The sequence below is a fragment of the Cherax quadricarinatus genome, chromosome 7, assembly GCF_038502225.1.
Source record: "Cherax quadricarinatus isolate ZL_2023a chromosome 7, ASM3850222v1, whole genome shotgun sequence".
NCBI lineage: Eukaryota > Metazoa > Arthropoda > Malacostraca > Decapoda > Parastacidae > Cherax > Cherax quadricarinatus.
The window spans coordinates 21,133,556-21,277,734 of NC_091298.1; the positions used below are offsets into that span (position 1 = coordinate 21,133,556).

Genomic DNA, 144,179 nt, shown 5'->3' on the forward strand with positions numbered 1-144,179 from the left:
GTCAAGGTCACAGACCCTGAGCTGCTTGGGGATTAGCGTGGACGGTTACAAAGCATGGCTTGCTTCTACAGTGTTTTAAAAGCTGAGGTTGGAGAGTTGAAGGAGGAGGTCTTGCTTCTCCAGGAGGAGATTAGGAGGCTGAAGGTCCACCTCAATGGGCCTGGGAGAGAGTGTGAGGTGGTTGGAGATGTGGGGAATGAGGCTTCTAGCAGTGAGGTGCAGTCTGTCTCTCACTGTGAGGAGGCTGTTGGTGGGGTGGTAGCAACGGCTACCAGCAGTGAGGTGCAGCCCAGCACCTGCTACAAGTGGCGAGTTGTTCACAGTAATGGGAGGCGCATCAGAGTAAGGAAAGTTAAGAGTGCAGATCTGAAGGTAGGAAATCGCTTCTCTGTTCTCCAGGATGAATGTACTTCAGTGGCCAGTGAAGGTAAGGGTACTACTGCCCCTGCTAATGAAGGTAAGCGCATTCTTGTGGTTGGTGACTCTCAGGTAAGATATGTTGATCGTGCTTTTTGTAATAGGAATAAGAAGATGAGAGATAGAGTGTGCTTCCCTGGAGCTGGTGTTGGGGACATTGTCAACAGACTGGATAATATCATGTCAGGTAATGGGAACAAGCCCATTATCTGTCTCAGTGCTGGTGGAAATGATATTGGGAAGGGTAGGAGAGAAGAGCTGCTAGATAAGTACAGGTCAGCTATAGATTTCATTAAGTCTAAGGGAGGGATCCCAATCATATGTAGCATCTTGCCTAGAAGGGGAGTAGGAAATGAATGGTTGTCTAGGGCAATTGGTGTAAATTGCTGGCTAGACAGATACTGCAAGGAACTTGCAATCCCATTCATTGACAACTGGAACAACTTTTATGGCAAACATGATATGTATGCAAGGGATGGGGTTCATCTCTCTGGGGCAGGGGTGGTAGCACTTGCAGACTCGATTGAGAAGGCCATTGGTGAAATGCCTATGATTTTAAACTGATGGAAGATAGAGGTATGGGTGTGTGTGGGAAACAAGCAGGTTGCAACACTAGGGTTGGAAACAGTAAATGTATAAAAGGCATTCAGCATGAAGTTATAAATAAAGACAATAGAACAGGTCAGCAAACAAAGGGGGACAGCAGAGGGCAGCAAGGGACTAGCTCCCTTAAGGTTTACTATACTAATAGCAGGAGTGTTAGAAATAAGATAGATGAGCTAAGATTAATTGCAAGTGCAGGAAACATAGACATTATTGCTATAACAGAGACCTGGCTCAATCTGAAAGATAGAGAGATGCCCTCTGAATGTCACATACAAGGCTATAAATTATTCCACACTGACAGGGTCAACAGGAAAGGTGGTGGAGTAGCGATGTATGTCAGAGACAATTTAAATTGTTGTGTTAGACAAGATATTAAATTAGAAGCGTCAGCCACTGAATCTGTTTGGTTACAGCTTCTCGAGGGCCGAGAAAAACTAATTTTGGGTGTGATTTACAGGGCCCCAAATCTTGATAGGGAGTGCAGTAAACTTCTATGGGACGAAATTCGTAAGGCATCTACATACGAAAATGTTGTGCTAATGGGAGATTTCAACTATAGACAGATTGACTGGAGCAATTTGACAGGAAATTTAGAGTCGGGTGACTTTCTTGATACGATCCAGGATTGTTTTTTAAAACAGTTTGTGACAGAGCCAACTAGGGGAAATAACCTCCTTGACTTGGTTCTTGCCAGTAGGGAAACACTAATTAATAATCTTGAGGTTAATGATGAGCTTGGGGAGAGTGATCACAAATCACTCAGTTTTAACATATCATGGAATTCCCCTAATAATGGCAATCAAGTCTCCGTCCCTGACTTTCGCTTGGCTGATTTCATAGGACTGAAAAATTACTTAGGTGGGCTGAACTGGAATGACCTGACTAGGGGTCAGGTAGGTGGTGATGGTTGCCGATATGATGCTTTCCAGGGCATAGTTCTAGCTGCTCAGTCAAATTATGTTCCAAATAGGGAAATCAGATCAAACAAAAATGATCCTAAATGGATGAACAATAGATTAAAATATCTGATTGGTCAAAAGAGAGGCATATATAGGCAAATCAAAAGAGGAGAGGGACAATTAAGAAATCGATATATTCAGTTAAAGAGAGAAATAAAAAAGGGAATTAGAAAAGCAAATAGAGATTATGAGGTTAAAGTTGCAAGAGAATCGAAGACTAACCCAAAAGGATTCTTTCAGGTATACAGAAGTAAGATCAGGGACAAGATAGGCCCACTCAAAAGTTCCTCGGGTCAGCTCACTGACAGTGATAAGGAAATGTGTAGAATTTTTAACACATACTTCCTCTCAGTTTTTACACAGGAGGATACCAGCGATATTCCAGTAATGATAAATTATGTAGAACAGGACGATAATAAACTGTGCACTATTAGGGTCACAAGTGACATGGTCCTTAGGCAAATAGATAAATTAAAACCTAACAAATCCCCAGGCCCTGATGAACTGTATGCAAGGGTTCTAAAGGAATGTAAAGAGGAGCTTAGCACACCTTTGGCTAATCTTTTCAACATATCACTACAAACTGGCATGGTGCCAGATAAGTGGAAAATGGCAAATGTGATACCTATTTTCAAAACAGGTGACAGGTCCTTAGCTTCGAACTATAGACCAATAAGCCTAACCTCCATAGTGGGAAAATTTATGGAATCAATAATTGCCGAGGCAGTTCGTAGCCACCTTGAAAAGCATAAATTAATCAACGAATCTCAGCATGGTTTTACAAAGGGGCGTTCCTGCCTTACGAATTTATTAACTTTTTTCACTAAGGTATTTGAGGAGGTAGATCATGGTAATGAATATGATATTGTGTATATGGACTTCAGTAAGGCTTTTGACAGGGTCCCACATCAGAGACTATTGAGGAAAATTAAAGCACATGGAATAGGAGGAGAAATTTTTTCCTGGATAGAGGCATGGTTGACAAATAGGCAGCAGAGAGTTTGCATAAATGGGGAGAAATCAGAGTGGGGAAGCGTCACGAGCGGTGTTCCACAGGGGTCAGTGTTGGGCCCCCTGCTGTTCACAATCTACATAAACGACATAGATGAGGGCATAAAGAGCGACATCGGCAAGTTTGCCGATGACACCAAAATAGGCCGTCGAATTCATTCTGACGAGGACATTCGAGCACTCCAGGAAGATTTGAATAGACTGATGCAGTGGTCGGAGAAGTGGCAGATGCAGTTTAATATAGACAAATGCAAAGTTCTAAATGTTGGACAGGACAATAACCATGCCACATATAAACTAAATAATGTAGATCTTAATATTACGGATTGCGAAAAAGATTTAGGAGTTCTGGTTAGCAGTAATCTGAAACCAAGACAACAGTGCATAAGTGTTCGCAATAAAGCTAATAGAATCCTTGGCTTCATATCAAGAAGCATAAATAATAGGAGTCCTCAGGTTGTTCTTCAACTCTATACATCCTTGGTTAGGCCTCATTTAGATTATGCTGCACAGTTTTGGTCACCGTATTACAGAATGGATATAAATTCTCTGGAAAATGTACAAAGGAGGATGACAAAGATGATCCCATGTATCAGAAACCTTCCCTATGAGGATAGACTAAGGGCCCTGAAACTGCACTCTCTAGAAAGACGTAGAATTAGGGGGGATATGATTGAGGTTTATAAGTGGAAGACAGGAATAAATAAAGGGGATGTAAATAGTGTGCTGAAAATATCTAGCCTAGACAGGACTCGCAGCAATGGTTTTAAGTTGGAAAAATTCAGATTCAGGAGGGATATAGGAAAGTACTGGTTTGGTAATAGAGTTGTGGATGAGTGGAACAAACTCCCAAGTACAGTTATAGAGGCCAGAACGTTGTGTAGCTTTAAAAATAGGTTGGATAAATACATGAGTAGATGTGGGTGGGTGTGAGTTGGACCTGATAGCTTGTGCTAACAGGTCGGTTGCCGTGTTCCTCCCTTAAGTCAATGTGACCTGACCTGACTAGGTTGGGTGCATTGGCTTAAGCCGGTAGGGACTTGGACCTGCCTCGCATGGGCCAGTAGGCCTTCTGCAGTGTTCCTTCGTTCTTATGTTCTTATGTTCTTATATAGGCCATGGAATTTGCCCTCATTATGTCTGGCAATTAGAGTGTTGTCGATCTTAATGTTAAGTTGTGCAACACCTGCTCTGCTACCAAACATAATATAGTAGGTTTTGCCAGTGTTAAGTGTAGGTTTATTGGCTGTCATCCAAGTCAATATTTTGAGCAGCTCCTCGTTAACAATGGTGTTGAGGGTGGCAAGATTAGGGTGGGAGATGACATAAGTCGTGTCGTCAGCAAAGAGAATGGGTTTCAGGTGTTGGGATATGTTTGGAAGATCATTGATGTAAATGAGGAAGAGCAGGGGTCCAAGGACACTTCCCTGCGGAACTCCAGTATCAAGTGGCCGTAGTGATGAGGCTGTTTTTAATGGTGACATACTGATACCTATTAGAAAGGTAGGATTTAAAATATGCAAGCGCATGGCCTCTTATACCATAGTGGATATAAAAGCACTGGAAAACATGTTGGTCGGAAATTTACATGGGCAACAGTTAGGCAACTTTATTCCGAAACGTTTCGCCTACACAGTAGGCTTCTTCAGTCGAGTACAAAAGAAGGCAGGAGCAGTAGAAATGTAAAGACGATGTAATCAGTCCATCATCCTTGAAGTCGGAAATTTGAGGTCGTAGCCCCTCAGCCTGGAGTAGAATTCTGTTCCATTGTCTGAAACAATCTGAAGGAACAAGCGACAGTGTGTAGATTTACATACTGTCGGAAGGAGACGTGCAATGCAGTAGTAGAGAGAATTGTAGATGAATGGTTCAGAGAACCGACACGTTGATAAATTAGACACATGTGCAACTCTTGGGTATCTTTATTGAGGAAAAGTTTCGCCACACAGTGGCTTTATCAGTCCGTACAAAGGAGAAACATGAAGAACAGGGGGAGAATGAGGTAATCAGTCCCTCAACCTTAAGTCGATGTGGTCAGTCCATCAATCTTGAATAGATTGATGGACTGATCCTGTGAACAGATTACGTATTCAGGATATAGAACTTGAGTGGACAGGCTCCTACCTATACTTGGGAATCTACATTGATAAAAAGCTGACCTTTCAGAAACAGGCCGAGTATATCAGATCTCGTACTCTACTCAGACTCAAAGCCATGACGAGGCACCGTGCAAGGGCGAGCAAAGTACTTCGCTTGTACTATATACAAGCTGTGCGCTCGCTCATCTCTTCCTACAGAGCTGGCAAAGGATGGAGGTCGTACAAAACCAGGCGATAAGAACTGTGCTTGGGGCCTCCATCTGGACCAACACAGTATGTCTCAGATCTGAGGCCCGGCTTCCTTCCCTGGCTAAGAGTAATATACATAAACGCCTGCAAAGTAGCCACGATTCTGCACCGGCAGCAAGGTATCCCACTAAGGATATTGACAACCATGACACAAGATCCAACTCTCTTCCCGGACTACTCCTGGATTCGTTCGTTTTGTGCTGCTGGGCAGAAGCTGCTGCCTATACAACTACTCCTTGAGAAGAGTTGTGACCTTCCTGTTGCTGGGTATCATCCACCACCTCCCTGGCGCCTAGATCCAGCCGATGTTTGCGTCATGCAACTACCTACCTCTAAGCGTCTCTGCAGTCAAGACAACATCAGCAATCATGTTGAGACAAGCATGGCACTGGCAGAGGGAGGCACATGTGCAGTGTATTTCACAGATGGTTCTGTCGACCCTGACAGGAAAGAGAGCAGCAGCTGGACTCTACCACAATGGCCACACACAAGGCTGGCGACTCCGTGACCACTGCACGATCCTTCAAGCTGAGCTGGTGGCGATTCAGCAGGTATTATCACATGCCCTACGACATCGACTTCGACCTGTCATACATGTTGACTCCACCTCTACAATCAATGCCTTCTCCCATCCTCAACTACAGGACAATGTTCACCTCATCACATCGATCCTGAGCATAGTGACAGCTTTAGAAGATCAGGGTAACAGATCGACATTGAACTGGATTCCCAGCCATGCTGGCATCCGGGGAAATGAGGCGGCAGATGATGGAGCCAAGGCAGCCACAGACTATCTACATGTTGGGATTACCGTCCCCATCAGCCTACGACAGACCAAACTGATGGCTGCCAGAGCAATGAAACTTATGGAGGAGGTTCTAGGTAATACCCCATCTGGTATAAACCTTGGTAATAAATACCGACAAGTTGGTTTAGAAAGACACGTAAGCAAACACTATAACATATTTATTAGAAAACGTGATCAAGGTCCCAGGACCGAAACGTTTTCTAATAAATATGTTATAGTGTTTGCTTAAGTGTCTTTCTAAACCAATACCCCATCTCAACAGTGGTACCGAGCAGCTACTCAGGGAGAACCCCCTCCTTATAGAGAATAAACTTTGAATTTGAATTGGAATTGGAATGTAATAGAAGCTGGTCCAGAGCGCAGTGTACCGCCATCCATCGGTTTCGTTTGGGCTTTCCCACAGCCAAGATGATGGTAGACAAGGCTGAGGAGATGTGCCAGTACTGCCAGCACGTTGTCCAGCACCCCCTAACACACTATCTTCTGGAGTGCGAAGTTACTGAGACACTCAGCAGGCAACTAACACTGATATTCCTTCCTGAAGAGGACCCAGAAATGACTGCGGCCACACTAGTGTACCATGGAGTCAACGAACCAGACAAGCTGTTGCCCGTGATAACGACATATCCTCCTCCTCGCTAGTGTCCACAGTTAGGAGCACATACGGTGTTATCGCTTATGAGATGCATCAGATGAACTGACCAGAAGAGTGCTTGAGCAGCATGTCGCATCATCGGGATATGATTGCTGAGTATAATATTCAAGAGTTTAAGTTGTTCCATGTGGATAGATGTAATGGGAAGGGGGGAGTTAGTTTAATATCTTTATTATGCACCCCATACCCATCCTGTGGGCGGTAGTCAAAAGATTACAAAGGTATATAATGGATCTAGGGACTGGACCCCAAAGTTATGATAGCTGAACTAGTTACAAAGGTAATGAACTCCAGGTAGATCTGGTCACAATCATGGCAAGTTACAAAGGTAATGAATCAGCCTCACTCCTATACATGGCTACAGTCATGAACAAATTACAAAGTAATGAGCCACTGATACGTCCACACCTGGTCACAATTGTAATGAGTTATAAATACAAATATTAAGTGGGTCATACACCCACACGAGCGCGCGCGCGCACACACACACACACACGAGGGCGCACCCCGATAGAAATTAGACAAGACAGTACCCAATGACGCACTAACTTTATTGGGTTATCGTGTGTGGGTGAACCTCCGAGTTAAAAATCTGAAAAATTCTCTTACCTTGCCTTATTTTATCTTAAACTGCAACCACATACAGATCTTCCCACCGAAGTGGCTAGTTTATTGTGCACAACCACTTGTAATGAGTACGAACAAGAGAGTACCATAGCTTCCACCGGGCCTAAGACCGTGTGAACCAATTACCCAACAATAACAATAAACAAGTGATGGCGCGTCATATCTGGAGATTATTTGGTCAAGGAATTAATTCGGCTAAAAAATATGACAAGCTTATATACTTTAGGCCGTTTTCGAGACATAATGACCAACTTGTAAGTGTGAAATAATTCCCTATACAACTTAATGAAGGCAAAAGTTATAAAAAACGAGCAGCTAGTTGAAACTTTTTCAAGACTCATTGCTGCCCGTGTAATTACCTGTTCATAGCTACAGGAGCAAGACCCCTCAAGGAAGGCTCCTTGATGTTGGTGAGGGGCTCTTGATTTAGGGAATTGGATCTGTGCTCCAGTTCCCCGAATTAAGCCTGAATGCCTTCCACATCCCCCCCCAGGCGCTGTATAATCCTCCGGGTTTAGCGCTTCCCCCTTGATTATAATAATAATAATAATACAGGAGCAAGAACGCTGTATAGCCCTTGAGGCTTAGCTCTTCTTTTTGATTATAATAATACAGGAGCAAGGAAGGCTGTCACAAAAGCACTAAGGACAAAAGCGACATGATGAGGCATCAGTGAATAACTTTAAAACGGCAACCAACAACATTGCAGAGAGAACTACTCAATTACTAAGACATTAACTCTTAGTTCTCACTATTACTTCACACAATATTAAGCTTTCACAACAAAAATTGTCCATTAAAGACCAAGTTAGCCCATGGCTAACTGATGGCATCCTTAGGTCCACTGACAGAAAACATAGTTATGAGAAGCAGTACAGTTTAGGTTTAATACGTAAGAACTAGCCAAGAGAGATCTTATATCACTCACGAGCTCATAGAGAAATAAAACAGATATACCAGCAGATTAAATTTTATTAAAGGAGATATAAGTTAGCCTTAGAAAACACTTTCTCAGCTACTGGGCACAGTAAGTTCATCAAATCCAAAGAAATAATACCAACTAAGCCTGTTGAACCTCCCCTCCAAGCCTCATGGACAGCAAATATTGGAACAGACATAGCCAGCAAAATCCCAAATTATTCTTCCTAAGTTGGAGATTACCTCAGTGATAACCAACCAAGCTTGCTGTATTGATCTCCAGTCACTTCGTCCAAGGTTGCTTCTGTAATTATGTTGCAGAAAAATAAAGCTGGAAACAAGGCATATATACCACCACTAATATACATGTGTTGCCACCAGTTATTACAACTTTGTTCAATAAATCAGTTGAAGCCAAAACTTTCCCTAATGTACTTAAGCTAGCAAGAGTTACACCAATCAGCAAAAATGGTGACCCAACAGAAGATAATAATTACAGACCAATTTCAAAGATGCCACTGCTGTCCAGATTCTTTGAAAAAATAATATGTATAACCACAAGTATGATTTCATAATGAAACATAATATCCTCAACCCATGTCAGTTTGGCTTCAGGCTGGGGCAAAGTACCTGTGATGCATTTATAAAAATGCTCGCCTCAATCTATTCCTCTCTTGAAAATAATGAATGCTCAATGGGCCTCTTATCACCCTATGAAAAGCCTTTGACACAGTAGACCACAACATTCTGCTGCTTATGTTAGAACATTTTGGAATAAAAGGACATGCTCTTTCATGTATGAAACCTTATTTGAGTGACATCATTATGTGACCATTAATGACTTCTTCAGCTACCTGATTGATTAGTGTAGGGGATTCCACAAGGTAGTGTCCTAACCCCTCTGCTATTCTTTATCTGAATCAATTCTGCACACGCAAAAAATTATTTTGTTTGCAGATGACACAACTTTCGTTACTTCAAATGCTTATCCAGATGCACTCAACAACTTTGTAAATGCTGAACTTGCAAAAATGTTTGCGTGGACCATGGCAAACGTACTCACACTAAATATTAAGAAGACCCATGTAATGTTTTTGAACAAAGCTAAAAATGTTTATTTGAACATAAAGATTAACAATACACCCATACACATGTATATACCTGGACATCAGACTAAAAATTCACCATGCATCCAGAACATTTCTAAAAAATTTCAAAAATGGTGGGCAATCTCTGAAAAATATGTTACTGTGGCCTCCAGGCATCACTGTTCACTTTGTACCACTCTCTAATCTATCCATACTCCATCTATGGTATCTGTGTGTGGGGATCAACATTAGCTCATCACCTTAAACCAGTTGTTACTCAGCAAAAATCAGCTCTCAGAATAAACACTCATCCAGGCTCTAGGCAACACACACACCTCCTATTCAAAAGTTTAAATTTCCTTAACATACAAAATATTCATGCTAATTACTGTGCACACTATCTACAGGACTTTTAACTCAAACATTAACCCAGAGCTTAAATTTTATCTGGAGAGCTGCAGCAGAACACATGGATGCAATACAAGGAACAGATATCTCTCTCTGACATATCACGAGTACGTCCCAACCTGTTCAAAAACTCCATGCATATAAAAAGCCTCAAAATTTGGAACTCACCACCGAAAAATGCCAAAAGTTCCCATCTGCTGACATCTTTCCTAATATTGTTTAAAACCACCTATTACATCTCACATAAATGAAATATCCACAGTGGTGGCTCATGTATAGGCACTGCAGAACTGCAGCACCTCCTATTTTCACTAGATATTATCGATAACATTCAATATAATGAGTCTTTTTTTTTCTTTAATTATTTCTTTATACTTGTAGTACAGGTTTAAAGAAAGAATTAATGAAAAAAAAAAAGATTCATTATATTGAATGCTATTGATAATATCGACTCGAGTGAAAATAGGGGGTGCTGCAGGTCCGCAGTGCCTATACATGAGCCACCACTGAATTTGTGTCAGTTTGTGATATCACCACTACTATTCAATCATCCCATAAAATGCAGATCAATGAGCTATTGTAAAAATAGTATATGTAATTTTTTTGTAATTTGCCATTTGTCATTGCAGCCTGTCTCATTGTACTGTACTTGTAATTATAATGAAGTACACAAGTTTAAAATAATATGCTAGGCTATGGAAATGGGTCACATTGTTTTGACTCTTGGGTTGAAGGATATTTTATTCGGATTAGTAACCTGAAGGATTAGTAACCCAGGATAACCCAATACTGCCACTGCCTGAAGAATAAAAAATCCTTATCTTTCAGTTCCTTCAAAAACATTGGTAAAAAAAAATATCTTGAACATGATGTACAATAGCTCACACAGTGAGGGACCAGGGATTGGTCCCTGGCATGGGTGGAATATAAGATGAACAGGGACAGCAGGTGTAAGGAAACATGCCCAGTATTTCCACCTGCCTCAGGGATTGAACCATGAGCAGTGTGTGAGGCAAGAGTGTTGCCAACCAGGCCATGGGAAACCTGTCAACCAGGCTACGGGAAACCTTCCAACCAGGCCACAGACATGTTTCCTAACATCTGCAGTAAGTAGGTACCCGGGTGCTTGTCAACTGTTGTGGGTCATATCCTGGGGAGAGGATTAAAAGACCCCAGTGGAAATAAGACTAACAGACACTGATGATACATGGACTTTATTGGTTTATCCTGGGTTAAAAATCCGAACAAAATCTTCTTCAGGTATTATGTAATAACTATATTTATCATGACAGTTGCGACTTAACTGCTAGTTTATTCATTTTCTACCCTATTATAATTTATAGCACTCACAGTTATCTAAATCACTTTATAGCATAGAAAAATTTACCTGTTTCAGGTTAGTATTAGTAGTAAATAGCTGATATGTATAGTCCTCCTGAAATACTTCTCATAAGGAGCTTTCTCTGAAACATACTAAGATTATATTCTGAAAACTATATCAAATCTGTACGCAATCAAACTATCTCTTTCATTATAATATCCATGTATGTTTTAAATAAATTTAATTTTAATTGCTTTGATTTGTTGTGATTTGATTTACATAGGGTTTCTTTGATTCTCCTCTTCAGGATGTACCCACAGCAGCTAGTTAACACCCAGGTACCTATCTACTGCTAAGTGAACAGAGGCAACATGTATAGGAAAATGGGCCAAAGGTTTCCACTTGTATTGGGATTGAACACAGGTCCTTCAAACATGCTATAATGTACTATATATGTACATTATGCTATATGTACTGTGAAGGAGGGGTGTTAATGTTGCAGTTTAAAAACTGTAGTGTAAAGCACCCTTCTGGCAAGACAGTGATGGAGTGAATGATGGTGAAAGTTTTTCTTTTTCGGGCCACCCTGCCTTGGTGGGAATCAGCCAGTGTGATAATAATAATTAAAAAAAAAAAAAAAAAAAAAAAAAAAAAAAAAAAAAAAAAGCTATATGTACATTATGCTATATGTACATTATAGCATAATGTACATAACACTTGTGTGTCACCCCAAAGTCATAGATAGCCAGCTCCAGACAATCACTGCTCTCTTGCTGGAGTTAATAAGTTTGAACCTATAGCATTACATATGTACAGGCAGGCCCGGCTTTACAACGCTTCACCTTACAGCATTTCGCTAATGCAGCAGTTTTCAGTTATACTCATTCTTCATTTATTCAGACTTCCTACAATAAATATATTCACCACTCACTATAAGCTAAAGATAACAATGTTGTAAGGTAAGTAATGTGTGTACTGTATATGCATTTTTTTTCACCTAGCTCTGTTGCTCACTTAATATATGATACTGTAGTGTAAAGAAATTATCAGGCTTTTTATGCATTTGAAAGTGAAGCAAGCTATGATTCACTTTACAGCAATTTTTGCTTTACAGCAGTAGCCTGGAACTTTACCTGCTGTATAAGTGGGGCCCTCCTGTACATACCTGTGTGCCCTCAAGATCATTGTAAAAATATAAACATGGGAATGAAACTGAAATAAAATCTTACTGACATCTGCAGTCTCATATTTTGACTTTTATACTACAGTACAATATTTTGTTCTTTCAGGGAGGGTTGTCTTGATGCTAGTAAAGGGGTCTTGCTCCAAGAAACTGGAGCTACCCTCCCCTTCCATTGATCATCTGGTGGTGGTCTCAGCTCATACACTGATCCCCAGATGAGTGGAAACAATAGGCATGTTTCCTCACACTTGTTGCCCTGGTTAACCTTGCAGTAAGTACAGGTGTACTGAATGTGGGAGTTAGCCAACAGGTGTGGATCACATCTGGGGAAAGAGAATTAAAATATCCTAATGGAAATACTGTACAGATCTGCCATCACAAATCCGGCAGTCAGTTACCCGGTTCCATCAGTTATTTGGCACTAATTTCGGCTAGCATAATTTCAAATTTCCAGAGCCGCCACACCAACCTGCTGTACTGTTTGGTGGCTCTACTTGCAGCATAAGTCATTCCAATTTCTTTTTCTCCATTTATTGTTACAACCTGCTTACTTTTAGCCCAAACGTAAGGGAAATTACCAATAAACCCCTGGCTGCCTTCAAGAGAGAGATGGACAGATACCTAAAGTCAGTGCCGGATCAGCCGGGCTGTGGTTCGTAAGTTGGACTGGGTGCAGCCAGCAGTAACAGCCTGGTTGATCAGGCCCTGATTCACCAGGAGGCCTGGTCGTGGACCAGGCCGCGGGGGCGTTGATCCCTGGAATAACCTCCAGGTAGACTCCAGGTAGCCATGGTTCCAATGAATAGAAGTGCTTCTTGTTGTGTAAAGCACATACACAGTACATTGTCCATAAAAGATAAGGTGGCTTTGAAGCCACTGTCGTTTGCCATGAGCTCAGTCTTGTGATGCAGGGAAATATCAACACTATGGCTTATTTGCCTATCACAATTGATCTACTATGACATAATAAACAATATAAATAACATAAAAACATGTTAAATACTCCAGAATTAATAATATTTAGCATAATACCGAGTGGTTCAACAGAGGTATGAAGAGGATTGGGATACAAGTACTATTCTCCTATCCTTGTCTTTGGGGCTTATATTAGAGAAAACAGAGTTTAGCACATGGCTAACTGTGATATACACTTGTACTGCAACATAAAACTAAAACAAAAAAGCTATTTTCTCTGTATAGATTATTATACATAACAGTATATGTGTAGAGAACCTAGGATAACCCAAAAGTGTCAGACAAAGTGGCTTATTTCTAGTACCTGGCTTGGGCTTGCCATGTATGATTTTTGGTAAATATTCGATTCCCAGCCAGGGTAGAAACATTGGGCATGTTTCTTTACACCTATTGTCTATGTTCACCCATCAGTAAATGGGCACCTGGGTGTTAGTGGACTGGTGTGAGTCTTATCCTGGGACACTGACCTAATTTGCCTGAAATGCTTATCATAACAAGGGGCTTTCTGTATAGTAGAATGTCACTGATGTCAGCTAGGTCTGTATACCATGTACATGTACTTGTAGTAAATAAAGATACAGTGGACCCCCGGTTAACGATATTTTTTCATTCCATAAGTATGTTCAGGTGCCAGTACTGACCGAATTTATTCCCATAAGGAATATTGTGAAGTAGATTAGTCCATTTCAGACCCCCAAACATACACGTACAAACGCACTTACATAAATACACTTACATAATTGGTCGCATTCGGAGGTAATCATTATGCAGGGGTCCACTGTATTATTATTATTATTATTATTATTATTATTATTATTATTATTATTATTATTATTATTATTATTATTATTATTATTATTATTATTATTATTATGTATTATTATTTTTTTCCTCTCAGTTGTTTGTTGGGCTATCTTATTGAAACTGGGGCAATGTATGATGGAAAGATTCTTCTTAACGTACATCAAAAATGAAAAAAAAATCGGACGATAAATAAGGGAGTTCACTTCTCAACCATTAGCCACCTCTTTGCAGTATATTTTTGTATGGTTTTTATGGTTGCATTCTTGTTTTTTTTTTTTTGGTCTCATTTGATAAAATGGAAGATATATTACAGAAATAGATATGATTTTGATTGGTTTCATGACGAAAAGTACCTTGAAATTGGGCTCAAAGTAGCGGAAATGTTCGATTTTTGCCAGTGTTCAATGGACTTTCTTGTGCAAGTCAAGTTGGTTAATTTTATTAAGTATATTCTAACCTAACCACTCTGTAATCCGGCAAACTCAGTATTCCGGCACACTACAGGTCCCAATGATGCCAGATTTGTGATGGCGGACCTGTACACCATACAGTCTGATGACATGGCATTATTTGGTTATCCCAAATTTCTAATCCCCTGGGTTAATAATCTGAACAAAATCTTTAATCTGTTACCTTTTATTCCTCAGGTATTGTATGAACCCTATGGGATTAGCATCTCTCCATAAATATATATAAATACAGTATACATGTATATGCTGTATAATAATCTACATGTATTGTAAGCGTGGGTTAGGTATCATTTACATTATTAGGCATTAGAGATACAAAAATGATCTCAGACAGTAATATACAGTATTTTGTACAGTACTGTTCAATAATTAGTAAGGTTTAGCACTTCTTTTTGATTATAATAATAGTAATAATAATAATAATTATTGGTATTTAGTTCTTTTTGGTGACAAAGACAATTGCAGAGGTCAACTTTATTGAAAGTTTCACCTGTGGACAAACTTCTTTGGGCCGAAGAAGCCTGTCCACTGGCGAAACATTTTGGTAAAGTTCCTCTCTGCAATTGTCTGTTTTTTCATCATATATCCACTCAGTGCCAATGGAGTAGTGTACAGTAATCTTTTGTGTACAGTGTTAGAAAAGAACACTATTTGTTAAACTGTATGTAATGTTTGGCTCTTTTACTTTGTAATGGTCTAAAATATTTTCTGTGTAATATTAGGGAATCCAGCCACAGAAGAATAAACTTGCAGGCCATCAGAGGGAATTGATGAAACGTGGGCTTCCCAAGCGCTCAAATATTTCCAATGTTGAGAACATTATTGTTGTGGCCTCGGGAAAGGGTGGAGTAGGGAAATCAACCACAGCAGGTAATTAAAGGCATTTTTTTTAATTGTATCCAAAATAATTGCTTTGAATACTTGTGCTATTATGAGAATATTTTTGAACAGATTGATTTTAGATGTGCATACTATGCTCTGAGCCTTTTTTTTAATATTAAAATAGTGTTTATCCATTGTATTTGTTTTGTCCTGTCTTGTAAATAGATAAGTAATGGGACCTCTTAAAAATGTTTAATTCAGTGTTTAGCTCTTTCAGTAACCGTCACATAGATATACGTTATAGATGCCAGGGTCCCCCACGTAGAACTACATTATAAGGACAGCTCCCTCAGATAAGCTGTGAGCAGTAAATTTTGCTCTAGATATGAGAGAATGGGTCTGTTTGGTGAGTGTTTACACAATATAAAAATGTCCTGCTCCATGTGGTGCATGATGTTGGAAAAGCAAAACTCTGATCTTGTGTTTGATTTAAAATAGCAACTTTGAGATGTTTTCTAGGATGTTTTTTATGGTTTTATTGGCTGTTTCAAAAATAATTTTGGTTGATTTGAGGACTGGAATTAGCTTGATATTGGGCTCCAAGTAGCAGAAATATTTGATTTTTTTTTTCTGATTTTCCTGAGGGTGGGTAAAGCTTCCCTACACCCCTGGTATGTTTTATGGGTTTTTAATAGGCCTTATTCAGTTATTTGGACTTCATAAAATATAACCAATCATTCCTTGTTATATTTTATTTGAGAAATAGGGTAAATCTTGTTTTTTTTGTTTTGTATCTGGAGTATACTTGGAGAGGGTTTCAGGGGTTAGTGCCCCTGCAGCCCAGTCTGTGACCAGGCCTCATGGTGGATCAGGGCCTGATCAACCAGGCTGTTACTGTTGGCCGCACATAAACCGACTTACAAACCACAGTCCGGCTGATCAGGTACTGACTTTAGGTGCCTGTCCAAAGCCTTCTTAAAGACAGCCAGGGGTCTATTGGTAATCCCCCTTATGTATGCTGGGAGGTAGTCTTGGGCCCCTGACACTTACTGTGTTGTCTCTTATCGTGCTAGTGGCATCCCTGCTTTTCATTGGGGGGATGTTGCATCGTCTGCCAAGTCTTTTGCTTTCATATGGAGTGATTCTCATGTGCAAATATGGTACTAATAATTCTAGGATTTTCCAAGTGTATATAATCATGTATCTCTCCTGCCTGCATTCCAGTGAGTACAGGTTGAGGAACTTCAAATATTCCCAGTAATTTAAGAATAATAATACAATAATAATATAAATGTAGCTTATGTGAGGTTTTATAAAGCAGAAGTGTTATAAGAAGAGCAGAGTATATTGAGAGTAAAAGAAAGGTGAAGAGAGTGGTGAGAGAGTGCAAAAGGAGAGCAGATGAAAGAGTGGGAGAGGCACTGTCAAGCAATTTTGATGAAAATAAGAAAAATATTTGGAGTGAGATAAACAAGTTAAGAAAGCCTAGGGAAAGAATGGATTTGTCAGTTTAAAACAGAGTAGGGGAATTAGTTGATGGGGAGCTGGAGGTATTGGGTAGGTGGTAGGAATATTTTGAGGGGCTTTTAAATGTCGATGAAGAAAGGGAGGCGGTAATTTCATGCACTGGCCAGGGAGGTATAACATCTTTTAGGAGTGTAGAAGAGCAGGGTGTGAGTGTGGGGGAGGTGCATGAGGCATTACGTAGAATGAAAGGGGTAAAGCAGTTGGAACTGATAGGATCATGGCAGAAATATTAAAAGCAGGGGGGGATATAGCATTGGAGTGGTTGGTATTTTTGTTTAATAAATGTATGAAAGAGGGGAAGGTACCTAGGGATTGGCAGAGAGCATGTATAGTTCCTTTATATAAAGGGAAGGGGGATAAAGAGATTGTAAAAATTATAGGGAATAAGTTTACTGAGTATACCAGGAAAAGTGTATGGTAGGGTTATTATTGAAAGAATTAGAGGTAAGACAGAGAGCAGGATTGCAGATGAGCAAGGAGGCTTTAGAGTCGGTAGGGGATGTGTAGATCAAGTGTTTTCATTGAATCATGTATGTGAACAGTATTTAGATAAAGGTAGGGAAGTTTTCATTGCATTTATGGATTTAGAAGAGTCATATGATAAAGTGAATAAGGGAGCAATGTGGCAGATGTTGGAAGTTTATGGAATAGGTGGTAAGTTACTAAATGCTGTAAAGAGTTTTTATGAGGATAGTGAAGCTCAGGTTAGGGTGTGTAGGAGAGAGGGAGATTACTTCCTGGTAAAAGTAGGTCTTAGACAGGGATGTATAATGTCACCATGGTTGTTTAATATACAGGAGGGCCCCACTTATACGGCAGGTTAGGTTCCAGGCTACCGCCGTAAAGCGGAAATCGCCGTAAAGTGGAACACCCTTTTTTTCCACTTATAAATGCATACAAACACTAGATAACAAGTTTACACTAACATATATTAAGTTAGCAATAGAACCAGGCATCAAAAAACAATAAAAAGGTACAATACACACATAGTGCACTCATTACTTACCTTAAAATATTTATAGTCTTAATCTAGGGTGAGACAAGTAGTATTTATTGTAAGAAATCAAGTGTGGTATGTATTGTAATAGCCAGGCTACCTCACCAGGCCACCCCACCCACACATACTATTCTATGATATTTAAGCATCCCAGAGCGATAAAATGTATATACAGTTCACTCATTACTTACCTTAAAATATTTGTAGTCTTAATGTAGGGTCAGGAGTAAGTAAATGAGATAAAACGAATAAATGAGAGAGAGAAAGAATGAGTACATGAGAGGTAACAGGCGCAGAGTTATGTAAACAAACCAGGCTCCCACATCTTATATTTATGTTTATTTATTCTATTGTGGGGTGTATTTATCATCTTTTTATGTTATGTATCGTGTTTATTATATAATTTTGAAAAAAATATCATGGCTGGATTAATGAAAATGTGTATATTACCGCAATATACGACATTTAATGAGACTCGGTGAGTATTGTTATTATCACCACTTGTGCAAGTCGTCTGCTACCACATCTCACATTTATGTTTATTTATTCTACTGTGGGGTGTATTTATCTTATTTATATGTTATGCATCGTGTTTATTATATAATTTTGAAAAAAATATCATGGATGGATTAATGAAAATGTGTATATTACCGTAATATACGACATTTAATGAGACTCGGTGAGTATTGTTATTATGGCGTCACTTGTGGAAGTCGTCTGCTCACATCTCACATTTATTATTATTTTTTTTATTATCACACCGGCCGATTCCCACCAAGGCAGGGTGGCCCGAAAAAGAAAAACTTTCACCATCATTCACTCCATCACTGTCTTGCCAGAAGGGTGCTTTACACTACAGTTTTTAAACTGCAACATTAACACCCCTCCTTCAGAGTGCAGGCACTGTACTTCCCATCTCCAGGACTCAAGTCCGGCCTGCCGGTTTCCCTGAATCCCTTCATAAATGTTACTTTGCTCACACTCCAACAGCACGTCAAGTATTAAAAACCATTTGTCTCCATTCACTCCTATCTAACACGCTCACGCATGCCTGCTGGAAGTCCAAGCCCCTCGCACACAAAACCTCCTTTACCCCCTCCCTCCAACCCTTCCTAGGCCGACCCCTACCCCGCCTTCCTTCCACTACAGACTGATACACTCTTGAAGTCATTCTGTTTCGCTCCATTCTCTCTACATGTCCGAACCACCTCAACAACCCTTCCTCAGCCCTCTGGACAACAGTTTTGGTAATCCCGCACCTCCTCCTAACTTCCAAACTACGAATTCTCTGCATTATATTCACACCACACATTGCCCTCAGACATGACATCTCCACTGCCTCCAGCCTTCTCCTTGCTGCAACATTCATCACCCACGCTTCACACCCATATAAGAGCGTTGGTAAAACTATACTCTCATACATTCCCCTCTTTGCCTCCAAGGACAAAGTTCTTTGTCTCCACAGACTCCTAAGTGCACCACTCACTCTTTTTCCCTCATCAATTCTATGATTCACCTCATCTTTCATAGACCCATCCGCTGACACGTCCACTCCCATCTCACATTTATGTTTATTTATTCTACTGTGGGGTGTATTTATCTTATTTATATGTTATGCATCGTGTTTATTATATAATTTTGAAAAAAATATCATGGATGGATTAATGAAAATGTGTATATTAACGTAATATACGACATTTAAATGACTCGATGTATGTAAGTTTATTTAGGTACAGGTATACATAAGTATAATTATCAGAGTATATATAAAATATGAAATAACTTTTAAAAACATTTGAAATTTTGGAGTTTCCAGACAAAATGGAGAGACTTAGTGCTTACTGAGCTCATGGAGAATGTAAACAAACAGGGTGGGGCACGGTGACCGTATTAGAAAGTCAGGTGGGGGGAGCCGTATAGTGAGTTTTGGTCATAATTTGAAATGTCCGTATTAGCGGAACGCCATAAAGTGAAACGCCGTAAAGCGGGGCCTTCCTGTATTTATAGATGGGGTTGTAAAAGAAGTAAATGCTAGGGTGTTGGGGAAAGGGGTGGGATTAAATCATGAGGAATCAAATACAAAATGTGAGTTGACACAGTAACTTTTTGGTGATGATACTGTGCTTATGGGAGATTCTAAAGAAAAGTTGTGAAGGTTAGTGGACGAGTTTGGGAGGGTGTGTAAAGGTAGAAAGTTGAAAGTGAACATAAATAAGAGTAAGGTGATGAGGGTATCAAATGATATAGATAATGAAAAATTGGATATCACATTGGAGAGAGGGAGTATGGAAGAAGTGAATGTTTTCAGATATTTGGGAGTTGAACTCTCAGTGGATGGGTGTATGAAGGATGAGGTTAACCATATAATTGATGAAGGAAAAAAGGTGAGTGGCGCGTTGAGGTACTTGTGGAGACAAAAAAACATTATCCATGGAGGCAAAGAAGGGAATGTTCGAAAGTATAGTGATACCAACACACTTATATGGGTGTGAAGCTTGGGTTGCAAATGCTGCAGTGAGGAGGTGGCTGGAAGCAGTGGAGATGTCGTGTCTAAGGGCAGTGTGTGGTGTAAATATTATGCAGAGAATTTGGAGTGTGGAAATTAGGAGTACATGTGGAGTTACTAAAAGTATTAGTCAGAGGGCTGAAGAGGGGTTGTTGAGATGGTTTGGTCATTTAGAGAGAATGGATCAAAGTAGAATGACTTGGAGAGCGTATGAATCTGTAGGGAAGGAAGGTGAGGAGTTGTTCTTGAAAAGGTTGGAGGGAGGGGGTAAAGGAGGTTTTGTGGGTGAGGGGCTTGGACTTCCAGCAAGCATGTGTGAGCGTGTTAGATAGGAGTGAATGGAGACTAATGGTTTTTGGTACATGATGAGCTGTTGGAGTGTGAGCAGGGTAATATTTAGTGAAGGGATTCAGGGAAACTGGTTATTTTTATATAGCTGGACTTGAGTACTGGAAATGGGAAGTACATTGCCTGCACTCTAAAGGAGGGATATGAGATATTGGCAGTTTGGAGGGGTATGTTATATATGCTTCTAAACTGTTGTATCTGGGTGCCTCTGCAAAGAGAGTGATTATGTGTGAATGAGGTGAAAGTGTTGAATGATGATGAAAGTAGTTTCCTTTTGGGGGGTTTCTTTCTTTTTGTGTCACCCTGCCTTGGTGGGAGATGGCTGACTTGTTGAAAAAAAAATATATCTTTATTACTGCAAGTACATGTACAAGGTATACAGGCCTAGCAGACATCAGTGACATACTACTATATAGAAAGCTGCTTGTTATGCTGAGCATTTCGGGCAAATTAGGTCAGTTTTGTTCCAGGATGCGACCCACACCAGTCAACTAACACCCAGGCACCCATTTTAAACTGTTGAGTGAATAGGGACAGGGACAGCAGGTGTCTTATGGAAACACGTCCCTAATGTTTTCCAGCCATACCGTGATTAATGAACAGAGGAAATGTTTTAATGCCTGGTATGTCTCCAGTGTTTATTTTGGACTCTACTTTTAAGTGGGTATTTTTTAATTTTGTATAAAATTGGACAAATTATTGACTTCTTTGCACTTTATAGGATAGTTGTAATAGTTGAATGGGCAGTTTCTTGTGCCTAATCAATAGAATGAAAATGCATACTAGAGAAATGTAGTTAAAATTTTGTTCACTTATCCACCTAACTTTTTGTACATATGTAAAAAAACTACTCAGTAACCTATATCTAATTCTTAAGTACTAGTCTGCTCAAAATGCATTGAATGCTAGTGGCTTTCTTTTGTGATTAACAGTATTTTATAACATGTAAACTACATTTTGTGTACTGCAGAAAGAAAGTTGTTTGTTTTGTTTATATGGTATTGGCTTAAAATAGGACTCATAGTGGAAGAAATTGTCAAGGCGTAAATTGTGCCAAGACTGCTAACTTTGTGCCTGCGTAATTCTGTAATTTTTCTATCAAATTTAATGCTTTCGGTTTCATTACCCTCAGAAAAAGATTCTACCATTAAAAAAAATGATAATTAAAAAAAGTGGTTACTGAAAGTAATATTAAATTCGAGACGTGTTTTAATTATAACAGGAATGCATCATCTATGAATTTGAAAGGATTACTGGGTAGTATACTGGTACTACTTCAAAATAGTAGTTTATTTGTCCCCTATTGTGAAGTTGAGCAATGTTTTATCGCCATGTATCCTTAAATGTAGTACTCTGACTATATTAAGATAAAGTTGTTTATCAACAGTAAACTTAGCTGTAGCCCTGTCAGAAGTAGATGGAGAGGATGGAGTGGGCCTCCTTGATATGGATGTGTTTGGTCCATCCATTCCTCGTATGATGAATCTTTCAGCATCTCCAGAATTAGACAAAAGTAAGTAATGAACTGTGGGTTAGTAAGAGCAGCAACAGTAGTTTTTCTTTTTCATATTTTTTAAAATTTTAATGGAATATTGAACATTACTGGTAATAGTATAGTAATTGACAGCCCATATGTTTTATACCATTTGGCAAAATAGTTATTTATAATTCATGTATGTTTTTTTCATTCTGGAGACTGTTTACTATAAAGATTTATAATTTTGTTTTTTTACAGATGATAATATGATTCCCCTAACAAATTATGGAATTCATTGGTAAGGAAACTAAACTCAAAGTACAGTAATCCATTTTTTATAAATTGCTGTATTGCATCATAATGTTAAACAATACCAATAAGTTATGCCCTCAAGGGAGGTGCCTTGATACCAATGAGGGGCTGTTGATCCAGGTAATTGGACTTTTTCCTCTTCTCTGGATGAAACCTGAATGCCTTCCATTCCCCAGGTGTTATATGACCCCTACAGGTTTAGTGCTTTCCCCTGATTTACAATTAAAATAATAGATGAAGAATAAGACATACAAACTGAATAAGATAGTATGTAATGTTTATTCCCATGGCAAGCACTTAATCCATGGGGTAATAATACTGTGACTGGTTTGACCTGTGGAATGGGAGGTAGCTTCAGCTCCATGGATTAAAACTTTTCACAAACCCTCTCAGTGTAATCTTACTTGCAATTATTAACCTAGTTTGATAATACTGAATATTATTATTATTTTTTTCAACATGACGGCCGTCTCCCACCAAGGTAGGGTGACCCATAAGAGAAAGAAACACTTTCACCATCATTCAACACTTTCACCATTATTCAGTTTAGATGTCACTCCAAACAGCCAGTATACCAAATCCTCCTTTAAAGTGCAGGCATTTTACTTCCCACCTCCAGGACTCAAGTCCAGCTAATCAGTTTCCCTGAATCCTTTCACAAAATATTACCCTGCTCACACTCCAACAGCTCGTCAGGTCACAAAAACCATTCGTTTCCTTTCAATCCTATCTAACATGCTCACACATGCCTGCTGTATATCCAAGCCCCTTCCACACAAAACCTCTTTTACCCCTTCCTTCCATCCTTTCCTAGGATGACCCCTATCCCTCCTCCCCTCCACTACAGATTTATACACATTGTAAGCATTGTAAGGAAATAAACATTTTCATTTTCATTTTCAAGTCAACCTATTTTGCTCCATCCTCTTAACCCTTTGACTGTTTCAGGCCCCTCTCTGAAACTGTCATTCTGTCGCCAAATATTAAAAAAAAAAAAAAAATTTCTTATGAAAATGTTAGGAATATTTTTCTGAGTGTTTTAAGCTTAAAAAAAAAAAATTTGCCATCAGTACTTACCGAGATATAGAGCCGCAAAGTTTGCAGAAAGTGACGTGCGTACGGCAACAGCGGCGACTGCCACCCACTCGGTATTCTTTTATTTATTCTAATTCAAAGGTTTCTTGCATTTTTCAATATTTTTCTGTTCCAGGTAACTTATGTGGCCTGTGAGACCATTGTAAGGTGCATTCTTCAAATATACACTCATTGTTTACAACACAATAGCAGAACAAACTTTGTCACTATTAGTTTGTGTATACACTTTGTTTACACAAACAAACAATACAAAACAATGTTTATTACTATTGTTCCATAATATATATATACATATGTACAGTCACTAAACACGTTCCTAGAACTGCTGCAGCTTGTGGAACTCTTTGAAACATGGGTATATGCAGAGGGGCACTTGACACTCCTCACACATAAAACGAGTGTCTCTGCGTGTTTGTGGGCGTTTTGTGGTATGTGTACATACATAACACCTCTTCTGAGCATTTTTCTTGGCAGTAGTAGGAGGCAGTTGCATGGGGTAGTGATCACCAGGCCTGAAACGAGATGACGTGTGTTGGTAATTTCGTGGGCGCTGGTCTATTGCAGGTGTTGCTCCTTGGTACTTTGCAATTATTTGTCTGATTACTGACAAGCAAAATTCACCATATTTTGGTGTTTTGTTGGTCTTCAACTTATATATGTTACAAGCATTCAGCATAGAGATATCAACAAGATGGAAAAAAAGTTTTATATACCACTTATAACTCTTGGGTACACAGTCTGCAAACCCAATCTGCATGTCACATTTGTCCATTAAGCGCATATTGAGGTTGTAGTCCATGACAGCTGCAGGCTTTAGAATGGGTTCATTGGTCTCTCTGTTGTGCCTGCCACTGTGTACCATTTCGTTTCGGTGAAATGATGTCAATAATGTGACATCACGTTTGTCATGCCACTGAAATGCCATGATGTCATTGGCAGCAAAGGCTTGCACCTCACCTCTGCAAGTGCCAGCGTCGAACCTTGGCATATGTTTACGATTACGACGCACTGTGCCACACACGTCTGTCAAGTTCACTCACAAGAAATCACTGAGTAAGGGGCTTGTGTACCAGTTATCAGTAAATAACATATGCCCCTTACCAAGATATGGTTCCATCATTGTTCGAACCACATCACCAGAGATACCCAATAACTTCATGGTATCTCTCAAAGTATTACTGCCAGTGTACACAATGATATCCAAAACTAGACCACTTCTGCAATCACACAGTACAAATAGCTTTATACCAAAGCGTTTCCTCTTGCTTGGTATATATTGCTTGAATGAGAGTCTTCCTTTGAATAAAATCAAGGACTCATCAATAACAAGCTTCCTGAAGGGATAAAAATACATGCAGCACTTTTGTTTCAGGTACATAAACACATTTCTTATCTTATATAACCTGTTGCTTCTGTCAGGCCTGGTTTTGTCTGAAAAGTGTAACATATGTAACAGTATCAGGAAACGATTGACACCTATAATGTCACTAAAACCTGGAGTTGAAATCAGGCGTTCTGTTGCCCAGTATGTGGTGACAGTGTGCTTATACACATGTGGCATTAGCATTATTGTGGCAAAAAACAGGTACATCTCTGCCACAGTTGTCTCTTTCCACTTGTGTAGCCGTGATTTTGGTGAGAGAATTGTATTTGCCATGGTGTAATCACAGTATGTGTTTGTTTCCCTGACAATGATGTCCATCAGGGGTTCATCGAAGAATAACTCAAAGCAGTCCAGTTCACTGGCATTGTTCCCAAGTGGACATGATGGCTTTATTCCACTTTGTGTTTCATCATAGTCATGGGGACTGGGAACAAACTCGTCACCGTCCTGCTAATCCCAGATGCGGTCTGCTGGTGGGGTCTGGATATTGTACCGAGGTTGTGGTTGTGCAGGTTGTGGGAGTACAGGTTGTGGGAGTGTGGGGTTGGGTGAGGCTGGTTGTTGTGCAGAGTCAGCAGCGTGGGTAGTAGCGTGGCCCGCTGATGGTGCCACATGGGCCGTGCCAACCTCACTATCACCACCACTGCCTGCTCCCTCACTCACATCATTCATACCCATCGTTACAATATCGTCATCTTCACTATCAGGTTGTGGTGTAGGGCCACGGGATGTGCTCACAGAGTTTCTCCTTCCCCTTGGAACAACATATGAAACACTACCAGACCGCATGCTACGTCGTACATACTGCCGCTTCACTGGGAATATTCACCCTCACTGTCACTAGAACTGCTTTCAATGACCTTGAAATCACTATCACTATCACATTCACTGCTATCATCTGGGTGTTGTACACGACCAAATAGTTTCCTTTTTCGTCCTGGTACAGGCGAACGTGAACGTGAACAAGCCGGCCCAGCACCAGAGGTGGAAGGTTGTGGGTCATCTGGGTTTTCATCACTAATTACGTTATCCTGGGCACTTTTTCCGGAAACACTCACTTCAAAACCCTGGAATTCACTGTCACTGACATTTTCATCACTGTTAGAGCTATCACTTGGGAACAAAAGACCTCCAATCCGCCGAGGAGTGAGAAACTTCTTACCGAGAGGCATGGTGAAAATGGATTAACAAGATGGCGTTCCCACAATGGACCGCTGGGTCCCAGATTTTTTTCACAGGGTGCACACTGACCACTGAGACCCATTCTCTCTCATGTAGGCCTACCAGGCCTTTCCCGCTTGATTTGAAGCCGCTAGAATTTGTGCGTATAAATATGTCAGAAACATTGGCTCGTAAGACGTATTTATACGTCGTAAACAGTCAAAGAGTTAAATGACCAAACCCCCTCAATAACCCCTCTTCAGCCCTCTTAATAATACTAATGTTAGTAACTCCGGACCTAATTTCCACACTACGAATTCTCTGCATAATATTTACACCACACATTGCCTTTAGACACGACATCTCCACTGCCTCCAGCCTCTTTCTTAGTGCAGCATTCACAACCCATGCTTTACACCCACATAAGAGTGTTGGTACCACTATTCTGTCGAACATTCCCTTCTTGGCCTTCATGGATAATGTTTTTTGTCTCCACAGATACTTCAGTGCACCATTCGCCTTGTTTCCTTCATCAGTTCTATGGTTAACCTCATCCTTCATAAACCCATCTGCTGACAAATCTACTCCCAAATATCCGAACACATTCACTGCTTCCATACTCCTTTCCTCCAGTGTGATATCCAATTTTTTTTTTTCCTAACTTGTTTGATACCCTCATCACTTTACTCTATGTTCACTTTCAATTTTCTTTCATTACACACCCTCCCAAACTTGTCCACTAACCTTTGTAATTTCTCTTTAGAATCTCCCAAAAGCACAGTACAGTGGTCCCTCATTTTTCGTAATTAATCCGTTCCTGGAGCCGTTACTATAAACAAAATTTACGATTTACGAATCAATTTTCCCCATAAGAAATAATGTAAATACAATTAATCCGTTCTTGACACCCAGAAGTATTAAAACAAAAAAATTTTTTACATGAAATATACATGTAGTACATAAACAATACAATGGGAAATGATGAATGAAACATTAACAGCATAACACTTACCTTTATTGGAGATTCTTCTTAGTGTATGAGAGACTGGAGGAGGAGAGAGAGTGAATTGTTTATAGTTTGGAAGGGGAATCCCCTTCCATCAACACCTCAGGTACCAATTGCTTTTCTGGGGTTGCTTGTCTTCTCTGTTTCTTAATGCCACTAGGACCACCTTGAGAGTCAATGGAGTCCTGTCTTGCAAAATAACTGTGGAGAGAGCTCTGTTTCTGGTGTCTCTTTAACGCTTCCCTAAAATGGCCCAAGACTTTGTCACTGTACATGTTGCCAATATGGCTTGCAACAACCTTGTTAGGGTGATGTTTCTCCATAAAGCTTTCCAACTTACCCCACATAGTAAAAATCTCTTTAATTTCTGAAGAAGGCACCTTCTTCCATCTCTCTTGCTCCTCCTCTGCAGCAAGATTCTGAGCTGCGATGTGTTACTCTTCCTGCTGAAGCTCTTGCAGCTCCTCAGTGGTGAGCTCTTCGTTGTGGTCTTCCACCAATTCTTCCACATCCTCCAAACTCACATCCAACCCCATGGAACTCCCCAGTGCCACAATTGATTTTACAACAGACATAGGCTCATCAGGGTCAGTCCCAAACCCTTCAAAATCCCTCTTGTCAACACAATCTGGCCACAATTTTCTCCAGGCAGAGTTCAAAGTCCTGGTAGTCACTTCCTCCCAAGCCATACCTATAAGGGTTATGCAATGGAGGATGCTGAAGTGTTCTCTCCAAAATTCCCTTAGGGTCAAGTGAGTGTCTGTGGTCACAGTCAAGCACCAGTGAAACATTGCTTTTGTGTAGAGTTTTTTAAAGTTTGCAATGACCTGCTGGTCCATGGGCTGGAGGAAAGGAGTGGTATTCGGGGGCAAGAACTTTACTGTGATGAACCCAAACTCCTCAAAAATTAGGTCATCCGAGTTTGGAGGATGAGCAGGTGCATTGTCCATTACTAGCAGGCACTTGAGATCCAATTTCTTTTCCAGGAGATACTCCTTCACACTAGGGCCAAACACTTCATTGAACCACTCGACGAAAATTTCCCTCGTGACCCATGCCTTACTATTAGATTTCCAAAACACACAATTTATATATATCACATAAATGTTAAACCTAAGACCCAATCTAACTTTGTTATTTTTTAAATACACTACCTAACAGAATACTCCATTCGACTGAATGTACAGCAATGCATGCAACCATATGACCTGTCTTTGTAATACTCATTTGTGCTTTATTGTTATCTGTTTACAATAATGTTTTATCACTGATTACATCATTGCTTAGTTAATCTTAAGTTAATTTTAAGCCAGCCCGTAATGCTATGCATACAAGTGGCTTTGGCATGCTGCTCTTACCTGTATTTTTTTGTACCTCTGTATGTATGCTCAAATTACTAAATAAATAAATAAATAAATAAATAACATTGTTTTTCCTGAACACTGGGGTTTTCTGAATGGTACACTAGTAATGGCTTCACTTTGAAATCCCCACTAGCATTAGCACAGAACATTAGCGTCAGCCTGTCTTTCATAGGCTTGTGTCCTGGCATTGCCTTTTCCTCTTGTGTAATGAAGGTCCTCTTTGGCATTTTTTTCCAAAAGAAGCCTGTTTCGTCACAATTGAACACTTGTTCAGGTTTCAGTCCTTCAGCCTCTATGTACTCCTGGAATTCATGCACATATTTTTCAGCCGCCTTGTGGTCCGAACTGGCAGCCTCACCATGCCTTACCACACTGTGTATGCCAGTACAGTTCTTAAATCTCTCAAACCAGCCTTTGCTGGCCTTAAATTCACTCACATCACCACTATTTGCAGGCAATTTCTTTACCAAATCTTCATGCAACTGCCTAGCCTTTTCACAAATAATCAAAGTCATAAGAGTATCTCCTGCTAATTGTTTCTCATTTATCCACACCAATAATAACTTCTCAACCTCTTCCAGTACTGGTGATCTCATTTTTGTCAGCATAGTTACTCCCTTTGCAACAACAGCATCCTTGATTTTCTTTTTCTTGGCCACTATGGAACATAAGGTTGTGTAGGGTTTCTTATACATCCTGGACAGTTCGGCCACACTTGTACCACTTTCATATTGTTCAATGATGGTTTTCTTAAATTCAGTCGTATTTCTCACCTTCTTTACCACAGGCTTGGCACTAGGAGCTTTCTTTGGAGCCATGGTAGCTTATTTAGTACTTGCAAGCACTAAAATAAATGGAATATTATGAAATATTTCACTGGAGCACGTGAGGGGACCTTCGCTCACTGGTAAGCAATGCCAGACTGGCTGCTGCCACGGCTCACGCCGTGGGTACGTGTCCCGGACGAACTACGACTCGTGAGTCAACCTATGAAAAGCGAGTCCATGTTTATACGAAAATACCCCTATGATTGGCGAATTTTACGATTGCCGAGAACTACGAAAAGCGAGAGACCACTGTATTGTCAGATAAAAGTAACTGTGTCAACTCCCATTTTGTACAGTGGACCCTCGACCAACGATGGCATCGATTAACGATAAATCCGACCAGCAATACATTTTAACGCAAAAATTTTGCCTCGACTAGTGCTAAAAAATTTGACCAACACTATTCGTTTCGTCTGAGACCCGTCCACTTCTGGCCAGTGTTTACAAGCCAGCCAGCCACCACGGTCACTTCCAAGCACACAGTCGGAACATTTCATATTATCACAGCCTTTTTAGTGATTGCACCTGCAAAATAAGTCACCATGGGCCCCAAGAAAGCTTCTAGTGCCAACCCTACAGCAAAAAGGGTGAGAATTACTGTGGATATGAAGAAAGAGATCATTGCTAAGTATGAAAGTGGAGTGCATGTCTCCGAGCTGGCCAGGTTGTACACAAAACCCCAATCAACCATCGCTACTATTGTGGCCAAGAAAACGGCAATCAAGGAAGCTGTTCTTGCCAAAGGTGCAACTATGTTTTCGAAACTGAGATCGCAAGTGATAGAAGATGTTGAGAGACTTTTATTGGTGTGGATAAATGAAAAACAGATGTAAGGAGATAGCATCTCTCAAGCGATCATATGTGAAAAGGCTAGGAAGTTGCATGAGGATTTAGTCAGAAAAATGCTAGCAACTAGTGGTGATGTGAGTGAATTTAAGGCCAGCAAAGGTTGGTTTGAGAGATTTAAGAATCATAGTGGCATACATAGTGTGATAAGGCATGGTGAGGCTGCCAGTTTGGACCAAAAAGCAGCTGAAAAATATGTGCAGGAATTCAAGGAGTACATAGACAGTGAAGAATTGAAACCTGAACAAGTGTTTAATTGTGACACTGACAATGTTGTGAAACACTTTAGGAATGTCATAAAGGAACGGGAGGTACAGGCCTCTATGGACAGATATGTTGTGCGACAGAGGTCCAGTGACTCTCAAGCTGGTCCTAGTGGCATTAAAAGAAGAAGGGAAGTAACCCCGAAAAAGGACTTGCCACCTCAAGTCCTAATGGAAGGGGATTCCCCTTCTAAACTCTAACACCATCAACACTCTCCCCTCCTCCCATCCCATCAATCATCACCAGATCTTCAATAAAGGTAAGTGTCATGTAACTGTGCATGTCTTCTTCAGTTTGTGTGTATTAAAATTAATATTTCATGTGGTAAATTTTTTTTTTTTCAATACTTTTGGGTGTCTTGCACGGATTAATTTGATTTCCATCATTTCTTATGGGGAAAATTAACTCGACTAACGATAATTTCGATTAACGATGAGCTCTCAGGAACGGATTAATATCGCTGGTCGAGGGTCCACTGTATTTGATTCCCCTTAATTAATCCAACCCCTCTCCCTAACATCCTAGGCTTTACTTCTTTTACATCTCCATCTATAAATATGTGAAACAACCATGGTCACATTACACATCCCTGTCTAAGGCTTACTTATTATTATTATTATTATTATTATTATTATTATTATTATTATTATTATTATTATTATTATTATTATTATTATTATTGAGAACAGTGGCACAGCCTTGGGGGGTGGGGGTATAAGGGAATTAAATAGCTATTTAAACTCTTCTTTAGACTGGAAGTGAAGCAGGGCAGCTTGGAGGTTGAACACAAATAGTATTGACTAGTGCAGTTTATTTACTGAGTACACACTAATGGATACACAAGCAGATGCAGATAGAGGGTAGCCAGGAGCCAGTCATGGGGTAGAGGGCTTGACGGAAGGTCAGGTGGGCACCGAGTGAGGGAGAGGACAGGCCATGAGGATAGACCTAGGGGGCCTGCCATCTACTGGTCACTTGCAAAACTAGGCCTTAGGCCAGTAACTCACTCTAATGGGAGGTTTGTGTAACATGTGGGTAGATCTATTGTCTACAGGGCCCCCAGATCCAAATACTTTAATTTTATTTTTCAATGAATGGCTAGTTGTCACTGTATAATATTACCCAGTGATCATGAAAGCTCAGTAGTTTAAGTAATTTCACATACATACTGAAAATCATGTGTTTTTGAAGATGATTTCTCTGATTTTTTCAGCATCTTATAATTTTTAAACCTCTGCCAAATTGAAGTTTGGATTGTGCTGCTGAAGGGGAGGACTATTTAATAATATTCATTTGTAACTTCAGAGGATGTTCATACTGGATAGGATCATTGTGTGGGAACAAGAATATGGGATTATTCATCTTATAGAAGAAATCATATGGCATCTGTGCATGCATAGGATATTTTGCAGATTAGGCATAATAAATAATAATAAAAATGGCCGATGCATGCATCTTGTAATTTTTTTACAACAGGATTTATTGCTTACCTATAATAGCTGGTGATTAAAGGTTTTTGTAAACAGTATGTCGATGGGGTTCTTAATAGAAGAGAAAGCAGCAGTTGTGTGGCGAGGGCCCATGGTAATGTCAGCAGTGCAGAGACTGCTGCTGCGCACAGCTTGGGGTAAACTCAAGTACCTGGTGCTGGACATGCCCCCAGGAACTGGCGATACTCAACTCTCTCTTTCTCAGTTAGTGGCAGTCACAGGTAAGTGTTTGTTGTACTACACTTTCATCCTTTTTCGTTAACTCACCAATTGTCACCCACCAAGGTAGAGAGACCCAAAAAATGGAAACACATTTGCTATCATTCACTCTCTATCTGTCATGCCAGAAGTGCATAGACTTCACAGTTCAAATCATCCTCCCAACCATAAGAATGAAGAACTCATAAGGGACACTTGAAAAACATAAAAGGATTACCAAACAGAATGGAAGGAGCATGTAATATTGTCTTCTGACCTTTCGTTCAAAGAACACAGTAAGGTAAGTATCAAGATGGCTAGGAAAATTACTTGATGGATAATGAGAACTTTCAAAACAAGGGAAATAATGCCAATCTGGAGTTTATCTGGAGAGAGTTCCGGGGGTCAACGCCCCCGCGGCCCGGTCTGTGACCAGGCCTCCTTAGGTCAGTGTCCCAGGATGCGACCCACACCAGTCGACTAACACCCAGGGGAACATAGACAACAGGTGGAAAGAAACGCGTCCAATGTTTCTACTCTGGCTGGGAATCGAACCCAGGCCCTCACCGTGTGAAGCGAGAGCGTTAACCACCAGGCCACCAGAGCCCAATGGTGACACTATTCAAATTTCTTTTGCTTTCTCACTTAGACTATTGTTTAATGTTGACAGCTCCATTCAGGTTCAGGAGAGGTATTAGGGCTGGAACAGATTTAAAGCTCATTTTCAGCTTACATAGAGCCAACGAAGCATTTAAACTACTATAAACACCTCAAAATTTTAAATATATACTCTCTAGAGTGGAGGTGCAATGAATGATAATATATACATGGAAAATGCTTGAGGGCCTAGTCCTAAATCAGCACACTGGGGAGAGTGTGTAGCATAAACTCAGTGAAGGGCTGGGGTGCAGTAGGTTCAATAAGAAAACACTGTTTCAACATCCGTGGTCCTACATTTTCTAACATCTTGTTAGAAGATAAAAAAAAAATTGCTGGAACAACTTTACAAGTCTTCAGGAGGAAGCTCAACAATTTCAGTCACCAAGTGCCTGATCAACCAGGCTGTGATGAATATGTGGGTCAATGGGCCTTGAGGAGCAACAGCTTGGTTGACCAGTCAAACACCAGACAAGCTTGGCCTAGGGATGGGCTGTGGGAATAAGAAAATTCTTGAAACCCATCAAAGGAACTTGTTAAGCTCATTCTTAGAGAGAGAGAGAGAGAGAGAGAGAGAGAGAGAGAATGAGAGAGGAGAGAGAGAGAGGAGAGAGAGAGAGAGAGAGAGAGAGAGAGAGAGAGAATGAGAGAGAATGAGAGAGAATGAGAGAGAATGAGAGAGAATGAGAGAGAATGAGAGAGAATGAGAGAGAATGAGAGAGAATGAGAATGAGAGAGAGAGAGAATGAGAGAGAATGAGAGAATGAGAGAGAATGAGAGAATGAGAGAGAATGAGAGAATGAGAGAACGAGAGAGAATGAGAGAGAGAGAATGAGAGAGAGAGAGAGAGAGAGAGAGAGAGAGAGAGAGAGAGAGAGAGAGAGAGAGAGAGAGAGAGAGAGAGAGAGAGAGAGAGAGAGAGAGAGAGAGAGAGAGAGAGAGAGAGAGAGAGAGAGAGAATGAGAATGAGAGAGAGAGAGAGAGAGAGAATGAGAGAGAATGAGAGTGAATGAGAGTGAGTGAGAGTGAATGAATGAGAGTGAGTGAATGAGAGTGAGTGAATGAGAGTGAGTGAATGAGAGTGAGTGAATGAGAGTGAGTGAATGAGAGTGAGTGAATGAGTGAGTGAAAGTGAGTGAGAGTGAGTGAGTGAGAGTGTGTGTACTCACCTAGTTGTACTCACCTAGTTGAGGTTGCAGGGGCCGAGTCCAAGCTCCTGGCTCCGCCTCTTCACTGGTCGCTACTAGGTCACTCTCCCTGAACCGTGAGCTTTATTATACCTCTGCTTAAAGCTATGTATGGATTCTGCCTCCACTACATCGCTTCCCAAACTATTCCACTTCCTGACTACTCTGTGGCTGAAGAAATACTTCCTAACATCCCTGTGATTCATCTGTGTCTTCAACTTCCAACTGTGTCCCCTTGTTGCTGTGTCCCATCTCTGGAACATCTTGTCTTTGTCCACCTTGTCAATTCCTCTCAGTATTTTGTATGTCGTTATCATGTCCCCCCTATCTCTCCTGTCCTCCAGTGTCGTCAGGGTGATTTCCCTTAACGTCTCCTCGTAGGACATACCTCTTAGCTCTGGGACTAGTCTTGTTGCAAACCTTTGCACTTTCTCTAGTTTCTTTACGTGCTTGGCTAGGTGTGGTTTCCAAACTGGTGCCTCATACTCCAATATGGGCCTAACGTAGACGGTGTACAGGGTCCTGAATGATTCCTTATTAAGATGTCGGAATGCTGCTCTGAGGTTTGCTAGGCGCCCATATGCTGCAGCAGTTATTTGGTTGATGTGCGCTTCAGGAGATGTGCCTGGTGTTATACTCACCCCAAGATCTTTTTCCTTGAGCGAGGTTTGTAGTCTCTGGCCCCCTAGACTGTATTCCGTCTGCGGTCTTCTTTGCCCTTCCCCAATCTTCATGACTTTGCACTTGGTGGGGTTGAACTCCAGGAGCCAATTGCTAGACCAGGTCTGCAGCCTGTCCAGATACCTTTGTAGTCCTGCCTGGTTTTTTGATCTATCTTACTTACTTTTTTCACTTTCAAATCCATATAAAAGTCTGATAACATGTTTACACTATAGGACTAGGGCTAGGCCTAAAAAATGCATATACAATACACAAATTACTTTAAAATATTTTTGTCCTTAGCTTATAGTGAGTGATGAATATATTTATTGTAGGAAGTCTGAATAAATGGAGAATAGGTATAACTGAAAATCTCTGCATTAGTGAAATGCCACAAACTGGGGCCTGCCTGTATATGTTGTCTGTATCATTTTCAGACAATAGAAACACTTAATATAGCTTCTCATACATGTGAGAGAGATAATCTTTAAACCCCAAATATGAACTAATGGTCTGTGGGCTAGAGGAATGAATGTGGTGGGCTACATCTGGCCATATATTTGACACCTGTGCATTAGAAGGTCTGATAGGTGACCACAGGATTTCTTCTTACTTAACTCTTATAACTGATGCAGCTGTACAACTTCTTCACTGTTGTATTTGAAGTACCATCCTATTATTGTCAACAAATATGTCTTTATTTTTAGCCACAGGTATCTGGTTACATGAATGCAGTGGAACCTTGGCTTACGAATTTAATCCATACTGTGACTTTGTTCGTATCCCGATTTGTTCGTATGCCGAGTCAGTTTTTCTCATTTAAATTAACTGAACTGCAATTAATCCGTTCCAGCAGAATTCCTGCTCTCAGGAGGCAGGACAAAATACTTGAATATGTTGCTATTATCAACTCTACTGCTTATTTATCTATGATAATTCATCTAATATGACATAATAAACAATATAAATAACATAGAAACCTAATATACACCCTAGAATGAATAAAATATGTCTTTACATATGTGGCTAGTGATGACGGTGGCTGAGGAGAGTGGTTAAAAATTACTGCTTAGAAATTACTGTGATGCCCTTTGCTGGCACTATAGCCTTTATAGACGCCTTCTGCTTTAGTATTATACATACTGTAGATCTGCTATGTTGGTACTCACTTGCCAAATCCTTAACCCTTTGAGGGTTTCGGCCGTACTAGTACGGCTTACGACTCAGGGTTTTTGACATACTAGTACGCCTAAATTCTAGCGCCCTCAAATCTAGTGGGAGAAAGCTGGTAGGCCTACATATGAAAGCATGGGTCTATGTGGTCAGTGTGCACAGTATAAAAAAAATCCTGCAGCACACAGTGCATAATGAGAAAAAAAAAACTTTGACAATTTTTTTGGAATAAAACAGCGATTTTGCACTGTATTTTCGTATGATATTTATTGTTGTATTCTAGTTTTTCTGGTCTCATTTTATAGAATGGAGGACATGTTACAGAAATTGGGATGATTTTAACTGGTTTTACAATGAAAAGTACAGGAAGGCCCCACTTATACGGCGGGTTAGGTTCCAGGCTAGCGCCGTAAAGCGGAAATCGCCGTAAAGTGGAACACCCTTTTTTTCCACTTATAAATGCATACAAACACTGTAGTTTTCGTATGTGCACTCATTACTTACCTTAAAATATTTATAGTCTTATTGTGAGACAAGTAGTATTTATTGTTCTATGTATTGTAATCTATTTCACCAGGTCTCATTTAAGCATATAGATATGGAGGACATGTTACGAATAAATGAGAGAGAGAAAGAAGAAAATTGGGATGATTTTGACTTTTTATGTTATGTATCGTGTTTATTATATAATTTTTTACTGGATTAATGAAAATGTGTATATTGAAAAGTACCTTGAAATTGAGCTGTGGGGTGTATTTATCAAAGTAGCAGTAATATACGTTCGATTATTTTACCTAAAGCTCATTTATGTTTAAAGTAAACGTGTTTATTATATAATTTTGAAAAAAAATCATGCCATTTAAAGCGTCACCCAATACACGTCAATCTGGTGAGTCTGAAAATGTGTATATTCGTTTCACTTGATGTATGTAAGTGTACAGGTATACCAGTATTATTTATGGACCATGGAGAGACTTTTTACACTAATGCAGTAGTCTGCATAACAGTAAATCTTCTATGAAATTGAGCTTTGTGAGAATAAACAAAAAAGCGTTCAAACTGGTGGAAAGCACTAATGCAAGCATAAATATAAGAGTGGACAAAAGAATATAAGAGGGACTAGTGAACAGAGGAAATGTCATTTTAGTGCCAGGAGTGCCTTTCTTGTTTATTCTGGACCCTATTTGGAAATTGGCATCTTTTGAAATTTGTGTGAAATTGGCAAAATTGCTAAATTCTGACCACTGTACTGGATAGTTGAAATTGATAAATGGGTGGTTTCTTGCACTCATTCGATAGAAAAAATGGAGTTCTAGCGAAATATTCATGTTTTTTGTCGACTAGTACAGTGGAATTGGCCGAAAATGGGGCTCAAAGTGGGCAAAATTGCCGATGCGTAAACAACGCCGAGACCGCTAACTTCGCAAGAGCATAATTCCGTAAGTTTTCCATCAAATTTCAAACTTTTGGTGTTATTATGATCGGGAAAAGATTCTCTATCTTTTCATAGGAGAAAATAATTTTTTTTTTTTAAATTTGGCTGACCCTGAGAACGAGTTTTGGAGAGGGCCTGTCGACCCTTGCACCCAATTTGTGTTTAACTATGATTTCCTGCTTTAATTCCATGGAAATCACCCTCTTTTTCTTCTCAGCACTTTGCACTTGTTTTTTTAGGACCCATGGTTAGAAAAAAGAAATTTGGCAAAATAACTGCACGAAACGTGAGGGAAAACACAAGAATTCCTTCCACCGCGAGGTAAGCTCCATCAGCATATGTACACTGGTGAGCATTGTTTTGGTACTCACTCTGCCATCTTGTGGTGGCATTCTGAAACTCACTTATTATAGTACATGTATGTATTATTATTATAATTATTATTATAGTATTACGTATTATTAGTATTTTACGTATTATTATATTATTATATACGTATTATTATATTATTGTTATTATTATATTATTTTCTTTCTTTCAACACACCAGCCGTATCCCACCGAGGCGGGGTGGCCCAAAAGGAAAAACGAAAGTTTCTCCTTTTACATTTAGTAATATATACAGGAGAAGAGGTTACTAGCCCCTTGCTCCCGGCATTTTAGTCGCCTCTTACAACACGCATGGCTTACGGAGGAAGAATTCTGTTCCACTTCCCCATGGAGATAAGAGGAAATAAACAAGAATAAGAACTAGAAAGAAAATAGAAGAAAACCCAGAGGGGTGTGCATATATGTGCTTGTACATGTATGTGTAGTGTGACCTAAGTGTAAGTAGAAGTAGCAAGACGTACCTGAAATCTTGCATGTTCATGAGACAGAAAAAAGGACACCAGCAATCCTACCATCATGTAAAACAATTACAGGCTTTCGTTTTACACTCACTTGGCAGGACGGTAGTACCTCCCTGGGCGGTTGCTGTCTACCAACCTACTACCTATAATTATATTATTATTATTATTATTATTATTATTATTATTATTATTCTTTCTTTCAACACACTGGCCGTATCCCACCGAGGAGGGGTGGCCCAAAAGGAAAAACGAAAGTTTCTCCTTTTACATTTAGGAATATACAGTGGACCCTCGCATAGCGATATTAATCCGTGCAAGAGAGCTCATTGTTATGCGAAATTATCGTTATGCGAATGAATTTTCCCCATAAGAAATAATGGAAATCAAATTAATCCGTGCAAGACACCCCAAAGTATGAAAAAAAAATTTTTTTACAACATGAAATATTAATTTTAATACACACAAACTGAAAAAGGCATGCACAATTACATGACACTTACTTTTATTGAAAATCTGGTGATGATTGATGGGATGGGAGGAGGAGAGAGTGTTAGTGTTTAGAAGGGGAATCCCCTTCCATTAAGACTTGAGGTGTCAAGTCCTTTTCTGGGGTTACTTCCCTTCTTCTTTTAATGCCACTAGGACCAGCTTCAGAGTCACTGGAGTTCTGTCGCACAACATATCTGTCCATAGTGGCCTGTACCTCTCGTTCCTTTATGACTTCCCTAAAGTGTTTCACAACATTGTCAGTGTAATAGTCACCAGCACGGCTTGCAATAGCTGTGTGAGGGTGATTTTCATCCATGAAGGTTTGCACTTCAAGCCACTTTGCACAGATTTCCTTAATCTTTGTAGTAGGCAATTTCTTCAATTTCTCTCTCCCCTCCTTCGAACCAGTTTCCTCAGGTCTGGCCTCTTGCTGTTGAAGTTGATCTATCAGCTCATCAGTGGTTAGTTCTTCATTGTCCTCCTCCACCAACTCTTCCACATCATCCCCACTAACCTCCAACCCCAAGGACTTTCCCAATGCCATAATGGATTCCTCATCTGGCATAGGATTCTCAGGGTTAGCCTGGTCTACACATTCTGGCCACAGTTTCTTCCAAGCAGAGTTCAAGGTCCTCTTAGTCACTCCCTCCCAAGCCTTACCTATAAGGTTTACACAATTGAGGATATTAAAGTGATCTCTCCAAAACTTTCTTAGAGTCAGTTGAGTTTCTGAGGTCACTACAAAGCACCTTTCAAACAGAGCTTTTGTGTACAGTTTTTTGAAGTTTGCAATAACCTGCTGGTCCATGGGCTGCAGGAGAGGAGTGGTATTAGGAGGCAAAAACTTCACCTTAATGAATTTCATGTCCCCATAAAGTCGCTCTGCCATGTCTGTAGGATGACCAGGGGCATTGTATAACACCAGGAGGCACTTAAGTTCTAATTTCTTTTCAGTTAGGTAATCTTTCACATTGGGGGCAAATGCATGGTGTAACCAGTCATAGAAAAAGTCCCTACTGACCCATGCCTTACTGTTTGCCCTCCACAGCACACACAAATTTTCCTTGAGGACATTCTTTTGCCTGAACGGTCTGGGAGTTTCAGAGTGATACACTAATAAAGGCTTCACTTTGCAATCACCAGTAGCATTGGAACACATCAACAGAGTAAGCCTGTCTTTCATAGGCTTATGTCCTGGGAGTGCCTTTTCCTCCTGAGTAATGTAGGTCCTGCTTGGTATTTTCTTCCAAAACAGGCCTGTTTCATCACAATTAAACACTTGTTCAGGTTTCAGTCCTTCAGTTTCTATGTACTCCTTGAATTCCTGCACATATTTTTCAGCTGCTTTGTGGTCCGAACTGGCAGCTTCACCATGCCTTATCACACTATGTATGCCACTACGCCTCTTAAATCTCTCAAACCAACCTTTGCTGGCCTTAAATTCACTCACATCATCACTAGTTGCAGGCATTTTTTTAATTAAATCCTGATGCAACTTCCTAGCCTTTTCACTTATGATCACTTGAGAGATGCTATCTCCTGCTATCTGTTTCTCATTTATCCACACCAGTAAGAGTCTCTCAACATCTTCCATCACTTGCGATCTCTGTTTCGAAAACACAGTTAAACCTTTTTCAAGAACAGCTTCCTTGATTGCCTTTTTGTTGCCCACAATAGTAGCAATGGTTGATTGGGGTTTACTATACAACCTGGCCAGCTCGGAGACATGCACTCCACTTTCATACTTATCAATGATCTCTTTCTTCATCTCTATAGTAATTCTCACCCTTATTGCTGTAGGGTTGGCACTAGAAGCTTTCTTGGGGCCCATGGTCACTTATTTTGCAGATAAAATCACCAGAAACACTGTAATAATACGAAATGTTCCGATTGTATGCTTGGATGTTACCGCGGAGGCTGGCTGGTAAACAATGCCACCGGCGGAACATGTGAGGCTGGCTAAGGGCGCACATTAGACGCGTCTCGGACGAACAGCGTTGAGCGGGTTTTTTAGCGGTATGCGAGGCAAAATCTTGGCGATAAAATGTAGCGGTATGCAGATTTAACGTTATGTGATGCCAACGGTATGCGGGGGTCCACTGTATACAGGAGAAAAGGTTACTAGCCCCTTGCTTCCGGCATTTTAGTCACCTCTTACAACACGCATGGCTTACGGAGGAAGAATTCTGTTCCACTTCTCCATGGAGAATTATTATTATTATTATTATTATTAATTTAGGGAACTGGAGCACAGCTCTAATTCCCTAGATCAAGAGCCCCTCACCAAGGAACCTCCCTTGAGGGGGAAGTTCATATCCTGAAATTTTGTTCGTATCCAGATGTAAAAAATCGACCGAGTGACTGTTCGTATCCTGAAAAATTCGCATGGTGAGGCATTCGTAAGCCGAGGTTCCACTGTACTTGTTAAACTTAGCTGTAATTGTTATGCTAGCAATTAAATTGCAAACTTAACTGTAATTGTTATACAGTACTAGCAATTAAATTGCAAACTTAAATGTAATTGTTATGGTAGCAGTTTAATTGCAGTTTCTTTTAGAAAGACAAATATTTAATGATTTTTATCATTAGAGTATTTGTCTTTTTTAGCTACTAAAATTCCTGCTTAACTTTGCAGGGGTTATCATTGTGTCTACACCCCAAGATATAGCTCTCCTGGATGCAAGAAGGGGAGCAGAAATGTTTTGCAAAGTTCAGATACCTGTCTTGGGACTTGTTGAAAACATGAGTGTATTTCTTTGCCCAAAATGTGGACACCAGGAGCACATATTTGGCAAAGATGGAGTGCAGGAAATGGCAAAGGAGCTTGGTAAGTTATGCTAGCTGTACTACCCACTACTGACAGTACAGCACCTGAGGAAAAGGGAGGCAATCAGATTTGATCTAAGGTAAGGGAAGTTCCAATTCCTTCTATTGAAAGTTCTTCACCAGCATCAAAAGTCAATAAATATGGCATTATTATATAGTGTATATCTCCATGAGGAAGTGGAGAAAAATTCTTTCTGTGTTAGCCATTCGTTTTGTAAGAGGCAACAAAAATGACAGAAGGGGTTAGTAGCCCCTTCTGTATAAATTATTAAATGTAAAAAGAAGAAAAACTTGTTTTTTCTTTTCCAGGCCATTCTGCCTCAGTGGGAGATGGCTGGTGTGTTAAAAAAAAATGTGTAATGTACATGTACAGTAACTAACAATCTCTTCATGGTTACTTATTTTCAGGGTGTCAGAGCCCTGTGGCTAGATTGTACAATTAAATATAAATGGAATTACAGTATCTAGCTTTGGAAATGAAGTACAAGTCTGCCATCACAAATCCAGCATCATTGGGACCTGTAGTGTGCCAGATTACTGAGTTTGCCGGATTACAGAGTGGTTAGGTTAGAATACACTTAATAAAATTAGGCAACTTGACTTACACAAGAAAGTTCATTGAACATCAGCAAAAATCAAACATTTCCGCTACTCTGAGCTCAATTTCAAGGTACTTTCTGTCATGAAACCAGTCAAAATCATATCTATTTCTGTAATATATTTTCCATTGTATCAAATGCGACTAAAAATATGAGAATACAACCATAAAAACCACATGAAAATATACTGATTTTTTTTTTCATTTTTGGTGTATGTTAAGAAGCATCTTTCCATCATGCAGTGCCTAAATTTCAGTAAGGTAGCCCAGCAAACAACTGAGAAAAAAATATTTACCAAAAATCATATATGGCAAGCCCAAGCCAGGTACTGGAAATAAGTCACTTTGTCTAATTTTTTGGGGTTATCCTAGGTTCTCTATACATACGCTGCTATGTATGATAATCTATGTAACTATATTTGTGTATACCTGAATAAACTAACTAACTTCTATTCTGTCGACCGAGTACAAGAAACCGCCCATTCACCTATTTCAACTGCCCAATAAAGTGGTCCGAAATTGGCAATTTGGCCAATTTCACACAAATTTCAACAGATGCCAATTTCAAAATAGGGTTCAGAATAAACAGTGCAGACATTCCTGACACTAAAATAACATTTTCTCTGTGTATTAGTCATGGCTCCAGGCCCCTCTTATATTACTCTTGCTTACCATTTGGAATTTTTATTCACACAAAAAATAGATTTACTGTTATGCATGCTACTGCATTATTGTAATAATTGTATAAGTGATGTCAACCCATTCGTGACTGTGTATTGGAATTTGGATTGGCAGGCAGACACATATTAAGACAGTGAGATAGTGACGTCATTTATTTACTCTTGAACATCGGCAAAAATCGAACATTTCTGCTAATTTGAGCTCAATTTCAAGGTACTTTTCATCGTGAAAGCAATCAAAATCATATCTATTTCTGTAATATATCTTCCATTTTATCAAATGAGACTTAAAAAACGAGAATACAACCATAAAAACCATACGAAAATACAGTGAACCCCCGGTTAACGATATTTTTTCATTCCAGAAGTATGTTCAGGTGCCAGTACTGACCGAATTTGTTCCCATAAGGAATATTGTGAAGTAGATTAGTCCATTTCAGACCCCCAAACATACACGTACAAACACACTTACATAAATACACTTACATAATTGGTCGCATTGGGAGGTGATCGTTAAGCGGGGGTCCACTGTATACTGCTAAGGGGCGGCTAATGGCTGAGAAGTGAACTTTGTTATTTATCGTCTGATTTCTTTCATTTTTGGTATACACTAAGAAGCATCTTTCCATCGTACATTGCCCAAGTTTCAATAAGATAGCCCAACAAACAGCTGAGAGAAAAAAAAAATAATATATATATATAAGCTTACTGAGTATACCAGGAAAAGTGTACGGTAGGGTTATAATTGAAAGAATTAGAGGTAAGACAGAATGTAGGATTGCGGATGAGCAAGGAGGTTTTAGAGTGGGTAGGGGATGTGCAGATCAGGTGTTTACATTGAAGCATATATGTGAACAGTATTTAGATAAAGATAGGGAAGTTTTTATTGCATTTATGGATTTAGAAAAGGCATATGATAGAGTGGATAGAGGAGCAATGTGGCAGATGTTGCAAGTATATGGAATAGGTGGTAAGTTATTAAATGCTGTAAAGAGTTTTTATGAGGATAGTGAGGTTCAGGTTAGGGTGTGTAGAAGAGAGGGAGACTACTTCCCAATAAAATTAGGTCTTAGACAGGGATGTGTAATGTCACCATGGTTGTTTAATATATTTATAGATGGGGTTGTAAAAGAAGTAAATGCTAGGGTGTTCGGGAAAGGGGTGGGATTAAATTATGGGGAATCAAATACAAAATGGGAATTGACACAGTTGCTTTTTGCTGATGATACTGTGCTTATGGGAGATTCTAAAGAAAAATTGCAAAGGTTAGTGGATGAGTTTGGAAGTGTGTGTAAAAGTAGAAAGTTGAAAGTGAACATAGAAAAAAGTAAGGTGATGAGGGTATCAAATGATTTAGATAAAGAAAAATTGGATATCAAATTGGGGAGGAGGAGTATGGAAGAAGTGAATGTTTTCAGATACTTGGGAGTTGACGTGTCGGCGGATGGATTTATGAAGGATGAGATTAATAGAACTGATGAGGGAAAAAAGGTGAGTGGTGCGTTGAGGTATATGTGGAGATAAAAAACGTTATCTATGGAGGATAAGAAGGGAATGAATGAAAGTATAGTAGTACCAACACTCTTATATGGGTGTGAAGCTTGGGTTGTGAATGCAGCAGCGAGGAGGCGGTTTTAGGCAGTGGAGATGTCCTGTCTAAGGGCAATGTGTGGTGTAAATATTATGCAGAAAATTCGGAGTGTGGAAATTGGGAGAAGGTGAAGAGGTTGCTGAGGTGGTTTGGTCATTTAGAGAGAATGGATCTAAGTAGAATGACATGGAGAGCGTTTAAATCTGTAGGAGAAGGAAGGCGGGGTAGATGTCGTCCTCGAAAAGGTTGGAAGGAAGGGGTAAGGGAGGTTTTGTGGGCGAGGGGCTTGGACTTCCAGCAGGCGTGCATGAGCGTGTTCGTTAGGAGTGAATGGAGACGAATGGTATTTGGGACCTGACGATCTGTTGGAGTGTGAGCAGGGTAATATTTAGTGAAGGAATTCAGAGAAACCGGTTATTTTTATATAGCTTGAGTCTTAGAAATGGGAAGTACAATGCCCGCACTCTAAAGGAGGGGTTTGGGATATTAGCAGTTTGGAGGGATATATTGTGTATCTTTATACGTATATACTTCTAAACTGTTGTGTTCTGAGCACCTCTGCAAAAACAGTGATAATGTGCGAGTGTGGTGAAAGTGTTGAATGACGATGAAAGTATTTTCTTTTTGGGGATTTTCTTTCTTTTTTGGGTCACCCTGCCTCGGTGGGAGACGGCCGACTTGTTGAAAAAAAAAAAAAAAAAAACATATATACATACATCTAGGTTTTTCTCCTTTTTCTGAATAGCTCTTGTTCTTCTTTATTTCTTCTATTGTCCATGGGGAAGTGGAAAAGAATCTTTCCTCCGTAAGCCATGCGTGTCATATGAGGTGACTAAAATGCCAGGAGCAATGGGCTAGTAACCCCTTCTCCTGCAGACATTTACTAAAAAGAGAAGAAGAAAAACTTTACAAAACTGGGATGCTTGAATGTGCGTGGATGTAGTGCGGATGACAAGAAACAGATGATTGCTGATGTTATGAATGAAAAGAAGTTGGATGTCCTGGCCCTAAGCGAAACAAAGCTGAAGGGGGTAGGGGAGTTTCGTTGGGGGGAAATAAATGGGGTTAAATCTGGAGTATCTGAGAGAGTTAGAGCAAAGGAAGGGGTAGCAGTAATGTTGAAGGATCAGTTATGGAAGGAGAAAAGAGAATATGAATGTGTAAATTCAAGAATTGTGTGGATTAAAGTAAAGGTTGGATGCGAAAAGTGGGTCATAATAAGCGTGTATGCACCTGGAGAAGAGAGGAATGTAGAGGAGAGAGAGAGATTTTGGGAGATGTTAAGTGAATGTATAGGAGCCTTTGAACCAAGTGAGAGAGTAATTGTGGTAGGGGACCTGAATGCTAAAGTAGGAGAAACTTTTAGAGAGGGTGTGGTAGGTAAGTTTGGGGTGCCAGGTGTAAATGATAATGGGAGCCCTTTGACTGAACTTTGTATAGAAAGGGGTTTAGTTATAGGTAATACATATTTTAAGAAAAAGAGGATAAATAAGTATACAAGATATGATGTAGGGCGAAATGACAGTAGTTTGTTGGATTATGTATTTGTAGATAAAAGACTGTTGAGTAGACTTCAGGATGTACATGTTTATAGAGGGGCCACAGATATATCAGATCACTTTCTAGTTGTAGCTACACTGAGAGTAAAAGGTAGATGGGATACAAGGAGAATAGAAGCATCAGGGAAGAGAGAGGTGAAGGTTTATAAACTAAAAGAGGAGGCAGTTAGGGTAAGATATAAACAGCTATTGGAGGATAGATGGGCTAATGAGAGCATAGGCAATGGGGTCGAAGAGGTATGGGGTAGGTTTAAAAATGTAGTGTTAGAGTGTTCAGCAGAAGTTTGTGGTTACAGGAAAGTGGGTGCGGGAGGGAAGAGGAGCGATTGGTGGAATGATGATGTAAAGAGAGTAGTAAGGGAGAAAAAGTTAGCATATGAGAAGTTTTTACAAAGTAGAAGTGATGCAAGGAGGGAAGAGTATATGGAGAAAAAGAGAGAGGTTAAGAGAGTGGTGAAGCAATGTAAAAAGAGAGCAAATGATAGAGTGGGTGAGATGTTATCAACAAATTTTGTTGAAAATAAGAAAAAGTTTTGGAGTGAGATTAACAAGTTAAGGAAGCCTAGAGAACAAATGGATTTGTCAGTTAAAAATAGGAGAGGAGAGTTATTAAATGGAGAGTTAGAGGTATTGGGAAGATGGAGGGAATATTTTGAGGAATTGTTAAATGTTGATGAAATTAGGGAAGCTGTGATTTCGTGTATAGGGCAAGAAGGAATAACATCTTGTAGGAGTGAGGAAGAGCCAGTTGTGAGTGTGGGGGAAGTTCGTGAGGCAGTAGGTAAAATGAAAGGGGGTAAGGTAGCCGGGATTGATGGGATAAAGATAGAAATGTTAAAAGCAGGTGGGGATATAGTTTTGGAGTGGTTGGTGCAATTATTTAATAAATGTATGGAAGAGGGTAAGGTACCTAGGGATTGGCAGAGAGCATGCATAGTTCCTTTGTATAAAGGCAAAGGGGACAAAAGAGAGTGCAGTATTTAATGAACAGTATTTAGATAAGGCTGAAGAGGTCTTTGTGGCATTTATGGATTTGGAAAAGGCGTATGACAGGGTGGATAGGGGGGCAATGTGGCAGATGTTGCAGGTGTATGGTGTAGGAGGTAGGTTACTGAAAGCAGTTAAGAGTTTTTACGAGGATAGTGAGGCTCAAGTTAGAGTATGTAGGAAAGAGGGAAATTATTTCCCAGTAAAAGTAGGCCTTAGACAAGGATGTGTGATGTCACCATGGTTGTTTAATATATTTATAGATGGGGTTGTAAGAGAAGTAAAATGCGAGGGTCTTGGCAAAAGGCATGGAGTTAAAAGATAAAGAATCACACATAAAGTGGGAGTTGTCACAGTTGCTCTTTGCTGATGACACTGTGCTCTTGGGAGATTCTGAAGAGAAGTTGCAGAGATTGGTGGATGAATTTGGTAGGGTGTGCAAAAGAAGAAAATTAAAAGTGAATACAGGAAAGAGTAAGGTTATGAGGATAACAAAAAAGATTAGGTGATGAAAGATTGGATATCAGATTGGAAGGAGAGAGTATGGAGGAGGTGAATGTATTCAGATATTTGGGAGTGGACGTGTCAGCGGATGGGTCTATGAAAGATGAGGTGAATCATAGAATTGATGAGGGGAAAAGGGTGAGTGGTGCACTTAGGAGTCTGTGGAGACAAAGAACTTTGTCCTTGGAGGCAAAGAGGGGAATGTATGAGAGTATAGTTTTACCAACGCTCTTATATGGGTGTGAAGCATGGGTGATGAATGTTGCAGCGAGGAGAAGGCTGGAGGCAGTGGAGATGTCATGTCTGAGGGCAATGTGTGGTGTGAATATAATGCAGAGAATTCGTAGTTTGGAAGTTAGGAGGAGGTGCGGGATTACCAAAACTGTTGTCCAGAGGGCTGAGGAAGGGTTGTTGAGGTGGTTCGGACATGTAGAGAGAATGGAGCGAAACAGAGTGACTTCAAGAGTGTATCAGGCTGTAGTGGAAGAAGGCGGGGTAGGGGTCGGCCTAGGAAAGGTTGGAGGGAGGGGGTAAAGGAGGTTTTGTGTGTGAGGGGCTTGGACTTCCAGCAGGCATGCGTGAGCGTGTTTGATAGGAGTGAATGGAGACAAATGGTTTTTAATACTTGACGTGCTGTTGGAGTGTGAGCAAAGTAACATTTATGAAGGGGTTCAGGGAAACCGGCAGGCCGGACTTGAATCCTGGAGATGGGAAGTACAGTGCCTGCACTCTGAAGGAGGGGTGTTAATGTCGCAGTTTAAAAACTGTAGTGTAAAGCACCCTTCTGGCAAGACAGTGATGGAGTGAATGATGGTGAAAGTTTTTCTTTTTCGGGCCACCCTGCCTTGGTGGGACTCGGCCAGTGTGATAATAATAAAAATAATAAATAATACCAAATTTCATTGTTTTAAATAGTACTAAGCTGTAATACATCACATTGTAAATTGTAATCTTATTAACTAATTCAATAATGTAAAAAGTCTCTACTAGACTTACCAAAATCATGTAGCATCACCTGATGTAATATTCACTTCTCCTGTACTCACTCTGACTCATCTAATGACCATATGAACTATGTATTATTGCCTTACTCTTCTTAAGCACTAAAATGACATTTCTTCTAGTCATTAGTCATGTCTCAAGTCCCCTCTTATATTCTTTTGCTTTCCACTTTGAATTTTTATTTTCACAAAAAATATAAGATTTACTGTTATGCAGACTACTGCATTAGTGTAAAAAATGGTATAAATATTATTGGTGCACTTGTGAAAGAATATTAGACTCACCAGTTGACGTGTATTGCACGCTTGGCACGATTTGTTTACTTTTGAAGTTTGGTAAAAATCGAACATTTCTGCTACTTGGAGCTCAATTTCAAGGCACCTTTCTTTGTAAAACCAGTCAAAATCATCTCAATTTCTGTAATATGTCTTCCATTCTATAAAATGAGACCAAGAAAACTAGAATACAACAATAAATACCATACTTAAATACACTGCAAAGTCGCTGATTTATTAAAAAAAAATGGTCAAAGTTTTTTTTTTCTCATTATGCACTGTGTGCTGCAGGATTTTTTTTAGACTGTGCACACTGACCACATAGACCCATTCTTTCATATGAAGGCCTACCAGCTTTCTCCCACTAGATTTGAGGTCGCTAGAATTTATGAGTACTAGTACGTCAAAAACCCCTACGCGTAAAACATACTAGTACGACGAAAACCCTCAAAGGGTTAATCTTTAGTTTGCCTGAAATGCTCAGCATACAGAGGGACTTTTGGGATGTACACCCAACTGTTATATTCCTCTATACAACCATGTAATCTGTCAAAATAAAAAAATCTAAATCTAAATCCAAGCCGAATACTAGAAATAAGCCACTTTGTCTGACATTTTTGGGTTATCCTAGGTTCTCTACCATATGCTGCTATGTATGATAATCTATATAGAGAAAATAGCTTTTTAGTTTCAGTTTTATGGTGCAGTACAAGTGTATATCACAGTTAGCCATGTGCTATACTCCGTTTTCTCTAATATAAGCCCCCAAGACAGGGATAGGAGAATGGTACTTGTATCCAAATCCTCTTCATACCTCTGTCGAATATTATTAATTTTAGAGTATTTAACATGTTTTTGTTATTTATATTGTTTATTATGTCATATTAGATCAATTGTGATAGGCAAATAAGCCGTAGTGTTGATATTAGCGTAATAATAAAGCATATTTCCGTGCATCACGAGACTGAGCTCATGGCACCTGACAGTGGCTTCAAAGCTACCTTATCTTTTATGGACATTGTACCGTGTATGTGCTTTACACAATGAGAAACACTTCTTCTATTCATTGGAACCATGGCTAGGACTAAAAGTAAGCAGGTTATAACAATAAATGGACAAAAAGAAGTTGGAATGACTTATGCTGCAAGTAGCACCACCAAACAGTACAGTAGGTTGGTGTGGCGACCCTGGAAATTTGAAATTATGCTAGCCGAAATTAGTGCCGAATAAATAACTGATGGAGCCGAGTAACTGGTTGCCGGATTTGTGATGATGGACCTGTATCAGAATTACATTGATAAAAAATTTTCACAGGTGTGGATGTGCTTGGGGATGTTCCGCTAAATTTATGGATTCGTCATGGTGCAGATAAAGGACAACCAATTACAGTTTCCCATCCTGGCAGTCCACAGGTAAAATTTAAGTATATACTAAAATTTTAGTACTAGAATTTTAGTACTAAAATTTTAGCACTCTGGTTTCCACTTGTGTCTCATATGTATTCCTTTATTAATATTATATTTATGAGGAACTGGTAAACCTGTAGGAGTCGTACAGGACTTTTTTTAATACTGTTATAATAATAATAACAGTTGGTAGACAGCAACCGCCCAGGGAGGTACTACCGTCCTGCCAAGTGATGGTAGGATTGCTGGTGTCTTTTGTCTGTCTCATAAACATGCAAGATTTCATGTATGTCTTGCTACTTCTACACTTAGGTCACACTACACATACATGTACAAGCATATATATACACACCCCTCTGGGTTTTCTGCTATTTTCTTTCTAGTTCTTGTTCTTGTTTATTTCCTCTTATCTCCATGGGGAAGTGGAACAGAATTCTTCCTCCGTAAGCCATGCGTGTCGTAAGAGGCGACTAAAATGCTGGGAGCAAGGGGCTAGTAACCTCTTCTCCTGTATATATTACTAAATGTAAAAGGAGAAACTTTTGTTTTTCCTTTTGGGCCTCCCCGCCTCAGTGGGATACGGCCGGTGTGTTGAAAGAAAGAAAGATATAACGATAATCAAACCACGGTACGGATGGGATTTGAACCTATGACGAGTGAGTTATAAAACTCCATGCCAGTGCATAAGCCACTGGGCCAGCTGGCTACAATAAGATTCATCTAGTTAGGTATTTTTATACACCATAGGGAGGTTAGGATGGGTCCCAATGTGACCACCAATGAGTCATGAAGGCAGCTTTGAGGGGACTTCAGCTAGAGTTTGCCACAGCCACGCTGATGAGAGGGCCATCTGTAAAATGTTGCATTTGTGTTCACAGTGGGGCCCATGCTAACCTCCCTATGTTGTATAAATATACCTAGTTGGATGAATCTTATTGTAACCAGTTGGCCCAGTGGCTTACGCACTGGCCTGGAGATTTATGATTCACTCGTGATAAATTCAAACCCCACCCGTACCATGGTTTGTTTGCAATCATGCTATTACGGTTCTGTGAGTCATGAAGGCAACAATAAATATAATGATGATGATGATAAATAACAAAAAGGCACAGTACCGTGTCTGGAACAATACACAAATAACCCGCACATAGGAGAGGGTCCAAGTCAGGCCGAAACATCGTTGTAAGCTCCCCTCTCCTATGTGTGGGTTATTTGTGTATGATGATGAAAAATTACTGTAAATAGCATATTTTCTTCATGTCCTTAACATTTATCCTATGGTTTTTGTGCATATGCCTTGCTTCCATAAATCCTTAATCTAGTTACAGTAGACCATCATTTAACATGGTAGTTACGTTTCTGAAAACACTGTGTTAGACAAAACTGTATTAGACAAACTGAAGAACTTATGGGAAAAATAGGGTTACGTTCCTGGGAGCCCCCAGAAAGCCAAACAACTTTTTTAGACCTCCAGATCTTACAAAATAAAAGTGAATATGTAATTGTAGTGCATTGTTGTGATATATTACTGCTTAAGACTACAAATGCAATAGAAATAATAGTATTTCTTACCTTAAATTGTGGCTAATGGTATTTGTGAATGATTATGAAGAGAGTGGATATGGATGGTGTGGCCCTACTGGGCTGAGGTGGATGGTTGTTGGTTGTTGGCAGAGGTGGATGGTAGAGGTTCTGGTACTGAAGTTGATGGTTGTATTGGAGTGTGCATAAATTTTGTAATGGATCTCTGGGCTCTTTTACCCTGCAGTACATTGTACACCTGATGGTAAGGCATCATCAGCTGGTCTAGACCCCGTTTCAAAGCACTGCTTCTAGATTTGTCAGGGTCCTCTTCACAGAAAAAGTCTGCTAGTTTAGCAGCAACATGGAACTGCTCACGTAACTGCTGCATTGTTAACTGTTTTTCTTCAGGTTCTTCCTCATCTTCTTCTGTTATCTTCCTTGTATCTGTGCATCGAGCTCTGCCAACATTTCCTCTGGACTCCTGTCTTCATCATCATCATCTTCTAAGAGTTCATTCACATCTTCTTCATTCATATCTTCAAAACCATCACCTGGTAATCTCCTTGCAAGCTGAACAATTTCCTGAACCTGACTCTCAAGCAAGGGAAAACCAGAAGGCCATAACTTTCCCCATCCTGCATTTAATGTTGATTGGGGCACTTCATTCCATGCAGTTCTAGCATAGCTGATGGCATCTGCAATGTTAAATTTATTCCAGAAGCTTGGTACTGCCAGGTTGGAGTCAGAGTCCATTGATGCAACTAGTTTTTTCATAACTTTTTTGTGTAGTTACACTTGAGTGACTTAATAACTCCCCAATCGAGTGGTTGTATTAGAGATGTTGTATTTGGAGGTAAAAATACAACTTTTACATGTGGGGTCACATCCAGAAATGCTTGTGGATGAGTATGGGAATTATCAAGAATGAAGAGAACCTTGAATGCAAGGTTCTTGCTGTGCAGGTAAAACTTAACTTCAGGAATAAAGTGATGCTTAAACCAGTCAATAAATATTTCCTCTGTCATCCATGCTGACTGGTTTGACCGCCAAATTACTAGTAAGGTATTTTTATCTACACCTTTCAAAACACGATGATTCTTAGAGCGGTAAATAACCATGGGCTTACACTTGAAATCACCTGCCACATTACCACAAAGGAGCAAGGTGAAGCGATCCTTTGCTGTTGTGGCATGCAAAGAGTATGTGACCTCTATTCGGCGCATGTACACACCCTCATTTACAGGCTATCTCCCCCAACCAGCAAACCAGGGGACTGAGGGTTGACGATGGGGCCCCGTCGTTCAACCAGTACCCAGGTTCCAGCCAATGAGAAGATGGTTTTGGCAATCGCAGAGGTTATGTGGGTACCACTCTCCTGTCTGCCCTTGTCATTCCCATTCTAGAGCTGGTTGAAGCACGGTCTGCTCTCTAGTGGCTTCTATTCTGCCTTGCTTACCGTGGAGTGCACTAATGCCTATTGCTGTACATAGTGTATATAGTGTACATACTTCTGTTCTAAATTGGTGAAGGATAATATAAGTCAAAAGTTTTCTGCTGTGTTTATTTTGCTCCCTTTACACCCAGGATAACAGGCCATTTGGACTCCTGGGTTGTAATATGGGTAGCCTGTCTGGGATCTGGAGCTGGACTTAGAGAAAGGGTTGAGCCTAGGGTGAAGCTGGAAGCAGGAACATTGTGTAGCTTGCTGTCTGGCATTGCATTAGCTTTGCCAACGCTTTACAAACTTTGTGCAAGAATGGTATATAATACCGACTAGATGAAATTAAGACACATGTGCAACATCTGGGTATCTTTATTGTAGACGTTTCACCATCCAGTGGCTTTATCAATACAAATTCCAGGACATAACTTGAAGACAGTAGGACTATATACAGAAGTTGAGGTAATCAGTCCCTCAACCTAGGAGTAGGTGCGAAGAGCACCATAGTCGTGGAGAATCTCCTCGACTATGGTGCTCTTCGCACCTACTCCTAGGTTGAGGGACTGATTACCTCATCTTCTGTATATAGTCCTACTGTCTTCAAGTTATGTCCTGGAATTTGTATTGATAAAGCCACTGGATGACGAAACGTCTACAATAAAGATACCCAGATGTTGCACATGTGCTTTACAAACTTTGCGTGTCAGTTGCTTTGCTATGGTCAGCCTTGCTATTGTATGTTCGTTCAACAGCTCACTACTAGCTTGTTCAGGTGTGCTCGCTTCGCTACGGTCAATCTTGTGGAACAGTGTGTAGCTTGCTGTCTGGCATTGCATTTAGCTTTGCCAATGCTTTACAAACTTTGCGTGTCAGTTGCTTTGCTATGGTCAGCCTTGCTATTGTATGATAGTTCAACAGCTCGCTACTAGCTTGTTCGGTGTGAAGATTTTGCAGTCATCTTTGCTATTGTGTATCCACCTTGTAAGCGTATGCGTATTCTGCAATCGTACTGTGTATAGCTAAGCGTGTTCTGCAAATAACGTGTTATGTTGGGGTATTCTGCAATTGTACTGTGCATAGCAGATAACTTGTACATTGTGGTATGCCACCTAGACGAGTCAGACGTCTGGTGTCGGCATATACTTTTTTTAACCTACCTAAATTGTCCCTACAGCGTTGTTGGCAAATTGCTCGTTTCATCGGCATTGATTATGAGCGCACTCTCACAGCTGCGCAACTGCGTTCACTGATTACTGACAAACTTCGGGAAGAAGAGATGGCACATCAGACTCCTCCCTCTGCGGGAGATAGGAATAAAACTCCTATGTTCTCGCAGGAGGAAGATGATACGTCAATGGAGCAAAATCGTCAGTCTAGTGCAGCAGGGTTGTCTCAAGGTGAATCATCGGCGTTGGCACTTGAGCTGGCAAAAATCAATCTTGAGCAGACTAGGGAACAGAGAGCATTTGCTAAAGAAGAATTTGATAGGGAAAAAGAAAGAAGGCAGTTTTTGCATTCTGTAAATGACTTTAGTTTACAGAAAGCACTACAGCTTGTTCCCCGCTTCAATGAGGCCGAACCAGAACAATTTTTCGAAGCTTTCAAAAATCAGGCTCGAGCCTTGAGGTGGCCGGAATGGCACTGGGCATCGTTGGTTCACACAGCATTGTTTGGTAAGGCACAGGAATTTACGTCAGTGTTAAATGATATTGAATTTTCCGATTATAAAGTGGTGAAGACCACAGTTTTGAGAGCATATACTTGTATCCCAGCTAAGTATCGGAAAATATTTAAAGTAAGCAGACGACAGCTTGGTCAATCCCTGGTTGATTTTGTGCGACAGCAGACCAAAGCTTTTACCAGCTGGTATAAAGCAAGTGGTGTTGCTACCTTCGATGATCTTGTGCAGCTTATTCTGACTGACAACCTGCTGGAGTCTGTGGGACCAGAGGTTCGAGTCTTTCTGCAGGATCGTGACTTAACCACTGCATTGGAGGCAGCCAGGTTGGCTGATACCTTTGAAACTAACCGCTCCTTGTCCGAGCGGTCCTGTCTCTCATTTCAACAGCCTGGCATGAGCAGAGATTGTCAACCTTGGAGGATGAAGTGCCAGCCGGAGGGAGAACGTCTACGTCAGCCAACTAAGTCACCTGGTGAGTAACGCTTCTCAACCTATGGTCCACCTAGTGAGAGACAAACTACTCAACATGGTGCAACTCGACAACAGTATCCAGAAAGACACCAGCCAGAGTGACACCAGTTGCAACGTCAGCAGGGAATTAAGGGCAAACCTGTCGTCTGCTACCTGTGCAATAAAGTAGGTCACATCCGTCCCAACTGCCCCCATGAACCCCAACCCATTGGGAAAATCTCTAATATCCCTAGTAACATGTCCCTGAAAGAAGTAGAAAAAGGGATGGCCCCTTATTACTGTAAGAGTCTTATTTCCCTTCAGGAAAATGCTAAAACAACTGAAGTCAAAACCTTTAGAGATACTGGAGCATATTGCTCACTTATAAGAGAGAGAATATTACCCCTTTCAAAGAATACCTCCTTAAATTCCTCTGTTTTGTTGGAAGCATTTGGAGGAGCTATATATTCTGTCCCTTTGCATAAAATTTATGTACAGTGCAAATATTGCACTGGGTACTTGACTGTGGGTGTATCCGAAGGATTCGCCATGAAAGATGCCATGTTATTACTGGGTAATAACATTATCACTGCTAGTGTATGTCCTGAACCCATAATGATTAATTCTTCTCCGGTGTTGGCCATAACTCGGGCAACATCCCAAGGGTTGTCTGGCGAGAATGTTGACCTATCCTTGGACGACTCCGATCTCGGAATAGCCACGTTGTTTTACTAGGAAAACTGACCGGGGCCTCGTAGATCAAGTGAACAAACCCCAATCAAGCCTTCCTATTCCAAGGTTGCAGGATTGCCAGATATTTCTGTTTCCATGCCTGAAGGACTGTCCTTCCGGGAGGAACAACGAAAGGACCTTTTTTTAAATTTCGCTTTTCAGGCAGCCATGGGTAAATCCTCTTTGGATCATCCGGTCAAGTATAAACTTGAAAACTACTATTTGATCTGCACTGAGACTGGTAAGGAGATAGAGGGCCAGCAATTGTCTGACAGGTTAGTAGTTCCAACAAAGTTTAGACCTCAAATATTGGATATAGCTCATAATACTTCATTAGGAGGTCACTTAGGAATTACTAAAATAATTATATAGAATCACAAAAGAATTTTATTGGCCAAAATTAAAGCAGGATGTGAAGAACCATATCCGGTGTTGCCGAGAATGTCAGCAAGTAGGGAAACCTGGACATTCCATTAAACCTGCACCTCTCCAACCTATACCTGCTGATGGAGAACCTTTTGCAGATTTAATTATAGATTTTGTAGGTCCACTACCTAGGTCAAAGTCGGGAAATCAGTATTTATTTACCATTATGGATAGAGTAACTAGATACCCTGAAGCAATTCCCATGCGCAGTATTAATACTAAAGCTATTCTCAAAGCTTTAACAAGATTTATTTCTTGTTTTGGCATTCCTAAAACTATTCATAGTGATCAAGGTACTAACTTCACTGCCAAAGCATTTAGGGAAGCATTAACTAGGTTAGGGATAATCCACAACTTATCCACTGCCTATCATCCTCAGTCCCAAGGCTCCTTGGAAAGACTCCATCAGACGTTAAAAACCATGATAAGAACTTTTTGCATGCATTTTCCTACAGACTGGGATGAATCACTACCTTTGTTGCTGTTCTCAGTATGAGAAACGGTGCAAGAGTCTACCGGGTATAGTCCGTTTGAGCTGATCTTTGGGCACAATGTACGAGGTCCTCTTCGGGTGCTCAAAGAAGGATGGATGGGAGAAGACGTTAGCTCAACACTCTACAACCCGTCTTCAAGGTTGCAGGTGGCACGTCAGTTAGCCAAGGCTAACCTAAAGGCAACTCAAAATAGATGAAACAGAGGTATGAAAGAAATGCACAATTCTGCTCCTTCCATCCAGGAGACAAGGTGTTGGTGCAGGAACCTATACCTGGCCACACCTTGAAAGCTAGATTTACGGGACCTATGCAAATTGTAAGTAAATTATCTGATGTAAATTATGTGGTAGCTCCCCTTGATAAGACCTCAAAAACTAAAACTTACCACATTAATCAGTTAAAATCTTTTCATACACCAGATAAAGTCCCAGTAATGGCTCTGTCCTCTACCTCTGAGGAAGACTGACTTTTTGCACTCTATTTCTGAAATTAATGTCAAACTTCCAAACTCTGTCCTCCTCAAGAACCCTAGCCCTTTAATGGCAGGGCTATCTGAAACTCAAGCAACAAGTTTAACTGCGCTTCTACAGACATATCCTGATATTTTTTCGGATGTGCCGAAAAAATGTACGTTAGGTTATCATGATGTAGATGTGGGAAACTCTAAACCAATTAAACTCTCCCCCTACAGAGCTAATCCTGAAAAGCAGAGGCTACTTCAGCAGGAAGTAGAATTTCTGTTAGAGCATGGGTTAGTGGAGGAGGAGTCTAGTCCATGGGCTTCACCGTGCATCCTTGTTAAAAAAGCTGATGGAGGGTTTTGTATGTGTACAGACTACTGTAAAGTGAATGAGGTCACAATCATAGATGCTTACCCTCTTCCTCGTCTGGATGACGTAATCGACTTTTGTGTCCAAGTTAGATCTCCTTAAAGGTTACTATCAGGTACCTTTGACGGATAAGGCGAAGGAAATCTCTGCCTTCGTAATTCCAGGAGGCCATTATCAATATACAGTTACCCCCTTCGGAATGAAAAACTCCCCCTCTTCATCCCAGAAACTTATCTATCAGGCTATTAAAGGACTTGAAGGCACGGCAGCTTACCTGGATGATATTGTTGTGGTGTCTGATACTTGGGATCAACACCTATTTAGACTTAAGGCTCTTTTTGAGACCTTTCAGAGTTCCCATTTAACTGTTAATTTATCTAAGTTTTCCTTTGGCCAGGCCACTGTTACTTTTCTAGGCCATGAAGTAGGTAGTGGTAAAGTTGCTCCTAAATTTGCTAAAGTTCTTGCCATTAAACATTATCCAGTTCCACGTTTCCTAGGCATGATAGGATTTTACAGAAGATTCTGTAAGAATTTTTCAGATATTGTAGCCCCTCTTACCTCTCTTAGCAGTCACAAAGTTCCCTTTATTTGGACTTCAGTTGCTCAGGATGTGTTTGACAAAGCAAAAAGATTATTGTGTACTGCACCCATTCTTTTGTCTCCAGACTTCTTCAAACCTTTCTCATTACAGGTTGATGCTTATGAGTCTGGGGTTGGGGCAGTACTATTGCAAAACGGGGCCAAGGAGTTGCAGCCTGTAGCCTTCTTCTCTGCCAAATTCCAGCCGCATCAGAGGGCTTACTCTACCATTGAAAAAGAAGCCCTCGTGCTGGTACTGGCTTTGGAGCACTTTGATGTATACGTGGGACAGACTTGGCAGGTGGTCACTGTCTACAGTGATCACAGTCCTCCAGTATATCTCCAAGCCATGAAGAACCACAATACGAGGTTCATGAGATGGAGTCTACGACTGCAACCCTACTCTCTCAGAATTGTACATATTGCCGGCAAAGAAAATATGTTGGCAGACTCTTTATCTAGAGTCTAACAATATTTATTATTTTTTTATTATCACACTGGCCGATTCCCACCAAGGCAGGGTGGCCCGAAAAAGAAAAACTTTTACCATCATTCACTCCATCACTGTCTTGCCAGAAGGGTGCTTTACACTACAGTTTTTAAACTGCAACATTAACACCCCTCCTTCAGAGTGCAGGCACTGTACTTCCCATCTCCAGGACTCAAGTCCGGCCTGCCGGTTTCCCTGAACCCCTTCATAAATGTTACTTTGCTCACACTCCAACAGCACGTCAAGTATTAAAAACCATTCGTCTCCATTCACTCCTATCAAACACGCTCACGCACGCCTGCTGGAAGTCCAAGCCCCTCGCACACAAAACCTCCTTTACCCCTCCCTCCAACCTTTCCTAGGCCGACCCCTACCCCGCCTTCCTTCCACTACAGACTGATACACTCTTGAAGTCATTCTGTTTCGCTCCATTCTCTCTACATGTCAGAACCACCTCAACAACCCTTCCTCAGCCCTCTGGACAACAGTTTTGGTAATCCCGCACCTCCTCCTAACTTCCAAACTACGAATTCTCTGCATTATATTCACACCACACATTGCCCTCAGACATGACATCTCCACTGCCTCCAGCCTTCTCCTCGCTGCAACATTCATCACCCATGCTTCACACCCATATAAGAGTGTTGGTAAAACTATACTCTCATACATTCCCCTCTTTGCCTCCAAGGACAAAGTTCTTTGTCTCCACAGACTCCTAAGTGCACCACTCACCCTTTTCCCCTCATCAATTCTATGATTCACCTCATCCTTCATAGACCCATCCGCTGACATGTCCACTCCCAAATATCTGAATACATTCACCTCCTCCATACTCTCTCCCTCCAATCTGATATCCAATCTTTCATCACCTAATATTTTTGTTATCCTCATAACCTTACTCTTTCCTGTATTCACTTTTAATTTCCTTCTTTTGCACACCCTACCAAATTCATCCACCAATCTCTGCAACTTCTCTTCAGAATCTCCCAAGAGCACAGTGTCATCAGCAAAGAGCAACTGTGACAACTCCCACTTTATGTGTGATTCTTTATCTTTTGACTCCACGCCTCTTGTCAAGACCCTCGCATTTACTTCTCTTACAACCCTTGGTGGGAATCGGCCAGTGTGATAAAAAAAAAAAATCCATTTGTTCTCTAGGCTTCCTTAACTTGTTAATCTCACTCCAAAATTTTTTCTTATTTCCAACAAAATTTGTTGATAACATCTCACCCACTCTCTCATTTGCTCTCTTTTTACATTGCTTCACCACTCTCTTAACCTCTCTCTTTTTCTCCATATACTCTTCCCTCCTTGCATCACTTCTACTTTGTAAAAACTTCTCATATGCTAACTTTTTCTCCCTTACTACTCTCTTTACTTCATCATTCCACCACTCGCTCCTCTTCCCTCCCGCACCCACTTTCCTGTAACCACAAACTTCTGCTGAACACTCTAACACTACATTTTTAAACCTACCCCATACCTCTTCGACCCCATTGCCTATGCTCTCATTAGCCCATCTATCCTCCAATAGCTGTTTATATCTTTCCCTAACTGCCTCCTCTTTTAGTTTATAAACCTTCACCTCTCTCTTCCCTGATGCTTCTATTCTCCTTGTATCCCATCTACCTTTTACTCTCAGTGTAGCTACAACTAGAAAGTGATCTGATATATCTGTGGCCCCTCTATAAACATGTACATCCTGAAGTCTACTCAACAGTCTTTTATCTACCAATACATAATCCAACAAACTACTGTCATTTCGCCCTACATCATATCTTGTATACTTATTTATCCTCTTTTTCTTAAAATATGTATTACCTATAACTAAACCCCTTTCTATACAAAGTTCAATCAAAGGGCTCCCATTATCATTTACACCTGGCACCCCAAACTTACCTACCACACCCTCTCTAAAAGTTTCTCCTACTTTAGCATTCAGGTCCCCTACCACAATTACTTTCACTTGGTTCAAAGACTCCTATACATTCACTTAACATCTCCCAAAATCTCTCTCTCTCTCCTCTGCATTCCTCTCTTCTCCAGGTGCATACACACTTATTATGACCCACTTCTCTCATCCAACCTTTACTTTAATCCACATAATTCTTGAAGATTGAGACATTTATGCAGCATATGGGAATCTTTATTCAGGAAACGTTTCGCCACACAGTGGCTTCATCAGTCCAATACAAAGAGGAAGGCGTAAGGAGAGGAGGAGTATGAGGTAATCAGTCCCTCAACCTGGAGTCGATGTGTTCAGTCCATCAATCTTGTAGAATGTACAGCATAGGGCCGTAGACGTGGCTTATATACTGTAGTGAGGTGAGGTGAAGCAGGCGGAGGCGGGGGTCATAGTGGTACCATCCACTAGTCGAAGTAGGTCTTCGTCCAAAGATTCCCATATGCTGCATAAGTGTCTCAATCTTCAACTTGTCGGTTTTTCAAACCATTCATCACAACTGTCAGACACTGCAGCATCATGGGATCTTGTTACAAAGAATTCTTCAACACTTGTTCAACCTTTGGACGAAGACCTACTTCGACTAGTGGATGGTACCACTATGACCCCCGCCTCCGCCTGCTTCACCTCACCTCACTACAGTATATAAGCCAAGTCTACGGCCCTATGCTGTACATTCTACAAGATTGATGGACTGAACACATCGACTCCAGGTTGAGGGACTGATTACCTCATACTCCTCCTCTCCTTACACCTTCCTCTTTGTATTGGACTGATGAAGCCACTGTGTGGCGAAACGTTTCCTGAATAAAGATTCCCATATGCTGCATAAGTGTCTCAATCTTCAACTTGTCGGTTTTTCAAACCATTCATCACACACATAATTCTTGCATTTACACGTTCATATTATCTTTTCTCCTTCCATAACTGATCATTCAACATTACTGCTACCCCTTCCTTTGCTCTAACTCTCTCAGATACTCCAGATTTAATCCCATTTATTTCCCCCCACCGAAACTCCCCTACCCCCTTCAGCTTTGTTTCGCTTTGGGCCAGGACATCCAACTTCTTTTCATTCATAACATCAGCAATCATCTGTTTCTTGTCATCTGCACTACATCCACGCACATTCAAGCATCCCAGTTTTATAAAGTTTTTCTTCTTCTCTTTTTTAGTAAATGTCTACAGGAGAAGGGGTTACTAGCCCATTGCTCCCGGCATTTTAGTCGCCTCATACGACACGCATGGCTTACGGAGGAAAGATTCTTTTCCACTTCCCCATGGACAATAGAAGAAATAAAGAAGAACAAGAGCTATGTAGAAAAAGGAGAAAACCTAGATGTATGTATATATATATGCATGTGCATGTCTGTGAAGTGTGACCAAAGTGTAAGTAGGAGTAGCAAGATATCCCTGTTATCTAGCGTGTTTATGAGACAGAAAAAGACACCAGCAATCCTACCATCATGCAAAACAGTTACAGGTTTCTGTTTCACAGTCATCTGGCAGGACGGTAGTACTTCCCTGGGTGGTTGCTGTCTACCAACCTACTACTACTAATATATAATTATTTATAATAATTATATATTATGCTAGGATGTGTTAGGTTACTTGTGGTAACCCCTTCCAAGCTCTTTTTTTTTTTAATCCCCTGGTGTTTTTTTTTTTTTTTTTTTTTTTTTTTTTTTTTTTTTTTTTTTTTTTTTTTTTTTTTTTTTTTTTTTTTAGTGAGGGGATGCGGGCTACCGTCCGCCCGTGTCTTGGACCTAAGCTAGCCCGACTGTCTGCTGTCTCATTCTGAGTTTAGGGTTTGACTTTTTGTCACGAGAAAAGCTAAGCTCTATCTAAGAGTTGGATGGTTGAGAGGAAAGGTGGTCCCATTATTTTGTGCCATGGCGGCACGGTTACCACTGGGAGGTGGGAGCCTAATCCTGAGCCTTCTCGGGGTGGGGGTGTGGCATGCAAAGAGTACGTAACCTTTATTCGGCGCATGTACACACCCTCATTTACAGGCTATCTCCCCTAACCAGCGAACCAGGGGACTGAGGGTTGATGATGGGGCCCTGTTGTTCAACCAGTACCCAGGTTCCAGCCAGTGAGAAGATGGTTTTGGCAATCGGAGAGGTTATGTGGGTACCATTCTCCTGTCTGCCCTTGTCATTTCCATTCTAGAGCTGGTTGAAGTACGGTCTGCTCTCTAAGTGGCTTCTATTCTGCCTTGCTTACTGTGGAGTGCACTAATACCTATTGCTGTACATAGTGTATATAGTGTACATACTTCTGTTCTAAATTGGTGAAGGATAATGTAAGTCAGAAGTTTTCTGCTGTGTTTATTTTGCTCCCTTTACACCCAGGATAACAGGCCATTTGGACTCCTGGGTTGTAATAGCTGTCTTGAAGCCTGGTGCACGTTTCTTTTGCTGACTGATATAAGTTCGTGTTGGCATTTTTTTGAAAAAAACCCTTTTCTTGTCAGCATTAAACACTTGATGATGAGGGTGGTGTGGGTGGCTTAGGGAGGCTGGGGATGGCGATAGGTCTCCCCCATTGACACAGTGGTGTAACCTACTAACCCACAGACCATCCCACCCGGTGGGCTACTGCGCGCTCAAATATTTTTCCCCCTCATGCAACCATGTTAAACTAATTTTACGAAGTGTTAAACAAAAACATGCTGCAATTCTTCAATCATGCTATAACAAAAAACGTGCACAGACAAAATTGTGTTAAACGACAGTCTACTGTATATAACAGTTTTACATGACCAATATGAATTTAACACTTCTTTTTATATTAACAATTTTGTTGAGAAAAGACAGTTTGGGTATGTAGAAAAAGGGGGGGATTATTTTACAGCAAAAATAGGCCTGTCAGGGGTATGTGATGCATAATAGTTGTTTAACATATTTTTATAGATGGGGCTGTAAAAGAAGTGAATGCCAGGATGTTGGGGTAAGGCGTGGATTTAAAAAATAATGAATCCGATACAAAGTGGGAGTTGTCATAGTTGCTCTTTGCTGATGACATAGTTCTTTTGGGAGATTCTGAAGAGATGTTGCAAAAGTTGGGCGAGGAATTTGGAAGGGTATACAAAAAGAAGGAAATTAAAATGAGTATAGAAAAGTGCAAGGTGATAACTTTAACTTCAAACTCAGCATGAACTGCTTCCAGCAGTGATGCATTGTTCACTGTATCCTATAAGATACTTTTCAAAGATTTGGTTAAAAAAGTATTGACTTACCATTTTTATGAAAACATCTAGCAATCTGTGGTGTGGCAGGGTGGTAGTTGCACATTTGGCAGTCTACTGGGTACCAGTGTCCCCTCACTAAAGTGTGAGGCAAATAACCAAAGTGTGAGGCTATTTGCCCTCACACTTGACTAGTATCTTCTAGCATTTATTCACTATTTAATGACACTCTCAATGACATTCCACTTTAAGTTACTTGAACTATTCTCTTGCAGTGTTGAAGAGAGGGACTTATCAAGAGTTAAGTTGGTGGCTTATGGAACCCTGACCACTTGGTACTGAAGGGCCTCACTTATATGGTGGGTTAGGTCCCAGGCTACCGCCGTAAAGTGAATCACACTTTTTCACCTATAAATGCTTCATAACATGTTTACACTATCATATACAGTGGACCCTTGGGTAACGGCATTAATCCGTTCCAGAGAGCTCTCCTTTAACCAATTAGGACGTTAGCCGAATTAATTTTCCCCATAAGAAATAATGGAAATCCAATTAATCCGTTCCAGACGCAAAAAAAAAAAAAAATTTATGTGAAAGATACATTTCCCTACACAGAAAACAATGAGACATGCACAATAAACAATACTGAAATGACACTTACCTTTATTGTGGACTTATTGATGAGTGATGAGACTGGAGGAGGGGAGAGGATGTAGGTGTATTATTGTTTGGAAGGGGATTCCCTTCCATAAAGACTTCAGGTAACAAGTACTTTTCTGGGGTTACCTCCCTTGGTTTTTTAATGCCACTAGGACTAGCTTCAGTCATTGGACCCCTGTCGCACAAAATATCTGTCCAGAGAGCTCTGTTTCTGGCGTCTCTTTAAGATTTCCCTAAAATGGAACACAAGAGTGTCATTGTACATGTTGCAAATATGGCTTGCAACAGCTGTGTCAGGATAATTTTCATCCATAAAGATTTGCACTTCAACCCACTTTGCACAAATGTCCTTAATCTTTGATGAAGGCAACTTCCTCACTCTCTCTTTCTCTTCCTCTGAAGCACATTCCTGAGCCTTGATCTGTTGCTGTTGCACCTGAAGCTCTTGCAGCTCTGTAGTGGTTAGCTCTTCATTGTCCTCCACCAATTCTTCCACATCCTCACTACTAACCTCCAACCCTTTTTGTTGGCCAAGATAGTAGTGATGATTGAATAGGGTTTGTTGTATAACTTGGCCAACTCGGAGACACGCACTCCACTTTCATACTTTGCGATTATCTCTTTCTTTAATTCGATAGTATTCTCACCCTTTTTACCACAGGGTTGGCACTAGAAGCTTTCTTTGGGCCCATGGTGGCTTATTTACAAGCACTAAAAACACTGGAATAATACAAAATGTATTGCGGGTATGTGTGGAATTGTGCGGACTGGCTTGTAAACAATGGCACACTAGCTGAAGGCAGGGCACCTGAGGCGCTCAGACCGGACGGACAGGCGGACACATTCGGGATGAATGCCCTTAACCAAATTCTTGGGCATTAGCCGAGCCAGTATTTTGATGCAAAAATGGGACGCTATCCGATTTTGGCATTAGGCGATGCCACCATTACCTAAGGGTCCACTGTATTAAGTTAGTAATAGGACTAGGCATTAAAAAACAAAAAAATTAAAATACATATACAGTACACTTATTACTTACCTTAAAATATTTGTAGTCTTAATGTAGGGTGAAAGGTTAGTATTTATTTTAGAAAGTCAAGTGTGGTAGCTCGCCTTGCTACCACACCTACAGGAATTTTTTTTTTTCAACAAACCGGCCATATCCCACCAAGGCAGGGTGGCCCATAAAGAAAAACGAAAGCTTCTCTTTTTTAAATTTAGTAATTTATACGGGAGAAGGGGTTACTAGCCCCTTGCTCCCGGCATTTTAGTTGCCTCTAACAACATGCATGGCTTACGGAGGAAGAATTCTGTTCCACTTCCCCATGGAGATAAGAGGAAATAAACAAGAACAAGAACTAGAAAGAAAACAGAAGAAAACCCAGAGGGGTGTGTATATATATGCTTGTACATGTATGTGTAGTGTGACCTAAGTGTAAGTAGAAGTAGCAAGACATACCTGAAGTCTTACATGTTTATGAGATAGAAAAAAGGACACCAGCAATCCTACCATCATGTAAAACAATTACAGGCTTTCGTTTTACACTCACTTGGCAGGACAGTAGTACCTCCCTGGGTGGTTGCTGTCTACCAACCTACTACTTTAAATTATTATTATTATTATTATTAGTTATTAATTAGGGGGTGTGTGGACCAGGTGTTTACAGTGAAACATATAAGTGAACAGTATTTAGATAAGGCTAAAGAGGTCTTTGTGGCATTTATGGATTTGGAAAAGGCGTATGACAGGGTGGATAGGGGGGCAATGTGGCAGATGTTGCAAGTGTATGGTGTAGGAGGTAGGTTACTGAAAGCAGTGAAGAGTTTTTACGAGGATAGTGAGGCTCAAGTTAGAGTATGTAGGAAAGAGGGAAATTTTTTCCCAGTAAAAGTAGGCCTTAGACAAGGATGTGTGATGTCACCGTGGTTGTTTAATATATTTATAGATGGGGTTGTAAGAGAAGTAAATGCGAGGGTCTTGGCAAGAGGCGTGGAGTTAAAAGATAAAGAATCACACACAAAGTGGGAGTTGTCACAGCTGCTCTTTGCTGATGACACTGTGCTCTTGGGAGATTCTGAAGAGAAGTTGCAGAGATTGGTGGATGAATTTGGTAGGGTGTGCAAAAGAAGAAAATTAAAGGTGAATACAGGAAAGAGTAAGGTTATGAGGATAACAAAAAGATTAGGTGATGAAAGATTGAATATCAGATTGGAGGGAGAGAGTATGGAGGAGGTGAACGTATTCAGATATTTGGGAGTGGACGTGTCAGCAGATGGGTCTATGAAAGATGAGGTGAATCATAGAATTGATGAGGGAAAAAGAGTGAGTGGTGCACTTAGGAGTCTGTGGAGACAAAGAACTTTGTCCTTGGAGGCAAAGAGGGGAATGTATGAGAGTATAGTTTTACCAACGCTCTTATATGGGTGTGAAGCGTGGGTGATGAATGTTGCAGCGAGGAGAAGGCTGGAGGCAGTGGAGATGTCATGTCTGAGGGCAATGTGTGGTGTGAATATAATGCAGAGAATTCGTAGTTTGGAAGTTAGGAGGAGGTGCGGGATTACCAAAACTGTTGTCCAGAGGGCTGAGGAAGGGTTGTTGAGGTGGTTCGGACATGTAGAGAGAATGGAGCGAAACAGAATGACTTCAAGAGTGTATCAGTCTGTAGTGGAAGGAAGGCGGGGTAGGGGTCGGCCTAGGAAGGGTTGGAGGGAGGGGGTAAAGGAGGTTTTGTGTGCGAGGGGCTTGGACTTCCAGCAGGCATGCGTGAGCGTGTTTGATAGGAGTGAATGGAGACAAATGGTTTTTAATACTTGACGTGCTGTTGGAGTGTGAGCAAAGTAACATTTATGAAGGGATTCAGGGAAACCGGCAGGCCGGACTTGAGTCCTGGAGATGGGAAGTACAGTGCCTGCACTCTGAAGGAGGGGTGTTAATGTTGCAGTTTAAAAACTGTAGTGTAAAGCACCCTTCTGGCAAGACAGTGATGGAGTGAATGATGGTGAAAGTTTTTCTTTTTCGGGCCACCCTGCCTTGGTGGGAATCGGCCGGTGTGATAATAAAAATAAAAAAAAATTTTTTTAACACGTTGGCCATTTCCCACTGAGGCAGGGTGACCCAAAATGATAGAACCCAAAAAGAAAGAAAAAACTTTCATCATCATTCAACACTTTCACCATCACCATTATTGTTATTCTTATCGACATATCTTGTTCATTGAGTTAAATCATTTCTAACAACTACCCTTAGATGCCATCATAAACTAGAAAGAATGAGTAAACGAGAAAGAGAATGAGAGACGCAGAGAATGTAAACACAAATGCGTATTAATTCTTGTATGCTTATGGTTCATACATATTCATTTTGCATACGTTTGTGAAGTTTTTACCACAATACAAACACTTTACATTGTGTACAGGTTGTCTTCACGTCGGTGCAGTAGAATAAATAACAGCAACACCCCTTCTCGTGCATCACAGCATTTTTACAGGGAATGACGTTATGAGTGAAGGCGTACGTAACGAATAATTTTCTAATTACACATGTACACATTTTCTCTGGTGTTGGACTAGAGAAAATGTAATTCTTGCTGACACTTCATCAAGCCGCTCAACTACCACATTTCATATTAAAGTCAATTTGCTCTACTCTGGTTGTATGTATTATGTTAATACATTATGTATCGTGATTCTTATATAATTTTGAAAAAAATATCATGGGTGGATTAATGAAAATGTCTATATTAAACCATACCACTAGCTGGTCTAGTGGCTAATGCGACGGGCTGGAGTTTTGAGACTCTATGACCGCGGGTTCAATCCCGGCCGGGGGTATGGTTTGTTTGCAATTGTGTCATTACGATTTCTTGAGTCTATATTAATGTAATATACAACATTTAATGTGCCCCAGAGCAATTGTTATTATTAGTATTACAGTCTCTCCTCACTTAACGACGAGGCTCTGTTCCTAAAACCACGTAGGTAAACGAATTCGTCACTAAGTGAGGAGCATACTGTAATGGTAGTGGGTTTGTGTCAACCATCTTTGATGTTGTTTTAACCCTTAAACTGTCCAAACATAGATCTACGTTTGCATGCATAGCGCTCCATACGTTTTATTTTTCATTCCTTCAAATTTGGCACAATAGGTTTGAGTCGTGTAGACATGAAAAAATGTGGGAGCACCAGTTCAATTGAGCACCAGCTAAAGCAAATAGCCTGGCAAACACCAGAGATTCATTGATGCCATGTCGCATTAGCACTCCCTTTTTAAGAGGAAAGTAAAAATAGGTTAGATAAATATATGAGTGAGCATAGGTGGGTGTGAGTTGGATCTGACTAACTTGTGCTACTAGGTCTGATGTTGTGCCCTTCCTTTAGTGGATGTGACCTGACTAAGCGGGTCATTGGTCTAAGCCCAGGGGGGAGGGGGTGACATAGACCTGCCTTGCATGGGCCAGTAGGCCTGCTGCAGTGTTACTTTTTTCTTATGTTCTTATGTATTTATTTGGCTGGCTTGGCTGGCTTGGCTTGGCTTGGCTTGGCTGTCTGTCTGTCTGGCTGGCTGGCTGGCCGGCCAGCCGGCCAGCCCAGCCAGCCCAGCCAGCCCAGCCAGCCCAGCCCAGCCCAGCCCAGCCCAGCCCAGCCCAGCCCAGCCCAGCCCAGCCCAGCCCAGCCCAGCCCAGCCCAGCCCAGCCCAGCCCCGCCCCGCCCAGCCCCGCCCCGCCCAGCCCCGCCCCGCCCAGCCCCGCCCAGTCGGCCAGTCCAGTCCAGTCAGCCAGTCTGTCTGTCTGTCTGTACTCACCTATTTGTACTCACCTATTTGTGGTTGCAGGGGTCGAGTCATAGCTCCTGGCCCCACCTCTTCGCTGATTGCTACTAGGTCCTCTCTCTCCCTGCCCCATGAGCTTTATCATACCTCGCCTTAAAACTATGTATTGTTCCCGCCTCCACTACGTCACTTTCTAGGCTATTCCATGGCCTGACAACTCTATGACTGAAGAAATACTTCCTAAAATCCCTTTGATTCATCTGAGTCTTCAACTTCCAATTGTGACCCCTTGTTTCTGTGTCCCTTCTCTGGAACATCCCGTCTTTGTCCACCTTGTCTATTCCGCGCAGTATTTTACATGTCGTTATCATGTCTCCCCTGACCCTCCTGTCCTCCAGTGTTGTCAGGCCGATTTCCCTCAACCTTTCTTTGTAGGACAATCCCCGTAGCTTTGGGACTAATCTTGTTGCAAACCTTTGCACTTTCTCTAATTTCTTGACGTGCTTGACTAGGTGTGGATTCCAAACTGGTGCTGCATACTCCAGTATGGGCCTGACGTAAATGGTATACAGAGTCTTGAACGAATCCTTACTGAGGTATATCAACGCTATCCATAGGTTTGCCAGGCGCCCGTATGCTGCAGCAGTTATCTGATTGGTGTGTGCCTCAGGAGATATGCTCGGTGTTATACTCACCCCCAGATCTTTTTCCTTGAGTGAGGTTTGCAGTCTTTGGCCATCTAAACTATATTGTGTCTGCGGTCTTCTTTACCCTTCCCCAATCTTCATGACTTTGCATTTGGCAGGGTTAAACTCAAGGAGCCAGTTGCTGGACCAGGCTTGTAGCCTTTCCAGGTCTCTTTGTAGTCCTGCCTGATCCTCATCCGATTTGATTCTTCTCATTAACTTCACATCATCTGCAAACAAGGACACTTCTGAGTCTATCCCTTCCGTTATGTCGTTCACATATACCAAGAACAGCACAGGTCCTAGGACTGACCCCTGTGGAACCCCGCTTGTCACAGGCGCCCACTCTGACACCTCGTCACGTACCATGACTCGTTGTTGCCTCCCTGTCAGGTATTCTCTGATCCATTGCAGTGCCTTTCCTGTTATGTGTGCCTGATCCTCTAGCTTTTGCAGTAACCTCTTGTGAGGAACTGTGTCGAAGGCCTTCTTGCAGTCCAAAAAAATGCAGTTGATCCACCCCTCTCTCTCTTGTCTTACTTCTTTCACCTTGTCATAAAACTCTAGTAGGTTTGTGACACAGGATTTTCCTTCCCTGAAACCGTACTGGTTGTCAATTATACACTTGTTTTTTTCCAGGTGCTCCACCACTCTCCTCCTGATGATCTTCTCCATGACCTTGCATACTATACACGTTAGTGATGCAGGTCTGTAGTTTAGTGCCTCATGTCTGTCTCCCTTTTTAAAAATTGGGACTACATTTGCCATCTTCCATACCTCAGGGAGTTGCCCAGTTTCAAATGATGTGTTGAAGATCTTTGTTAATGGCACACACAGTATCTCTGCTCCCTCTTTAAGGACCCACAGAGAGATGTTGTCTTGTCCCACCTCCTTTGAGATGTCAAGTTCGCATAGCAGCTTCTTCACCTCCTCCTTGGTTATATGTACCTCATCCAGCACTTGCTGGTGTACCCCCCAGTTCTGATTTCCTGGAGTCCTACTGGTTTCCACTGTAAATACTTCTTTAAATCTCGTGTTGAGCTCCTGACATACCTCTCGATCGTTTCTTGTGAACTCCTCATCACCCTTCCTCAGTCTGATTACCTGGTCCTTGACTTGTTTTCCTCCTGATGTGGCTGTACAACAGCTTCGGGTCAGTCTTGACTTTCGATGCTATGTCATTTTCATATTGTCGCTGAGCCTCCCTTCTTATCTGTGCATGTTCGTTTCTGGCTCTTCGGCTAATCTCTCTATTTTCCTGAGTTCTCTGTCTTCTGTACCTTTTCCATTCTCTAGTACACCTAGTTTTTGCCTCCTTACACCTTTGGGTGAACCAAAGACTCGTTCTGTTCTTCCCATTATTTCTGTTTCCCTTGGGAACAAACCTCTCCTCTGCCTCCTTGCATTTTGTTGCCACATAGTCCATCATTTCTTGTACTGGTTTTCCTGTCAGTTCCCTCTCCCACTGAATGTCTTGAAGGAAGTTCCTCATGCCTGAGTAGTTCCCCCTTTTGTAGTTTGGTTTTCCCACCCTATGTAGTCGAAGCATAGAACCACATAATCACTAGCTCCCAGGGGCCTTTCATACATGATATCCTCGATGTCCGAACTACTCAAGGTGAATACAAGGTCCAGTCTTGCTGGTTCATCCTCTCCTCTCTCTCTGGTAGTGTCTCTAACATGTTGATGCATGAGGTTTTCCAGTACCACATCCATCATCTTGGTTCTCCATGTTTCGGGACCCCCATGGGGCTCCAGGTTTTCCCAGTCAATCTCATTGTGATTGAAATCACCCATAACTAGTAACTTTGCTCCCCCCATGTGTGCTCTCCTGGCCACCTTGGCTAGTGTGTCGACCATTGCTCTGTTGCTCTCATCGTATTCGTCTCTTGGCCTCCTGCAGTTCTGTGGTGGGTTGTACATTACTGCAATTATCACCTTATGTCCCTCAGACTGGATTGTTCCTACTAAGTAGTCCCTTTTGCCCGTGCCATCCATTCCTTCCATTTTCTCAACCCCCCACTGGTTTTTAATGAGCAGTGCAACTCCTCCTCCCCCTCTCCTCCCTCTGTCTTTCCTGAGGATTTGATATCCGGATGGAAAGATTGAATCTGTTATTATTCTGGTGAGTTTTGTTTCTGTGAGTGCTATTATGTCTGGGGATGTCTCCTTGATTCTTTCATGCCACTCCTCATACTTATTTGTTATTCCATCTGCATTTGTATACCACACCTTCAACTTCTTTTCTTAGACTGTGGTCTGGGAGGTATATTGGGGTTGGGGAAGTGGGAGACCTGATAAGGAACTATGGGTGGTTGCTGTGGGGGTGGAGTTTGTAATGCAGTGGGTGGGGGCATTGGATGTGGCATGGGTGTTTTGGTTTAGAGTGTTTGGTTGCACTGGGGTTGACCTGGTTGGGAGGCTTCTATAGGAAGTTGTGAGGGAGGCTGTATTTGATCTTCTTCCTGGGTCTGGGATCTCCTGTCTGTCTTCTCCATCCCCTCTCTTTCCTCCTTTCGCCTTTGTACCATCTCTCTCAGTTTCTGCCTTTCTTCTTGTGTTCTGTCACGGCCGAGATACACCTTCCTGTATGCCAGCATGTCCCTTAATCGTGCTTTCTCCTGCAGGATCCTGTTCCGAGTCGATTCTGCCTTGAAGGTCACTTTCACTGGCCAGGTTCTTTTTTTTACAAACCCCCTATTCTTCGAAAATTTTCCAGCTGGGTCATGTCGTCTTCTCCTATTGCTTTTATGATACTTTCAATTGCTTTTTTTCCCCTTCTTTTCTTGCTTCATATGTTTCCCCTTCAACTTCCTGGAGCCCATACACAAAGACTGACCTCACCCTTTCATTCTCCCACTGCATATCCTTGTGTATCCCCTCATTCAATTTGATTTCCTCCATTGCAGCTTTCCTTTCTTCAGTTTCACTAGCTAATGTACTTGGGCTCAGTGTGTGTGTGTCTGTCTGTCTGTCTGTCAGTCACATGTACACATAAGTACAGTTATTATACATAGTGTAAATTACCTAGGATTGCCCAAAATTTCCAGGAAAAGATACAGATGGATAGACAGACAAACAAACATGTTTGTGTGTATCAGTTTAAACAAATAAAGCCAGGGTTCCCCAGTGCCCATTTATCAAATGTCACTGGGCTGTCAACTGTTGTCATAACACCATTCTTCAAGGAGTTTCACATATACTCCAGGCACACACAGGCAGACAGAAAAAAGATAAGCAGAGCTAGACAGACAGACAGATAGGTAGACAGGACACGTTTGTGTGTAACGATGATAACAAATACAACAAGGGTTAGCTGGAGCAGTGCCATTTATCAAATGTCACTGGGCTGTCAACTGTTGTCATAACACCATTCTTCAAGGAGTTTCATATATAGTCCAGGCACACACAGGCAGACTTTTAAATCTGGGGTAGAAGGAAGGAGGGGTAGGGGTCATCCCAGGCAGGGTTATAGAGAAGGAGTAAGGAGGTTTTGAGTGCTAGGCCTCTTCAAGGGGGGCTCCTTGGCGTGGTGAAGAGGCTCTTGGTCTGAGGAATTAGACCTATCGGTCTTCTTCCTCAGACCGAACCTAATTACCCCCCAATCTCCCCTCCCCTATCCCATCCTCCCCATCCTCCCCTTTTTCCTTTCCTCCTCCTCCTCCCCACTCCTCCCTTTTGCCCTTCCTCTTTTTGTCCTTTGGGATTTCTCCCACAGGCGCGCTAGTTCCTAGGTGGGGGAAAGGACACCGGGGTCCATCCCATTCCGTTGAGGTTTCTTGGCGGTGGCGTAGTTTGCCGTGGAATCTGGATTGCCTAGGGATGTCCCGATCCCTCTCCGGTATCCCGGAGTAGCTTTGGGTGTCTTTTGGGCGACGGGTGTATCTCTGGAAGCCACCTTTCGGATTCCGGGGGTGGTGGCTGAAGGAGGTATGCTTTGTGGCGGATATCCGGCCGCCCTCTCTTTTGTCCACCGAGGTAGCTCGGCAGATGTGAGGTTGCTATCCCAGATTGCTGGTTTACTGGCATGAAGGGTAGGGTATGGCACGGGTTCCATGCTGCATCTGCGCTACTAGCGGTGTCGAGTCCTCTTGGGCGCGGAGGGAGATTTCTGGCCCTTTCATTCCTCCTAGGAACTATCCCTCCCCGGTCCCCCCTTTTTTTTTTCTTTTTTTTATTTTTATTTTCTTTTCTTCTTTCTTTTTTTTTCTTAAAAACAAAAAGAAAGAAGTAACCTAACCATGGCAGCCCTAGTCCATGAACCTGGTACCCCCGGGGCCCCTTCTTGATACCGCACCCCGTTCTGACCCCGCCTCGTCTTTGGACCACTCTTCAGACATTCCTCATGCCTCTGTACCTATTGCCGGTGCTGTTTCCTCACCCGCTTCAGGTACTGAGGCCTCGACTGACTCCTTCGATTTATCAGACCTTCGCTCTCCTCTGACTATGCTTCCGGCCTCTCCCTCTACGGTGCGGCAATTTTCAAATCGCCGACCCGTTCCACGTCGGACCAACTCTGGTCCCACGCCTAAACGTCAACGACAATTACCTGCTGATGATACTTCTCCACCTTCACCTTCTCGTTCTTCTCAGAAACGATCGACACGTCCTTCACTACCTTTCCACGCTCAGTTTCAGACTGAACAGTGGACTAAATTCTTCACTTTACGACCAACTTCCTCTACTGCCTATCTTTCTGACCATAGTATTGGCAAGGCACTCCTACGCCATGTTGGTAAAGATATTTCTTTTCATGCTCTTAAGAGCGGTACGCGCATCATTACCGTACAGAATGCTACCCAGGCTCGTGAGCTCTCTCGTCTTTCCCATATAGATACTGTTCCTGTCACCCTTGAAAAACATCATTCCCTCAATTCTTGTAGTGGTACCGTTATTCTGCCCCATACCATAGTTCAACAAAATTTCCAGACATGTGGCACCGACATTCTAGAACAGCTGGAACTCCAAGATCTCCCAATCCTCAAGGTAGACACTTACGTTCTTCCTGCCCGTGGGCGGAGACGATACCCTAGCAATGTGGCTCGTTTAACTTTTGACAGCCGAGAACTCCCATCCTCCGTTTATATAGCAGGACATCGGTTACAAGTTCGAAAGGTGATCCCTACACCACAACAGTGTAGAAATTGCTGGCGATTTGGCCATCCAGCGAAATATTGCAGATCTATCGCCGAATGCCCAGTCTGTGGTGCCGATGACCATTCTAATACGTCTTGCAATCGATCTCCCTCTTGCCTTAACTGTCATGAGGCTCACCCTTCGTACTCTCGCCGTTGTCAGGTCTATTTAAACGAGCGGGAAATCCGTTACCTCAAAGAGACAGAAGGTCTCCCTTATGCCATGGCAGTTTCTCATCTCCGCCTCCAAGGGAGACTCCCACGTGTTTCTTATTCCCGTGTTTCAAAACGTCCCCCCACTTCTGGTATCCCATCTTCTACACCCACCTCTGTGGTTACCTCTCCCATAATCACTCCTGTATCTAATCCTTTTGCTGTCCTCGGCTCAGACGTCCCTACTTCAACGCCTCAGTCTAATCTCGCTTCTTCGAGTTCTCTCTTACAAGCCTCAGTATCGACGAGACCTCGTACGACACCTCTTCCCAATCGTCCCTCTACTTCTCAAAAGTCAAAAAAAGGTCCGGTAACACCTCCTACCCATCTTCCACCTCCTCATTTTACCCTCCCTGTCTCTGTCCCTAGTTCTTCCCCTCTCACTGGCTCAGTTACAAGTGCAGAGGTTCACCCTCCTCCTCGTAATGTACCTTCCTCCCCTGTTCCCTCCCAAGTTTCTTCCTCTTCTGCCACCTCCCAGGTTCCTGTCTCTTCTGTCCCCTGCCACGCTTCTCCAGTTCCCTCCACCCTTTCGCCCCCCCCTACCTTGGTACAGTCCAATACAGTTCCAATCTTTACTCATCCTCCCCCTACCATTCCCAATATTGTCTCCCATACGACATCTTTGAATTCCGAAACACTTGAAGCAATCTCTGAATATATTGCAGAGACCAAACCATCAATGGACACTGATCCACCTTCCGCTCTTTCTCTCTCCTCTGCTCCATCTGCGCAACTCCTTTCTTCACAGCGCACCGTTCCTTCGCTGCTTGAACATTTTCCACTGCCTCCGCATGTGGACTTTTCTAACCCTTCTAGTCCGTAGGAACCCTTACCTGCGGATTTCAAGTATCTTTATCATTGCCAATCATGGCCTTTTTACAGTGGAATATACGCGGCCTCAGGGGTAATCGGGGTGAGCTTCAGATGTTACTCTCCCAGTTTGCCCCTGTTGGTGTTTGCTTACAGGAACCAAAATTACACTCTGCTGTTATTTCTCACATCTCAGGCTATAATTTATTGTATTCTTCAGATCCTTTTCCTGATGGGACCTTTAATGAAAGTGCCCTTCTTCTCCGCACTGATATTCCGTACCATCAGCTATTTATTCATACTTCGCTGCATTACACAGCAGCCCGTATCCACTTACATAGGTGGTATACGCTCTGTTCTTTATATCTCTCTCCTTCTCGGGCATTATCTATTCCGGATTTTGCCTTCCTTGTTTCGTCATTACCGCCACCGATTCTGTTACTTGGTGATTTTAATGCCCACCATTTCCTCTGGGGAGGGTCTCACTGTGATTCCCGTGGAATTCAGTTAGAGGCTTTTCTTGCCACCCACCCCCTCCATGTTTTAAATACAGGTACTCACACCCATTTTGATCCTCGGACTCATACTCTCTCTTGCATAGATCTCTCAGTTTGCTCTTCCTCCGCCGCATTAGACTTTACTTGGTCTGTTCTCCCGGACTTACATGACAGTGATCATTTCCCAATCATTCTTACTTCCCCTTCATATTCGCCACCTCTTCGCACCCCACGCTGGCAATTTAATCGGGCAAATTGGAACCTTTACTCACACCTGACTGTTTTTAAAGAGGTTCCTTCTTCGTCCTCCATCGATGAGCTTTTACACCTCTTCTCGTCCTCCGTTTTCACCGCAGCTTCTCATTCTATACCCCAAACTTCGGGCAGGCATTCTCAGAAATGCGTGCCTTGGTGGTCTCCTGCTTGTGCTCGTGCAGTACGTTTGAAACGCGCTGCATGGGGCAGGTACCGGTACAATAGAACCACAGAGCGACTCCTTGATTTTAAACAGAAGCGTGCGATCGCTCGCCGTGTCATCCGTGACGCTAAACGCACTTGCTGGCGAGATTATGTCTCCACCATCACCTCTGCTTCCTCTATGAGTGCAGTCTGGAAAAAAGTACGAAAACTGAGTGGTAAATATTCTCCTGACCCGGCTCCTGTTCTGCGGGTTGCCGGTGTTGATATAGCAAACCCACTAGATGTTGCCAATGAAATTGGCAATCATCTGGTCCGTATTTCTCAGGGACTCCATCTATGCCCCTCATTTCTTTCCTCAAAGTCTGCCAGAGAGTTAGCACCTTTGGACTTTTCTTCTCTCAGAGAAGAACAGTATAATGTGCCTTTTACACTTCAAGAACTGGAGGCAACACTCTCAGCTTGTCGATCATCGGCAGCTGGGCCCGACGACATTCATATTCGTATGCTACAACATTTACATCAGTCAGCCCTTGCAGTCCTATTACGCCTTTACAATCTTATTTGGTCACAAGGAGTTCTTCCACAGCTGTGGAAATCCGCCATTGTTCTCCCTTTCCGCAAACCAGGCACTACGGGACATGAAACCTCCCACTATCGTCCCATTGCTCTTACCAGTGCAGTTTGCAAAGTAATGGAACGTCTAGTAAATAGACGTTTAGTGTGGTATTTAGAGACACACAACAGTCTCTCCACTCGTCAATATGGCTTTCGTAAGGGACGTTCTACCATAGACCCCTTACTGCGCTTGGATACGTATGTTCGTAATGCCTTTGCGAATAACCACTCAGTTATTGCCATATTTTTTGACCTTGAGAAGGCATATGACACAACTTGGAGGTATAATATTTTAGCCCAAGCCCACTCCTTAGGCCTTCGAGGCAATCTACCATCCTTCCTTAAGAACTTTTTAACTGACAGGCATTTCCGTGTTCGGGTTAATAATGTGCTCTCCCCGGACTTTGTCCAAGCTGAAGGTGTCCCCCAGGGATGTGTTCTGAGCACAACACTTTTTCTCCTTGCTATTAATGATTTGGCCTCTAGTCTTCCATCAAATATTTGGTCATCACTCTATGTTGATGACTTCGCTATTGCCTGTGCAGGCGCTGACTGTCACCTCCTTACAGATTCTCTCCAGCATGCAGTCGACCGTGTTTCCAATTGGGCCACCACACATGGGTTTAAATTTTCCAGCACTAAAACCCACCAAATCACTTTCACTAGACGCTCTGTCATCTCTGATCATCCTTTGTACCTCTATGGCTCACGTATCCCTGAACGTGATACAGTCAAGTTTCTGGGCCTCCTCTTTGATCGTAGGTTATCCTGGAAACCTCACATTACCTCTCTGAAGGCAACTTGTCACAGCCGGCTGAACCTTCTTAAAACCCTTGCTCATCTTTCGTGGGGAGCTGATCGTCGAACCCTCCTTCACCTACATTCCACCCTTATTTTATCGAAACTTGATTATGGTGACCAGATCTATTCAGCGGCATCTCCTGCTACTCTCTCTAGCCTTAACCCCATTCATCACCAAGGATTACGTTTATGCCTTGGTGCTTTTCGCTCTTCCCCTGTCGAAAGCCTCTATGCAGAAGCGAACGTTCCATCCTTATCCGATCGCCGTGATGCCCATTGCCTGCGCTACTATGTACGCTCTCATGATCTCCGCAATCCTTCCATTTATAGAATGGTCACTGATATTAGTAGACATTCTTTATTTGTTCGCCGCCCCTGCTTACTCCGTCCCTTCTCTCTTCGCCTTCATTCGCTCTTGTCTTCTCTTCAACTACCACCTTTCTATGTACATGTAGCATCTCACTTTTCCCTACCCCCCTGGGAAGTTCCAGCTGTTCGAGTCTGTTCTTTCTCCCTCCCTTGCTCGAAAGCCCAACTGTCTACGGTCGCTTCCCGCTCTCTTTTTCTTGACCACTTTCACTCTCATTCTCATGCCATTGCTGTGTACACAGATGGCTCTAAGTCTTCTGACGGCGTAGGATTCGCAGCAGTGTTTCCGGACAGCGTCGTACAAGGGCATTTACTATCTTCAGCTAGTATTTTTACTGCTGAATTATATGCCATCCTTACAGCACTTATCCGTATTGCATCTATGCCTGTGTCATCATTTGTGGTTGTCTCAGACTCCCTTAGTGCTTTACAGGCTATACAAAAATTTGATACACCTCACCCCTTAGTCCTCCGTATCCAACTTTGGCTACGCCGCATCTTTACTAAGCATAAAGATATTGTTTTTTGTTGGGTCCCTGGTCATGTTGACGTACAGGGCAATGAACAGGCAGACACTGCTGCGCGGTCAGCAGTACATGACCTACCAGTTTCTTATAGAGGTATTCCATGTACGGACTATTTTGCTGTAATATCTTCCCACCTTCACACCCGTTGGCAACAACGTTGGTCTACTATGCTCGGCAACAAACTTCAGTCTATTAAACCGAGTATAGGTTACTGGCCGTCTTCTTATCACCAGTGTCGAGGTTGGGAGACTACTCTCTCCCGTCTTCGCATTGGCCATACTCGTCTTACTCATGGATATCTCATGGAGAGGCGTCTTGCTCCTCTCTGTGAGAATTGCCAAGCTCCATTATCAGTCAGCCACATTCTGTTGGACTGCCCACTTTATCAACGAGCACGCAGAATTTACCTCTGTCGTCGTCTTCGCCCCGCTGCTCTCTCTTTACCTTCCCTTCTCGCTGATGGACCCACCTTTCATCCGGACTCTCTCATTGACTTTTTGACAACGACTGACTTACTTCACAAATTCTGATACTTTCAGCCCTTTCTACTTGTATCTCTTGCTACCCTCTACCCCCGTACTATCCCCTGCCCCGCTGTTTTCTGTAACCTGCTGATCATCCCCCCTCCCTTCTGCCATCCAATTCCCTTGCTTCCTTCCCTACCCTGCAGCGCTGTATAGCCCTTGTGGCTTAGCGCTTCTTTTTGATTATAATAATAATAATAATTTGAGTGCTAGGGGCTTGAACATCAACAGGCTTGTATAAGGGTGTTAGATTGAAGTGAGTAAAGACAAGTTGTTTGTATGGCTTTGTGTGCTGCTAGTATAAGCAAGGCAACATTTATGTATTCAGGGAACTGATTAACCAGACTTGAATCCTTGAGCTGCCTGCACTCTAAAAGAGGGATGAAGATGTTGCAGTTCAGAGGGTCATTTGAACTGTGATGTCAGCACACTTCTGGAAAGACAGTGATTGAATGAATGAGTTGAAGGCGTTTCCTTATTTTTTTGATCTACCTTGGTGGGAGAAGGCTGATGTGTTAAAAAAGTTTTGTAGACAGCTATGTTTGTAATAGGTATGATTTTAATATATTAACGGTGTCTCATAAACACGCTAGATAACAGGGATATCTTGCTACTCCTACTTACACTTTGGTCACACTTCACAGACACGCACATGCATATATATATACATACATCTAGGTTTTTCCCCTTTTTCTAAATAGCTCTTGTTCTTCTTTATTTCTTCTATTGTCCATGGGGAAGTGGAAAAGAATCTTTCCTCCGTAAGCCATGCGTGTCGTATGAGGCAACTAAAATGCCGGGAGCAATGGGCTAGTAACCCCTTCTCCTGTAGACATTTACTAAAAAAGAGAAGAAGAAAAACTTTATAAAACTGGGATGCTTAAATGTGCGTGGATGTAGTGCGGATGACAAGAAACAGATGATTGCTGATGTTATGAATGAAAAGAAGTAGGATGTCCTGGCCCTAAGCGAAACAAAGCTGAAGGGGGTAGGGGAGTTTCAGTGGGGGGAAATAAATGGGATTAAATCTGGAGTATCTGAGAGAGTTAGAGCAAAGGAAGGGGTAGCAGTAATGTTAAATGATCAGTTATGGAAGGAGAAAAGAGAATATGAATGTGTAAATTCAAGAATTATGTGGATTAAAGTAAAGGTTGGATGCGAGAAGTGGGTCATAATAAGCGTGTATGCACCTGGAGAAGAGAGGAATGCAGAGGAGAGAGAGAGATTTTGGGAGATGTTAAGTGAATGTATAGGAGCCTTTGAACCAAGTGAGAGAGTAATTGTGGTAGGGGACCTGAATACTAAAGTAGGAGAAACTTTTAGAGAGGGTGTGGTAGGTAAGTTTGGGGTGCCAGGTGTAAATGATAATGGGAGCCATTTGATTGAACTTTGTATAGAAAGGGGTTTAGTTATAGGTAATACATATTTTAAGAAAAAGAGGATAAATAAGTATACAAGATATGTAGGGCGAAATGACAGTAGTTTGTTGGATTATGTATTGGTAGATAAAAGACTGTTGAGTAGACTTCAGGATGTACATGTTTATAGAGGGGCCACAGATATATCAGATCACTTTCTGGTTGTAGCTACACTGAGAGTAAAAGGTAGATGGGATACAAGGAGAATAGAAGCATCAGGGAAGAGAGAGATGAAGGTTTATAAACTAAAAGAGGAGGCAGTTAGGGTAAGATATAAACAGCTATTGGAGGATAGATGGGCTAATGAGAGCATAGGCAATGGGGTCGAAGAGGTATGGGGTAGGTTTAAAAATGTAGTGTTAGAGTGTTCAGCACTTCTCAGTGCCAACAACAACATAACTATCTTTAACTACAATATCAGATCTTTAAGCAAGCATTACGATGACCTCATAGCATTACTAAATTCCTTACATGCCAATATGTCCATCATTACACTAACTGAAACCTGGCTAAAGCCTGATAGTACAGATGTCTATGCCATTCATGGTTACACAGCCATACACAGCTGTAGGCCAGACCAACAAGGGGGTGGCACAGCCATATACTACTCAGACCAACTAGAATGTATCACTAATACTTGCACAAGGGATGAACATGGGGAATATATAATAGCTAAATTCAAATCCAAGTACCTACAAAAACCTCTCACACTGATAAACATTTACAGAGTTCCACAGTCAAACATTAGCCAATTTAGTCAAAATCTAGGAAGTATGATAACTGATGCACGCATGAACAAAGATCACTTACTACTCTCAGGTGACTTCAATATAAATCTCCTGCAAGATCAGGACCCACACGTTACTGAATTCACAAACACAATGAGTAACTGTATGTTACTACCAACAGTAACAAAACCTACAAGAGTTACAGAGACTAGTGTTTCCCTACTTGACCACATCTGGACCAACACCATATCCCCTTTAAAATCAGGCATAATTACAGATAATACCACAGACCACTACCCTACTTTCCTCATAACAACTCTTGGTAAACTACCCCAAGACACTACTAAAGTCACCTTCAGACTTCACAATGAGGCAGCCATTAATAACTTCACAACAGCAATAGCAAACATTGATTGGCACACTGAGCTAGAAACCTATACAGATATTGATGCATGTATTAATAATTTTCTAAAAAAAAACCCAATACCTCTATAACAAGCACTGCCCTAAAAAAACTAAACAGATGACAGCAAAGAGACTGAACAGTCCCTGGCTAACACCCAGCATTCTCAAATCCATAAATACAAAACACCAATATGAAAAACAGTACAGAATGGGTCACATAACCAGAGACCAAACAAAACGTTACTCGTCAATCCTAACCAGCCTGATAAGAAGGGCAAAAAAATTGTATTATGAGAACAGATTGTCCAACTTACGAGGTGATATAAAAAAGACCTGGAAAACCCTATCAGAAATTCTGGGAACAAAAAAGATATCACGAAATAGCGAAATAAAATTAGCAAAATCAGATGAACCCCAACTCCCACCAACAGAAACAGCAAACAGACTCAATGATTTCTTCTCCACTATAGGACAAAACCTTGCCAATAAAATCCCAAGCTCAGATACACCACCAAATGACTACCTCACCGGCAACTACCCGAACACACTGTTCCTAGCTCCGACTAACCCATACGAAGTCTCCCTTATTATCAACGCACTAAAAAACAAGGCAGGAGATTTAAATACCTTACCACCCTTTATATACAAAAAAGTGTCACAAGTGCTATCACCAATCATTGCAACACTCTTTAACAAATCCATTGAATCCTCCACCTTCCCTACAGTACTCAAAATAGCAAGGGTCACCCTGATCCACAAAGGAGGAGACCAAACAGAGTTGAATAACTATAGGCCAATATCCAACTTACACCCTCTCTCAAAAATCTTTGAAAAATTAATTCATAAACGAATCTACTCCTACCTTATCTCCCAAAACATACTCAACCCCTGCCAGTTTGGATTCAGGCCTAATAAAAATACTAATGATGCTATTATACACATGCTAGAACATATATACACTGCAATAGAGAAAAAAGAAGTCCCACTGGGGATCTTCATTGACTTACGTAAAGCTTTTGATACAGTTGACCATGACTTGCTCCACGTAAAATTGTCACACTACGGTATAAGAGGGCACTCCCTCAACTACCTCAAGTCATACCTCAGCAACAGAAGCCAATATGTGTACGCAAATGGGGCAAACTCTTCTGCGCAACCAATTACAGTTGGTGTCCCACAGGGAAGTGTCCTTGGCCCTCTTCTCTTTCTCCTATACATAAATGACCTTCCAAATGCTTCGCAATTACTCAAACCCACACTATTTGCAGATGACACTACATACGTCTTCTCTCACCCGAGCCCAGTCACGCTAGCCAATACTGTAAATACCGAATTACAGAAAATATCTACCTGGATGAGGACTAACAAACTTACACTAAACATTGACAAAACCTACTTCATTCAGTTTGGTAACAGAGCTATAGATGTCCCTCTTAACATAATGATAAACGGATCACCTATCACAAAACTAACAGAGGGAAAATTCTTAGGAATTCACCTTGATAATAGACTCAAATTTCATACACATATACATCAAATTTCTAAGAAAATTTCCAAGACTGTAGGCATACTATCGAAGATACGGTACTATGTTCCACAGTCAGCCCTCCTGGCCCTATATCACTCTCTTATTTACCCCTATCTCACCTATGGAATTTGTGCATGGGGCTCAACAACAATTAACCATCTCAGACCACTAATTACCCAACAAAAGGCTGCAGTTAGAATGATAACAAATTCTCACTACAGGCAGCACACTCCACCAATATTCAATACACTAAACCTACTCACCATACAAAACATCCATACTTATTACTGCACCTATTACATACATAGAACACTTAACTCTGATATTAACCCTCCCCTCAAACATCTCCTTGCCAACCTCAACAGAACACATGACCATAACACAAGGCACAGATCACTCTTTGATGTTCCTCGTGTCCATCTCACACTATGCAAAAACTCAATGCACATAAAAGGCCCTAAAATCTGGAATTCATTACCTGTAAATATAAAAGAAACACTACCTGTTTATAAATTCAAGTCTCTTCTCAAGGATCACTTACTCACCCAAAACCAAATAAATACTGAATAACTGAACCTTATAAATTGTATATCTTAAATGTTTCTCACAATTATATCACATAAATGTTAAACCTAAAACCCAATCTAACTTTATTATTTTTTAAATACACTACCTAACAGAATCACTACCTAACTGAATGCAACCATATGACCTGTCTTTGTAATACTCACTTGTGCTTTATAGTAATCTGTTTACATTAATGTTTTATCACTGATTTCATCATTGCTTAGTTAATCTTAAGTTAATTTTAAGCCAGCCCGTAATGCTATGCATAGTATAAGTGGCTTTGGCATGCTGCTCTTATCTGTATTTTTTTGTACCTCTGTATGTGTGCTCAAATTGGAAATAAATAAATAAATAAAAAAAAAAGAAGTTTGTGGTTACAGGAAAGTGGGTGCGGGAGGGAAGAGGAGCGAGTGGTGGAATGATGATGTAAAGAGAGTAGTAAGGGAGAAAAAGTTAGCATGTGAGAAGTTTTTACAAAGTAGAAGTGATGCAAGGAGGGAAGAGTATATGGAGAAAAAGAGAGAGGTTAAGAGAGTGGTGAAGCAATGTAAAAAGAGAGCAAATGAGAGAGTGGGTGAGATGTTATCAACAAATTTTGTTGAAAATAAGAAAAAGTTTTGGAGTGAGATTAACAAGTTAAGGAAGCCTAGAGAACAAATGGTTTGTCAGTTAAAAATAGGAGAGGAGAGTTATTAAATGGAGAGTTAGAGGTATTGGAAAGATGGAGGGAATATTTTGAGGAATTGTTAAATGTTGATGAAGATAGGGAAGCTGTGATTTCATGTATAGGACAAGGAGGAATAACATCTTGTAGGAGTGAGGAAGAGCCAGTTGTGAGTGTGGGGGAAGTTCGTGAGGCAGTAGGTAAAATGAAAGGGGGTAAGGCAGCCGGGATTGATGGGATAAAGATAGAAATGTTAAAAGCAGGTGGGCATATAGTTTTGGAGTGGTTGGTGCAATTATTTAATAAATGTATGGAAGAGGGTAAGGTACCTAGGGATTGGCAGAGAGCATGCATAGTTCCTTTGTATAAAGGCAAAGGGGATAAAAGAGAGTGCAAAAATTATAGGGGGATAAGTCTGCTGAGTATACCTGGTAAAGTGTATGGTAGAGGTATTATTGAAAGAATTAAGAGTAAGACGGAAAATAGGATAGCAGATGAACAAGGAGGCTTTAGGAAAGGTAGGGGGTGTGTGGACCAGGTGTTTACAGTGAAACATATAAGTGAACAGTATTTAGATAAGGCTAAAGAGGTCTTTGTGGCATTTATGGATTTGGAAAAGGCGTATGACAGGGTGGATAGGGGGGCAATGTGGCAGATGTTGCAAGTGTATGGTGTAGGAGGTAGGTTACTGAAAGCAGTGAAGAGTTTTTACGAGGATAGTGAGGCTCAAGTTAGAGTATGTAGGAAAGAGGGAAATTATTTCCCAGTAAAAGTAGGCCTTAGACAAGGATGTGTGATGTCACCGTGGTTGTTTAATATATTTATAGATGGGGTTGTAAGAGAAGTAAATGCGAGGGTCTTGGCAAGAGGCGTGGAGTTAAAAGATAAAGAATCAAACACAAAGTGGGAGTTGTCACAGCTGCTCTTTGCTGATGACACTGTGCTCTTGGGAGATTCTGAAGAGAAGTTGCAGAGATTGGTGGATGAATTTGGTAGGGTGTGCAAAAGAAGAAAATTAAAGGTGAATACAGGAAAGAGTAAGGTTATGAGGATAACAAAAAGATTAGGTGATGAAAGATTGAATATCAGATTGGAGGGAGAGAGTATGGAGGAGGTGAATGTATTCAGATATTTGGGAGTGGACGTGTCAGCGGATGGGTCTATGAAAGATGAGGTGAATCATAGAATTGATGAGGGGAAAAGAGTGAGTGGTGCACTTAGGAGTCTGTGGAGACAAAGAACTTTGTCCTTGGAGGCAAAGAGGGGAATGTATGAGAGTATAGTTTTACCAACGCTCTTATATGGGTGTGAAGCATGGGTGATGAATGTTGCAGCGAGGAGAAGGCTGGAGGCAGTGGAGATGTCATGTCTGAGGGCAATGTGTGGTGTGAATATAATGCAGAGAATTCGTAGTTTGGAAGTTAGGAGGAGGTGCGGGATTACCAAAACTGTTGTCCAGAGGGCTGAGGAAGGGTTGTTGAGGTGGTTCAGACATGTAGAGAGAATGGAGCGAAACAGAATGACTTCAAGAGTGTATCAGTCTGTAGTGGAAGGAAGGCGGGGTAGGGGTCGGCCTAGGAAAGGTTGGAGGGAGGGGATAAAGGAGGTTTTGTGTGCGAGGGGCTTGGACTTCCAGCAGGCATGCGTGAGCGTGTTTGATAGGAGTGAATGGAGACAAATGGTTTTTAATACTTGACGTGCTGTTGGAGTGTGAGCAAAGTAACATTTATGAAGGGATTCAGGGAAACCGGCAGGCCGGACTTGAGTCCTGGAGATGGGAAGTACAGTGCCTGCACTCTGAAGGAGGGGTGTTAATGTTGCAGTTTAAAAACTGTAGTGTAAAGCACCCTTCTGGCAAGACAGTGATGGAGTGAATGATGGTGAAAGTTTTTCTTTTTCGGGCCACCCTGCCTTGGTGGGAATCGGCCAGTGTGATAATAAAAATAATAATAATAAAAAAAATAACGGTGACATTTTTTATGACAACTGAAATGTATTTCTGTAACACTATTATTTTCTTTTCAGGCTGCAAGTTACAAGAATATAGCAACTAAAGTAATTCAGAAAATTTCTTCTTTGAAGACACAAATATAATTTTTTATGCCGTATACTGTATTGAATTATGTATACTTGGTATACATTTACACATACGTATAAGGTAATTAATGTGAGAATGCATATATAGTTTTTTGTAGGATGGCACACTTCAGCAGTATTTCTTTGTGATTCTGTGTGTTACTCTTATTGAACTTGCTGGTACAGTACTCTTAATTCACATTTTTCTGTACAGTATTTCACTGCTGCATTGTTTTCCATTTGGCTAAATTTCTGAGTGGTCCTTTCTATTTCAAATACAGTGAGTGAGCAAAAACTGGATAATAACTGACAAATAAGTTTCTGAAGCATTGTAGATTAATAATTGACAAATAGAAGGGGTTAGAAATATTTCCTGTTTGGAAGGGCATCTAAACTGTTGTATCTGTACACTCTGGCAAGACAGTGAGTGTGAATGATGGCAAAAGTATTTCTTTTTTGGGTCACACTACCTTGGTGGGAGATAGCTGATGTGTATTAAAAATATAATAATAATATTGTATTATTATTATTATTATAATTATTATTCTGTATATTATTATATTTGGAGGGTCATTAAAATTATGTTTGTGTGCTTCTGGCAGGACAGCTATTTAACCTATTCACTGTTGGAAGCCTTAATATTAAGAGTGCTAACAGTGTTGGCATTTATTTCTTATGTTTGTCTTCTGAAATGGAGAAAATCTTTTTCTGAAGGTAATGACACCAAGAATATGAAATTTGATGGAAAACTTATAGAATTACACAGGCACAAATTTAGTGATTGGGTGTAATTTGTGTATCAGCAATTTCACTCACTTTGAGTCATATTTTAATTCAATTTTATGTGGTTCTTAGGTATTTCGTTAGTATGGAAGGAATATTTTGAGGAATTGTTAAATGCTGATGAAGGTAGGGAAGCTGTGATTTCGTGTATAGAACAAGGAGGAATATCATCTTGTAGGAGTGAGGAAGAGCCAGTCATGAGTGTGGGGAAAGTGTGTGAGGCAGTGGGTAGAATGAAAAGGGGTAAAGCAGCTGGGATTGATGGGATTAAGATAGAAATGTTAAAAGTGGGCAGGAATATAGTTCTGGAGTGGTTAGTGCTTTTATTTAATAAATGTATGAAAGGAGAGCAGATGAAAGAGTGGGAGAGGCACTGTCAAGAAATTTTAATGAAAATAAGAAAAAATTTTGGAGTGAGTTAAACAAGTTAAGAAAGCCTAGGGAAAGTATGGATTTGTCAGTTAAAAACAGAGTAGGGGAGTTAGTAGATGGGGAGAGGGAGGTATTAGGTAGATGGCGAGAATATTTTGAGGAACTTTTAAATGTTAAGGAAGAAAGGGAGGCGGTAATTTCATGCACTGGCCAGGGAGGTATACCATCTTTTAGGAGTGAAGAAGAGCAGAATGTAAGTGTGGTGGAGGTACGTGAGGCATTACGTAGAATGAAAGGGGGTAAAGCAGCTGGAACTGATGGGATCATGACAGAAATGTTAAAAGCAGGGGGGGATATAGTGTTGGAGTGGTTGGTACTTTTGTTTAATAAATGTGTGAAAGAGGGGAAGGTACCTAGGGATTGGCGGAGAGCATGTATAGTCCCTTTATATAAAGGGAAAGGGGACAAAAGAGATTGTAAAAATTATAGAGGAATAAGTTTACTGAGTATACCAGGAAAAGTATACGGTAGGGTTATAATTGAAAGAATTAGAGGTAAGACAGAATGTAGGATTGCGGATGAGCAGGGAGGCTTTAGAGTGGGTAGGGGATGTGTAGATCAAGTGTTTACATTGAAGCATATATGTGAACAGTATTTAGATAAAGGTAGGGAAGTTTTTATTGCATTTATGGATTTAGAAAAGGCATATGATAGAGTGGATAGAGGAGCAATGTGGCAGATGTTGCAAGTACAGTGGACCCCCGCATAACGATGGCATCACATAGCGATTTTTCCGCATACCGATTACTTTTATCGCAGAATTTTTGCCGCGCATACCGATTAAAAACCCGCTTACCAATTTTCGTCCGAGACGCGTCCAATGTGCCCTCACATGTGCCGGCCGTCCCATTGTTTACCAGCCAGCCTCCGCGGTAACATCCAAGCATACACTCGGAATATTTCGTATTATTACAGTGTTTTCGGTGCTGTTTCTGGAAAATAAGTGACCATGGGCCCCAAGAAAGCTTCTAGTGCCAACCCTGTGGTAAAAAGGGTGAGAATTAGTATGGAAATTAAGAAAGATTTTGAAGGGTTTGGGGCTAACCCTGAGAAGCCTATGCCAGTTGTGGAATCCATTGTGCCTACTTCAAAGATTAAGGAAATGTGTGCACAGTGGGTTGAACTGCAAACCTTTATAGATGAAAATCACCCTGACACAGCTGTTGCAAGCCGTGCTGGTGACTATTTCAATGACAATGTTATGGCCCATTTTAGGAAAGTCTTGAAGGAACGGGAGGTACAGAGCTCTATGGACAGATTTGTTGTGCGACAGAGGTCCAGTGACTCTCAAGCTGGTCCTAGTGGCATTAAAAGAAGAAGGGAAGTAACCCCAGAAAAGGACTTGCTACCTCAAGTCCTAATGGAAGGGGATTCCCCTTCTAAACAGTAAGAAGATAATGCTCTCCCCTCCTCCCATCCCATCAATCATCACCAGATCTTCAATAAAAGTAAGTGTCATTTAATTGTGCATGCCTTTTTCAGTTTGTGTGTATTAAAATTAACATTTCATGTGGTAAAAAAAAAATTTTTTCATACTTTTGGGCGTCTTGCACGGATTAATTTTATTTCCATTATTTCTTATGGGGAAAATTCATTCGCATAACGATTATTTCGCATAACGATGAGCCCTCTTGCACGGATTAAAATCGTTAACCGGGGGTCCACTGTATATGGAATAGGTGGTAAGTTACTAAATGCTGTAAAGAGTTTTTATGAGGATAGTGAGGCTCAGGTTAGGGTGTGTAGAAGAGAGGGAGAATACTTCCCGGTAAAAGTAGGTCTTAGACAGGGATGTGTAATGTCACCATGGTTGTTTAATATATTTATAGATGGGGTTGTAAAAGAAGTAAATGCTAGGGTGTTTGGGAGAGGGGTGGGATTAAATTATGGGGAATCAAATTCAAAATGGGAATTGACACAGTTACTTTTTGCTGATGATACTGTGCTTATGGGAGATTCTAAAGAAAAATTGCAAAGGTTAGTGGATGAGTTTGAGAATGTGTGTAAAGGTAGAAAGTTGAAAGTGAACATAGAAAAGAGTAAGGTGATGAGGGTATCAAATGATTTAGATAAAGAAAAATTGGATATCAAATTGGGGAGGAGGAGTATGGAAGAAGTGAATGTTTTCAGATACTTGGGAGTTGACGTGTCGGCGGATGGATTTATGAAGGATGAGGTTAATCATAGAATTGATGAGGGAAAAAAGGTGAGTGGTGCGTTGAGGTATATGTGGAGTCAAAAAATGTTATCTATGGAGGCAAAGAAGGGAATGTATGAAAGTATAGTAGTACCAACACTCTTATATGGATGTGAAGCTTGGGTGGTAAATGCAGCAGCGAGGAGATGGTTGGAGGCAGTGGAGATGTCCTGTCTAAGGGCAATGTGTGGTGTAAATATTATGCAGAAAATTCGGAGTGTGGAAATTAGGAGAAGGTGTGGAGTTAATAAAAGCATTAGTCAGAGGGCAGAAGAGGGGTTGTTGAGGTGGTATGGTCATTTAGAGAGAATGGATCAAAGTAGAATGACATGGAAAGCATATAAATCTATAGGGGAAGGAAGGAGGGGTAGGGGTCGTCCTCGAAAGGGTTGGAAAGAGGGGGTAAAGGAGGTTTTGTGGGCTAGGGGCTTGGACTTCCAGCAAGCGTGCATGAACGTATTAGATAGGAGTGAATGGAGGCGAATGATACTTGGGACCTGACGATCTGTCGGACTTGAGTCCTGGAAATGGGAAGTACAATGCCTGCACTTTAAAGGAGGGGTTTGGGATATTGGCAGTTTGGGGGGATATGTTGTGTATCTTTATACCTATATGCTTCTGAACTGTTGTATTCTGAGCACCTCTGCAAAAGCAGTGATAATGTGTGAGTGTGGTGAAAGTGTTGAATGATGATGGAAGTATTTTCTTTTGGGGGATTTTCATTCTTTTTTGGGTCACCCTGCCTCGGTGGGAGACGACCGACTTGTTGAAAAAAAAAAAAAAAGTATGAAAGAGGGTAAGGTACCTAGGGATTGGCAGAGAGCATACATAAAAAAAAAAATAGCATGCATAGTTCCCATGCATAAAGGCAAAGGGGACAAAAGGGAGTGTAAAAGTTATAGGGGAATAAGTCTGTTGAGCATACCTGGTAAAGTGTATGGTAGAGTTATTATTGAAAGAATTAAGAGTAAGATGGAAAGCAGGATAGTAGATGGACAAGAAGGCTTTAGGAAGGGTAGGGGATGTGTAGACCAAGTGTTTACAGCGAAACATGTAGGTGAACAGTATTTAGATAAGGGTAAAGAGGTTTTTGTGGCATTTATGTATTTGGAAAAGGTGTATGATAGGGTGGATAGGGGGGCACTGTGGCAGATGTTACAAATGTATGGAATAGGAGGTAGATTACTGAAAGCAGTGAAGAGTTTTTATGAGCATAGTAGTAGGCCTTAGACAGGGATGTGTGATGTCTCCATGGGTATTCAGTATATTTAGACTAGGTGGGGTTGTAAGAGAAGTGAATGCTCGGGTGTTGGCAAGAGGTGTGGGGTTAAAAGATAAGGAATCTAACACAAAGTGGTGGAAGTTGTCACAGTTGCTCTTTGCTGATGACACTGTGCTTTTGGGAGTTTCTGAAGAGAAGCTGCAGAAGTTGGTGGGTGAGTTTGGTAATGTAAAAGAAGGAAATTAAAAGTAAATCTAGGAAATTGTGAGGTGATGAGGATAACGAAAAATTTAGGTAATGAAAGATTGGATATCAGATTGGAGGGAGAGAATTTGGAGGAGGTAAATGTATTCAGATATTTGGGAGTGGACATGTCAGCAGGTGGGTCTATGAAGGATGAGGTATAGAATTGACGAGGGTAAAAAGGTGAGTGGTGCACTGAGGAGTCTGTGCAGACAAAAACATTATCCATGGAAGCAAAGAGAGGAATGTACAAGAGTATAGTTATACCATCGCTCTTATATGGGTTTGAAGCATGGGTGGTGAATGTTGCAACAAGGAGAAACCTGGAGGCAGTGGAGATGTCACGTGTGAGGGCAATGTGTGGTGTGAATATAATACAGAGAATCCGTAGTTTGGAAATTAGGAGGAGGTGTGAGATTACCAAAACTATTATCCAGAGGGCTGAGGAGGGGTTGTTGAGATGGTTTGGACATGTAGAGAGGATGGAACGAAGTAGAATGACGTTGAGTGTGTATAAATCTGTAGTGCAGGGAAGGCGGGGTAGGGGTCGGCCTAGGAAAGGTTGGAAGGAGGGGGCCAAGGAAGTTTTGTGTGTGAGGGGCTTGGACTTCCAGCAAGTGTGTGTGAGCATGTTAGATAGGAGCGAATAGAGGCAAATGGTTTTTGGGACTTGACGTGCTGTTGGAGTGTGAGCAAGGTAACATTTATGAAGGGATTCAGGGAAATTGGCAGGCCGAACTTGAGTGCTGGAGATAGGAAGTACTATGCCTGCACTTTGAAGAAGGGGTGTATATGTTGCTTTTTTATAAATGTAGTGTGAGTATGCCTCTGGCAAGACAGTGATGGAGTGAATGATGAAAGTTTTTCTTTTTCAGGCCACCCTGCCTTGGTGGGAAATTACTGATGTATTAATAAGAATAAATAAAATTGTGTCTTCCATTTTATCTGTTGAGCACAAGTAGCAGTATGACCCTTAGGGGTTTAGCACTTTGTTATTATTATAATAATATTGAGTGCAAGAAACTGACCATTAAAACTATAAGGATTACCTTACCCAGTAGAGTGCACAGAAGTTCAAACACTGTAGACATTGCAGGCATTAAAGCCACATTTTCTTTGTTCATTAATCCAATCCCTAGCCTCTCCTATATATTACACTTGCCCTAAATTTTGAATTCATAACAAAAAAAAATCAAAGATTTACCAAATTTTTCACTTAAAAAAAGATAACCAGGAATGATTGGGCATGGTTTATAGCATCCCAGTAATTGAATCAGACCTAGTAAAAAACCCATAAGGTAGACTAAGGGGTGTAGAGAGGCTTACCCATCCTGGTGAAGATGATCAAAAATCTAATAGTTCTGTTAATTTAAGTCTGATTTCCAGCTACTTCTACGACAGTGCTGTATAACCCTTATGGGTTTAGTGCTAAGTTATGATTATAATCCTTTTCTTTAGCACTCCTCACAGCCCTCTCTAACTCTGCCTCTGTTATCCTCTCCACCCTAGCTACCCTATGATCCAGCATCACCATTTGCTCTGCAACACTGTATGAACCTAGTGGGTTTAGTGCTTTTTGATTATAATAATGATTAGAATTTTAATAATCCAGCTACTGCTGATCCGGAAATCAAGCAAAATCATCTGAGTTATAGTCAAGGAACTCAGCATACATCATGTAGAATTGATCCTATGAAGTATAGACAGGACAGTCCAAAAGAAAATGGCAAACTGAAATTGAAACCTGACAATTTGCAGAGTGGAACTGGGCACCTCTCCATGAGATATCTATGATTATTATTATTATTATGGGGAAGCACTAAACACGTAGGATTATACAGTGCATGTGGGGGGGGAGGAGAAGGAATGTATTCAGGGTAAATTTGGCTTGATAGAATGTAATTTATTATGAATCAACTCAGACCACGGTTGTTGCCAATAGTTGCAAAGGTGGCTTGAGATTACAGCAAAATAGTCTGATAATGGAATACATCAATATGAAACTGGAAGGTCCTGTACTGCTGACTGCAGCAGTCTGTCTGCTTGTTGCCCTGAACATCAACTTGATCAGGGACCCAGCAGAACATGAGTTTTTTTCTTTGCTATAAATGTGGTGTAACCAAACTTGTATATGACAAACTAGGGGATGAGCAAACCACTAAAGGAGTCTTGAGACTACCACACTTTGAGGTAGGCCTGGAGGCAATACGGATAATTGCTATGAGAATTGCATACAGTTCAGCTGTGAAAATGCTGGCCGAGTCTAATAAGTGACCTCACACAACACTGTCCAGGAACACTGTTGCGAACCCAATACCATTAGAGGTTTTAGAACTATCAGTGTACTGTAACTAGGAAAGGTCCATTTAAATATTGGTATGTGCAAGTGCCCTCCGGTCAGTTTTGTATGCACAGTTCCCAGGTCTGGTTTCTCTGCAGTAACTTGTGAAAGCCTCTTTTTATTGGCTTCAAACTTTTAACACTAGTGTATCCTCACTCAAATTGGGATTGTTATAGTGTTTATTATGGGGAAGTGCCAAACTAGTAAGGATTATACAGTGCCTGCAGGAGGATGCTCCCTCCCTGGTCATGTTGACGTACAGGGCAATGAACAGGCAGACACTGCTGCGCGGTCAGCAGTACATGACCTTCCAGTTTCATATAGAGGTGTTCCATTCACGGACTATTTTGCTGTCATTGCTACCCACCTTCACACTCATTGGCAACAACGTTTGTCTGATCTGCTCAATAACAAACTTCATTCTATTAAACTGAGTCTAGGTTACTGGCCGTCTTCTTGTCAGTGTCGAGGTTGGGAGACTACTCTCTCGTCTTCACATTGGCCACACTCGTCTTACAGGTATCTCATGGAGAGGCGCCCTGTTCCTCTCTGTGAGAATTGTCAGGTTCCAGTATCTGTTAGCCACATTCTGTTAGACTGCCCACTCTATCAATGAGCACACAGAATTTACCTCCAATGTCGTCTCCGCTCTGCTGCTCTCTCTTTACCTTCCCTTCTTGCTGATGGACCCTCCTTTAATCCGGACTCTCTCACTGACTTTTTGACAACTGATTTACTCCACAAACTCTGATTATGATACCTTTAGCACTCCCCACAGCCCTTTCTACCTCACTCTCTTGCTACCCTCTACCCCCGCACTATCCACTGCCCTGCTGATCTCCGTAACCTACTAATCATCCCTCTCCCTTTTGCCACCTGATACCCTTTCTTCCTTCCCTGCCCTGCAGCGCTGTATAGCCCTTGTGGTTTAGCGCTTCTTTTTGATTATAATAATAGTGCAGGAGGATGGAAGGCATACAGGCTCAATTCAGGGAACCAGAGCACAATCCAATTACCTAGATCAAGAGCCCCTCACCAGCATCAAAGAACTTCCCTTGAGGGGAGGGTTGTTAGTGTTTGTAGGTGAGGATTTGAAAATTTGATTTACAAGATAGGGTAATATTTTTCCATAAAATATCTCAAGTATGCTTCATCTGTATGGCTTGAATCATCAGTGATGTATCTTATAGGCTGCATTGGTGCAAATTTGCCATTATATTTGCATTATATGTCAAGAAATTTTAATGAAAATAAGAAAAAATTTTGGAGTGAGTTAAACAAGTTAAGAAAGCTTAGGGAACGAATGGATTTGTCAGTTAAAAACAGAGTAGGGGAGTTAGTAGATGGGGAGATGGAGGTATTGGGTAGATGGCGAGAATATTTTGAGGAACTTTTAAATGTTGACGAAGAAAGGGAAGCAGTAATTTCATGCACTGTCCAGGGAGGTATACCATCTTTTAGGAGTGAAGAAGAGCAGGATGTGAGTGTGGGGGAGGTGCATGAGACATTACGTAGAATGAGAGGGGGTAAAGCAGCTGGAACTGATGGGATCATGATAGAAATGTTAAAAGCAGAGGGGGATGTAGTGTTGGAGTGATTGGTATTTTTGTTTAATAAATGTATGAAAGAGGGGAAGGTACCTAGGGATTGGCAGAGAGCATGTATTATTATTATTATTATAATCAAAAAGAAGCGCTAAGCCACAAGGGCTATACAGCAGAGAGCATGTATAGTCCCTTTATATGAGGGAAGGGGGACAAAAGAGATTGTAAAAATTATAGAGGAATAAGTTTACTGAGTATACCAGGAAAAGTGTATGGTAGGGTTATTATTGAAAGAATTAAGAGGCAAGACAGAATGTAGAATTGCAGATGAGCAAGGAGGTTTTACAGTGGGTAGGGGATGTGTAGATCAAGTGTTTACATTGAGGCATATATGTGAAGAGTATTTAGATAAAGGTAGGGAAGTTTTTATTGCATTTATGGATTTAGAAAAGGCATATGATAGAGTGGATAGGGGAGCAATGTGGCAGATGTTACAAGTTTATGAGGCTCAGGTTAGAGTGTGTAGAAGAAAGGGAGACTACTTCCCAGTAAAAGTAGGTCTTAGACAGGGATGTGTAATGTCACCATGGTTGTTTAATATATTTATAGATGGGGTTGTAAAAGAAGTAAATGCTAGGGTGTTCGGGAGAGGGGTGGGATTAAATTATGGGGAATTAAATACAAAATGGGAAGTGACACAGTTACTTTTTGTTGATGATACTGTGCTTATGGGAGATTCTAAAGAAAAATTGCAAAGGTTAGTGAATGAATTTGGGAGTGTGTGTAAAGGTAGAAAGTTGAAAGTGAACATTGAAAAGAGTAAGGTGATGAGGGTATCAAATGATTCAGATAAAGAAAAATTGGATATCAAATTGGGGAGGAGGAGCATGGAAGAAGTGAATGTTTTCAGATATTTAGGAGTTGACGTGTCAGTGGATGTATTTATGAAGGATGACGTTAATCACAGAATTGATGAAGGAAAAAAGTGAGTGGTGCATTGAGGTATATGTGGAGACAAAAAATGTTATCTATGGAGGCAAAGAAGGGAATGTATGAAAGTATAGTAGTACCAACACTCTTATATGGGTGTGAAGCTTGGGTTGTAAATGCTGCAGCGAGGAGGCAGTGATGTCCTATCTAAGGGCAATGTGTGGTGTAAATATTATGCAGAAAATTCGGAGTGTGGAAATTAGGAGAAGGTGTGGAGTTAATAAAAGTATTAGTCAGAGGGTTGAAGAGGGGTTGTTGAGGTAGTTTGGTCATTTAGAGAGAATGGATCAAAGTAGAATGACATGGAGAGCGTATAAATCTGTAGGGGAAGCAAGGTGGGGTAGGGGTCGTCCTCGAAAAGGTTGGAGGGAGGGGGTAAAGGAGGTTTTGTGAGCAAGGGGCTTGGATTTCCAGCAAGCGTGCGTGAGTGTGTTAGATAGGAGTGAATGGAGACAAATGGTATTTGGGACCTGACAAGCTGTTGGAGTGTGAGCAGGGATTTAGTGAAGGGATTCAGGGAAACCGGTTATTTTATATAGCCGGACTTGAGTCCTGGAAATGGGAAGTACAATGCCTGCACTTTAAAGGAGGGGTTTAGGATATTGGCGGTTTGGAGGGATATGTTGTGTATCTTTATATGTATATGCTTTTAAACTGTTGTATTCTGAACACCTCTGCAAAAACAGTGATTATGTGTGAATGATGAAAGTATTTTCTTTTTGGGTCACCCTGCCTCGGTGGGAGACGACTGACTTGTTGGAAAAAAAAAAAATTGTACTAACATAATTATAACGGGGATTATAAAAAGAGTGAATGCTAGGTTATTAGGGTGAGATGTGGCATTAAAAGATAATGAGCCTGAATCTAAATGGGAGTTGTCATTTGCCAATGGCATGGTTCTTTTGGGAGATTCTAAAGTGAAGTTGCTAAAGCTTGTGCATGAATTTAGGAGGTTGTATAAACAAGGAGATTAAACATGAACATATTATAATCATGAGGGAGCCCTAAACTCATAGGATTATACAGTGCCTGTGGAAGAGGGGGAATATGGAAGGCATTCAGGCTCAATTCAGGAAACTGGAGCACAGATCCAATTCCCTATGTGAAGAGCTCCTCACCAGTGTCAAGGTACCTCCTTTGAGGGGAAACATGAACATAGACAAGAGCAAGGCAATGAAAGACTGGATATCATTAGTATTACATTTATGGGGGAGCACTCAACCCATAAGGGTCATTCAGTACCTGAGGGGAATGGAAATCATTCAGGCTCAGTCCAAGGAAGGGGAGCACAGTTCCAATTCCTTAGACAGATTGGAGGATGATTATTATTATTGTAATAAAAACTAAGCACTAAACCCACCAGGGTCATACAGAGCTATAGGGTAGGGTATGCTGTTTAATAATGCTTGATCCGAGACTAGCAAGGGTGGAGAGTATAACAGAGGTCGAGTTAGTAAGGGTGGTGAGGAGTGCTAGAGGAAGACGGGAGGGAGGGAGAATGGAGAAAGTGTTGTATTTAGTATTCCTCTAAAATGTCATGGTTAGCATCGAGATCGTTTAAAAAGAATACTGACAATTCGATAAATATGGAGCAGGGCACAACACACTCCCAGTGGAACTACATGCCATAGTTGTGTATTATGGCATATAGTTCCCAAATTTTGAGTATAACAATGCTACAGTATGCTGTCCCAATATTTCGCTCATCAGCTGATTTTTTAAAGATTTACATAGTGAAATACCAAGGTTTTCCTTCATTACCATTATTATCAAAAATGAAGTGCTAAACCTACAAGGGTCAGACAGCACAGCAGGGAAGGGTGCAGGGTAGCAAGAGGGAGAAGGATTATTGTTAGGTCATGCAGTGCAGTGGATAGTGCAGGGGTAGATTATTATTATAATCAAAGGTGCAGAGGTAGAGGGTGGTAAGAGGTCCTTCATTACCAAAATTTCAACATACTGCAGGTATGCAACAAAGTTAGAGGGTTTACTGAATAATAGTAATAAATCCATATTATACAGTGCTAGTCACGGCACCATCCTGCATAAAAACTGTAGCCCCACACTTGTCAGATGCCTCAGGTAAATTGTCACACAATAACTCCAGGTAATTATACTGGTTTTTGGAAAGCACAATGAGTTCACCAACACTCTGAGCACTGAAACACCCCCAAACCATGAGCGAGTCTGGGTGTTTGGTGGTCCCACAGGTGTAGCGTGGGTCTAATGGGTCACCACCTCTGGACTGGTACATGTTCCCCACTGTTACAGGTGATGGTGACGATTGCTTCATCACTCCAAAGTACTTCAGACCACTGTTGAGGATTCCAGTGAAGATATTTCTTTGCATATTCCATCCTACGTTTTTTCTGTGGCTTGGAGAGGATCGGTTTCTTAACTTGGCAGTGACTACTGTAGCCCAGTTCTGATGCACATCTGTTAATAGTTCTTACAGACACCTCTGAGAGAAGATGTGGGTTCTTTTCTTTCAATTCTCTAGCAGTTATCTTAGTTGTACTAACTGCTTCTTTAATACAGTTACGGTATGAACATATGTCTTCTTCGGGGGGCCAGGCAAAGGTTTGGCAGACAGTAACTCAAAACCCCCACCAGCCTTGAAATGCTGCACCCAGTTCCTCACTGAGCACTCACACACACCAACATTCTCCACTATTTCTTTTGTCTGGTGCCCAGCTTTGTAAAGCCCTATGTTTTGAACTATAGTTTCAGGTGTTAAAGACTTCCTTTTACCCATAATCAATCATGTATAGCCCCAAAATCGAAGGGTTCACTGGACAAAAGATGGGGCGGATGAGAGATGAGTGTAACACCTCTCACCACGGCAGCCATGTGAGCATTATTATTATTATAATCAAAAAGAAGCGCTAAGCCAGCCATGTGAGCAGTGAGGAGTTACTGTGGAATGTGGTGGCAGGCCGTGACATCATGCTAATGGCTGCTACCCAGCATAATGCATTGACAAAAAAAGACCCCCCTGTACGGTAGGCCTTTGATTTTCGTCTTGGCATTATGCCAGGGCGCTAACCCAGCATAATGCCATAACTAGCACTGTATACTATACAGATTCACCTGTATTTATGCATATTCCTTAAGACAGGCAGCTGTATGACCCTTTTGGGTTTAGCACTTAATTTGATTATATTAAGACAGGCATATTTTGCTTTAATATATTATTTATCTTCACAACTGTAGACGTTGTAAAAAAGATCCATGACACTTAGTAGAGGTAAGGCAATTAATTAAACAACTTAATGGACAGGATTTAATGGATATACACAATGAAAGATTGTACTAAGAGGTAATATAAACTGCATTAAATATATTGTGACAGTATTCCAGGGTACAATGCTTACAGGCTTGTACTTGCATACATGGAAGAATAAACTTGAGTACTGTTGTGTAATTCCACAGACATTTCCAGATAAAACCATTTAGTGGTTAAAATTTAACCTTTCATTAATGAACTAAAGTACTAGCATATAGCACAAAACTTGTCAAAGTCATTTACAGTACATCTAACCTACCAAAACTTAATATTCTCAGATCATTATCCAATACATACACAGTATTTAATCACATTAATGCTGACCAAAACCTCAAAACATTTTACTTAGTAATTGTATATACTTGCCAAAGAGCATGCATCAATTACTGTACATTGCTATACAGTATACATTACAGTCTCTGAATACTAAATTAACATAGTCTGATTGTACATGTCTTTGGCTTAAATTCTATACCTTCAGTGTATCATTCTTATCAGTCACTGCCACTGAGACATAGGATTAGAGCTTTGTGAATATAATAATTTACCACTAGCTCAATGCATATCTCTGACACATGAGTTATTTTTTCCGAGTATTATGCCTGTCCTGTCTGTATCTGTACCCTTCACCCTTATATAGCTACTGAGCACACTAATCATTGATTTTGTAAACTTTGGTATTTGCCATGCTGCCTGTAAATTCTTAGGAATAGTCAGTCTCACTGCATTGTCTGTCTGACCAATCAAAATTCATATGACCAGCTGCTAAGATACTTGCCCCCAACTGCTAGCTACATTGTCATCTATTGCTAATACAAATCAAGCAAAAGTACTGAACCAGGAAGAGAGATTTTAAACAACCTAGTAAAATAAATTGTGTAAATAAATTTGTATATAATGGCCGAATTAAATTTTGCAATAGGTACTAAGTGACCTATGCAGGTTTATCACTTTTTGGAGAATACTGTATTATAATAATGGTAATTTTCAATGAGATTTAAAAAAATATGTATCGGTGAAGTGCATATGAACTTGAATTAATTTTACATAAAGGTAAATGGATATGAAATTTTTCTAATATACCTGGAACTCACAAGCAAACAATGTAGTATTTTATGCACCAGAAACATGGCATAAATCTATCCATACATGCACAAGATTTTCAGCTGAACTCTGCATGTGAGGTTAAGTGGATATTCATAAACTCGAGTAAGTTTTTTTAATTTTATACAAACATTGGAAGCAAACAGTGTGTCCTTTCCAAATTCCCTAAAACATTATTATATACACAATGCAGATAAGTATTAAAAATATTTTCAAAATTAAAACCAAGATATTAATAAAATTAATCCAAATTAAATTGACCAGAAAAAATAGTACTATGGGGGATGGTATATAAACATCTGTTAACCCTTAAACTGTCCAAACGTAGATCTACATTCACTTGCATAGCGCTCTGAACGTAGATCTACTTTTTTGTTTTTTACATTTGAAAGCATGTAAAATAAAATGTAGATCTACATTCAGAGCTCTACGCAAGTGAATGTACATCTACGTTTGAACAGTTTAAGGGTTAATGATAGAACAAAAATTGCTACAAGAAAATTATTATTAAGGAAAAGTACTGAATCCACTGGGGTCATATAGCACCTAGGGAATGGGAGGTGATCAGGTTCAGTCTAAGGAGAGGAGGAGCAAGCTCAATTTCTTTGATCAGGAGCCCCTCACCAGCATTAAGGAACCTCCTTTGAGGGGAAGGGGCCCTCAAGAAAATTAAACAATTACTTCTGTATTACAGCACTATATATTACTGGTCATAGGTCAGCTCAAACCATAAAGTGAGGGATAGAGTCTCATTTCCAAAAGACAGATTTTTGCATATTATTATTACTGTGTATTTAGGGAATCACTGAACAGAGTGGTAATACAGCTCCTAGGAGGTGGTGAGTGGCATTATAGAAGAGGGTTAGTCGGAGGACAGGAGACACGAGAGGGTGTTTGGGACAAAGGAAGAGGGAGGATGGATGCAAGAGGGTGGTGGCATGTAAGGCCAGAAGGAAGGCATGTAAGAGGGCAAGTTCGAGAGAAAGATTATATGCATGACAGGCAGTAAGAGAATAGTAGGAAGGAGGCTGCATGCAAGTGGGTCAGAAGTAGCAGGGTGGTAGGTTAGAGGAAGCAGGAGGAGGTAGATACCCAACCATTAACTAGCATCCAGATACCCATCCAGGTATCTGGATGCTAGTTAATGGTTGTGAATTGCATCCTAGGAAAGAGGGTTGATGGATTTAATAAACTATGCATTTTGGTCATTGTGCAATCCAAAAAATGAATCCCCATGTCCCATAAGCTTAGGCCCCTCTACTTCATGGAAGCTACTGTAATAGCACAATTTCTTCAGTTAAATTTGCATCTATACAGCCCAAAACCAATTTGAATCTTCTACTATATAAGGTACACCAGCCTTGAAAAATTTTAGCCAATCAGAGGATCCATTCTCCAGTTATTACACAAATCCAATAATTTCAGGTTTATTATGTTAATAAATTTAAAGTGGAAAACTTCCACCTACACTGTCTTAATTCAAAAGATATCTTTCTCTTCAAAAGTTGCAAAAGAGGCATACTCTTATGTCAAAGACAATATGCCAAACAATTTTATAGACAAAATTGGCACCTACACACTCCAATAACAATCCCAACTTTTTTCTATTAAATGCATGAAGCAAATCAGATTTTCTCTAAAGGTTTTTTTTTTTTATTTTTTTAATAACTATACTGATCATCTCACACTGGGGCAGGATGACCCAAAATACAGGAAATGCATTAACTATCACTCAGTCAGTGCTGTGCCAGAAACATGCTGATATCACCATTCAGATGGCCCTTAGCACTGCAATATCCTTATTATTGAGGAAGCAATGGAGATCAGGCTTTGATAAACAATGCTGCACCCAAGACTTGAGAGTATGATAAAAAGTAAAAAGGTATATGCCAGCCAGGTAGTGGCTGTCTGACTATAATTACAGTGGAACCTCAAAAATCGAACTGCTCCCAACTCAACCAATTATGTAGTGTATTTTTGTAAGTGCTTTTATAAGTGTATTTTTGAGGGTTTGAAATGGACTAATCTAATTTACATTATTCCTGATGGGAATAAATTCATTCAGTAATGGCACTTGGACAGCCTTCTGGACTGAAGAAAGTTCGATATTTGAGGTTACACTATATGTATTTCTCCAAAGAAATTTGTGTAGGTTGAGTTTAAAAACATGTATAACAAATATACATTGTGGACAATCTATCCAAAAAGTACATTAAATTTATTTACAGTTCTGCTCCCACAATTTCTTGTTATTTCTTCTGCTTATGAGTTTTTATGTGTGACTGGATAGGAAGCTATAACATATTTTTAGCATTAGAATTCAGAAATTCTCCTACCAGTAATTTTATTTTCCACTTTATGCACCATTTAGTTTTATCTCGCACCCTCTTGTCCGAGATCAACCAGGCCAGTTTGTAAGAGAGAGAGAGAGAGATAAGATTTCGTTCGGATTTTTAACCCCGGAGGGTTAGCCACCCAGGATAACCCAAGAAAGTCAGTGCGTCATCGAGGACTGTCTAACTTATTTCCATTGGGGTCCTTAATCTTGTCCCCCAGGATGCGACCCACACCAGTCGACTAACACCCAGGTACCTATTTGCTGCTAGGTGAACAGGACAACAGGTGTAAGGAAACGTGTCGAAATGTTTCCACCCGCCGGGAATCGAACCCGGGCCCTCCGTGTGTGAAGCGGGAGCTTTAGCCACCAGGCCACCACCTACACACTCAGATCAGATCTAGTGCACTAGCTCTCACAAACAAGTTGCAGCATGATTTCTCAATCTTGAACATTAGCTTTTCCCAGGTGTAAACAGAGGCAACTACACTAACTGTTATATGTACAGTGGACCCCCGCTTAACGATCACCTCCTAATGCAACCAATTATGTAAGTGTATTTATGTAAGTGCGTTTGTACGTGTATGTTTGGGGGTCTGAAATGGACTAATCTACTTCACAATATTCCTTATGGGAACAAATTCGGTCAGTACTGGCACCTGAACATACTTCTGGAATGAAAAAATATTGTTAACCGGGGGTCCACTGTACTGGCATATTGTGTACTGTATACATACATTACAGTTTCTCTGTCAAAGATCTTGACCCTAATATTTATGCTAACAAAAGAAGCTTCCAGGGTGAGGAGGTACATGGATAAAAGACACTCACATACAGTTGAAGATATTTATTAAAGGAAATGTTGTGACACAAGTGGCTTCTTCAGTATTAATGCAGAGGCCACTCGTATTATTATTATAATCAAAAAGATTATAACAAAAAAGGAGGAGGCCACCACTCATAGCTTTAATAAAAGGCCTGAACTGTACAAAAGTGTCTTTAACAACATTTTGATGGTATCACCATACCATTTATTTCTATGAAGGAAGGGATATACAGTGGAACCCCAGATTTTGTGCTTAATCCATTCTAGAAGGGTGTTCTAAATCCAAAAAGTGCAAAAACCAAAGTAATATTTCCCATAAGACATAATGTAAATATACAATTAATCCATTTCAGACACCCAAAAATATTAAAAAAAAAATACGTTTTTTAAATAATAACTATAGTGTTACATACAGAAAACAATGAGAAATAAGTGTAAAGTACTAATGAAATGGATAAATGAACATTTAACATCACTTTTACCTTTATTGAAGACTCTTGTTGGGCGTATGGAGGAAGGAGAGTTTATTCTTTGGAGACAGGACAAAATACTTAAATATGAAGCTAATATCAACTCAACGGCTTATTTACCTATCACAGTTTATCTAATATGACATAATAAACAATATTAATAAACAGAAACATGATATATACTCGAGAATATGCAAAACAACTACTGTGAAAGAATAGTGAAATTCCAAGTGCTTTTGTGACTACTCACATTATCAAGGAACAATAAAAGTAATGCATCAAAGGAAGGCATATAAAGGGTCTAGACCACACTTCACCATCACATCCCACAACAAAGCAACACCTGACGTGCAACTCGTAAGAAAGAGAACACTGCAGCAGGTCCGCTGGCCCAACTAGACAGGTCCTTCACGGCAACCCACAAACAAACTATTCTACCCAAGAATTAAGATTTATTATTTGTCCAATGTATTATTAAATTCTTCCCAAATTCTATTAATTATAAATGGATCTAATTTATATAAACCAAAGGAAATATTCATATTATTTTCAAAACTGCTTTTTATGAAACAAGATTCAATTATATTCCAGTAATGGACAATGCACCTGCTCATCCTCCAAACTTGGATGACCTAAATTTGGAGGAATTTGGGTTCATCACAGTAGTTCTTGCCCCCGAATACCACTCCTCTCCTCCAGCCCATGGACCAGCAGGTCATTGCAAACTTTAAAAAACTCTACACCAAAGCAGTGTTTCAAAGGTGCTTTAATGTGACCTCAGACACTCACTTGACCCTAAGAGATTTTTGGAAAGAACACTTCAGCATCCTCCATTGCATAAGCCTTATAGGTAAGGCTTGGGAGGGAGTGACTACCAGGACTTTGAACTCTGCTTGGAGAAAATTGTGGCCAGATTGTGTCCACAAGAGGGATTTTGAAGGGTTTGGGGCTGACCCTGATGAGCCTACGTCAGTTGTTAAATCCACTGTGGCACTGGGGAGTTCCATGGGGGTTGGATGTGAGTTTGGAGGATGTGGAAGAGTTGGTGGAAGACCACAACAAAGAGCTCACCACTGAGGAGCTGCAAGAGCTTCAACAGGAAGAGCAACAGATCACAGCTCAGAATCTTGCTGCAGAGGAGGAGGAAGAGAGATGGAAGAAGATGCCTTCTTCAGAAATTATGGAGATTTTTGAAATGTGGGGTAAGATGGAAAGATTTATGGAGAAACATCACCCTGACAAGGCTGTTGCAAGCCATGTTGGCAACATGTACAGTGACAAAGTCTTGGCCCATTTTAGGGAGGTGTTAAAGAGGTGGTCTTAGTGGCATTAAGAAACAGAGAAGAGAAGTAACCCCAGAAAAGCACTTGGTGCCTGAGGTGTTGATGGTAGGGGATTCCCCTTCCAAACAGTAACTAATGCAATCTCTCTCCTCCAGACTTCCATACACTAAGAAGAATCGCCAATAAAGATAAGTGTTATGCTGTTAATGTTTTATTCATCATGTCCCATTGTATTGTTTATGTACTACATCTATATTTCATGTAAAAAATGTTTTTGTTTAGTACTTCTGGGTGTCAGGAATGGATTAATTGTATTTACATTATTTCTCATGGGGAAAATCGATTCGAAAATCATAAATTTCGATAATAGTAACACTTCCAGGAATGGATTAATTACGATAAACGAGGGACCACTGTATCATGTTTCTGTTTATTAATATTGTTTATTATGTCATATTAGATAAACTGTGATACATAAGCCGGAGAGTTGATATTAGCATCATATTTAAGTATTTTGTCCTGTCTCCAAAGAATAAACTCTCCTCCCTCCATATACCCAACAAGTCTTCAATAAAAGTAAAAGTGATGTTAAATGCTCATTTATCCATTTCATTAGTACTTTATATTTATTTCTCATTGTTTTCTGTATGTAACACTATAGTTATTCTTTAAAAAATGTATTTTTTGTTAATATTTTTGTGTGTCTGAAATGAAGTATTACTATCTTCAGTCAAGCATGTCACCCAAACTTTAAACATCAAGACACAAAACAGTGCAAAATGCTATGTTATACTAATACTAAATGTTATACTAATACTAATACAAAATATTATACTAATACTAAGGTGAAAGTGTTGAATGATGAAAGTATTTCTTGTTTTTGGGATTTTCTTTCTTTTTGGGTCACCCTGCTTCGGTGGGAGACGACCGACGTGTTAAAAAAAAAATCTGGATTGCATTGAAAGTCCTACAATAATACATGCATTTATTCTCAAATACCATATCAAAATGCACCTCTCCCTCTTTCCCACTGAAATAAAAGTTCCACATCCACTAACTCACGTTTCCCAGGCTTCTCTCCGGATACATCCCTCATGGGTGCTGAGTAGCACAAGATTCTTGTTCTTCGCCATATTTAACTGCCATAATGGTTCAGCCTCAGCTAGCTCAAAGTTTCAAGCTGTTACTCTAGTATTTTGCATTTATTATTGATTGGATTAAGTACAATATACTGCAATTATTGAAAAACATTTGTTTGTGTATATAACAAAGCACTTTGTGAATTTGTTTAACATCAATCACATTAATACTGTCTTCTTACTCAAGTTAGTCTAGATGTATACCCATGGTTATCAATTTCCACCTTCATACTGTTCATCTGAACACCTTTCAGTAAATCTCCTAATACAGGCACTGGAATTGCAAAATACATTTTTTGGGTTACTCTGCCTGGCAGGAGATAGCCGGCGAGTTAAAAATTTTTTTGGAAAACTATTTTTAGTATACTTAATACTTTAGTAAAATTAATTTAATAATAGAGTAAGGCCTCTTATTCAAAAATAGGCTCAGATTAAAGGTATGCTAGGTAACTTAACATTTTAGGCAGTAGGTGCTACTCAGATGAGGTGTTGAATAATGCTTCTGATGAGCCAGATCACTACAATAAAACTTGCAAATTTTTTCTATTGTTGATAATTCTTAGTCAAGAGAATTGCTATCAATAATAAAAGATGTACTTTATCAAGCAATGGTATTGCTTTATGCACTTGCATTACATATGCAATGTTAATTTATCACTAATATCTGAAAGTAGAAAGTTGAAAGTGAACAAAGATAAGAGTAAGGTGATGAGGGTATCAAATGATATAGATAATGAAAAATTGGATATCACATTGGAGAGAGGGAGTATGGAAGAAGTGAAAGTTTTCAGATATTTGGAAGTCAACTTGTCAGCGGATGGGTTTATGAAGGGTGAGGTTAACCATAGCAATGATGAAGGAAAAAAGGTGAGTGGTGCATTGAGGTATCTGTGGAGACAAAAAACGTTATCCTTGGAAGGAAAGAAGGGAATGTATGAAAGTATAGTGGTACCAACACTTTTATATAGGTGTGAAACTTGGGTTGCAAATGCTGTAGCAAGGAGGTGGCTGGAGGCAGTCAGATGTCCTGTCTAAGGGTAATGTGTTATGTAAATATTATGCAGAGAATTCGGCGTGTGGAAATTAGGAGGAGGTGTGGAGTTACTAAAGTATTAGTCAGAGGGCTGAAGAGGGACTGCTGAGGTGGTTTGGTCATTTAGAGAGAATGGATCAAAGTAGAATGACTTAGATAGCACATAAATCTGTAGGGAAAGGAAGGTGGGGATAGGGGTCGTCCTCGAAAAGGATGGAGGGAAGGGGTAAAGGAGGTTTTGTGGGCAAGGGGCTTGGACTTCCAGCAAGCATGTATGAGCGTGTTAGATAGGAGTGAATGGAGACGAATGGTTTTTGGGACCTGATGTGCTGTTGGAGTGTGAGCAGGGTGATATTTGGTGAAGGGATTCAGGGAAACCAGTTAGCTGTACTTGAGTCCTGGAAATGGGAAGTACAATGCCTGCACTTTAAAGGAGTAGTTTGGGATACTGGCAGTTTGGAGGGACTTCTAAACTGTCATATCTGAGCACCTCTGCAAAGACAGTGATTATGTATGAGTGATGTGAAAGTGTTGAATGATGAAAGTATTTCTCTTTTTGGGGAATTTCTTTCTTTTTGTGTCACCCTGCCTTGGTGGGAGACAACCAACGTGTTAAAAAAAAAAAATTGGATTGCATTTAAAGTCCTATAATAATACATGCAATTATTCTCAAAACTCTTGTCTCTGCTATTATTTTGCCATACTAGCCATTTAAGCATGATTCTATGATTTGAAAAATACCTGTTTTAATATATGTATAAAAACTTATTCTTTCTCAAAAACCAACCTCAGCATGAAAAAATTGACAACTACCTATTACCTGGCAAAAATATATGTATTTGCCCTGTATTTCAAAATACAGTATATTATACTGTAATAAAATAGAACTCAGCTTTACAAAATTTACAAATATTAATACATTTCACTAACAAAATACTTGCAAAAACCATATTTTGCCTCTGAATGGAATATAATTCTAGAAAAACTAACTACAGTTGAACCCCTGTATTCACTGATTTGGTATCGCTGCCCAAAAATACCTTTTAATTTTGTATAATAATGGCCCCAAAGTGCAAAAGTAGAGAAGCTGGCAGTTCTTCAAAGACTAAGCTGTGAAGTGCTTCCCATCAGTGAAAAAGGTGATAATTCTGCACTTATTATGTATAATTTATCAATTAAACTTTATAATAGGTAAATATATTATTTATATTATATAGGGTTTGCTACTATCCACAGTTTCAGTATCCATAACAGGTTCTTGGAACATATCCCCTGCAGATACAGGGGGCCTACTGTATTTAAATACAGTTTCAATAAATAAAAGAATTACTAATAACAACTGCATACATAACCTTGATACACAGTATGTACTGTATCGTACAAGGACAAAAGGCAACAATAATCACAATAAGCCAGTGGTTGCTGCTGTCCTGGTTTGTTATAGGGCCACGGGCTACCTTACTTTCACATGTCTTTAGACACTACTGTTTTTTTCTTTCCCCTTCCATGCCAAGTTTTTTTTTTTTTCTGATGAATAAACTAACAACCACAATCAGTTTTGGCAATTTCGATATAAGTATTACCATAATGAAATTTATATTCACTTTAACATTTATGCCTTCATTTTCCCAATCAAAAATTGAACACTTATCATTACAGTGATACCTTGCATACCTGGCCTGCCATTATCTGAACCTCGCCAATATTCGAACATTCCCTGGGAAAGGACAAAATTCTAAAATTACATATTACCGAAACATCTAAACAGCCGTTCGGATATGGCAGAAGGCTGAATCAAACTTGGTGCGCATTTTAGTATACCTATTGGCCACTAGGAGCCACACTCTTCGCCTTCCTTTAAGCATTATTACAGCTGTGTTTTGTCCTAGCTATCTTGTGTATGGAACCAAAGGGGGCCAGGAATGTGCCTACTTTAGAAAAAAAAGAGGGAAATATTGTTGCACGTGGATGCAGGTTGGTCCAAGGCTGGTGAAAAAACTACAGCAGACAGTGTGCAGGACTGGCTAGAGTGTGACGACAATGACGATGACCCAATGCCTACAAGACTAAGGGCAGGTGTCAAAACACTTTTGGAGTATTTGGAGCATCCACTGTCCACAGCCCATTTGAAAAGTTATGGTCCTGTGGTCCATGAAATCAAGGAGGCTGTTATTCAAGCCCAGAGTATCTGGTCCCACTGCCAGACGATGGACTCATTTTTTAAACCTACAATGCTGTTGGCGATATGACGGTACGGATGCGCATTTTTTCCCCCTCACATATCTGGACACTGTGTTTCCAAACCGGTCTCGGCTCATATAGTTCGGATATGAGAGGTGTCACTGTATTCACTTAAAAAGTAGTTAATGCACAGTTCTGCCCAAAAGACATCCCTTGGAAAATCTAATACGTATGCATAATTTCAATAAAACTGCGCTGTTCATCAATATTATGAATTAATTATAGCTACCATATTTTATTACTTTTGTTTATGGTATTATGGAGTATCAAACTGAAATCTTAACATTATACAGTACTCTACCTTATGTATTGTATTATCCATTCTTATCATACATTCTAATGGGATATTATTTCTTTTTTTCTTTACCATGTTACACTATCACAACATTTATGCCACTACAAGCAATAAAAAATAATGAAAATTACTTATGCAATACTGATGAAGCACTAATGTATATAAATCAGTACTTGAATGTAATGCAAGTTTAAGCATAAGTGTCTAAAAAACATCCAACCAAAAGTGCCCAAATGACAATATGTTACAACCTACTGTTAAGAAGGTTTAAATGTTACTATCCTAATCAAAATGTATTTAAGCAATGTATTATTTGGACCCATTGGTTACCCATTTCACATAATGTAAGTGAAAATATTATGCCTCCAGAATGTAGCCTGTATGTATGACTACATTAATGCACATTTTTTACGAGGATACAAGACTTACAGCCCCGTGGAGAGGTATGTTGTAGTAGTTGACTAAAATAACTGTTACCTTAGCTGTAAATGACTATGAGTTAAATATATGAGCACCCAACAAATTCAAAAGCAAAAATTCATCAAGTACAGAATATTTAGGAGATAAATTCTCTTAGGTCTCTGGATGTCTTACAAGACAGTGCCCATGACTAAGACTACTGCAGACACTAGCCATCAGAAGTAAAAAAAAAAAATTGCTTAAGTATATAACCAAAATGACCTTTGGTTCTTAATGGTTAAAATTAAAAGCATTTTCATTCTGCACAAATGATAATAATGTGGCCTTCAGTTGATTGCCAATAAGTACTGCACATCAGTAATACTGTACATATATAAAAACAATAATAAAAATAACAATTTAAGCATAGAAGTCCAATTAGCTTCAGCTTAGAAGATTTTGATGGAGAAGTGAAATGAGCAGAAAAAAAAAGTGTACAGTATAACTACTAACTTCAGGTTACCATTTTAATAAAATAACGGTGTATCTGAGTACACCATGGATAGTTTAAAAATGTCACACTAGAGAAACCTTATGAACTAAACTGTGATTGAGTTTTTGAGAATACAAAATATAAGACATTCAATAGTTAATCTGACTTTTCTTAAGCCAATACATCCACTCAGACTAACGCAAATATTACATGCAAAAGTCTTATGCACATCATTATAGGATATGAATTTTCTAGTAAAATTAAAAGGTACAACAGATGAGTTTTCAGCAGTTTACCAAGAAGACCAACTATGAATAATAATAATACATCAATAATAAAGGCACTCTGAGGCCACAAACACTATCACATTGTCCTGTCCAATCCACTCTCTTTACATTTGTTTCAACAATCAATATGTAATAAAGTTGGTAGAATTACCGACAATATGTAAAGTAAAAGGACACAAGTGCAACTAATGTGACATTTATTGTGGCAACGTTTCGCTTGATAAAGCTCCTGGAGAGCGAAACGTTGCAACAATAAATGTCACATTAGTTGCACTTGTGTCCTTTTACTTTACAAATCAATATGTAATCTCAGAGCTAAGCTACTTCCTTCATGCAGCATCACTTTTATGTAGTAACCCCACTTTTACCATTAATTCGTTATAAATTCCATTATGCAATCACTCAAGCCCAGCACTACTTAATATTGTAATCATATCTCCTTAAAAATATCACTCTAAACTGGTTTATATGATGTAAGAAACAAGAGATATAAAAACTGATTTGGGCGTGAAAAATTTAACGAGCACATTATGAATGAAATCCTATGGTTGGTTTTCAATTTAAGCGATTTGCACCAAGCCAAAGTAAAATGAACACCCAGTATTACGCTGTGTATTGTATATATATAAAAAAGCTCCATATATAATGTCACTTTCCAGGATTTGTTCTGAAATCAGACGCGTACTAGTCCTGAAGAGTAGTCAAGACAGGACAGGAGCAGGAGACATGTTTATTAGTCAGTACTAGAACAGCGGCGGATGAACAAGATGTCATGGTTTAACATTTGTGTAAGTGGGTGGGGGGGGAGGCATTTTTGGTAATTTAGCCATAGATTATTTTACTGGTTTTGGTGCTCTCACGTTTATCTGTAAGGCCCTTGTATGAGGAAAGGCCTGTTTAAGTTTTGGGAGAGTACTCGTGTAGTGTTGCCTGCAGGTAGAGGCTGGCAGAAGAAAGGAAGGGGGGGTCATGGAGCCTCCCTGTTTATAAATGTTATTTTCTTTACTCACTAGTAGCAGTGTGCTAGTGAGCTAATGTGAGTGAGTAAAGGTGAACTGGAGTGTGGTGATTTTGGTATGTAGTCGAGTAGGTTGTATGTTGTATATATAAGTTTGCTATTAATTTCTTTTTTTTTTTTTTTTTTTTTTTTTTTTTTTTTTTTTATCCCACCGGCCGATTCCCACCAAGGCAGGGTGGCCCGAAAAAGAAAAACTTTCACCATCATTCACTCCATCACTGTCTTGCCAGAAGGGTGCTTTACACTACAGTTTTTAAACTGCAACATTAACACCCCTCCTTCAGAGTGCAGGCACTGTACTTCCCATCTCCAGGACTCAAGTCCGGCCTGCCGGTTTCCCTGAATCCCTTCATAAATGTTACTTTGCTCACACTCCAACAGCACGTCAAGTATTAAAAACCATTTGTCTCCATTCACTCCTATCAAACACGCTCAAGCATGCCTGCTGGAAGTCCAAGCCCCTCGCACACAAAACCTCCTTTACCCCCTCCCTCCAACCCTTCCTTGGCCGACCCCTACCCCGCCTTCCTTCCACTACAGACTGATACACTCTTGAAGTCATTCTGTTTCGCTCCATTCTCTCTACATGTCCGAACCACCTCAACAACCCTTCCTCAGCCCTCTGGACAACAGTTTTGGTAATCCCGCACCTCCTCCTAACTTCCAAACTACGAATTCTCTGCATTATATTCACACCACACATTGCCCTCAGACATGACATCTCCACTGCCTCCAGCCTTCTCCTCGCTGCAACATTCATCACCCACGCTTCACACCCATATAAGAGCGTTGGTAAAACTATACTCTCATACATTCCCCTCTTTGCCTCCAAGGACAAAGTTCTTTGTCTCCACAGACTCCTAAGTGCACCACTCACTCTTTTTCCCTCATCAATTCTATGATTCACCTCATCTTTCATAGACCCATCCGCTGACACGTCCACTCCCAAATATCTGAATACGTTCACCTCCTCCATACTCTCTCCCTCCAATCTGATATTCAATCTTTCATCACCTAATCTTTTTGTTATCCTCATAACCTTACTCTTTCCTGTATTCACCTTTAATTTTCTTCTTTTGCACACCCTACCAAATTCATCCACCAATCTCTGCAACTTCTCTTCAGAATCTCCCAAGAGCACAGTGTCATCAGCAAAGAGCAGCTGTGACAACTCCCACTTTGTGTGTGATTCTTTATCTTTTAACTCCACGCCTCTTGCCAAGACCCTCGCATTTACTTCTCTTACAACCCCATCTATAAATATATTAAACAACCACGGTGACATCACACATCCTTGTCTAAGGCCTACTTTTACTGGGAAAAAATTTCCCTCTTTCCTACATACTCTAACTTGAGCCTCACTATCCTCGTAAAAACTCTTCACTGCTTTCAGTAACCTACCTCCTACACCATACACTTGCAACATCTGCCACATTGCCCCCCTATCCACCCTGTCATACGCCTTTTCCAAATCCATAAATGCCACAAAGACCTCTTTAGCCTTATCTAAATACTGTTCACTTATATGTTTCACTGTAAACACCTGGTCCACACACCCCCTACCTTTCCTAAAGCCTCCTTGTTCATCTGCTATCCTATTCTCCGTCTTACTCTTAATTCTTTCAATTATAACTCTACCATACACTTTACCAGGTACACTCAACAGACTTATCCCCCTATAATTTTTGCACTCTCTTTTATCCCCTTTGCCTTTATACAAAGGAACTATGCATGCTCTCTGCCAATCCCTAGGTACCTTACCCTCTTCCATACATTTATTAAACAATTGCACCAACCACTCCAAAACTATATCCCCACCTGCTTTTAACATTTCTATCTTTATCCCATCAATCCCGGCTGCCTTACCCCCTTTCATTTTACCTACTGCCTCACGAACTTCCCCCACACTCACAACTGGCTCTTCCTCACTCCTACAAGATGTTATTCCTCCTTGCCCTATACACGAAATCACAGCTTCCCTATCTTCATCAACATTTAACAATTCCTCAAAATATTCCTTCCATCTTCCCAATACCTCTAACTCTCCATTTAATAACTCTCCTCTCCTATTTTTAACTGACAAATCCATTTGTTCTCTAGGCTTTCTTAACTTGTTAATCTCACTCCAAAACTTTTTCTTATTTTCAACAAAATTTGTTGATAACATCTCACCCACTCTCTCATTTGCTCTCTTTTTACATTGCTTCACCACTCTCTTAACCTCTCTCTTTTTCTCCATATACTCTTCCCTCCTTGCATCACTTCTACTTTGTAAAAACTTCTCATATGCTAACTTTTTCTCCCTTACTACTCTCTTTACATCATCATTCCACCAATCGCTCCTCTTCCCTCCTGCACCCACTTTCCTGTAACCACAAACTTCTGCTGAAGACTCTAACACTACATTTTTAAACCTACCCCATACCTCTTCGACCCCATTGCCTATGCTCTCATTAGCCCATCTATCCTCCAATAGCTGTTTATATCTTACCCTAACTGCCTCCTCTTTTAGTTTATAAACCTTCACCTCTCTCTTCCCTGATGCTTCTATTCTCCTTGTATCCCATCTACCTTTTACTCTCAGTGTAGCTACAACTAGAAAGTGATCTGATATATCTGTGGCCCCTCTATAAACATGTACATCCTGAAGTCTACTCAACAGTCTTTTATCTACCAATACATAATCCAACAAACTACTGTCATTTCGCCCTACATCATATCGTGTATACTTATTTATCCTCTTTTTCTTAAAATATGTATTACCTATAACTAAACCCCTTTCTATACAAAGTTCAATCAAAGGGCTCCCATTATCATTTACACCTGGCACCCCAAACTTACCTACCACACCCTCTCTAAAAGTTTCTCCTACTTTAGCATTCAGGTCCCCTACCACAATTACTCTCTCACTTGGTTCAAAGCCTCCTATACATTCACTTAACATCTCCCAAAATCTCTCTCTCTCCTCTGCATTCCTCTCTTCTCCAGGTGCATACACGCTTATTATGACCCACTTCTCGCATCCAACCTTTACTTTAATCCACATAATTCTTGAATTTACACATTCATATTCTCTTTTCTCCTTCCATAACTGATCATTTAACATTACTGCTACCCCTTCCTTTGCTCTAACTCTCTCAGATACTCCAGATTTAATCCCATTTATTTCCCCCCACTGAAACTCTCCTACCCCCTTCAGCTTTGTTTCGCTTAGGGCTAGGACATCCAACTTCTTTTCATTCATAACATCAGCAATCATCTGTTTCTTGTCATCCGCACTACATCCACGCACATTTAAGCAACCCAGTTTTATAAAGTTTTTCTTCTTCTCTTTTTTTAGTAATTGTATACAGGAGAAGGGGTTACTAGCCCATTGCTCCCGGCATTTTAGTCGCCTCATACGACACGCATGGCTTACGGAGGAAAGATTCTTTTCCACTTCCCCATGGACAATAGAAGAAATAAAAAAGAACAAGAGCTATTTAGAAAAAGGAGAAAAACCTAGATGTATGTATATATATATATGCATGTGCGTGTCTGTGAAGTGTGACCAAAGTGTTAGTAGGAGTAGCAAGATATCCCTGTTATCTTAGCGTGTTTATGAGACAGAAAAAGAAACCAGCAATCCTACCATCATGCAAAACAATTACAGGTTTTTGTTTCACAGTCATCTGGCAGGACGGTAGTACTTCCCTGGGTGGTTGCTGTCTACCAACCTACTACCTATACTATTAATATATGTATATATATTTTTGTCTATGTTAGCTTTTGTGCCCTTCTTGTTAATAACTATTGACTACACACTTAATGTGAAGGCACAAGCTGGCCCTAGGTTGGTTTATGTGGAGTAATTTAAATATCCCTAGACTAGGCTTGTTGTTTACCTCTTAGGAACCAGGACATTTATTTACGTTAAGCAGTCAAAATCGTAACACCCAGCCAGATGAAGTTGGTTTGTACCAACACAATGTTGTAATTAAGGATGGAGGGGAGAGGAAAGACTAGTAGAAGGCTATGTATTCACAGGCTGGTTGGTTAATGGTGGAGGGTGAGAGGGAGGAAGAATGATCTCATATGACTGAATTGTTAATTTTTTTTTTTCTCATTTTTAACTAATTGCAATTATTTTAGATATATGGCCAATTGGTGTCTATTTTTTTTTTTTGGTGTGTGTGTGGGGGGGGGGGGAGAGGGAAGTTTGTAAATAAATGTTAATTTTTTCCCCAGTTTTATATTATAATATAGAGGTTGACCATCACTAATCTGGCATCATCTGGACCTGTAGGGTGCCGGATTAGTGATTTTGCTAGATTACAGTGTGGTTAGGTTAGAATATACTTAACCCAATGCGATATTTATGCATTGGCGATTTCACCCACTTTACGCCTTATTTTTGGCCCATTCTATTGCTTCATTCTACCAAACTCATAGCTATTTTGCTAGTATTCCTTCTCTCAATTGAATACAAGAAACCGTCCATTTACTTATTTCAACTACCCATAAAATGGTCAGGAATCAGTAATTTGGCCAATATAACACAAATTTCAAGAGATGCCAATTTCAGAATAAACAATGCAGACATTCCTGGTACTAAAATAACATTTTTCTCTGTTCATTAATCACATCTCCAGGCCCCTCTTATATTATGCTTGCTTTCCATTTTGAATTTGTATTCATACAAAACATAGATTTACTGTTATGCAGACTACTGCATTATTGTAATAATTGTATAAATAATGTCAACTCATTCATGACTGCACATTAGACCGGCCAGTTGGACACGTATTGGATGGTGACGTCATTTGTTTACTTGAACATCTGCAAAAATCAAACATTTCTGCTACTTTGGGTTCAGTTTCAAGGTATATTCCATCATGAAACCAATCAAAATCATATCTATTTCTGTAAGATATCTTCCATTCTATCAAATGAGACCAAAAAACAAGAATACAACCATAAAAACCATATGAAAATACTACACTGCAAAGTCGCTGTTTTACACCAAAAACACGGTCGCATTTTTTTCTCATTATGTACTGCATTCTGCAGGATGTCTTTTATATACTGTGGTGCACACCACACAGACCTATTCTCTCATATGTAGGCCCAAATTTACCAATCACAGCTTATCTGAGTGAGCTGAGTTCATGACAACCAACAGTGGCTTCAAAGCCACCTTATCTTTTATGGACAATGTATAGTGTGTGTGCTTTACACACGATAAGCATCTCTTTTATTCATTGGAACCATGGCTAGGGCTAAAAGTGAGCAGGTTTTAACAATAAATGGAGAAAAAGAAATTGGAATGACTTTTGCAGCAAGTAGTGCCAACAAACAGTAGTGGCAGGTTAGTGTGGTGACCCCGGAAATTTGAAATTATGCTAGCTGAAATTAGTGCTGGATTACTGATGGAACCGGATTACTGATTGCTGGATTAGTGATGGCTGACCTGTATAAAGATTATAATTGAATTTGGTATTAATATTTTTCTTGATTTTTTACTCAGTTAATTTTTTTTAGTATATGACTATCTGGTGCATGTGTTCTAGGCTCATATGATTTGGATAAACATTAGTAATTCAAAATTTGCAAAGACTACAAACAAATCCTTATGTTTTATATGTTATACTGGGTTCACTTTATGTGCCATGATATAAGAAAGCATCTATCACTTTAAGTGAGGAAAACCTGTATATTAAGAAGGAACTTTCTCTCGGTTACCACTATAAATATATATATATATAAATATTTAACCCTTTCCTAGGTAGTAGGTTGGTAAACAGCAACCGCCCAGGGAGGTACTACCATCCTGCCAAGTGAGTGTATAACAAAAGCCTGTAATTGTTTTACATATGGTAGGATTGCTGGTGTCTTTTGTCTGTCTTGTAAACATGCAAGATTTCAGGTATGTCTTGCTACTTCTACTTAAACTTAGGTCACACTACACATACATATGCAAGCATATATATATACACACACCCCTCTGGGTTTTCTTCTATTTTCTTTCTAGTTCTTGTTCTTGTTTATTTCCTCTTACCTCCATGGGGAAGTGGAACAGAATTCTTCCTCTGTAAGCCATGCTTGTTGTGAGAGGCGACTAAAATGCCGGGAGCAAGGGGCTAGTAACCCTTTCTCCTGTATATATTACTAAATGTAAAAGGAGAAACTTTCATTTTTCCTTTTGGGCCATCCTGCCTCGGTGGGATACGGCTGGTGTGTTGAAAGAAAGGAAGATTTAACCCTCTGACTGTTCTGGTCGTATATATACGTCTTACGAGCCAGTGTTTCGGACGTATTAATGCGCGTAAATTCTAGCGGCTTCAAATCAAGCAGGAGAAAGCTGGTAGGCCTACATGTGAGAGAATGGGTCTGTGTGGTCAGTGTGCACCACATAAAAAAAATCCTGCAGCACGCAGTTTATAATGAGAAAAAACAAAACTGACCGTTTTTTGGGATTAAAACGCCAACTTTGAGGTATATTTTCGTATAGTATTAATCATTGTATTCTCGTTTTCATGGTCTCGTGTGATAAAATGGAAAACATATTACAGAAATAGAGATGATTTTTATGAGTTTCACGATGAAAACGACCATGAAATTGAGCTCAAACTAGTGGAAATGTTCGATTTTTACCAATGTTCAGGAGTAAGCAAATCACACCACACGTCCAATACACGTCGACTGGGGAGTCTAATATTCTTTCACTAGTGCACTGATATTATTTATACCATTTTTACAATAATGCAGTAGTCTGCATAACAGTAAATTTTGTATTTTTTGTATGAATAAAAAATCAAAATAGAAAGCAATAGTAATATATGAGGGGCCTAGAGACGTGGCTAATGAACAGAGGATATGTTATTTTAGTGCCAAGAATGTCTACATTGTTTATTCTGCCAATTTTGAAATTGGCATCTTTTTTAATATGCGTGAAATTGGCCAAATTGCCAATTTCTGGCAACCTTATTGGGTAGTTCAAATAGGTAAATGGGCGGTTTCTTGTACTCAACTGATAGAAAAAAATGGAGCTCTAAAGAAATAGCTATGAGTTTGGTCAACTGGAACAATGGAATTGGCCAAAAACAGGGCTCAAAGTCGGCAAAATCGGCGATGCGTATGTCGCCGAGACCGCTAGCTTTGTGGGAGCGTAATTCCGTGAGTTTTTGACCAAATTTCGTACTTTTGGTGTCATTACCATTGGGAAAAGATTCTCTATCATTTCATAAGAAAAAATAATTTTTTTTCCCCAAAAATTTTGCGACATAGAATGACAGTTTCAGAAAGGGGCTTGCGACAGTCAAAGGGTTAATAAACATAAATTTAAACAAGTTAGTGTGTGAAAGAGGTGGCTAGAGTATTTTGATATTCAGGAGGTATAAATAAACATTTCAAAAGGAATAATGGTGTTTGATCTTAAAGTCTGGCAATTATAGAATTACTAACCTGGTAGATTAGCCAAATGTTGGCTAAGGCTTGTTTATTTTTAAGACTGCCAGAGAGAGAGTTCAAGCATCATCACTCCATTTGAATTGTTACATTCATTAATTATGAATGTTCAACATGTAAAATTTCTCAACTGGAGCAAAGGGAGTGATCTACAAAATCTGGCATGGATTATGAGAAAAGCAACCATGTATCTGTAAAGGAACTCTGGGGAAAAACCAGCTAGAAATTTTAAAGTAGGGGAAATGGTGGCTGCACTCAAGGTGCAAACATTGCAGTTTAAGTTCAGCACTGCTCTACAACACCTTTGCCCTCCTAGGAAGGCAGCTAAGCTGTGATAGTTAGTATTTTTTAAGGTCACCCTTCCTATATGGAAAATGGCATGAGTAGAGGAAAAAAACTTGAAGGAATCTTGACTCAATCTACTAATATGAACATTTCTAAAAGTCTGTCCTTCAATTTGTTTGTTAAAGCTTTACCACATATGTGAATGCCCAAATTAATAAGAGAATTCTACACTTGCACTGGTGGTAAGCTTTTTTTAACCACAATTTGGTTGATAAATGCCACAATTACATTCTGAATAGGAACTCTTTTTATACAATAAATATTAAATCACCATCCAAGAGCAATGAAGTAAAATCTGAGACAACAATGACATAGTTTTTATGAATACAAATTTATGATCATGGGCACTTTGTTATTATCAGTATAAACAAGATGCCATTGATACCTAGTTTCTAAAAACTATTCAGAATCTCTTATTTAGATTCTTTGAAATATTATCCTCAACAAAAGCATTTACAAAACTTAACATTTTCTAATATAATTATGGAAGAACTTATATGTTCATTGATAGAAAATGCTAAAACACTGCAGTTGAAAAAATATATTTCAATGGCAAGTACTGATATGAAGTTCAGTACTAAAATATACATTCTGATTAACATTCTCTAAGTGACTTAAAACACTTCCTTTTGACCTAAAGTACTAAAACCTCGAAATTCTATTATATATTTGAACACCCATATATAATGCAAAATTTCAATGAAAACACTGTCTTAAGCATCACAAATGCCAGGTGTTAGAATGAGGACTATACTGTATCTAGAAAATTTGTAGTATTCATAAAAAATATGTTTTTACATTTTGACAAATCCACGAGTATGTCAATGCCATAAAGCACCATTAATGCACTAAAATTAATGATCACGCCAACATGACTACACAATTTTGCTTTTAGCGTTAATTGAAATTTATAATGTAAAGTAAAAAAATAGGGCCTATAATTACATGTACATACTGGAAGTCAAATTTTCATTAGGAACCTCTAAATTCTGCTCCAACAAAAATTCTGGAGTGCGGAAGAATTAATGAATGCCTAGGAATCTTTAAACTACTGCATCACCTTGTAAGTGAGGGGTGGCATCAGCCTTTATTACAAGGCCTTATCAATATAAAGCCAACAATGTAAGGTACTACCATCTTAGTCTGGGCCTTTGTTTTGCAAAATGTAAATTCAACTATAAAAAAAGTACAGGGTACCTATACATATCGTTCTAATACTGCAAAAATATTTTATAATCAATATAATATAGTGGAACCATAAAAATGTTCCAAAAGGTTTTAAAACTAATGATAAGACACTATCTGCATCAGTTGCATAAACATGGTAAATATATTATAGGAATTTACTTTCAAAATTCCTAGAGTACTTTTGCCTGAACGATCTTTCCACTATATATCTCACATTCAGTGCAAAATTATATACTTCTGAAGATGCATCTTCAATAAAAAAAAATCCTAAAATATGTTATGTAATAGTGCGCCCAACATGCCTTTCCTGTAGATTCTCATGCTTGCCTAATAGTTCATCATCATTAGACAAAGAAAGGAGAATGTCGGATTCATCCTCATGCTGCACATCACGACGCTTGTAGCGAACCTGAAGAGAATAAGATAAGGTGCTTGATTAGTCACAAATCTGGCAAATCTTAAAAACATTCGCTTGCAAATTTTTAAGAGTTTTTATTATAAGAAAGAATTAGCATAAATAGAATTTCGAATTTTAGAAAAGCAATTCTCCAGACCAGAAAAACCTATACAGCCTCTCCTCACTTAGCGACATACTCGTTGACCAACCACTCGGACTTACGACCAGCTCTCCAACCAGTATGCAAACCTAAGTAATGTATATTAGAGCTGATTTCCTCTGTTCTGTTTATTAAAGAATACAGTACACTATTGCATAAACATTTAAAAATATACTAGAAATGTTATAAATGGTGCAAGGGTGACATTAAAAAAATATCTAAAGATGGTTGACACAAACCCACTACCAGTATACATGTAGTATGCTCCTCGCTTAACGGCCAATTCACTTACCGACCTACTCTTAGGAACGGAACCCTGTCGTTAAGTGAGGCAGGGCTGTATTAATCCTTCCACCATCCAGACCCCCTGAAAATAATATTGCTCCAAGTGCCCGCTTATAAAACAAATCTGAAATGGTCAAGATTCTTTTTCTGAAGGAAGATGATGTCATAACAGTATGAAATTCGATGGAAAATTTATGGAATTATGCAAGCACAAAGTTAGCGATGTGAGCACAATTTATGCATCAGTGATTTTGCCCACTTTGAGTCTTATTTTATGTCAATTCCATTCCATTATTCAACCAAATACTTAGCTATTTCACTAGTATGTCTTCTGTTCCATAGAGTGAGCACAAGAAACTAGCCATTCAACTATTACAACTACCCTACAAATTGCACAGAGAATGGTAATTTGGCTAATTTTACACAAAATTAAAAAAATACCAATTTAAAAATAGAGTGTAATATAAATGTAGACATTCCTGGCACTAAAACAACATTTCCTCTGTTTATTAATTATGTCCCTAGGCCTCTGCTATATTACACTTACCTTCCATTTTGAATACATAATCACACATACAGTAAATAGAAGATTTACTCTATTTCCTGGATAATAAAATATAGCCAGGATTGATTGGTCATGGTTTACGGTGTCCCAATAATTGAATCAGACCTATTAAAAACCCATAAAACGGATTGGGGGTGTAGGGAGCCAACAAAAGAAAGACATTGTACATTTGTGATTATATTGTTTACCTTAGAGATTCTTGAAGAAGTAGAAGAGGAGCCATCCTGAAAAGCACTCTCTTCATCTCTTTCTGGGCGTTTAACCTTCAACATTAAGAAGTTGTCTGTCACCCAGAAGATGAGAGCCTGATGATACAAAGTTTCATGAGGAATGTATACAATGAAGAATGAAATGATGATGTATATGAAGAAATGGTGTACTACTGATGAAGCAGCAGCAGCAGCGGCGGCGCCGATGATGATGATATTATTATTATTATTATTTTTTTTTTTCAACAAGTCGCTCATCTCCCACCGAGGCAGGGTGACCCAAAAAAGAAAGAAAATCCCCAAAAAGAAAATACTTTCATCATCATTCAACACTTTCACCACACTCACACATTATCACTGTTTTTGCAGAGGTGCTCAGAATACAACAGTCTAGAAGCATACACATATAAAGATACACAACATATCCCTCCAAACTGCCAATATCCCAAACCCCTCCTTTAAAGTGCAGGCACTGTACTTCCCATTTCCAGGACTCAAGTCCGACTATATGAAAATAAGCGGTTTCCCTGAATCCCTTCACTAAATATTACCCTGCTCACACTCCAACAGATCGTCAGGTCCCAAGTACCATTCGTCTCCATTCACTCCTATCTAACACGCTCACACACGCTTGCTGGAAGTCCAAGCCCCTTGCCCACAAAACCTCCTTTACCCCCTCTCTCCAACCCTTTCGAGGACGACCCCTACCCCGCCTTCCTTCCCCTATAGATTTATATGCTTTCCATGTCATTCTACTTTGATCCATTCTCTCTAAATGACCAAACCACCTCAACAACCCCTCTTCTGCCCTCTGACTAATACTTTTATTAACTCCACACCTTTTCCTAATTTCCACACTCCGAATTTTCTGCATAATATTTACACCACACATTGCCCTTAAACAGGACATCTCCACTGCCTCCAACCGTCTCCTCGCTGCTGCATTTACCACTCAAGCTTCACACCCATATAAGAGTGTTGGTACTACTATACTTTCATACATTCCCTTCTTTGCCTCCATAGATAACGTTTTTTGACTCCACATATACCTCAACGCACCACTCACCTTTTTTCCCTCATCAATTCTATGATTAACCTCATCCTTCATAAATCCATCCGCCGACACGTCAACTCCCAAGTATCTGAAAACATTCACTTCTTCCATACTCCTCCTCCCCAATTTGATATCCAATTTTTCTTTATCTAAATCATTTGATACCCTCATCACCTTACTCTTTTCTATGTTCACTTTCAACTTTTTACCTTTACACAGATTCCCAAACTCATCCAATAACCTTTGTAATTTTTCTTTAGAATCTCCCATAAGCACAGTATCATCAGCAAAAAGTAACTGTGTCAATTCCCATTTTGAATTTGGTTCCCCAAAATTTAATCCCACCCCTCTCCCGAACACCCTAGCATTTACTTCCTTTACAATTCCATCTATAAATATATTAAACAACCATGGTGACATTACATTACATTATTTCTGAAAATGCAAAGCATTTCCAATATCTGGTTTGGGTGAATTATTTCTTCATACATATGCAGAAAAAAGAAAGAAAAACGGATACTGCATTTTTGACTTACAGGCATACCTTGCTTTAAGGATCGTCACTTTAGTGTTTTGCTAATACTACAGCACTTTTCCATTACACATATTATTTATTATTATTTTTGGTGCTTGCCTTGCTCTTAAGATGATTTTCAGCGGTGACAAGCACATCAGCTGACTCCGAACTGAATCGAGCGAGTCAACCAGCGCCATTTTGTTACCCACACTCAATCTGATTGCAGCATTAACCCTTTGACTGTTGCGGCCGTATACATACATCTTACGAGGTACCGTGTTTGATGTATATACATGTATACTCATAAATTCTAGCGGCTTCAAATCAAGAAGGAGAAAGCTGGTAGGCCCACATGTGAGAGAATGGATCTGTGTGGTCAGTGTGCACCACATAAAAAAAACCCTGGAGCACGCAGTGCATAATGAGAAAAAAAAAACTCCGGCTGTTTTTTTAATTAAAATGCCGAATTTGTGGTCTATTTTCGTATAGTATTTATGGTTGTATTCTCGTTTTCTTGGTCTCACTTGATAGAATGGAAGACATATTATAGAAAAAGAGATGATTTTGATTGATTTTACTATAAAAAGAACCTGGAAATGGAGCTCAAAGTAGGGGAAATGTTTGATTTTTGCCAATGTTCAAAAGCAAACAAATGACATCAGTTTCCAATAAATGTCCAACTAGCCATTCTAATATGCAGTCATGAATGGGTTGATGTTATTTATACAATTATTACAGTATTGGAGTAGTCTGCATAATAGTAAATCTTTTATTTTTTGTTTGAATAAAAATTCAAAATAGAAAGCAAGAGTAATATCAAAGGGGCCTGGAGACATGACTGATGAACAAAGAAAATGTTATTTTAGAGCCAGGAATGTCTGCATTGTTCATTCTGGACCTTATTTTGAAATTGTCATATTTTTTAATTTTCGTGAAATTGGCCAAATTGCAAATTTCTGACCACGTTATTGGGTAGTTGAAATTGGTAAATGGGCAGTTTCTTGTACTCAATTGATAGAAAAAATGGAGTTCTAAAGAAATAGCTATGAATTTGGTCGACTGGAACAATGGAATTAGCCGAAAATAGGGCTCAAAGTGGGTGAAATCGCCGATTTGTAAATATCACCAATGTCGCTAACTCTGCGAGAGCGTAATTCCGTCAGTTTTCCATCAAATTTCGTTTTTTTTGGTGTCATTACAATCGGGAAAAGATTCTCCATCATTTCATAAGAAAAAATATTTTTTTTTTTTTAATTTTGCGACACCAGGAGACACCTCAGGACTGGGGGTTGCGACAGTCAAGGGGTTAAATTTGAGTTTCATGTCTCAGTGTTGCATTCAGGCAATTTTCAAAATATTTCAAACTTTATTATTTTTTTACTTTTGAATTGTTTTGTTGAGGCCTATCACTATTGTGCACTTAATAAATAATAGTGTAAACATGTTTTTAGGCTTTTATATGCACTGACAAGTAAAAAAAAGACAGATTCACTTTTAAGGCGATATTCACTTTACGGCAGTGGTCTGGAACCTAACCCGCAGTAACAGCGAGGTATGCCTGTACATAGTCAGGTATTAAGTGATAATGAGACTAAAGTCAATCTTATGTCCATGTTCAAGTAGGTTTTTTTTCATATTCTATATGTTCTTTTGACATACTGCATTCACTCATTAGAGGAACATATATTACAGTGATTACTAACCAAAATGAATCCATTAACTAGATCATACTAGGTCTATACATTTTTTAACATGCCAGCCATTTCCTACTGAGGTATGGGGACAACATGTATAGGATAAAAATTAAAAAAAAAAAACTCAGAACATCCCTAAAATCTGAGGGCATTAATACAGTAATTGAAATTTGTTCCAGCTTTTCAGATGCTTAATCTATTTTGTGCAGTGAATAAAGGATTCCTATATAGTTCAATGAAGTGATCAAAATTTGAAATTAAAATTAGTGTTTACCAGTCCAGTGTCTCAGTAATTCCAGACAGTAGGTTCAAAGATCAGTTCATTGAATTATTACATCTGTTCATTATAAATTTTTCAGTACATACTGTAGCTGTATATTTTCTAGCCAAGACATGTCTGCTTTAGATTCAAGATACGATGACAAAGCAGTAGTTTAAGAGTTTAAGTCATTATAAGAGAATCATAATAACTGATATATTCACAAACAATAATTCTGTTAGCTGATAGTCATGTAACTGATTTGTATATAACAGATTCACTTTATATTGAAGGGATTCAGGGAAACCGGTTAACTAGATAAGAGTTTAGGATATGAGATGAACAATGCCTGCAATCTGGAGCAGCGTGGATGTAGCAGTTCAGAGTCATTCGAATCCTGATATCTGGCACTTCTGGCAAGATAACTTTTTAATGAATGAAAGTGAATGTGTTACCTTGTTTATTGCATTACCTTACCTTGGAGGAAAATGGCTGGAAGGTTAAAAAGAAAAGTCATGTAACTAGTATTTATGTAGCACCAGGCCCCCGATAGAAATAAGTCAAACGTTTGACTTTCTTAAGTTATACAAGGTCAATTTTCTGCACACGTTACTTCATAAGACAATTATAAAAAAATGTAAACTTGTATAATGAACCTAAATAAAAACTTATTTATCTCCAAACAAATAACCCAAAAGATATTATAAGCATCCTAAAAGAAATAGGCAAACTATTAGGAGGAAAGAAGCAAGGAATTTTGGATATTACTAAGGTACAGCTTATGAACTCGTAAGTCTAATTAAAGTGATTTTTCATACTGGCCATTTCCTGCCAATATAGGGTGACACACTCATCATTCATTCAATAGCTGTCTTGCCAGAAGTCCACAGGCATCACAAATGAATTGACCGTCTGAATTAAAATATCCCCATCCCTCCTTCTGAATGCAGGCACTGGCTGTACTTCCCACATCCCAGACTCGAGTCTGGGTAAGCAATGTACCTGTTTACAAACGTGAATTGGAAGTACATTATGCAGAACATAAACAAACAAAGTTTATTTCTTTGCAAGGTTACACTGAGATTATGAAATTACAATAATGGGGTACAGTGCAAAGAGAGCCACTATCATGCCTAGGCATTATGGGCAGACTTAAGTTAATGGCTTACTTAATACTAAAGAAATTGATCATAGTTTGTTTAAGTTATACATCTTTGTTTATAGCAGACAGTAGTTTTACTCTAATTACAATAGTTTCAATAATGAATACTGAAATTAAATTATGGGAATATAACATTTTAAGTTGTTGAAAGTAGTTTACAGTATGAGAATGCTACAACTGGGTGTAAGGAAGTACAGTGGACCCCCGCATGCCTTTTTCAGTTTGTGTGTATTAAAATTAACATTTCATGTGGTAAAATTTTTTTTTTCATACTTTTGGGTGTCTTGCACGGATTAATTTGATTTCCATTATTTCTTATGGGGAAAATTCATTCGCATACCGATCATTTCGCATAACAATCAGCCCTCTTGCACGGATTAAAGTCGCTATGTGGGGGTCCACTGTATTGTTTTGGGTTATTTTCATATAGTCGGACTTGAGTCCTGGAAATGGGAAGTACAATGCCTGCACTTTAAAGGAGGGGTTTGGGATATTGGCAGTTTGGAGGGATATGTTGTGTATCTTTATATGTGTATGCTTCTAGACTGTTGTATTCTGAGCACCTCTGCAAAAACAGTGATAATGTGCGAGTGTGGTGAAAGTGTTGAATGATGATGAAAGTATTTTCTTTTTGGGGATTTTCTTTCTTTTTTGGGTCACCCTGCCTCGGTGGGAGACGGCCGACTTGATGAAAAAAAAAAAAAAAAAAAAAAAAATTTATACCACAAAGTAGGATTAATAATGTATGAACTTTGGATGTCTAAGTTTGAAGTTTTAAGATTTGGAGAATTTTTTGATAAATTTAAATACTGAGTATTGAGTATTTAGTTTAGGGTGAGTAGGTGGTTTTTGTGAAGAGCCTTAAACTGGTAAACAGGAGTAAATATTTAAACACTATGACATGAATATTAAAGAAATGACATATTAATAAAAAAATTAAAGTCAAACAAGTGATTCACTTGTACAGTAATAAATTATAAGTAAAACAAGATAAAGAAATCAAGGAAGAAAATGCAGTGCAGAATGAAGGCTTTTTATTAACGTGTGTTGAAAGAAGAAAATATAGACAGATAAAATCCTATGAACATAGTACTATATTTACAATACCAGTCAAAAACGTTGAATTTGGGTCAGAAAAGTGTATAAATCATACTTACATTAATGAAAAAGGGAATGACTAGAACGACAATGACTACTCGAACTTGTGGGTCAGTAATGGGAGCCAATATGAGATCTCTCACACTAGACCAGAACTGGAGAGCTAACAGCCCTGTGATGACCACTTTCACTACAACCATAATGCCCACATACAAAGCACACTGGTGACCCCAAGCACGCACCGATGGAGGACGACCTTGAAAAAAAAAAAAGTATAAAAATCTTTACATATGTCAAGCAAATCATGCTACCATACAAAATGCTCTAGTGCTAGTCACATCTCTCAGTTGAGACTCTTCATGGTTATATCTAGGACAGGTACACTCATTCTCTTTATACACATGCAGCAGGTAAAACTTGCATGCTTACAAGTTGTTCTGACACAGCTTTCGAAATTCAAGTTAAGCTACTTGAAATTAAAAAAAATAATTGTTTCTAAAGTCTTTCAATGTTACTTTTGTCTCTTAGACAATCATATAAACTATGGACAGTGGGAAAGCTTGCTATCCTTGGGGAAAACTTTTTTATAAAACAAAAATTTATTTGCAGTAGCTTGAGAACCAAATTAAACTTTAAAAACATTTTAAAATCTGTATATAAATGTTGTGAGAACTTTTGGTACTGAAACTTTGTGATGAAGGTTGATGATATCTCACATATCATCCCTCCAGCCCTTCCTGTTATTTCAGGAAGGAAATTTATTTTCTGGGTATTCCACAGTTAATGGATTCAAGACTAAGATAGCCAGATGGTTTCAGGCCAAATATATTTTAAACAGAAAATTCTTTATATAGTATATATTACAAATCATGTAGTAAAACTGTATTTTAAATATTATGCAGAATACTGTTGCATTACAAATAATTTAAAATAATAATATACTGCATTAGCAAGTTTTTTTTTTTCAAGAGATGAATAAAAACTTTGACAAACTGTAGGAAAGAAATACAATCTTGTATGTTAATATATAGTTCAAAGCAGAGTGAAACAATGCTTACCATACTCTCCAAAGATAATGGTGGGCATTCCCTGCTTCTGACCAATATAAATACTGAGCCTAATTCCTGCCCAAATGATGACCAAGCCTAGTGTGGAGTCTAGTAAAAAACTAATTATGTACCTGAAAAAATTTGCATTTTTAAATCTTTCAATAATGGGACAAAAATGTTCATTAATACCATCATCAGAGAAGTATTTATATACAAAGTTTGGTATAAAAACATGCAAGGACAGAAACGTTTACAAATATTACGTTGTTTTAAATTAGTTTAGGGCAGATAAAATAGCCATATATTGTGCAGTACAAGCAAGTTATAAATTTTTAATTTAATTATTGACTTACCAAGTACATGGGTCTCCTTTGAAAGCTTCTGAGAGAAACACATTGCAAAAGTGGACAATCATAGCTCCCAGACCCTGTTTGGAGGTGTCATAGAACCACACAAGCCATGACCTTCGATGCTTCTTGGGCTCACAAAATCTCTTCACTGTACAAACAATATTAAAAAAAATTATACAAAAAAAAAAAAAAAAAGATAAATTAAGTGGAGCACTCTAACCAACATGAACTCCAATCTCCTTATTTTGTTATGCTACAATGCTTTAGGGTACTCAGCTTACCACAACTCCAAATTTCACTTTTCTATTTACAGGCAGTCCCAATTAACCCTTAAATGGTCCAAATAGATCGACGTTCATATTCGTAGTGCTACAAAAGTAGATCTACTTTTTTTTACATATTTTCAAATATAACAAAAAAAAAAAACAAATGTAGATAAAAGTTTTTTTACACGTTTTCAAATGTAAAACAAAAAAGAAGATCTATATTTTTTTACATACTTTCAGATGTTGAAAAAACGTATACAGTGGACCCTCGACTAATGCTATTAATCCGTTCCTGAGAGCTCATCGTTAGTCAAAATAATCGTTAGTCAAGTTAATTTTCCCCATAAGAAATAATGGAAATCAAATTAATCTGTGCAAGACACCCAAAAGTATTGAAAAAAAAAATTTTAACACATGAAATATTAATTTTAATACACACAAACTGAAGAAGACATGCACAGTTACATGACACTTACCTTCATTGAAGATCTGGTGATGATTGATGGGATGGGAAGAGGGGAGTGTGTTGATGGTCTTAGTGTTTAGAAGGGGAATCCCCTTCCATTAGGACTTGAGGTGGCAAGTCCTTTTTCGGGGTTACTTCCCTTCTTCTTTTAATGCCACTAGGACCAGCTTGAGAGTCACTGGACCTCTGTTGCACAACATATCTGCCCATAGAGGCCTGTACCTCCCGTTCCTTTATGACATTCCTAAAGTGTTTCACAACATTGTCAGTGTCACCATTAAACACTTGTCCAAGTTTCAGTCCTTCACTGTCTATGTACTCTTTGAATTCCTTCACATATTTTTCAGCTGCTTTTTGGTCCAAACTGGCAGCCTCACCATGCCTTATCACACTATGTATGTCACTACAATTCTTAAATCTCTCAAACCAACCTTTGCTGGCCTTAAATTCACTCACATCACCACTAGTTGCTGGCATTTTTCTAATTAAATCGTCATGCAACTTCCTAGCCTTTTCACATATGATCGCTTGAGAGATGCTATCTCCTGCTATCTGTTTTTCGTTTATCCATACCAATAACAGTCTCTCAACATCTTCTATCACTTGCGATCTCAGTTTCGAAAACATAGTTGCACCTTTGGCAAGAACAGCTTCCTTGATTGCCGTTTTCTTGGCCACAATAGTAGCGATGGTTGATTGGGGTTTTGTGTACAGCCTGGCCAGCTCGGAGACATGCACTCCACTTTCATACTTAGCAATGATCTCTTTCTTCATATCCATAGTAATTCTCACTCTTTTTGCTGTAGGGTTGGCACTAGAAGCTTTCTTGGGGCCCATGGTGACTTACATATTTTGCAGGTGCAATCACTAAAAAGGCTGTGATAATATGAAATGTTCCAATTGTATGCTTGGAAGTGACCGCGGTGGCTGGCTGGCTTGTAAACACTGGCCAGAAGTGGACGCGTCTCAGACGGAAGGAATAGTGTTGGTCGAGTTTTTTAGCGCTAATCGAGGCAAAATTTGTGATAAAATGTATCGCTAGTCAGATTTATCGTTAATCGATGCCATCGCTGGTCGAGGGTCCACTGTATAAACGTTTGGACCATTTAAGGGTTAACAAAGAGAAATTTAATGAAAATTTACATCAATTATACAAAAAGAAACAATCATGTTCAAAAAATTTAACAATTCTATGACTAATATTCCTCTGATGTTTTTTTTAATTCCTAGGTATGTAGTAGGTTGGTAGACAGCAACCGCCTAGGGAGGTACTACCGTCCTGCCAACCGAGTGTAAAATAGAAAGCCTGTAATTGTTTAACATGATGGTAGGATTGCTGTTGTCTTTTTTCTGTCTCAAACATGCAAGATTTCAGGTACATTTTGCTACTTCTGCTTAGACTTAGGTCACACTACACATGCATGTACAAGCATATGTATATACACCGCTCTGGATTTTCTTCTATTTCCTTACTAGTTCTTGTTCTTGTTCATTTCCTCTTATCTCCATGCGGAAGTGGAACAGAATTCTTCCTCCGTAAGCCATGAGTGTCGTAAGAGGTGACTAAAATGCCGGGAGCAAGAGGCTAGTAACCCCTTCTCCTGTATAAATTACTAAATTTAAAAAGAGGAACTTTCGTTTTTATTTTTAGGTCACCCTGCCTCAGTGGGATATAGCCAGATTGTCGAAAGAAAGAATAACAATAATTTTGTAATTAAAATTCTCATTTAGCCTTTTACCAAAATTCAAGGAAGTGAGAAACATTGTTCATACAGGGTCTGCCATTCTGTATAAAACTACCGTACAATGATAATTCACAGGAAGCTATTTTAGCCCATAAACTATGGACTGTGGGATGACACCTTACCAAACCCATTCCCCACCTTAGCTATTTTTGAAGAGTGGAAGAGAGGGACAAAAAAGTTACACGTAGAGTATGCTACACTGGAACCTCAACTTACGAGTTTAATCCATTCCATGACCTAGCTCGTAACTCAATTTGCTCGTATATCAAATCAATTTTCCTCATTTAAATAACTGAAATGCCATTAATCCGTTCCAGCAGAATTCCTGCTCTCGGGAGGCAAGACAAAATACGTCAATATAAAGCTAATATCAACTCTATGACTTATTTATCCATCACAACTGATCTAATATGAGATAATAAACAATATAAATAATACAGAAACATGATATACTCTAGAATGAATAAAAAATGTCATTATGTGACGAGTGGTGGCGGCCATTGCCGCTCCCGCACTGACCATATCTTCCCATTCTTCCCCTTCTGAAAATGGTGTTTGTGAGGCTAACTGCACTAGATCACTAGTTTCATAAGGAAAACACTGAAACAATGTGTTTATAAATAAGAAATATTGTATAAAAACATAATAAAACATAATAGAGAATGTCAAGAAATAAACTGGTTTTATAAAGTGTACATAGAGAGAAGAGAAGAGATGCTGGTGAGGTGGAGGGTGGAAGATAGGCAGATTGGCGTATACTGTCAATGGGCCATGACCACAACCCGCTTGTGTTTATTCCATGGACATCATCCTCTTTTTCTTCTCAGCACTGTCCTTTGCACTTACTTTCTTAACCTTTTCAGGGTCGGTAGGCCCTCTCCTAAACTTGTTCTCAGGGTAGGAAATTTTTTGAAAAAAAAATCTTATAAAATGATAGAGAATCTTTTCCTGATCATGACACCAAAAGTGTGAAATTTGATGAAAAACTTACGGAATTATACTCACAAAGTTAGCAGTCTCGATGATGTTTATGCATCGGCAATTTCGCCCACTTTGAGCCCTATTTTCAGCCAATTCCAATGTACCAGTCGACAAAAATCATAACTATTTCGCTAGAAATCATTTTTTCTATCGAATGAGTAAAAGAAACCACCCATTTACTGATTTCAACTATCCAATAAAGTGGTCAGAAATTGGCAATTTTGCCAATTTCACACAAATTTCAAAAGATGGCAATTTCCAAAAAGGGTCCAGAATAAACAAGACAGACATTCCTGGCACTAAAATAACATTTTTTCTGTTCATTAGTCATGTCCCCAGGCCTCTCTTACATTTCTTTTGCTTTCCACCTTTGAATTTTTATTCTCACAAAAAATAGAAAATTTACTGTTATGCAGACTACTGCATCACTGTAGAAATGATATAAATAATATCAGCACACTTGGGAAAGAATATCAGACTCACCAGTTGACGTGTACTGGACGCGTGGCATGATTTGTTTACTTTTGAACTTTGGCAAAAATCGAATATTTCTGCTACTTTGAGCTCAATTTCAAGGTACTTTTCATTGTGAAACCAATCAAAATCATCCCAGTTTCTGTAATATGTCTTCCATTCTATAAAATGAAACCAGGAAAACTAGAATACAACCATAAATAGCATATGAAAATACACTGCAAAGTCGCTGTTTTAAAGCAAAAACACGGTCGGAGTTTTTTTTTTTCTCATTATGCACTGTGCGCTGCAGGATTTTTTTAAAACTGTGCACACTGACCACATAGACCCATTCTTTCATATGTAGGCCTACCAGCTTTCTTTCGCTAGATTTGAAGGCGCCAGAATTTATGTGTACTAGTATGGCACCAACCCTGGTGTGCAAGCCGTACTAGTATGGCACCAACCCTGAAAGGGTTAAGATCCATGGTTAGAAAAAAGAAATTTGGCAAAATAACTGTACAAAATGCAAGCAAAGCACGAGAGAAATGCTTCAACTGCTCAGCAGATGCTTTGGCATTCACTGCTCCAACTAGTAGCGGTGTTCTGAAGCTCCTCATTATTATTATTATTATTATTATTATTATTATTATTATTATTATTATATTATTATTATTATTATTAATTTAAGGAACAAGCTCACTCATTATTATTAGTACTGTTATAATAATAATAATTATTATTATTAATTTAGGTAACTGGAGCACAGATCCAATTCCCTATATCAAGAGCCCCTCACCAGCATCAAGGAGCTTCAGAACGCCACCACTAGTTGGAGCAGCAAATGCCAAAACATGTGCTGAGCAGTGGAAGCATTTCTCTCGTGCTTTGCTTGCATTTTGTACAGTTATTTTGCCAAATTTCTTTTTTCTAACCATGGGTCGTAAGAAAGTAAGTGCAAAGGACAGTGCTGAGAAGAAAAAGAGGATGATGTCCATGGAATTAAAGCATGAAATCATAGAAAAACACAAGTGAGGTGTGAGGCGTGCGGGTTGTGGGTTGAAGGGGAAGCTCGTTCATAACTCGGCTTTTTGTTCTTAACTCAGAGCAAAAAATTGACCGAGCAACGGCTCGTGTCTCAAAAAACTTGTATGTTGGGGCACTTGTAAGTCGAGATTCCACTGTATGTATCTATTTTCTAAATGTAGGTATTTATGGCGAGATGTTCATGTAAATATTTGTTTACATTTAGAGAAATTCATAGAAATGCACAACAATTTAACCAAAATTAAAATAACAATAAACTAAATCAAAGACACACTCTTTGCTACAACTCTAATACGTAATTTGACACCCTTGTCACAGCAAGGTTAAATCAGAAATTGTCTCTGGAAGAATTGCCCAAAATATCAACCTTCGCAATTCTAGCAATGTCAGAACTGAAGAGACTAAACAGCAATTTCTTCCTTAACAACTCAAATAAAAGAATTGTTTTCTAAGTTCACTGGGGCCAAACTAATGGTATCAGCAAGTGTTCAAACCCAAGAACATCGCCAGTTTACCATTGCCTCCGTGATTTACGAGATCTTATGCCTTCATTAACAACTATTATTACATCATGAATTGCATATACAACTGTTCTTGAAAAGTAAGTGAACAAGAAAGAAATTAATGGCGGTGAACCATAAGTCACTCACCCTGCCTCCCTTCCTTTTTCACTACATGATATTACTGGCTGTGATCATAATACATAAAAGTTTGACAGACAATGTAAATTGTGTTGTTTTATTACATTCACACAAAAAAACTCACTTCATGTGCAAGCAGCACTGGAGAGTGAAACAGTTAGGAGAGAATTTTAGCTAGTGCCGAAGTCAGTGGTAGTATCAAGAGTTCAATACATTTGAGAGAACCAGTTTAGCAGACTACCTTCAAACACTATGCAAACTTTCTCTCACTGTCTCTGATTGTTGCTGTTTCATGGCCTTATTAGCAACCGTTACTATATTATGAATCGTATTTACGAATATTTTTCATAAGTAGTACTATCATTGCAAGAAAAAGGAATTACTAGAAGAAATTACCGGCAGTGGGCCACCTCTTAGCTGAGAGACAGGGAACTATTATTAAAAAGCACCTCATCTCCCTAATGTAACTGACACAGCAATACGCATGTCAAACAAAACTGGCTTCATCCAATTCTGTCCCTGTTCTTCATCCGGTCTTCCTTCAACTCCCTTAGAAAATTGGTAACACATCATGTCCCATTGTATTTCTATTGTAACTAAGTAATTTCTTGTATTTTCACCATCTTTATTCAATTACTCCACAAAACTGAAGATCATAGAATCAGTTTGAAATAATAAGTCATACTTTTGTAACTGACCGTTTGTTAATTAGCTATCTTTCTTATTGTACATATGGCTGTAGTGAGCTGCGTAAGAAGTCCTACTTAATAGTCTATGTCTAAATCTAAAGTAACATTTAAGCATTAGGATTAGTTTGCCCAAAATGCACATTATTAGTGGATTTATTCTGTGCCTACCAATGTTTTATTACATGTAAACTACATTATTTGTACTACACAAATAAATAAAAATTGTACTGTATTATACAGAATGGAACAAAGGGGAGACCAGTTTTTGAAGAGCACAGTATATGTAGATAGAAATGTCATTAAACTGTTTTACTTTGAATTATACATGGAATATTATTGTCTTACTTTTTATTTCAAGTTATAACATGGGCGATTATAGGAAAATTAGATTTGCCTAACACGATTTTGCTTAATAAACTTTTCCTTTGGTCCCTTTCTAGGTCAATAAATTGAGGCCAATTGAATAAATACGGTGGATTTTTGCATACACCCTTTTGTGTGTTACAATGCCAGTTATTGGCCAAGTATGCACCTCTACAGTTACAAAATTGTACCACTTCCCTACAGAAGTGGGCAATATCCAGCTTCCACCTGACATCATTAATGAACAGATTCATCCAACTTTTCAAAGAATGGAACTCATTTTTTAAAAATGGGGATTGTAGGTGTGTACTATCCAATATCACAGGAAAACCCTTAGTTACCTGCGCAAGTGCTAAATTAACTAACGTAATTGCTAGGTAATATATTTGTAAGTTTAATTGGAGAACAAATTGTTCTTGACAAGATACGTCTTTCATTTTGCAGCTTTACGATAATCTCAATTTTTAATTCATATAACTAGGTATTTCACTGTTTTAGTTTGAGAGTATTTACAAACTCAAACTACTGTGCAAACCAACAAAAATATCTACTTACATATTAGAAGACCAAAGGCTAAAGTGGCTAGTAATGCTTGCACAAACCAGCCATAACTGTCTGTAAGTGCATCTTTTCCACAGACACTGGCATCAATGGTGGTGTTGATCAAGGAAGCAGCTGCACCATCCACCAGTTTCAAAGAATCTCCACCAGACATACTAAGATCCTAATTAACAACTTGATCAAATATTTATCTCTTCTTTGGCTATGGATGGTCTTGAGCAAGTTCAGTTAGATCATAATATGGTACTGTATTCACCTGTAATGAGACAAAACTAAATGTAGTATTATAGCTTACTCAATGCTTGTGCCATGCTAAACCCCAACCAAATTCAAAGCAACTCCCCCAAATACTTTATTATCTCTTAACTGCTAAGCCATTATTACAAACTTATAAATGTATGTTTGCATCACTAATTGTACTACCTCCTATTAATAATAGAGTAAATGAACTTAATTACAAACTTAAAAATGTATGACTGATTGTATCATAAATTGTACTACCTCATATTAATAATAGACTGAAATATTGACTACAGTGGTACCTTGACTTACGAGTTTAATTCGTTCCATGACCGAGCTCATAACTCAATTTGCTCGTATGTCAAATAAATTTTCCTCACTGAAATTAATTGAAATGCCATTAATCCATTCCAGTCCCCAAAACACCACCCCAATTGTTTATGGGTTTTTAAATAAGAAAAATGTATTTATAAATAAGAAATGATTTTTGCCTTTTTCGCCAGGTTCCAGCAATGTTTTAGAAATGCTGGAGTACACATGAGTATATGTACATGAAACTCCTTGAAGCACGGAGTCAGACGAGTGTCAGTCCACTGCTGACAGTGCAGCAGTGGAGTGACATTTGATGATTATGCACTGCCTTGGCTTTATTTTTCACTGTTATACATAATCATGTCTGTCTATCTGTTTGTTTCTATCTGTTTCTGTCTGTCTCACTCTATGTTTATGTCTGTCTCTGCTTATCTGTCTTTTTGTCTGCCTATGTTTCTGTCTTCCTGTCTCTCTACTTGTCTCTCTGTCTCAGAGAGAGAGAGAGCCACTCATGAACAACAGGTATTACACATGATGCAGAGCCATCCCTTCTGATTCCTGAACAGGTGAAAATGCGTATTACTTGCCAGTCATGCTTATTATGCCTAATATCTACAAGCATAGTACATATAGCACTTTGTCTGGATTTTTTTGGGTTATCCTAGGAAATTTATACTATGTATAACTATTTCGGTGTACCTGTGAGATAGAGACAGAGACAGAGATAGACACAGAGACAGAGATAGACACAGACAGAGATAGACACAGAGACAGAGATAGGGACAGACAGGAGATAATGAGAGCCAAAGAAATATAAGCCAGCCAGCCGGCTAGCTAGCCAGCCAGCCAGTTGGCCACCCAACCAGCTGGCCTGCTGAACATGTATTACACATGTTCCAGAATTGTTTCTCTTTACTTAGGGCATACGTTAAAGAACATTCTGGCAGGATGACAATACCAGTGGTATCAAAATTGAAAGGATGTTACATATTGGTTATTATTGTGGTTTTTATATTTCCTCGATATCTCCTGTGAGTGGCGGCATATCTGAAGCTTGCTCGTAACTCAGATTTTGGCTCACAACTCAAAGCAAAAAACTGACCGAGTAACGGCTCATAACTAGGAAAACTCATGAGTTGGGGCACTCATACGTCAAGGTACCACTGTATTTGTATTCTACCACTCTTCACTTGTCTAGACTTAACCCCTTGACTGTCGCAACCCCAAATCCTGAGGTGTCTCCTTGTGTCGCAAAAGTTGAAAAAAAAAAAAAAAAAAATCTTATGAAATGATAGACAATCTTTTCCCGATGGTAATGACACCAAAAGAACAAAATTTGATGGGAAACTGATGGAATTACGCTCTCGCAAAGTTAGCGACCTTGGAGATATTTACAAATCGGCGATTTTGCCCACTGTCAGCCCTATTTTTGCCTAATTCCGTTGTTCCAGTCAACCAAACTCATAGCTATTTCTTTAGAACTCCATTTTTTCTATCGATTGAGTACAAGAAACTGCCCATTTGCTGATTTCAATTACCCAATAACATGGTCAGAAATTTGCAATTTGGCCAATTTCACAAAAATTAAAAAATATGACAATTTCAGGGTCCAGAATGAACAATGCAGACATTCCTGACTCTAAAATAACATTTTCTTTGTTCATCAGTCTCCAGGCCCCTCTGATATTACTCTTGCTTTCTATTTTGAATTTTTATTCAACAAAAAACAGAAGATTTACTGTTATGCAGACTACTGCAATATTATAATAATTGTATAAATAATGTCAACCCATTCATGACTGCATATTAGAATAGTTAGTTGGACATTTATTGGAAATGATATCATTTGTTTACTTTCGAACATCGGCAAAAATCAAACATTTCCCCTACTTTGAGTTCCATTTCCAGGTTCTTTTTATAGTAAAACCAATCAAAATCACTTCTATTTCTATAATATGTTTTCCATTCTATCAAATGAGACCAAGAAAATGAGAATACAACCATAAATACTATACGAAAATAGACCACAAAGTCGGCATTTTAATAATAAAAAAAAAAAAACGGTCAGCTTTTTTTTTCCCCATTATGCACTGTGTGCTGCAGGATTTTTTTATATGGTGCACACTGACCACACAGACCCATTCTCTCACATGCAGGCCTACCAGCTTTCTCCTGCTTGATTTGAAGCCGCTGGAATTTGAGTATATATACGTATGTCAAAAACGGTGGCTCGTAAGACGTATATATATGACCGAAACAGTGAAAGGGTTAAGTAGTCTATAAGTATTAGGTTAAGTCTGCCCGAAATGCTTTGGCATGATTGTGGCTTTCTTTGCTCCAATCATATTATGATATGTAAACACACACTGCAACCTTAGCAAAGAAATAAATGTTTTATTTTATTTTATTTTATATTATTTTTTAAAATCAGTTATCAGTGAGCAGTAAAGCTTTAACTTCTTCAAAAAATTAACTCTGAAAGGACACACTTTCAATGTTTTAATACATAATTATTTTTTTACCTATGTATATACAATGGACCCCCGCCTTACAATATTAATCCGTTCCTGAGAGCTCCTCGTAAGCCAAAACTATCATAAGGTGAATTAATTTTCCCCATAAGAAATAATGGAAATCAAATTAATCCATGCAAGACACCCCAAAGTATGAAAAAAAAAAAATTTACCACATAAAATATTAATTTTAATACACACAAACTGAAGAAGACATGCACAATTACTACTCTACTAAGAATAGAATACATGACACTTACCTTTATTGAAGATCTGGTGATGATTGATGGGATGGGAGGAGGGGAGAGTGTGGAAGTTATTGTTTAGAAGGGAAATCCCCTTTCATTAGGACTTGAGGTAGCATGTCCTTTTCTGGGGTTACTTCCCTTCTTTTAATGCCACTAGGACTGGCTTGAGTCACTGGACCTCTGTCACAACAAATCTGTCCATAGAGGTCTGTACCTCCCGTTCCTTTAAGATTTGCCTAAAATGGGCCACAACATTGAGACTATATTCAGGAGACTATATTCATTTATAACGGCACAAAACATTCTCAACCCCTGCCAATTTGGATTCTGGAAAAATAAAAGCACTAATGATGCAATTATAAAAATGCTAGATCTGCTTTACAGAGCATTGGAAAATAAGGAATATCCGCTAGGAATTTTTATTGACCTAAGAAATGCTTTTGACACAGTAGACCACGGCATCCTACTCCACAAACTTGACCATTATGGTATAAGAGGCCATGCTCTTGCATATTTCAAATCCTACCTTACTAATAGGTATCAGTATGTCACCATTAAAGACACAGCATCATCAACACGGCCACTTGATACTGGAGTTCCGCTGGGAAGTGTCCTTGGTCCCCTGCTCTTCCTTATATACATCAATGATCTTCCAAACGTATCCTAACACCTGAACCCCATTCTCTTTGCTGACAACACGACTTATGTCATCTCTCACCCTAATCCTGCCACCCTCAACACCACTGTTAACAAGGAGCTGCTCAAAATATCGACTTGGATGACAGCCAATAAACTTATGCTTAACATTGACAAAACCTACTATATTATGTTTGGTAGCAGAGCAGGAGTTGCGCAAATTAACATTAACCCTTTCAGGGTCTGTCCCGTAGATCTACGGCTTCACGTTGAGTGTCCAAACCGTAGATCTACGCCAAAATTCTAGCGCCGTCAAATTTAGTGCGAAAGCGCTCATAGGCCTACATGTGAGAGAACGGGTCTGTGTGGTGGGTGTGCGCCATAAACAAAAAATCTAGGTGCCCGCATAGCACTGTGGGAACGCCGGCTCAGTTACCCTTGTTCACCATGCCTCGTCGCAAGTCAGCTCTCACTCCCCGGAAAATTGGGACTCTCCTCTTCCTATCTGATAGTTCTGACACTGATGGAAGTGGAAATGAAGACGAATTCTATGGCTTTGATCAGTTAGTGACCGAAAGGAATGACCAGGATATCGATAATAGTGCAGAAAACCCTGACGATCCTCAACCTTCTACCTCTGGTGTGGGCACTCGTGACTCACGGTCGGTTGTACCTCAATGCAAGAGAAAACTAATATTTTCGCGTGGCCAGGCCTCTGACTTCAGTAATGATGATGATAGTGACGTGGATTGTGATTTTATTGCGCTTGACAATCATTCGAGTAGTGATAGTGAGGAATCATATTCACCAGTGAAGCGTCGGTATGTACGCCACTGCATGCGCTTGGGTAGTGTACCCTATGCTGTGCCCAGGGGACAGAGTACATCCTGGAGTACATCCTGGAGTACATCCCATGGCCCTACACCAGGTTTAGATAGTGATAGTGAGGATGATGTGGCTACACTTGGCATGGATAGACCACAGGCATCAGTAGATGGTGGTAGTGGTGATGGTAGTGGCACCGCCATGCGTGACTCACCAGCCCAGGCTGGGACCCACGCTGCTGACTCCTCAGTTCAAGGACAAAGCGGAGCGTCAGCCACCAGCCCACCACAACCACAACCACCTGCACAACCAGCCTATGATGTCCAGTATCCACCAGCAAACCGTATCTGGGATTGGCAGCAAAATCCCAATTTTGTTCCCAAGCCCCACCACTTTGATGACTCTCAAAGTGGAATTCTACCTACTTGTCCCCTTGGAACCACGGCCAATGAACTGGAATTCTTTGAATTATTCTTTGACCAGCCATTGATGGAAACTATTGTCAGGGAAAGTAATAAGTATTTTGAGTACACCATGGCAAATATGATCATATCACCACAGTCAAGACTACACAGGTGGAAAGAGACGACTGTTGCAGAAATGTATTTGCTTTTTGCAACAATAATGCTTATGCCTCATGTCTATAAGCATAATATAAAAGCATACTGGTCCACAGATCGACTAATTTCTACCCCGGTCTTCAGTGAAATCATCCCAGTGAACAGGTTTATCTTACTGTTACGTATGTTGCACTTCTCTGACAAAACCAGGCCTGACAGAAGTGACAGGTTATACAAGATTAGAAATGTTTTCATGTATCTCAAACAAAAGTTCAGCATATACTTTTATCCATTCAAGAATCTTGTAATTGATGAGTCTTTGATTTTGTTCAAAGGTAGACTGTCATTCAAGCAGTATATACCGAGCAAGAGGAAACGCTTTGGTATAAAACTGTTTGTACTCTGTGACTGTGACAGTGGCCTGGTGTTGGATATTGTTGTATACACGGGAAGTAAAACATTGAAAGATACCAAGATGTTATTGGGTATCTCAGGTGACGTAGTGAGAAACACGATGGCACCTTATCTTGGTAAGGGGCATACATTATATACCGATAACTGGTACAAAAGCCCATT

At 39.8% G+C, this 144,179-nt stretch overlaps 2 protein-coding genes across 8 annotated transcripts in view; one reads left to right on the forward strand and one right to left on the reverse strand.

Moving 5' to 3' along the window:
* The first annotated feature begins 7,430 nt into the window (after positions 1-7,430).
* Nubpl (NUBP iron-sulfur cluster assembly factor, mitochondrial) lies at positions 7,431-87,914 on the forward strand. 4 transcript variants are annotated; one of them, XM_070082356.1, is made up of 9 exons: positions 7,557-7,685; positions 12,456-12,620; positions 15,321-15,468; positions 22,186-22,311; positions 22,534-22,573; positions 32,061-32,245; positions 41,309-41,500; positions 50,010-50,107; positions 87,268-87,914. In XM_070082356.1, exons 3-9 carry the CDS (start codon positions 15,369-15,371, stop codon positions 87,334-87,336), a joined length of 810 nt encoding a protein of 269 aa, XP_069938457.1. In that variant the 5' UTR covers positions 7,557-7,685; positions 12,456-12,620; positions 15,321-15,368; the 3' UTR covers positions 87,337-87,914. The 4 variants fall into 4 exon arrangements, 3 of the variants coding, with proteins under 3 accessions (XP_069938458.1, XP_069938456.1, XP_069938457.1); XM_070082355.1 differs by lacking the exon at positions 12,456-12,620 and having other exon boundaries at positions 7,436-7,685; XM_070082357.1 differs by lacking the exons at positions 12,456-12,620; positions 41,309-41,500 and having other exon boundaries at positions 7,431-7,685.
* A 33,170-nt stretch (positions 87,915-121,084) lies between these two features.
* Positions 121,085-144,179, reverse strand: part of LOC128687024 (store-operated calcium entry regulator STIMATE) — a 48,224-nt gene continuing 25,129 nt past the window's right edge. For all 4 annotated transcript variants that reach the window (XM_070082359.1, XM_070082362.1, XM_070082361.1 and 1 more), the window contains exons 2-7: positions 138,264-138,525; positions 131,061-131,205; positions 130,717-130,838; positions 129,718-129,914; positions 123,854-123,970; positions 121,085-122,667 (exon numbers count right to left, since the gene is read on the reverse strand). In XM_070082359.1, the coding sequence (XP_069938460.1) occupies positions 122,536-122,667; positions 123,854-123,970; positions 129,718-129,914; positions 130,717-130,838; positions 131,061-131,205; positions 138,264-138,423 (873 nt within the window). In that variant the 5' untranslated portion in view covers positions 138,424-138,525 and the 3' untranslated portion in view covers positions 121,085-122,535. The remainder of the gene's footprint in view (positions 122,668-123,853; positions 123,971-129,717; positions 129,915-130,716; positions 130,839-131,060; positions 131,206-138,263; positions 138,526-144,179) is intronic.

Bases quoted from the DNA above. Each gene is read 5' to 3' on its own strand.
- Nubpl (XM_070082355.1), top strand. From the start codon at position 7,581: ATGGCGCGTCATATCTGGAGATTATTTGGTCAAGGAATTAATTCGGCT. The intron at 7,686-15,320 runs GTAAGTGTGAAA...GTGTAATATTAG, and splicing joins CGAGACATAATGACCAACTT to GGAATCCAGCCACAGAAGAA. The intron at 22,312-22,533 runs GTAAGTAATGAA...GTTTTTTTACAG, and splicing joins ATCTCCAGAATTAGACAAAA to ATGATAATATGATTCCCCTA.